The sequence below is a fragment of the Triturus cristatus genome, chromosome 9 (assembly GCF_964204655.1).
Source record: "Triturus cristatus chromosome 9, aTriCri1.1, whole genome shotgun sequence".
NCBI classification, from domain to species: Eukaryota; Metazoa; Chordata; class Amphibia; order Caudata; family Salamandridae; genus Triturus; species Triturus cristatus.
Window position 1 is genome coordinate 1,204,537,718 of NC_140592.1, and position 144,179 is coordinate 1,204,681,896.

Sequence of the window (144,179 nt, forward strand, 5' to 3'; positions counted from 1 at the left end):
CGTCGCGACCAGTCCTTCGAGCATCCGAGTCGCCGATGAGCCCCACGTGACGGGCGCCAATTGATGAATACAAGCCCCAGCTAGGCCCGCAAGAGACAAGGGTTCGCTCTTCTGTAACGAAATCTATAAGGAAGTTGGCACGGAAACTGCAAAGTACAAAAACAATGTTTATTAACCCTTAAGGGTGGTCCTACAATCCACACAACACTCTTCAGTATTGCAAGGAGTAGCACACAGAACTTGCGTACACAGTCCCCTTTTATACACAACAGAGGGGCTCATGAGTGGGTGGATAGTACATGGAGTCGAAGAACATTACCATTTAGGGTCATTCTCGATTCTAAATCAATACATGGGCGGAGCTAACACACTCCTTGAGCCCGCGAAAACACATGGTCAAGCAAAGCTAATTATAACAGATGTGGTCAAGTCTGGGCATGCGCCAGATGGACAGGAGGGAGCTATTTATAACTGTTGCTAGGCAGATTACAAGAGCAACTAACACAGAAGTCGGACTCTCCTCGTGGTGAACACGTGGCAGCATGTCAATACAAAATGGAGTCCGGACTTCGGCCAACATATGAGGAAAACACGATAAAAGGGAAACACTAATGTTTTCAGTAAATGCTTAATCACATTCTGCCTTAATTTACGACATTAAGTTCCACAGACACTCCAACTTCCTCTTCCTGTCCTTTCCAATCACTTTCTTGTGTGTTATTGTGGTGGGGGGGCTGGGCATGTGTGTGGCGGCCATTTTGGGAAGGCATGCATTGTGCCTTTGCCATAGGCGTCCATTGACTGTCTCCCATTTCTTGTGGTTGTTGTGGGTGTGTGGCGGCCATTTTGTGAAGCCTTCCAAGCAGTGTGCTTGCTTTTGCCATCCGGTTCCAAGCTTGTGGCCTAGTAGTCTTCCACTAGGCCCAGAGGTAGTCAGCCTCCAAGCTGTGGTGCGTGATTTTACATGTACAGTTGGTGTTGTCTGGTGATTTTCCTTTACTCCATGGATGGCTTTGGATTTTGTTGCAAAAGGTGTGTTTGGGGTGCAATAGCATTTTTTGGGTGTGTGCTAAACAAATTGGGCTATTTTGGCCTGCATGTAAGGCAAGGGATTCAGCTCGCGAACGGCCATTTTAGGAAGGCATGCATTGTGCCTTTGCCATAGGCGTCCATTGACTGTCTCCCATTTCTTGTGGTTGTTGTGGGTGTGTGGCGGCCATTTTGTGAAGCCATCCAAGCAGTGTGCTTGCTTTTGCCATCCGGTTCCAAGCTTGTGGCCTAGTAGTCTTCCACTAGGCCCAGAGGTAGTCAGCCTCCAAGCTGTGGTGCGTGATTTTACATGTACAGTTGGTGTTGTCTGGTGATTTTCCTTTGCTCCATGGATGGCTTTGGATTTTGTTGCAAAAGGTGTGTTTGGGGTGCAATAGCATTTTTTGGGTGTGTGCTAAACAAATTGGGCTATTTTGGCCTGCATGTAAGGCAAGGGATTCAGCTCGCGAACTTTCGGTAACTCTGCACAGCGCGACAACGCGGACTTACAGTTTTCGTCATTTTTGCGCTCGCAATATGCGTGTTCGCGCACGCGAGAAAGCCTTTTTGTACAGTTCGCGATCCCGAACACGCAGCTTTTGCAATCTGGCAAACAATATCTCGCGAGCAACATAGACCCTTCTCGAAAACGCTTTTTTGTGCATTTCTGCACAAAAAACTCCTCAGGCTGTCATTGAGCTGTAGGTTTGGAGCAGGGAGAAGCTGTTATTTGTCTGGAAACCATTTTTATGAGAGGGATTAAGTTCCACAGACACTCCAACTTCCTCTTCCTGTCCTTTCCAATCACTTTCTTGTGTGTTATTGTGGTGGGGGGGCTGGGCATGTGTGTGGCGGCCATTTTGGGAAGGCATGCATTGTGCCTTTGCCATAGGCGTCCATTGACTGTCTCCCATTTCTTGTGGTTGTTGTGGGTGTGTGGCGGCCATTTTGTGAAGCCATCCAAGCAGTGTGCTTGCTTTTGCCATCCGGTTCCAAGCTTGTGGCCTAGTAGTCTTCCACTAGGCCCAGAGGTAGTCAGCCTCCAAGCTGTGGTGCGTGATTTTACATGTACAGTTGGTGTTGTCTGGTGATTTTCCTTTACTCCATGGATGGCTTTGGATTTTGTTGCAAAATGTGTGTTTGGGGTGCAATAGCATTTTTTGGGTGTGTGCTAAACAAATTGGGCTATTTTGGCCTGCATGTAAGGCAAGGGATTCAGCTCGCGAACGGCCATTTTAGGAAGGCATGCATTGTGCCTTTGCCATAGGCGTCCATTGACTGTCTCCCATTTCTTGTGGTTGTTGTGGGTGTGTGGCGGCCATTTTGTGAAGCCATCCAAGCAGTGTGCTTGCTTTTGCCATCCGGTTCCAAGCTTGTGGCCTAGTAGTCTTCCACTAGGCCCAGAGGTAGTCAGCCTCCAAGCTGTGGTGCGTGATTTTACATGTACAGTTGGTGTTGTCTGGTGATTTTCCTTTGCTCCATGGATGGCTTTGGATTTTGTTGCAAAAGGTGTGTTTGGGGTGCAATAGCATTTTTTGGGTGTGTGCTAAACAAATTGGGCTATTTTGGCCTGCATGTAAGGCAAGGGATTCAGCTCGCGAACTTTCGGTAACTCTGCACAGCGCGACAACGCGGACTTACAGTTTTCGTCATTTTTGCGCTCGCAATATGCGTGTTCGCGCACGCGAGAAAGCCTTTTTGTACAGTTCGCGATCCCGAACACGCAGCTTTTGCAATCTGGCAAACAATATCTCGCGAGCAACATAGACCCTTCTCGAAAACGCTTTTTTGTGCATTTCTGCACAAAAAACTCCTCAGGCTGTCATTGAGCTGTAGGTTTGGAGCAGGGAGAAGCTGTTATTTGTCTGGAAACCATTTTTATGAGAGGGATTAAGTTCCACAGACACTCCAACTTCCTCTTCCTGTCCTTTCCAATCACTTTCTTGTGTGTTATTGTGGTGGGGGGGCTGGGCATGTGTGTGGCGGCCATTTTGGGAAGGCATGCATTGTGCCTTTGCCATAGGCGTCCATTGACTGTCTCCCATTTCTTGTGGTTGTTGTGGGTGTGTGGCGGCCATTTTGTGAAGCCATCCAAGCAGTGTGCTTGCTTTTGCCATCCGGTTCCAAGCTTGTGGCCTAGTAGTCTTCCACTAGGCCCAGAGGTAGTCAGCCTCCAAGCTGTGGTGCGTGATTTTACATGTACAGTTGGTGTTGTCTGGTGATTTTCCTTTACTCCATGGATGGCTTTGGATTTTGTTGCAAAAGGTGTGTTTGGGGTGCAATAGCATTTTTTGGGTGTGTGCTAAACAAATTGGGCTATTTTGGCCTGCATGTAAGGCAAGGGATTCAGCTCGCGAACGGCCATTTTAGGAAGGCATGCATTGTGCCTTTGCCATAGGCGTCCATTGACTGTCTCCCATTTCTTGTGGTTGTTGTGGGTGTGTGGCGGCCATTTTGTGAAGCCATCCAAGCAGTGTGCTTGCTTTTGCCATCCGGTTCCAAGCTTGTGGCCTAGTAGTCTTCCACTAGGCCCAGAGGTAGTCAGCCTCCAAGCTGTGGTGCGTGATTTTACATGTACAGTTGGTGTTGTCTGGTGATTTTCCTTTGCTCCATGGATGGCTTTGGATTTTGTTGCAAAAGGTGTGTTTGGGGTGCAATAGCATTTTTTGGGTGTGTGCTAAACAAATTGGGCTATTTTGGCCTGCATGTAAGGCAAGGGATTCAGCTCGCGAACTTTCGGTAACTCTGCACAGCGCGACAACGCGGACTTACAGTTTTCGTCATTTTTGCGCTCGCAATATGCGTGTTCGCGCACGCGAGAAAGCCTTTTTGTACAGTTCGCGATCCCGAACACGCAGCTTTTGCAATCTGGCAAACAATATCTCGCGAGCAACATAGACCCTTCTCGAAAACGCTTTTTTGTGCATTTCTGCACAAAAAACTCCTCAGGCTGTCATTGAGCTGTAGGTTTGGAGCAGGGAGAAGCTGTTATTTGTCTGGAAAACATTTTTATGAGAGGGATTAAGTTCCACAGACACTACAACTTCCTCTTCCTGTCCTTTCCAATCACTTTTTGTGTGTTATTGTGGTGGGGGGGCTGAGCATGTGTGTGGCGGCCATTTTAGGAAGGCATGCATTGTGCCTTTGCCATAGGCGTCCAAACTTGTGGCCTAGTCGTACAGTAGGCCCAGGGGTACAACTCAGCAATCATCACGGCGGGTTTTTTTCCCTTGCTATTCTTCTTCCTAAGTGTACACTACACAGTACAAATACAAAAGGATCCCTGGCCTTGTCAGTCTCTTAATGGCTGGCTATACTGTTGATGTTGTTCACTGACTGCATGAAATTTAATAATTGTGATGACAACCCACGAGACACTAATAAATTATATATTATATTATGGATCTTTTGACTGATGTTCTTCTGGCTTTTTGCTTTTAGGTGCACAAAAGACAGAGGTCTGTCATCATCATCATCCACTGTTGTGGTGCCAGACCGACGTCCTGCTGCTGTAGTGTACACAACGTGACGTGTCAGTGACCTGACCAGGCATCTCTGCAACTTGTGCAACTGAGTGCTGTTTTGACATCTGTTGAAGATGCCCCCAAAGAAAGCAGGTAGCAGGTCCTCCGGTACCAAGAAAGTTGCCATGGAGAAGAAGGAACAGAAGAAGAAGGAAGTGTCACTTAAGTCTGGTGTGCCTCCCAAAACCTTTTTTGGTTCACCAAAAATGAGGCCTGCAGCAGCGGTGTCGGGGGGGCAAGCTGGGGGCAGCACCTCCACATCAGTGGGCCCAACCCACCAACCCATGCCCAAGCAGATGAGTGTGGAAGAGGTAGCCAGCCTTATGGTAGAAAGCAGTGATGCTGAGCCTGAACTAAACTTATCGCTATCTCAAAGTAGTACACAATCCACGCAGGAGGGAACATCATCAACACAGCAGATAAGTGGTCAACAGCCGCAGCTACCGCCCGCAATAGTAGCTGTTCCTCCTGAAGTAGGGGCAGTTCAGGAAATTGAGCCTCATGCAGAGGAAGAAGAGGAAGCCACTCCTTTAGAAGTTGCATTGGCTTTTAAATCCCCAGCAAGGAAAAGGAGGGTTAGTACATCAAGTTCTTCACCAAGCCCCCCTTCTGATGATCTAGATGTCACTTGGAAGCCACAAAGTGAGTCTGAGAGGGAAACACATCACAAGAGCAGGCATGGCAAAAGGAAGGTTCCAGAAAGCCTTACACTTATGGATGTTGATGTAGAAGAGCAGGTTGATGATGATGATGATGATGAGCCAGTCATCACAAACATCACTCCCGGGCCTGAGGAGATGGAGAGCAACATTTTTACATTATCCAAAATGGATGCGAGGGATGTAGCACGCATACCTCCAACACAGGTAACACCAACACGACCTCCAGCTTCCATATTTACATTAGCAAAGGGCCGGCAGCGTCCTACATCCAGCACAACAAGCACCACCTCAGCAGAAGTAGGTAGTGGTCCTGCACAGAGTCAAATTCAACACACACCCTCCAGTTCATCCGGCATTGGAAGTGGGAGTGGCACCTCCAGCAGGAGACAAAAGTTAAGCTCCCCAGTGTGGGACTACTTTACGGTTAGCCCAAAGGAGGAGAACATTGCTGTATGCTCCGTTTGTCATTCCTCTGTTAGCCGTGGAAAGCTTGGTACAAACTATGGTACCGGAGGCCAAATGACCCATCTGAAAAAACACCACGCAATCCAGTGGGAGGAGCACCTTAGGCTCATCAAAACTGGAACCATTGCTGTTGGGCATAAACGAGTAGAAAGTCCGCTCACGGTGGAACAGGAAGAAGAGGGAGACATTCTCTGTGCTAGTGGTAGACAAAGTAGCCCTGTCCCCAGCACTGCAGTGGTAACGCCCACATCCTCAGCCACATCTCATTGGCACAAGAGTAAGAGCCAGCCTGAGACACCAAGGAGTACAGCTGGGCCAAAAAGTGCGAAGTCGACCACAGGAAGGAATACCATGCAGCCTACCATTCTTAGCATGTTTAGTAGGCCGGAGGGGCAGTACGAACGCAATCACCCAATAGCACGTTTGTACAATGCTAAGCTGGCAAAAATGTTAGCACTGGACCTTCTCCCTTTTTCTTTTGTTGAAGGGGTGGGTTTTCTTGAGTTTGTGACCACCATCTGCCCAAAATGGAAAGTTCCCAGCCGCTACTATTTTGCAAGAGTTGCTGTTCCAGCACTACATCACGACGTGCTGGAATTGCTTGGAAAAGCCTTAAAACAGAGTGCTGTTCAGAGTATACACCTGACAACAGACATGTGGACCAGTTGCCAAGCCACTGATTACATGTGCATCACTGCACACTGGGTCTCTTTTTCGGGTGTTAAAGATAAGATATCTGACGGCGTTGTTGACACCGCTGAGATTTTTAAAGACACTCGCAAACATGCAACTGTAGCCATGTTTGCAATGGAGAAATCTCATACTGCTGCTAACATTTTGGATGAGTTTAACAGCAAGGTGTCGGAGTGGCTGCGACCAAGAGGTCTTACCATTGGTTTTGTTGCCACGGACAATGGCAGTAATGTAGTTCGGGCCATGAAAGATGGTGGGTATTTCAGGGTGCCATGTTTGGCACACTGCATTAACATTGTTGTGCAAGACTTTCTGAAAAATGAAAGCAAAGTCAGCAGCTTACTGACCACCTGCAGAAGAATATGCACACATTTCAACCATTCTTTTAAAGCCCGGAAGGAGCTGAGGGTGATTCAACGTGAGCATAAAATGCCAGTCAAAGCACTCATCCAAGAGGTGCCAACACGTTGGAACTCAACGTATTACATGCTTGAGCGTCTGTTTGAGCAGTATATACCACTTAATGCTTATGTCATGAAAAGGTCAGGGGATCCTACAGTGAAAGGCATGAGAGTTGAGATGACCCAATGGGACCTTGTCAAAAGCCTGACAGAGATGCTACTTCCTTTTGAGGTCTTCACCCGTGAAGTGAGCCGGGAGGACTGTACTATGGGCCAAGCTATCCCATTGTTGTACATGCTAGAGCAACAGCTGAAGGATGTGGCAGAAATGTACGCAGATGTGGATGACAAAGTAGAAGCACATTCTTTGGCAGACACCTTATCCGCTCGCTTATCTCACAATACAAGGCTTCAAAATAACATTCTGTCAGATCCACATTACATTACTGCCTCAATTTTGGATCCACGTTACAAATTATTGCTGCGCAGTAATGAAGTCATTCCTTTTTCAGAATTGAATGTTGCCCAGTACAAAACTTGGATAGCTAAGGAAGCCACTGAGTTTGAAAACGAAAGGATCTTCATTAAAGGCCCGCCCCTCCAGGTCAGAAAAAGTACTGCAGGGCACCCAGAACGAAGTTCTACTTCAGAAGCCAAGAGCAGTGCGTTTGCCTCCCAGCAGTCAACACTGCCAGCAGCAATAACATCAACAGCACCAACAGGATCATCAGGCACATTTCCAAAAACGGCAGGGGATTGGTTTCTACGGAAAGGGTATTGCACATCAATGACTGATGCAAAGGCAAAAGAGGCCCAGGAAATCGGAGCACCCCTGAACATTGAGCGGATGGTTCAGGCCTATCTAGATGACACAACAGAGGTCTACATGGAGCAAAGCCCATTGGTGTATTGGTATGGGAAAAGAAGCCAATGGCCAGTGCTCAGCAGGCTGGCGATAAAGTATGTGGCTTGCCCTGTTGCAAGTGTCTCTTCAGAGCGTGTTTTCAGTGCTGCTGGTGCCATTGTTACTGTCAAAAGGACCAGTCTCTCGCCCAAAAGTGTTGAGAGGTTAACCATGATCAAAATGAATCAACACTTTATACCACCAGAGTACAAAATACGTGAATCACAGGAGGAAGAGGAGAGTGACTTTGATGACATAAGTAGTGGATTGTTAGACGTACTGCTGTCCGAACCACCAGAGTTTGAGGACGAGCTCCTCTTCCCTGACAACTAGGCTTTCAAATTGTTCTCCCTTCCTTTATTTGTGTGTGACTGTGTGTATCTGTTTTTCTGGTTCAAAATCTACATTCACAACAATGCCATCAACAGTCTCCTTTTTTTATTTCCCTATTGGAGTTGCACGTCTGTGCATAACTGTCCACTCCACTCCTCAGGGTCCTGCTCCATGTTCCGTACTCTCCCTAAGTACATTTCAAGCAAGTCAGACATTGGATGGAGATGGAGAATAGTACAATACATGTTGCCTCTAACAGTCCCTCCATAAGAAGTGAAACGTGACTCCACCTATATTCCATTTTGTTTCCAATCCGAAAGAAACTCATCACTGACTGGCAGAAGGCTAGGCAGGCATCAGATCAGACAGCCAAAGAGAACACAAAGACAGGTAATGAGTGATTATTGTGAATGATGGTGGCATGCATTGCATTGGATGCTGGCTCACTACGAAGAATTGTGCATGCCATGAAGTAGAACTATACTAGTTTACCGACAAAGTACAAGTGACTCAGGTGTGGTGACAGTTAATGTTTCCTTGCTGTTTAATAATGACCACATTGTACTCCTACCACTGCAGGTGCCGGCCAATATCCATTGCAATTTGGTAATATGGAATATATTATAAACTTAATCAGTCACTACAGACTGAGTTGGTGTTGGAGAATACGTACCACACGGTCACCATCATTGAGGATGCTGAGCATACTATCTTTGCACACAGTCAGTTGGATTGGAGAAAATGTATGGAATAACGGCGTTTGATGGGCTGACATAAAAGGTAAAAAGTTTGAACAAGAACCACAGCAGACCTAGGCTAGATGTCCTTGTAGTGGTGTGGACTGGAGTAGAGTGTAGTGGTATGACGGACAGTGGCGCATTGATTTAGTCACTTCATTGGGAAAATTCTAGGTTGCTGCAGTGCATTTGACATTTCTCTGGCTCGGTCAAAATGTAAGTAAGGGGTAGGGTGCCTGGCCTGTGCCGCGGTTCTCCTGTCCTGTGGCTGTGCTGGCTCCTGAATCCTGTCCCGTTGTTGTTGTACCTTAATGCTTGCTGTAGAGTAGACACACTATGTAGCCTATCCAAGCTGCCTCAGTCTGAAAGTGTTCTCTCCAGAGTGTTGTCTTGCACTCCACTGTAATTGAGTTTATTGTTGTAAAGGCTGTAATTTTTCAATACCCCGTTTGTTTTTCCATCTACACTTACAGGCTGGCCGGCCTTTACCCTGTGCTACAGTGGGAGAAACGACTCACACGTACCTTACCAATACGCATCAGGCTTTTGATGGGCTGACATAAAAGGTAAAAAGTTTGAACAAGAACCATAGCAGACCTAGGCTAGATGTCCTTGTAGTGGTGTGGACTGGAGTAGAGTGTAGTGGTATGACGGACAGTGGCGCATTGATTTAGTCACTTCATTGGGAAAATTCTAGGTTGCTGCAGTGCATTTGACATTTCTCTGGCTCGGTCAAAATGTAAGTAAGGGGTAGGGTGCCTGGCCTGTGCCGCGGTTCTCCTGTCCTGGGGCTGTGCTGGCTCCTGAATCCTGTCCCGTTGTTGTTGTACCTTAATGCTTGCTGTAGAGTAGACACACTATGTAGCCTATCCAAGCTGCCTCAGTCTGAAAGTGTTCTCTCCAGAGTGTTGTCTTGCACTCCACTGTAATTGAGTTTATTGTTGTAAAGGCTGTAATTTTTCAATACCCCGTTTGTTTTTCCATCTACACTTACAGGCTGGCCGGCCCTTTACCCTGTGCTACAGTGGGAGAAACGACTCACACGTACCTTACCAATATGCATCAGGCAGGCAGTGATACCCAAGATTGATGTGCGGAGTGTCCATGGAAGGGAGGACCAAGAAGAATGACGAGAATGATGCAACTCCTCATTTGGACCAGGATAATACAGTAACTTTAGTATCATCATTCGTCTTTACATTTATTTGCTTGCTTTTTTCTCTTTAATCATTACGACTGTGTGTTGTGGTTTGTTTGTTAATTGATCCAACTTTTTTTTAGTTTCCTTAGCTAGCTTGAAAAATGAAAGTAAGCCCGGTAGAGCAGGCAATTGGGTTCGGTCTGAGCTCTGAGGGCGTCAGACAGGCAAGGCAAATTTCAATTTCGTCCCTGACTGTACTGTCTCATTGGGTCATAGTAGTTATAGTACAACTCATTATCTCATTAACCATCAAGTTATCCTCCTCAGCATGCATGCATTTGCTTTCTCTCACTTCATACTTTGATTTCTTTGATAATGGATCATGGTCGTCTTACAAGATTGTGTTTTACTTTTGTTGTGTCCATGCATATTGTCTGTTTTTCTTTCTCAAACCTTTCCCAAAACCCCACTTCCCATCCAATCATCAATCCCTAACCCTCTTCCCCCGGGCTGTGTGATTTATATTGAGGTGTGATGTGATGACTATGTACACCAATTGATCACACGCTTGCTGGGGCAGATGTGGTGAAAGCAACAGTAATTCAATTTCAACTAAGGCAGGGCAAGGATCTTCTTCTGCTTGACCACCCATGCTGTAGTTTACTTTGTGTTCTGTTCCACTCCTCCTCCCTGAGTCTCAGTCAAGTGACTTTCTCTTTCTTTTTTCAAACGCTATTGCCAGTGTCTACTACTACCACCACTATAATGGCATCTACTCCGTCAATTTGAGAAACCAACCATGCAGCCATCAGTGTGCCGAACTTCATCATCAATCACAGGTAAGAGTTTGGTGGGAGGTATGGACTAGGAGGAGAGACTGACAGTACTATGACAATTAAAAATAACTCAGTGAGGGGTACTGCATCTATCGGTTTGTGTGTTACAAAATCGGCAGATCTTTTAAATCAAACACTGGCTGTGGGCATGCAGCAGCACGGAAACAAAGTAAACAACCATGTAACTTACATTGAATTCGGAAAACTGTAACCCACCACAAAAAACATTAACATCATATAAATAAATAGTAAGTATATTTTTAATATCCCCTAACAAAAATAAACTATCCCGCTCTGACCTAACCCACCCCCCTCCCTAACCCCAACGAAACGAAAGTCCAAAGTCCCAATGTCCGTTGAAATCCCCAACGCCCACAAACCCACCCACCAACAAAAGGAATTAAAAAAGGGGCAAACGACGAGGTCCTCTACTGTCGGCGGGCCTTAAGGTGTTTATCCACCAGGATCTTGACCCGCTCCTCCATGTTCTCCTCCCAGCGGGCCATCCGGCGGAGCAGCTGGCGGCGAAATGCCCTAAAGTTGCTTCCAGGGTGGGGGGCAGCAGTGCTGGAAATCGAGGCGCGGCGGCGGGCAAATGCCGGACCACGGCGCCGTGAAAGTGGAGGCCGGGCCTGACTGGGGCCCGGGGCATTGGAGGAGGCTGCAGCTTCAGCCGCCTCCTCCTCCTCCTCCTCCTGAGCCACCAGCCGGCGATAATGCTCGCAGATGGCCTCCAGTTTCCGGCGCCGGGCCCTAGCGGCCAACTCCTTCCTTGATGGTTTTTGGGAAGGAGTATCATCTATATCAAAAAAGAAAAAGAACATGTTGGAGCCAATACTCTTAGCAAAACAGGAACACTAATCATTCAACACATAGTGTCACAGTATCACTAGCAAGCACAGTTCATAACATTTGGGATTTGGTGCTGGGGTAAGTATCTCTAATCCTACTTCCTTGGACTCTAACATTTGTGACCGTTTCAGACATTATTTATAAATATAATCGTACTATGTATGTACTGCGGTACACCAGTCGTGCTGTTCTTATCTGTAGTTTAGCCCAATTACATAACCTTGTTGTAGGCGGCATGCCAGGTCCATCAGCTAAGCTTGCACCCAAGAGAAACAGATATGAGCCACATGATGATGCAGACTCACGTTACTTTTATTTACTACTACTGTCTGCAGGTGGGGAAGCTCATCTTTTTGTCTGACGCCTTACGGCCGTTGGCACTGGTCATACTCTGTTACATGAGGGCAAATGGCATGCACAATTTCACTTACACCCTACCATGGGTACTACAAAAAGGCTGATTATTTATTTATCGGATCCAACGATCATTGCTTATATTCATATTATAGATGCTGCTAGTGCTAATACGATATACGACATCAGGTCGGTAGCGGTCGGTGGTGGGAGTGCTGCCGGTCGGTGACGTGGGAAGGTGCAGGGTGGGGATAGTAAACGATGGATTAAGGACATTCACAGGTAATTAAAGAATACATAAAAAAAAAAACATTGCTGCACACAGTAGCACACACTGCATCGCATTCGGCGGTGCAGTGCGCACCTTGAAAATAGTTTAATTTATTTTTATGTTGATTACCTGTATTTGGCCGTAACAGTAATACACAGTTTACTCGCCAGTGCCACCCACCCGTCCCCTCCCCATGTCGCCGCCCGCCAACAATCCCACCACCAACCGCTACTGCAGAGGGTACATTGCTTTCATTGCTTGTGTAACCAATATACATAAACATTAAACAAGAGATAGGCCACCCTTTGCAGGCTGGCTGCCCCAATCGAAAATACATTAATAATAATAGGTAGGGAGTGGTCCCCAGAGTGGGAGGAAGGGGTTTCCGCTTGATAATATATGACGTGCTTGCAAACTACTGCAAGTGTACTGTATGCTCATAATACTACCTTGATTCCTCTAGGCTTTGCTACTGTCGCGCAGTTTCTGTTACATTTTCTTCAAGGTAAGAATCTCCAGTGACACTTTCCACCTATACTGTCTCTTGGTGATAGTACATCCAGGCATACATCCATTAAAGTAAACGTCTATCCTTTTGTATATATCTCTTAACAAACCTTAGTTGGTTTCACCAACAAACACCCATGCTTCTGCTCCTTCCTTCCTTGCCTTGGCTTTGAGTTTGAACCAAAAACACCGCTGATTCTTGCTATCTAGTACTATCCACCCATACTGTGTCGCCCACCCAGGCAGGCATTCTTTCACCTTCCACCCATCCTTCAACAACCCATGCATCTGATCTTATTACTATCAGACTCCTATACATGCTTCCAACAACATATCCTTCTCTGCCGGTCAGTCATATTGTTTATCTCGCCCGTCCTTCCACCCTTAGTGCTTTCCCTCTATGTTCAACACATCCATGAAGGTCATCTGATCTGAGTTTGTCTTCTCCATAAAACATTCACAGCTGATTTTGGAATCAAATAGAAGAGGCCATTGGTTACTCTACTCACGCTGGTAATGCTACGTAAAGGGTGTCTTCTTCAACCGTTGTATAATGTCGCACAGTACAGTGAAATAGTGAACACAGTTCCATCTAGCTGTAATGTCAAGAAGTAATGAATATAACTCACCGCCGCCGGCCACTGCTGCTGGATCCCCCCTGGGCCCTGTGTCTCCTGCAGGTGCCGCCAGTTCGCCTGCCCCCTCCGGAATGGCCGCATCGGTGGCCCCGACGGCACTGGTGGATGGTAGTGTGCCTAGAAAAAAGCATCAAATTTTTTAGATGCCTGTAAACCTCCCCCTATTTTAAGTGTTCACTTGGAACATTGAACAAAAAGTTAATGCGATGCAACATACATCAGCACTAGACAGTAAGTACAGTCAGTAGACAGACACTAGTAGGATATGGTTCCACTTCCGAGGGTCATCTAGTCCTACTCTACTCTTTTGAAAGTTAGCCTGAGCCATGAGTAACCCTTTTAGATTCATCATGTCGACTACTACTCTTTTGGTGCATATTATACCTGCCAGCGTATTGATGTGCAGTAGATGCCTTTAAGGCCGCTTGACTGTTGCGTACAAGTGAAGAGGTCGAAAAAAAAACAACATATTGACTTTGTTTAGTTTATATTGCTTAGCCATCACACATACATGTTACACTTTTTGGCATGACTGCAAAATGCTAGCATCATTCACCAGTATACTATCTAACGGCTAACTCGCAGTGTTTTTCTCATATATCATAGGCGAAAGATTCCCTTCTACAAACCAGAGATTTACAGAGCATAGGGGATGCAAGATGATGTAACCAGTATTTCTACGTTCTACGGTGAGGGATCTTCCACAATTATAAAGATCTTGGCTCTTGTTCTTGTTGTCAATCATGCACTTGTAAATGTTTACTGTTTTAATGTTAGGCTTTTTGCTGGCTTATTGACTATGGCTGTCGTAAATTAAATTTCATATTAACGATGTACAGAGTTTGATACTTGTTTCAAATAAACCTTTTGAACTTACACATAGACTCTGTGGTATTTGGTGTGGTGGAGTGGACTTACACAAGTGTGTGAGCAAAATGGTGTTTGTTATTATGTTCTGGATTGTCTCTGTCTCCGTCATCATCAACATTGTGTATCGTCTTCGTGGGGGGGTCGGGAGTGGGACCCTAATGTGAGACACTATAGCTAGTCTGTTAGGGGATCCTGGGTTTTTCTGACTGAGGTGTGATCAGTAAGATCCAACCTCCCATCACCACCATCCTATTTTGTTGTGCATAGTTCTGTATGTGGCTCTGCAGAATCATAGACAATAGTAGTATCATGTACTATCCGATCAAAAATACTAGTCAAATATCTGGTTGGGAATTTTGTTTGTGGTAATTGTCAAAGCCTCAACATTGAGAAGACTTGAAGAGGACAACCAAAGGACAGGACCCAGTGGCTAGAGCTATTGGTCAATCAGAGTTTAATTGTTGCAAAGAAAACCGTCTATTAAAGAGTGGGCAACTGTGCAAGCTTCGCTACACACAGAGTAATAATAGTAATAGTAGTAGTAGTAGTATTAGTAGCACAGAGAGTCATAGCAGAGGGAGTTAGAAGCAACTTCGAGGCAGGGATAAACAGAATTAGTAAACAGATAGTCAAGGTCAAAGAAGTAAGCTTTTGTAAAAAAGATTCAGAAAGTGGAACCATAATTTAGAGTTTGGGAAAAAAAAGATGCAGTAACATAACATTTAGGGAAATATAAATGTCAATCTAACCAATGGAGGACTTACTGGGGCCAGCTGCAGGAGCCTCAGTAGAGGAGAGGTCCTGGGGTTCCCCCGCCGACTCCGACCCCGTCTTCTTGCCCCTGGGTGGTGCTGATGATCATGTAAAATATAATACAGAAAGAGACCAACATTAAGGAGTGCTGTGAGAAAAATAATAAATCATTTGGAAAAACAATAAGTCAAAGAACATTTTAGGAAACAACAAGTGCAATAAAATTGCCCTATCTAATCAGATGGATCGACTACTGGCTGCTTCCTAGTGCATTTACGGATCGTCTACTTATTTATGAACAATCCAGTGTTCCTTGATCATTCTGATTCCAAATACTAACAAAGCCTAGTAAGTACCACCTGACCTACACCACCTATTCCAGACGGGCCAATTGTTCACTAAGTCTGCACTTGAATTTTTTTCAGCCATCAAATGCATAGATGATGAGATGGAGGACACATGCATAGTTGCATACATTAGTGCATACATACAACAAATTGTGGGTTGGTTGCATAATGCTGATCTAGTTCTGCTACTGACTGACCATGCTAAGCCTACCACACACTAAACAAAGTACAAAAGGTTCGACGGAGGACTGGGGTAAGCAGCACTCAGTGACAGAGGATGCGTCACGCAGACCGCATAAAACAATTAGTAACTACTACTAACAAACTAAACCTAGTATCCAATATCCATCCACCACTATTTCACAGTAGGACAATGGAAGGACTAGAGTCTCTCTAGCAAATCGCATTACCTAACTTCAGTTCTGTAAAGTAAACTCTTACATAATCAGCATCAGCACAAGCTAGCGCAAACTACGTTGCAAACAAGTAAGAGTACCACCGGGAACCTGGGTCCTTAAATCAAAGAACATTTTGCTTTTTGGAACGTAATACCAGCAACGCTTGGCACGCAGCAGTAATCTTGTTGTTCATCTAATTTAATATACACAATCAGTTACTCACCAAGCCCGATGACCTCGACACCTAGCAGGTCCAACAGGTCCTGCTCCCGGTCCAGGATGTCGGACCACCGGTGAGCTAGCTGGTTGTGGGTGCGCCGGATCCCAGTGCACCGGAACACGGCCCGGCGCACCTTCGCCCACCGACGGTGCCGCTCCTGGGTAGCGTACCCGGAGCCGGGCCTGCCGCCTGCTGCCAAGGTCAAGGGGAGGAGGCGCTGGATGAAAAAAACAAGAGCCGCCACCTCCTCCTCCCCAAACAGTTGCCGGGCCTGCACCCCTGCAGGACGCATTCTGCCGCAAGGCAGGCGGCGCTTCTCTGCGCCTGCAGGTCCCTTGCCCTTGGGACTTGGTGTGCCCTTGGCCATGGTTCTGGGGTGGGTGGGAGGCGGAAAAGAAAAGTCAGAAGGGGAAAAAAGTTAGGGGGAAGAAGATAGAAAGAACTTTATAAAAGTAACAAAAACACAGTAAAAGTAGAAATAAAATGCAAAATATAAACTGAGGCAAACAGAGAGATAGATAATAACTAAAAAAAGTCAGGAAAAAGGCTTAAAAGACAAAGGATTGCTGAGATAAAGGGAGGATACAAAAGTAGGCCCAGAAACATGGCATAGAGTGAAAAACAAGATGGCCGCGCCCATTCGCGACCGCGTGGGTAAGTTCGCGCGATATTTCTCGCGAACATGTACAATTTATCGCGAACAAGTAAAATGCGCTCCCGAACACGTCAATGCACATCGCGAACACGCTATCCGCGACCCGGAACAGGAAATAAGGCATCGCGAGCGGGCGGGACTATAGAAAAACAAGATGGCCGCGCCCATTGGCGACCGCATGGGTAAGATCGCGAGATATATCCCCCGAGCATGCAAACAGTTCCCCGAACATGCTTACCGCGCTCGCGAACAAGAAAAAGCCATCGCGAACAGGTTGCCACAAGCAACTACGCAAGCTCGCGAAGCTTCGCGAAGGTCGCGTAGTGCAATGACATCTTCGCGAAGCTTCGCGAAGCGCGACTACGCGAACTACGCCCAGGGTTAATTAAAACAAGACCAAAAAACCAGAAATCCAACATACAAAAGTTAAAATATGAATTTTCAAAGATTAAATAAAGATGTAGTTTTTAAAAATCAATGGTTGCGCTTGATCAGGACAAAGTTCCTTGGATGTGTCAAAAATCATGGACAATGTGAGGCACGGGGGAGGTGAGATATCAAAAAAGCAGGTGTTCCGTCGGTTTCTTACTGCTGGGCAGAGAAGGTAATGCATAATTTGCGCGCACAATACCTAAACTCCATATTGTGATGCAGTGTCAATTAAAAATTGGCACCAAGGAACGATGCGTCGAAAGTCAAGTCGCGCTGCATCGATTCTACAGCGTTGAACCAGGCACTGCACCCGAACCAGGGTGATGCGTCAAGGACTTCGGTGATGCGGTGCTCGATACTCACACAGCGACGGTTAATCGGAGGTGCTGCGATGAAAAGCTGGGGCCTGTGTTGTAAGCCACAGTTGTTCGAACAAGCGGTGACCACGCTCTGGTGCAGGCAGCAGCGATGTGTCGAGTTTTGGCGGGGTTGCGCGGGTTCTGAATGACCCTTGGACTGAATGCATGATTCTCTTCTTTGTTTCACCAGAACTCACTTTCAAGGGCCAGGAACTGGATTTAGCATCACTTGTCAGAGTAGGACTCACAGCACCAGAGTCCAAGTGATTTAGGTGAAGTTTTTGATGGCCTTGAGACTTCTTGACAGGAGGCAAGCTCAACTCAAGTCCTTGGAGAACCTGGGAAGCAGGATGTAGGAAGCAACGTCCAGTTCTTTCTCTCCCAGGACAGAAGCATCAAGCCAACACAGCAAATCGAACAGCAAAGTTATCATTCTATCTAAACTTGGAACACTGGAGCCGAAGTCTTTCCTCTTTCCCCCTTTTCCTTCGGTTTGCCTATAGTCTATTTCCAGGACCAGATATAATAGTTCAGAAACTTCCGTGGTTCGGTTAGGTATCTGGGTTAGAGCATCATTTAAATAATCTTTTAGACCGTTATAAAACAAGGCTGCTTTCTTATTCTTGTGCCATTCCGTCTCCACAACGAATCGGTTCAACTGGGCTAGATAGGCGAAAATATCTCCATCGCCTTGCTTTAATTCCAGCAATTCATTTTCTGTGGCTTGAACGATTTTTCTTCAGTCAAAGATTCTAAGAAATTCCCTTTTAAAATCTTTGAAATTATACAGCAATGGAGCATCTCTGGAAACTAGTGGCATTGAACAGGAAGCTGCATCTCCAGTGAGATAAGACAAAATGAGTGCCACTCAAGACTGTGCCTCAGGAAAAATCGAAGGACTACACATTAAATGTTGTGAATTCCCAATTTCTGCAGGAGCAGAATGATGCCAATATCCCAATGCCTCTTCCAGAACCTTCCTAGTCTCCAGTGTTAAGATTCAAGAGACTAAGAGTGCTCCAAAGGGGGAAAAGGAGATTGGGAGAAACAAGAAGAGAAAGCCTTTGTCTAGGTCTTCTGGTTCTTCTGATGCAACACCTTGCCTGCTCTGCTTTGACTTCTGGTGTTTGTGTTGTTATTGGAGAAAACTGGAAATAAGAACTAGCATTAGATTTTTCCAACAACCTCTCAATTCTAGTTGTAAATTCAATAACTTTTGACTATATAACTTATATAAACATACCCTGCTAGACAAAGACCTCATATGCCAAAATGAGCTCCAACTGGATATCTTGGTATTTCTAGAGAGACAATATCTTGCCATGGAGCCTGTGAGTTTGATTGAGCATATCACATGGGGTACATGCCTTTTGTCTTTTCTATGAACTCTGACACCACCAATCGAGAAAACATGGCTTGACCTTTGGGGGCCCAGGTTTTAACACTCTTAGCACAAATTGGCACTGTTTCTATTGATGTAAATCTCCTCTGTGCAGATCCCCATAAGGTCAATGACAGGGCAAATCAAACGAAGGAAACAGTGCAAGGTATGAAATTAAAGATGGGCGAACAGCAAAATAGATACATTGACTATCATCTCTGGCCCACCTACTTGACGGTCGTATAGAGGACACAGAAGGCTGAGCAAGATGTTGCAATCTGCAATTTATTGGCCTTTCAGAGAGTATGGAGGGCAAGCACCCTGAGCAATTGCTGGAAACCTGGATAAAGACCTCTCTCCATCTGATTGCCATGTCTGACTATTTTATTTTGGAAAGAGCACACAGAGCACTTGTTCCGCCCCATCACCAGGAGCCCTCCTCGGGCAATCATTGCCAAAATTCTGAACTACAGAGACAGTGACTTAATTCTACGTAGAGCGAGAGAACCCTCGGAGATTCGCTGCGAGGGAGCTACAGTGTGGAAATTTCCAGACTATTCACAGTTATTGCAACAGCTGTGATGGACGTTCGAGCTAGTAAACAAAAACTGAGAGCCATGTGGCTCCAAAATAGGATCCTTTATCCAGCCATATTGCAAGTCCTGCATGAGGACAAATCAAATATTTTTACAACCCCATAACTGATTTGAGATGGAGGACCGAAGGGGTGCACACTGGGGGCCTCCCAGTAGGAGTGCTCCGGGCCACCCGGCGCCCCGTCCTGGACGATCCAGCTCCTGCTCTCACCACCGACTTAGGGGAAGAGTGGACATTGACAAACCAGAGATCAACGCTGATGTCACGATGAGCATGCGTGCCGGCACTCCAGCCCCTTCCTCAGCGGGAGCATCTGGAGCGGACCCGATTTGGCTGCAGGACACAGTGGATACAGATTGATCTCTGCTCTGGTTGATTTAGTTTCTTCCGAGAATGTTTCTCATGTTTTATTTTTCTAGGGCTAGATAGGGCAGCAGGAGCGAATATTCTTCTTTCTTGACCCTGTTTTTTTGTGTATGGTTGGGGGGAGACATATCAATGCTTCCTCATTTTATACATATTTAGTAAAGGTTGGGCCAGTGTGGTACTCTGAAAATCCGGTACCCTGTTTTAGACATAGCCCAACCATGTTGCTTCCTTTGCCAGTAAACCGCGTACTATAAATGCGGTACGCTTCAGTATTCACAACATGTAGAGGCAATATTTACACTGTAGGCATGACTTTAATGTCGAACCCCCGACTTCCATTTTGTACAATGGCTGTTTTTGTTGCCCTCACATAGGCAATACATGAAGCCCATGCAAAGGCCCGAAAAGACACGTACACCTTCAAGTGACTTCTTCGTGACCCGTGCAAACTGACCCGGCTGCCCGAGGTCGGGCTTGTCCGGCCAGTTGCTCATTCCCGCGGCCAAATGCGATTATCATCAGGGTCTGACACATCATAAAGTACTTCATTCCGCACGAGCCCTGCCTAAACCTCTTTCACACCTGTTTCTGCTTCCTACTTTATGGCTTGTTTACGAGGAGGAGGTGCCCGGTTTTATTAGGGTCTGCTGATATCTGATGAGGGATCTGAGCATTGCTGGGTAAATAATGATGGGTTTGACAAACTGAAATGTGGGATTGTAATCATGACTCTGCTTGTCCTTTGAAGTAAGATATGTGAATGGCCAACTGCAAGAGAAGGGCGGTCTTGCCCAGAGGGTAATATTTTGTATATAAGAGAAGATGGGTTTCTGGCTGAGGAGCAGTCTCCTGAGAACATACATAGTGACTGTACTTCTCGGATACCTGTGATTGGTCTGCAGCCAATAAAAGCGATCTTTGACTTCACCAAGAAGACTCTGTGTTTCTGTGGGTCTGAAACACGAAGAACCCGAAGTCTTAGGGTGTGTTCCTCTGCACCGCTGGGTCATATAAAAACCCGGTACTTCACCAGCGGGAATTGAATATTTGATGGATTGAGCATTTACTTGGAGTCTGAAACACATCATATCACTATGGTAACCCGATGACATACAAAATATGAACCATGGAACATCAGAGTCCTGGACAAATTTAAAAGAAAATATAGGGTGCTCTCCTTTTTTAAGAGACATTTGAGTAGGGATAACCTGTCTCCCAGAGATCCATCTCATAGACACAGAAGCAACCAATCTGATCAGGAAATGGAGGGGGCTATCCTTTACATCTACATGTTCCACCTTCGCTAAGGGAGACGCTATATTGGTTATACCAGGCATGCATTTTAAATTGCAGTACAACGAAGCGGACAGAGAAGGGAGGTACATTTTGATTCAGTCACACTACACTAAATGGTAGGGACGTCACCATCATAAATGTGTATGCACCAAATACTGATGATCCGTTTTTTTACCCCAAGATGCAAAACCTCCTGGCCTATATATTGACACCGCTTTCATATGGGCAGGAGACTTTAATTGTGTCCTTGCCAGCACTCTGAATCACCCCCCACCCACACACAGATGGATATGAAACCCAGAATGACACACTCATTCAGGGAAGCCATGGAACATTTGCAAAGTGTTGACATATGGAGGACCCATAACACATACAGTGGACTGGACCGAATACTGGTTGCAACTCACGATGCACAGGCGATTCAAACTGCTGCTTACTTTAGTAGGTATTTATCAGACTATGAACCCCTAGCCGTGGATTATGCTACAGCCGTTACCCCTAGGGCTCACAGCAGATGGAGGCTTCCTCTGGGCATGCTTACTGACCCTGCAGTGCTAGGGATCATAGGGACTGCCCTGACAGAACATTTTTAGCATAACTGGGCCACCAGCGTATCCTCTGGCATAGGCCTCAGTTGTGGGGTTATGGAGAAGTTGACCAAAGAACTGAAAATACTGGAGGCTGCGTTGACCACAGCTCAGGGTAAGTCTCTAAATAACTCAACACTGGAAGACGATGGGAGTCAAACTCTGTGTGCACTGGTGAGTATATCGATACAAATATCAATAAATATTAGTGAATTGAACCGCTCAACTTCTCGTGGCCCATCGTCAAAACCACTATTACACACGGGAAATTCAATAATCAAAAAGGAGCGTCATTGTATGGTTAAATTCCCCAATCAAATATTGAAGTCCAACAAAGAGATCTTTATGATGTCTGCTTCATGTTCTGTTCTTTATTTTGCAATAATTATTCATCTCCAAGAGTAAGGTCATCATTCATCATCCAACTTCAAAACAATTAATGATTTACACAGCCAACGCGTTTCGTCCCCCACTGGGACATCATCAGGGTTGTAAAGTGAAAACATAACATCATAATCCAGTACAAAGTGCAAATCAAACGAACAAGACATGTTAAAACAATACTTCAAACCAAATTATTAAAGCAACCTGCCTATTTAACATGCTGTATATACAAAAGGAAATACCTGTTCAGCTAATATCCTTCATTACATGTGTTGCTGATCAGAAATCACAATAATTCATGTACTTTACCAGAAAGAAATGCATGTACAACAAATATCCTTCATTCCCATTGATTGCAGATCTGTGATCATCAAATTATTACTCCTGCACCCAATTCCACCCGTGTGGCCTAATGATATATTCTTTTAGGTATTGCACCTATGTCGACTGAGTGCTATTCCTCTTAACTTATAATTCATAAAAAATTACTAAGTCACACCCACCTCCTATATTAAAAATCTCCAAATTATCCTTTCTTGTAATATCCTTCCCGAATAATCATTAACCTGTTGTTCCTTTATTTCAATTATATCTAAAAAGCAGAATAATTACAATAATTATATAGAGAACATGATTCAAATTGATTTATCTCTAACTAAAATCTAAAAATAAACTTCTCACCATCAACTTATACAAGTAATTTTATCTTCATCCTATTCTTGAATAAGCGACGAGTATTTTTTGCCTCCAAAGTATTTAAGTCTGTCAAAAATCAATAAAGCGGAAATAAGTAAGCTTCCATTGTCCAATTGAATTATTCTAAAAATGATTCCCCAATCTGAATTATTCTCGTTATATAAGCCACACTGCTCTCACCTATCTCACCTTATCGAGCAATTCTAATCTAAGCTGTCTCCATCAACCCAATTTTCATTGGGATAAAGTCCTCCTCCCATCGAGTCTCAAATCTGTATTGACAATAAACAAGAAATTATCCAAATTATTCCTCACCGAAATAGAGTTACTAGTTTGTAATTCACAATCCTCCCATTATTAACAGTTCCTCATCCAAAAATTCCCTATCCCCGTACCTTATGCAATGGCTATGGTTAGTCTCCAAGCATCTCGTCGCGTTCACAGTCCGGCCCGATAAATCCGCTGTGAGCAAGGTATCCCGCTAATCCCTATATTTAAATTATAAATTGCCCAATCCGATGCATGAATTTCAAATCCCCTCATTATCATACTTAATTCATGTTCACACCCTGGTCCGTCATCGGTCAACACATACACCGTCTATGTATCGATGTGGATAGGAACAAACCAACCCGAAAAACATCCTTCTCAGCGTCATTGATCTAGGATCCGATTGCGAATTCAAAAACTATGCACTATTTGAATGTAATTACTAATGATAACTAGCTGGCTATTAATATCGCAATTGTCCTAGTAACGCCATAACAGCATACAATCATGTACATACATAACCGAATTGTCTCGATACCAAACATTCATTCAGCTGCAAATATGAATTAAATATTACCAAGGAATCATATCTGTTAGATATAGAATTCCGAATTAAGTAAATCTCATCGATATCAATCGGTCAAGTCCTCTCAATTGTCACACTAAGAAATGATGGCGTTCCGTATCACTATTCAACCCCAGAGAAACCGCTCTGCACTTACTGATCCATCTGGCTTCTTCCTGTCTAATCCTTAATTCCCAATCACCTCCTCTGGTACTGGGAATTACCCTGTGAATACCATGAAACCTAAAATCATTCTGCATATTATGATGTTCCTTAATTTGTTGATATAGTAGTGATCTAATATCCTGATTTATTATGGAGCGTCTGTGTTCCTGAATTCTTAGTTTTAAATTCCTTTTGGTGCTTCCAATGTAGATTTTCTTGCGGGCATATATAATAACATAAACTACTCCAATGCTATTACAATTAATGAATTCCTTGATGAAGTAGCGTTTCTTAGTGCTGTACATGAAATCTTTTATTTTGTTCATGCCCAAATTACAATCATTACATGCTCCACAAACATAAAATCCTTTCTGCGGTTGTAGCAGCCAATTAGAATCACTCTTCTCAATGGTTCTATATAGTTCCTGGTTACCCTTTCTTTAATGGTTGCACTTCTTTTGTAGATCACCGCTGGTCTATCACCTATCAGATTCAACAAACCTGGCACTCCCTTTAGTAAATTCCAATTCTTGCCTAAGGCTTTAGATATTTTATCCCTCTATGAGCAATAAGTAGTGACAAATGCCACTCGTTCCTTAGACTGTCTCCTTAGCTTCTGAACCAAAGTGGTTTCCCTTTCTACTCTCAAGGCTCTTTCTCTGCCTTTCACCAAATCTCTATTCTTGTATCCCCTATCCAGTAATCTGTATTGGAGATTATCCAGTTCAGTTCTAAAATCATTATCAGCACTACAGTTCCTATGTAATCTGATCATTTGCCCAAATGGGATTCCTCTGATTACCGATGTAGTGTGGGAAATATCCACACGTAATATGGAATTCATAGCAGTGCTTTTTCTAAACAACTTACTTTTGATCGAATCACCATCTACAAATAATTCCACATCTAAAAACTCAATTCTACTGGTATTGTGGTTCATTGTAAAACTCACATTAAAGTAATTCTGATTCAAATAACTAAATTATTCGAGTAATTCAGTCTGAGTTCCCCTCCATATCATCAAAATGTCATTTATGAAACTGACCCAAAATAGGACAAAATCCGTCCATCTTAAAGCCCCTCGACTCCAGGCATGCTCCCTCTCAAACCAACCCATGAATAGGTTGGTGTAGGAGGGAGCAAACCTGGAGCCCATTGCAGTCCCTCTCACTTGACGGAACCATTCGTCCTCAAAAAGAAAAAAATTATTGTTCAAAATCAATGCACTCATTTCTACCAACATTTTTGAATGGTCACATACACTAGCACTGCGACTTCCCAAGAAATGGTTTAACGCCTGTTCTCCTCTGTCATTATTAATACAAGTATAAAGTCCAATAACATCCAATGTGACAAGTATCATCCTTTGTTCCCATTTGAAATCTTGAAATTTATTTAAAACGTCCATAGTGTCTCGTATGTAAGACAGCAAATTAATCACCAAAGGTTTTAAAAAACTATCAACAAATTCTGATAAATGTTCGGTTACACTCCCAATGCTTGACACAATAGGTCTACCCGTAGTATCAGATTTCAACTTATGCCCTTTTGGCAAAGTATAAATGAAGGGAAAGGTAGGATTAGTCACGTTTAAATATTTCAATTCTGCCTCATCAATTAGTCCTTCCTCCTTCCATGTGAATAGTCTCTCGGAAATCCGTCTAGTCACTTACCTGATCGGATTTCCGTGTACTTTCACATAACAATTAGTATCACTGAGCTGCCTATGAATTTCTTGGATGTAGTTGGATCTATTCATTATAACGATGTTCCCACCCTTATCGGCTTCTCGGATTACTATATTGTTATCACATCTCAAATCATTAAGTGCTCCTCTCTCTTCTTTAGACAAGTTATCCCTTTCTCTGAAACTGCACTATCCCATTCTCCCCAAATCCTCTAATCTGTGAAATTCCTCCAAGGTCTTTTTAACATATATGTCAATAGCTGCAAATTGTGTTCCTTGAGGTATACATTTGGATTTCAATCTTAACCCACTCGTGCAACTATAATCCGTTGGCACCTCCAACATTGTAGCTATATCATCAATCCCAAACCTCTCCCCTTCAGTTAGAGGCATGAGTAATTGCACATTATGCAAATCTGAGATCGTCATATCTGAACTTTTAATAGCTGTTTTTACATTCATAGGTTTGTCCATTGTAGCAAAAAAAGTTTCAATTTCAATTTCCTTGTAAATCTGAACAAATCAATTTCCAAATCCGTGTAATTACACAAATTATTAGGGCAACATGCTAGACCTTTCTTTAAAACAGATAACTCATGGTCATTCAACTTTCTATTTGACATGTTGATTACCTCCAGTTCTCCTTCACACACCTCGCCCTTCAACCTAGCAACCTTTAAGTCCTCATCTAATTCCTGATTTTGTTCTGGCTCCGAGTCCCTATTCTGATATGTCCTGTGTTTCCGCCCCCTTCTTGTTCTGCAGAAAACGTTTTCCGACCTCTTTTGATCCTTAAAATAACCTCGGAAAAAGACAAACTTTTTGCTGGTATACCTCCTAATGCTCCCAGTGTTGGTGGTTCATCAATAGATGAAATGCTAGAACTACTATAATTTACCGAACTAAGTTCCCCCTGAGTTACAGGACCCACTGTTTTTTAGGTTTGGGAACATCGTCAAAACCTTTAGCAAATGTAAAACCCTTCCCTGGTTGTAATCTTTCTCGTCTCTTCTGATTTTTCTTAGTTTTTTATCTTTAATCTGCAGCTGATGTCTGTTAATAACATCTTTTAAGATGCTATAGTTTTTTTCAGTCAAATCGGTTAAGTTCATGTCTTTGATTTCCTTCTTCAGATCTGCAATCTGATTTTTCAATTTTTCAACTTTCCTATCTGCATTCTTGATTAATATGTTCATCATCGTGAAAGATGAGGCATACAAATTTTCTTCCCATTCTTTAAGATGATACACGTCCAAATCGTCAAAAGTGGGGAAAATTAATATTCTTAATCCTCTAGGTACTCTTTTCTGATCTGTGTAATTCTTCAGTATCATTCCATCCCACCATTTAGATCATTCCAATTTCTTTAATTTTTCTAATTTAAGAAATTTCTCCCTCAAACTCATATTGGGTAAATCCTTCTTTACAATAAAACTTGATGCCTTACTCTGTTGAAACAATTCTGCTGCTAACTTTTCTCTATCATCATCCATTATTCCTCAAAGTATTTTAACTTCATCAAACCCCCGTGTTACAGACCCCTATTATACAACTCAACACTGGAAGACGATGGGGGTCAAACCCTGTGTGCACTGGTGAGTATATCGATACAAATATCAATAAATATTAGTGAATTGAACCACTCAACTTCTCTTGGCCCACCGTCAAAACCACTATTACACACGAAAACTTCGATAATCAAGAAGGAGCGTCATTGTATGGTTACATTCCACAGTCAAATGTTGAAGTCCAACAAAGAGATCTTTAGGATGTCTGCTTCATGTTCTGTTCTTTATTTTGCATTAATTATTCATCTCCAAGAGTAAAGTCATCATTCTTCATCCAACTTCAAAACAATTAATGATTTACACAGCCAACGCGTTTCGTCCCCCTCTGGGACATCATCAGGTCTGTAAAGTGAAAACATCACATCATAATCCAGTACTGTGGAATGACGCTCCTTCTTGATTATTAAGTCTCTAAATAGTCCAGATTATGATGCAGCCCTCCTTAAAGTGGAACAAGGGTTGGGAGATGCTGGATTGGTACACACTGTGAGACTATAGGCAACCACTCCATAGAGAGGGAGATAAACCGAACTGGTTATTTACTAGATTACTGAGAAATGAGCAGCACTGGCTCCCGATCCTTGCCCTACAAACACCCGCGGGTCCCTACGCCACAACGCAGATTGCGATTCACAACACATTCCCTGAGCATATACAGTGCATTTACAATAGGGGTCCTCTTGTGCCACCAGGCTGCTTATTGACTCACATGTACTCTATACATATACAAAGGCTCACTGACTCTCTCAGGGAAGAACTAGAGGGTGACTTGACGTTGGAAGAACTTAAGGAAGCTTCAAGAGAGTTGCCTAGCTATAAAATGCCTAGGAGAAAAAGGGCTCTCTATAGAGCTATATCAAACCTTTTCCCCTTACAAAAGCTGTGGGAAACATTGAGGGAGGCCCAGGAGTTAGGAACACTGCCCTCCACAGCATTGTGCACATACGCTTTAAATCCAGGCAGGATCCCTTCGACACTTCTGCCAAACGTCCAATCACCATGATCCATTCTGACACAAAGATCTTGTGTAAGCATTAGCAATCAGATTAGGTTGGATAATCAGAACCCTAAAACGAGTGATCATTGTGGATTTGTCCCCGAGCATAATACGGCAATGAATATTGTATTCTGGCCACATGTGCTCTCCCCCACATGAGGATCCCACCATTAGGGTTCGGACAAGCAAAGTAGTATCTGGAGGTTGTGCAGTTCAATGGGGAACAGGAAAGGGCTTGCACCTATCCCTACTATACTTCGCCCTGGCCATAGAACCCCTAGTGATAAAACATAATACCAAAATGATGTAGTGGGGAATTTCCATCAGGATGTATCCCACCTTGTCTCTCTATACTTGTACGGTGCATTGTGTTAGTTAAAACTCCCCCAGGTGTCTGTCCCGCTACTGTTAGAGCAATTGCGTAGTTCCTGTAAGGTTTCCGTACAGCAGGTAAACGTCAAAAAAGCTTGCTCTTCCCTTTGGGGAAGCTAGCAACCAAAACCCCAGAGGCGTTGCCAGAAGTTGGGCTGCGATTGGAGACAGACAAGTTTCGATACTTAGGCATTATGGTGACGCATTGCAGCTGACAAACAATATGAATTTATTTTGGGATGGGTAATGTGAGGCCTACAACCTTGATCGAGTTCTAGACCTTGTTGCCACTCTCAGTCATGGGCAGGGTGGGTGATGGAGCAAGGACTTGTATAAAAGAGACTTGCTCGGAAGCAATCTTCTCAAATAACGCGTAACCCAGAATTAATCCTGTTTGTAAATACTAAATGGCACCATAAGTTTGTACATTTTAATCTAGGGGAAGCTTGCCTATGTGTTTTACTAACAAATAACCCGAGTGTCACTAAAGATGGCCGCTAAACGCGGGATTCTGCATTGCGCATGCGTCTACTGCATCTACGTAGTATGACGTACTATCGCTTGGAGGGAAATCTTTGCAGATGCGCAGTTGCTTTCAAAATGGCCGCTTGAAACTCGCATGGTAATGCGCATGCTTTGCTAAAACTAAATCATGCAAGATTACTAAAATGCTAATGCAAACGATTTTTATAAGTAAATGGGATTAGAGTAGAGATAAGTGGTATACAGTGAAATCATTTTTTTTTTAATATTCTTTTTCTTTGAGCTCTCTATTAGTACGTATTTGGGCCTCCGAGTGGGACTGACGCTTGCGTATCATGTGATTATTTTACATGCGCAGTAGTAACCAGCCAGGAGTCACGATGCAAAGCCTTGAATGCCATCCAAAAGAAAAACAGCAACATACCCTGGGAACCAGCATGATGTCCTGTGAACGGAAAAGACTTTACACCAAATTGCATACATTGTATTGATTAAGATGTGAATATGGCTAGGAAATAAAGCTTGGGAAAAATAAATTGATGGGTGGAATATTGAACAATAAGCTTTAGAAAAATATTAAAACTTAGCATGGTGTGCTGATCATCTCCCCTTGCTTGTCCAATCAGAATTAGGAGTTTCATGAACTTGAAACATTTAAGGGTGGTGTCTACCATTAGAAGAGTATAATTAAGGTAGTTTAGTTAGTTAGATTTAGAGCTCGTGCTGCACAGATGCTGAGAGACCGAGATGCTGTCCGAGAATTGAGCAGATCCTAGAACAGAACTTCAGAAAATAGAGCCAAAGCTAAATTAGAATAATTTGCTGAAGAATCGAGGAGGGAATTAGGTAAAGGGCGAGAAGAAGATCGCGGAAGAATCGAGGAGGAAGACACTATCAGAGAGGGATGTGACGTAGGCGTCGGATCTAGAAGAGGTCATCTATCCTGTCCTGAATCCTGTCCTGAACCTTTGTCTCCTGACCTGTCCCAGGGGGCCCTTTCCAGCTCCTAGGCCAAGGGGTTGGTTTCCACACCATCCTAGGTAACTATAATTATGTGTAGTATGTCGTTGTACTGCTCTCTATGTTTCTCCCTTTTTAGGTACTGTCATTATTATAACTTAGTTTAAAGTTTCTGACTTAGTTTGATTTCCCTCCTTTGAGAAAACGGTGTTTGAGTTGTACTTTGCATTCGTGTGTTCACATGAAATTTACTAGATAAATATTTAAAACTCTCCCGTCTGTGGTCATTTAAAGTATTTTTCTTTAATGATATTACACCTATACTGCTAACAACTAGGTCCATTGACCAGAGGAAATTATATACGGAAGGAAGGGTTGAGAAGAATTGGTGAGGTAAAATTCATCTTGCAGGTATTAATACAAACAAATTGACCCCAGCAGTATCTACTAGCCTATGTGAATGAGTGTGTGTTTATGGGCCCAGGTGAGTATATGGTAGTTGAGAACCTGAGGTTAGTAACCCACTGGATCAGTTTTTCTGGTAGCAGAGCTATGGTTAGTTTTAGATAAGTTAGGTGTAGATATTGAAGATTTGAATTATTAATGTATTAACAAACCCATTCGTATTCTGTTCTATGTTGTCTGGAAATTCCCGGGAATATTGAATAGCGGGTGGTAAATGGAAACCACACTGCAGTGAGGTTACTCGTTTGCTAAGGGTAGCACTGAAAAGCCATGCAGGGCTAACAGTGCTGATTTAGGGATTCATTTGTATATAAGTAAGAGTGATTGATAGCAAAGAGTTTGCTGGTGAAACTTGGGTCTTATATCATCTAGAAAGGGTAATTCCAAAGGAGTAGCAGGTTCATCTGTGCTTGAGTGAAGGGTAAATGGAAGAGTTTTACTCGTACTCTATGAAGAGTAAGCGGAAAAGTTTTTACTCGCAGCAAATGTAAATCAATTTTCTGATTTTTAGCAGAAGCAAACATAGTAGTGAATGTTTTATGTTGTCATTTAATGAATTTGCATGAAAATTGTAAGAAAAGAAGTCATTCATGTTACCTTGTCAGTAGTAAGGAGTGATACTGACATCACAGAAAGCCACGCTAGTATTGGCTAAACGCGTAGCATGAGACAGACTTTGATTGGTCAGAAGAATAGAAGCCGCGCTGGTATTGATTAATTATTAAAGTAAAAGAGAACATTTGATTGGTTAGAAAAATAGAAGCCATAATAATAATTGATAGTGGGTTTTGCATGTGGAGACACGATCCAACTTTAATAGGGAGTTGTACAGACAGAAGGTATTTAGGATTTGCCAGAGAACAATATATAAAAGGATCGACAACAAAAATTTACAGAAAAAAGAGGAAGATGACATTCATGCAGAAAATTAAAAATTATTTTAAAAAGGATAAATCAGTCAAGACTAGAGAAGGAATTCTTATCCCTCCTCCGACAAACGCCCGCATCATACATGATTATGGAAAGAGGCTATCATACTTGTGTATGGTTAGAAAATTGGATAGAATATACAAAAAGTGATGGAGTGCTAGCTTTTCCAGATCATGGTATGTTTAATGGAAGAATTCTACGTAATCTGAGATTAAGAATGAATGAATTAGAGCCCAGACCTAGATTACCTCAGTATTGGGCATTAGAAGAATGGGAAACTGAAGCGTTTGAGCGCGATAGATCCAGAAGTAGTAGAAACCTTAATGGATTTTATCCTAGACTGAAGTGGAAAACACGAGATAATCAGATGAAACAATGGAGACAAGCGATGGTGGCTGAAGGATTATATCCTGTACTGATGACTGAAGAACAGTCAGGAGGAAAGTGCACAGAGAAAACGAAACATTTAACAATGACATGTAGTGGAGAATCAGAAGATGATTTCATGGAGGATATTTTTTAATGAAAAACCCTCCGCCATACCAAGATGAAGTCAGTAGAACTACTCCTTGTGTCCCGGGTTTGGGAACAACATTGATTCAACAAGTTATATATGACCCAACGAATGGAAGGGCATTGCAGAAAAAAGAAAGAGAGGCAATAAATAAGAACAGAGAAGAATTAATATAGAAAATAACCCAATTGATTACCCATCCTGAAGCATTAACGATACCAGTGACTATAGGTCCGGTTGTTCCATTGTATGAGGATAAGGGAATCTGCTCCAAACCTCCAGTTATGTCCCCACCTGTAATTGAACCCAGAAAAGAGAAAATAATAATTGATGACCAAGGCAGTGAATGTGAGACAGTGATATCATTAATGGATTTGCCAATAAGAGAACAGATAAATGAAACCCCGAGAAGAGTTATACCTAGTAGTTCAAAGGAAGTACAAATAGAGACTTCAACAGGAGTTAAGAGTGCCACAATAATATCAGCAGAAGAAATAGAAAGGTGGGCAGAGGGAATAGACAAGTCAAAACAACTGCTTAAAATTTTAGACATTTACAAATTAAAGGTGGAATTAGAAGAAATGATAGCTGGAAATGTGGGACTAGACAGGCTAAATATTTACAGTGAAGAAGAGATACTGTTCATTTGTAGAAGTATCACTAGAAATACAAAGGTATTTCCTGAGAAACTGACAGATCTAACCCATGAAATGGGAATAGAAATAGGGAAATCCAAGGTATTACAGAAACCATTCAGAGCAGAATTCAGTGATAAGGACTTAGACAATATGAATGTGTCTGGAAGAAAATTACATGTTAAAGAATTAATGACGATTCTGCAAAAATGGGGTGACCTAGACAAGTAGAAAGCTAGATGGATGAGGAAAAAGGAAGAAGCACATGCACATAAAAAAGCTCTGAATTTATGTTGAAAGAAATAGGAAAAGTCGAGAGATTGTGTCCAATGAGAGAGGTACCAGGAGGAGGATATGTACATGTCCCATGGTCCAGACAGGATATTTTATCATTCACTAATGATTTCCCACAGCTAAGAGAAAAACCAGTTGCGTGGTATAGGCAAGTTGAGAGATTTGTGAAGGTTTCAAAGGTTTTGCTAATAGATTTGGATGGTCTGTTTGACATAGTGGTACCTGCAGATTTGCGGACAGAATGTAAAATTACTGTTGATTGGCCTTGTGATGAGTACCCGAGAGATGAGAAAACAGGATCCCCTTCAGAAGAACTAATGAAGAAATATCACCAGGTGATCACTTTCTTGAAAGGGAAAATTCCTCCAAAAGAAACAGATTGGGTAAAGATAGACAGAACGACCCAGGATAGAAATGAGTCGGTACATACTTCTTATGAACGACTGCTGCAAGTTCATAAGAAGTAATATAGCGGATTTCATAAGAAGCAATATAGCGGATTTGAGAATATCAGAGATAAAGATATGGGACATTTTATATATCGATTTGTGACAGGATCAAACCCAGAAATTGGAGACATGATTCGTCAGCATATGTTGTGTTGGCAAGCGAGACCCATAGACGATATTATCAATTACGCAAAGTATTGTGGAGATGAGATTGACAATAAACGAAATAAATTAGAAGAGAAGGTGATGTGGGCCCAAGTAAAGTTAGCAGAACAGCAGGAACTCCAACTAAACAGTCAGATAGGAAATCAAGGAAAGGGGCAAGGTCAAAGTGAGAATAGTGGGGGAAAACAAAAAGGACGAATGAGTAGAGAGGAAGCAAAGAAGACATTTCCTTGTCATTGGTGCAGAAAATTGGGGCATTGGAAAAATGAGTGTAAAAATATTCTGAATAATAATGGCCCAAATCAAAATTGAAATCCACAGACGCAGAATGAGGTGATAATGAGTCAACGGCAGCAGTTTGTAAATCTACAGAGTCCGTTGCCACCTGCCCCTATGCCACATTTTGTGAACCAGGCCCAGTACAGTGCGGACACCGGATTTCAAAGAGGAAGTGGTAAGAAAAGTTATGTAACATCGCAATTTCTTTTGCAGGATAATTATTTCAGTGACAGTAACCAATCACGGTGCCTGAGGGGGGAGGAAGAGGAGTGCGTACTTTGCGCATCCTTACCGGTAGATCAGTCAGGTCCATATATTGATGGTAAAGTAGAAGGAAAATATATTACCTTTTTGTTGGACACTGGTGCTACTCGTTCTACTGTGAAAACAGCAGACATTCCAAACCTACCCCTCCAAGTAGTGGGTGTTTCAAACAAACAGATTAGAACTCCAATTACAGGGGCGTGGCTTGGATGCCGAACAAGATGGCCGCCTGAGACCGGAGCTCTCCTATGCCGCGGCGGACTCTTCATCTCTTCGCCGCTATCTGCGACCGTTTTGGCTGATTCCTTGCGGCTCCTTTAAGCGGATGACTTCGCGCTGAAGATGTGACCGCCAGACTTCGTCTCTCAGCAGTTTTTGGCCCGTTCTTGCCTCTCGATGTAAGTCCCTCAGCGCGGCCGCCATTTTGAAATATGCGCGATGTGTGCGCGACGCTGAGGTGACCGCAGATATGCTCTCCTTGTTCTTCCTCCAGACACTGGACTTTATTATTAGCAACTAAGGGCCTCTCCTTTGTGTTTTGTGCTCTGTCATTACGCTATGCCTGCAAGTTATTCCTCATGTCGATGCTGCTTCCTGAGAGACCCCTGCGTTCATGTTCCCCTCGCAGGCTGTTACGTCTGCTGTGCTCTTTTTTGATGATTTACTTCAGAATCAAGGCGTAAAACTCACTGCATCCCCATTACGTCTACGTGCTGGGTTTTTGCTGCAATTCTTTCACCAAGTCTCAGCGCATATGGCATTCGCGCCCACTGGTGATCTCCCTGTTACTACTGGAAGCAATCTTTAACTCCTGTTTGCAACACCTCTGAGTCTTGGGATTCTTCATGGTTTTTGTTGTTGCCGCTTATTGCTCCTGTTGACCGCTGTGTTTTCCAACCAAGCATATTGACATTCTTTGCTTTTTGAGTACAAGACGTTGCGTTGGATTGCTTCTTTTTCATCCTGTCACTGGCACGTTCAAGCTTCTATGGGCAAGTTACGCAACCCAAAGTTTGTCTTTGTGCCCTCGAAGACCCCACCTTCCTCCGCCTCTTCTTCCACGGCAGGTCACTCTTCTCATCCTTCTCCCACAGATCAAATGGCGACGGCATCCTCCATCCGTTCTTCTCCATCACAGCCTACCTCTAACAAGTCTTCTCCTTCTGCTTCCTTACCTAAGCGCTTGAAGCAAGACTCTTCTCCTCCACCTGAGTCATCTCCATCCCCTATATCTATGGAGCTGATACTAGAGGAGATTCACGCTTTGCGTCCGTTTGTGGAGGAGACCAATACCAAGATGCAGCTTTTTGAGGCTAAGTGGTCAACTGTGGAAGTTCGTGTTTCTTCCGTGGAGCAGCAGGTTACAGAGATTCAGTCAAATTCTCAGCGCATCTCCTCTCTGGAAAAATCTCTTCTCGCCCTCCAACAGCACACTGAGGATTTGGAAAACAGGAATAGGAGGAACAACCTACGCGTTTATGGCCTGCCGGAGTCCTTGGAAGGAGATGATCCTGTTACGTTCTTCTCCTCTTTTCTTCTGAAACTTCTGGACCTTCCTGCTACTACCTCTTTAAGTATCCAAAGAGCTCATAGACTTGGCCCTCGCTCCTCCTCCTCAACCAAACCGCGAGGGGTCATCATCCTCTTCCTCAAGTTTACTGATCTTCTTCTGGTCCTCTCTACAGCTCGGGCAAAGCGCCAAGTGTCCTGGATGGGTCAGAGAGTTTTTCTCTCTCAAGATGTCTCTAAGGCCACTGCTGCCAGAAGAAAGGAATTCTTGTCTCTTCGAGCTCCTTTGCGCTCTATTGGAGCTAGATATGGTCTCTTTCACCCTTGTACCTTCAAAGTAACTCACCAAAACAATACTTGGACCTTCCAAGATCCAGCTGAACTCAAGAATTTTATTCACATTCAGACCAATGCTGGCATGGATACATCCAATCCTGCTACTGGTTGATTATTTAACTTTTTTGTCTCTCTCCTTGCAGGTTTTGCTGATATATTCTTATCTTGGTTTGCTTTTTCTCCTTTTGATGTGATTCTACAGTGGTTGTTGGTTTGGGTTCTCTGTTTTTCATATAACGTCTGCTTTTGTGTTGTTTTCCTTGACATGATTTTTGTATAACGTGTCTCTTTTTCCCTCCCTTAGATTGCTCGATCCGCTCTTTTGTGTTCCTCTTCATCTCATACGATTCGTCTTTCTCATCTCCCGTCCTGGTGCGGTGTGTTGTTCTCCGGCTTAGGAGGCCGTTCTTGTCGAATCCTCCCATTCCCCATCGTCATCTTGTCACCTCCTTTTTCCCCTTCAGGTATGTTTTCCTCAGTCATCCGTTTTGGATATGTACTGTCTCTTCTTGTACTTCTTTTTTCTTCCCTTTTCCCCTCTTTCCCTCTTTTCTACTCTTCTCTTACTGTATCTCTTGAATTTCTTTTGTCTTGCTCTTTTCTTTCATTAATTTGCTGTTGTCCTTTATGGCGTTCTTGTTTCTATGCCTTTTCTGTGTTCCTTGCACATTTTATTGTTTTTAATTCAAAGTTATTTCATGGAATGTGAAAGGTTTCGTTAACCCTATTAAACGACAGAGAGTGCTTTCCCATCTAGCAGTTCTTTTACAGGAAACTCATCTTTCTGAAGCGGAGTCTCTTAAGTTGAAGAGAGGCTGGGTGGGAACGGTCTTATTCTCTCCTACATCTAATAAAAAGAATGGTGTGGCCATTTTGTGTCACAAGAAACTCAAGTGTAAAGTTCTTTCTCAAGAGAATGATGCTGATGGTCGTTGGGTCTTAGTTAAGCTGTTAATCAATTCTGTATCCTTGACTGTTTTTAATGTTTATGGTCCTACTCATCCCGATTGTAATTTTTGGCCTCTAATTACTTCTAAATGTTTTCAATACAGTGATTCCATGTTCATTTTGGGGGGGGATTGTAATCAAATTGTTGACCCGTTTCTTGATCGCAAATCCTCTGCCCGCTTTACCCCTCACAAATCACATATGCAATTTCTTGACACTATTTCTAAATCACACCTTCTTGACTCATGGAGGCTGTCCCATCCTGACACTCTAGACTATTCCTTTTTTTCACCTCCTCATGCCTCTTTCTCTCGGATTGACTACATCTTCCTTTCTCAGTCTCTTTCTCAAAATCTTCTGTCCTCGTCTATAGAGCCGATAGTTATCTCAGACCATGCTCCCATTGTCACAGTTCTTGATCTTCTCCCTCCTCATCCCAAATCTTCTTGTTGGCGTTTCAATAATTCTCTTCTTCTGGATCCTCTCTTTTCCTCTTCTTTTCTTTCTTTTGCTACAGAATTCTTTTTATTCAATTCTGATCCCTCTTTAGCCCCTCATGTTATCTGGGACTCTTTTAAGGCTACCGCTCGCGGTTTTGTGATTGATTTTGTCTCAAAGAAAATGAAATGTTACCTTAAGAAACAGAAAGACCTGCTAGCTCATATTAAATCCCTGGAGCATAAATTCCACACTTCCTCTACTAAAACTATTTTACCAGACCTTATACACGCCAAACTCGATTTTAACAAAACTACTACTGACAATGCTTCTTCAATTTTACTACGGAGCAGTGCGCGCTACTACGGAGGTCGCAACAAATCAGGTAAACTTTTGGCCAATTACCTTAAGTCTCGTAGGGAGCGTAATTCTATTGATTCGATTTATTCCACCGATAATCTTCTCTTGCATAAGGAGCAGGATATACTCGCCCAATTTCAACGTTTCTACCAATCTCTTTATACTCCTGAGTCGCCTCCCTCTGCTTCTCTTATTCAATCCTACTTAGATAATATTCCTGCCCCCTCCACTTCTCATCTTAACTTCCCTGGTCTTGAACTTGATCTCTCTATTACCGAACTGGATAGCGCCTTAAAGTCTTTAACTAAAGGTAAATCTCCGGGTCCTGATGGTTTCTCTGTGGAATTTTATCTGCATTTTTCAGATCTTCTACTTCCTAAACTTCTCTCACTTTTCCAGTCCTTTTTTACCTCTGGCACAGCTGCTGGTACTTTTCATGAGGCTACGATTTGCCTATACCTAAGGAGGGTCGCGACCCCCAATTCTGTAAAAACTACCGACCAATATCCCTAGTTAATGTAGACTACAAATTATTTGCTAAACTTCTCGCCTTACGCTTGGATCCTCTTCTCCCGCATCTCATTGGCAAGGAGCAGTGTGGTTTTGTAAAGGGCAGGCTTACCTCGGATAATTCCCGCCTTTTCCTCAACGTCCTAAATAAAGTACCTTCTCTCAACATTTCTTTAGCCGCCATCTCGGTTGATGCTGAGAAAGCTTTTGATAGAGTGGATTGGTCCTTCCTGTTTGCCTCCTTGCGCTGGCACGGTTTTGGCCCTAATTTTATCTCTCTTGTTTCTTTACTTTATTCTGCCCCTAAGGCATCTGTTTTAGTCAATGGTCGTCTATCCCCTTATTTTCCCCTACAGCGTGGTGTCCGTCAAGGTTGCCCTTTGTCCCCTCTACTTTTTGTTCTGGCCTTAGAACCATTTCTTACGTCTATTAGAAATAACATATCTATTTCTGGTTTCCCTTATGACAAGACTCATTTGAAACTCTCTGCGTATGCAGATGACATTCTTTTTTTTTTTTTTTTTTGAAAAACCTTTATTTAAAAATCAGGACACAGCTATTCAGCCGACAACCCGGAGGTTCGGCAGCATCGATGATTAGAAACAGTGATGCGTCCCCAGTAAAGTACAAAGAGAAGTGCAAAGGTTCAATTTTAAACAAACACAAAAAGCACAGCAAACCCCAGCAAGGCAAGAACACTAAAAAACCATGGTGAGAGCCCCCAGGGGAGGCCAGACCCCACTCATCTACCAGTTACAAGATAGTGTAAGGAGGAAGAGGGGGGACAGCAGAGGCCCAAATAGTTCACAAACCAGTCTGTGCTGGAAAGAAGGTCAGGGAGAAAGCTGTTCCTCGGGCGGTTCCAGATCAGGGGCAAGACATATTCCCCCCCTGCAGAGGCGTAGCTAGGGGGGGGCGGTGGGGGCGGTCCGCCCCAGGCGGCACTATTTTGGGGGCGGTGGCGCGACCCTGGTGGCACATGGCGGCGGTGATTATGATTTAATTGGGAACACGGACACCTCCCCCACACGTGCGGCAGCGGCTGTGAATCTATAGCTGAAGTCGGAGCACTGCACACGTGACGGTGACGTGCAGTTAGGTTGTTAGTGAAAGCGCACCGGCTGTAGTGCACGCATGCACCACCTAGCAAGTGATTGTTGTGCGTTGCGCGGCGTACCGTCTATGTGGTTCCCAGGGATGTCAATCATGTTGCGCGCAAAAGCGCTACGAATGACGGCCCTGGGCATAATTTTTATCCAGCCCCTGCGCAGTGCTGCTAAAATGCAGCAGTGACGCGCGCCACCACCACGCGCTCTTTTTACAAAGTAGAGTCTCGGCAGGGGACTGCTGGGCGATATGAACCCTCGAGACTTCTTATTGCTTTCTCTCTCCCGTCTAAACCCCCCCTTCCCCACACTTTGTTCACCCCCTCATCTGTATTGGTTCGCTTATTGGGCTAAGGAGCTGTTTATTTATCTGTAATTCTTCTGGTAAAGAGATCTTTTATGATGTCTTGGCAAAAATGGTGAGTGCATCCCTTCCTTTTGTTTAATTGACAGAATGTTGGAACTACAAGTTGTGAGGCATGACTTTGACTATTGAAATGCCTAGGTCTTTGCTCGTTAGGACCTCGGAGCTCGCTGTGCATCAGAAACGTGCAAGGAATGTTCAGCTAGAGTTGTCTCGGTGGTGGGGTGGGGGGGAGGGGAGGGGCAGAGAAAATAAGCTGGAAATGGGAGACCAGGGTATAACAAACGTAAACTTGCAATATATTGGATGATGAACTTGTCTAGTCAATACCAGTAGTCCCCGATTTCAGTCCCTGGCTTTATTAAATGGATTCACTGAATTTGTTTTCACCACTTTTCATTTAAAGATGTTCCTTGTAGTCTTTCCGTTTTGGGTGTAAAATACATGTTGTAATGTTACTCCTCCACCTGAAAGCCTAGGACTTAGTTTCTTCAGAATTGCTTGACTTTTTATGTACATTTATTTCTCTTTGGTCAATAGATCATGAGGGTGTTTTTAGTAAGCGCATTCTGCAGTAGTCATGCGGTTTGTCTGGTGTAGACTCATCATGACGCAGCAAATTGGTGTCTTCTTTTTACCACGACCCAAAGCCCCTACAAATGAGAACTACTGGGTGCAGGAAAATTTGCTGCCATGATTTTTGCCATTTTGTTCTCTCTTCTGCCCCACTGTGAAGCATCAGCCTCCGTTGCGAGGAAGTACACCAAGGCTGGAAGACGTCTTTAAACGCACTTGAGTTGCTGGTGTTATTTTAACTGTCTTCGCTCTCTTCCTGATTTACATCCTAGTCTGAGCTGCATTGCCTCTTATCTTTTTTTTGTTGTAGTTTTATATAGCGCAAACTATCAGTATCGGAGCGCTTTACATGAGCACGAGTTGCCTTACAGACTAATTTATTTCAACCTTTACTGGAAACAAGGATATTTTCCCATTTTACTCGTTACCAAACTGGGATCATAGCAATTATTATGATGGCTGGCGTTTTGCCTATGGTACTTTGGAATACTGTAGAAGTGGAGTTGAACCGGAAGTGATCAGATTCATCAACAGTGAAGCGACTTTAGTTCTTTAAATAATATAGGGCAAGAGAGAGAAACTGCGTTTGGCATTTGAGACGTGAAATAGGTGAATAGCTTGCTCTGCCAAAACAGGTTTCCGTTTTTGATACCTGTTAAGGTCACCCTTGCATTCTCATGCTCGTAATTATTTGTGAGAAAAATGATCATGATCATGTGATCAATAGTAGAAACCTCTGTATAGTAAAGTATGAATATGGGACTTGCCTGCACTTGTCCAGGTTGCCTACAGGTGGACACTTGATTCTGTGATTCAGAGTATTACTTTTGTCAACAAGCCTTTTCAGACTCAGATTAGCATGTAAGGAAATTACAAGTTAAAGGGGTACCTTGGTACAATAGCATACAAGGAGTCTACCCCATTCCACTATTAGTAATAAAGGGTCATGACCTGAAAGCACCAGGTCAGGTGGTTCAGGGCCAGCATTGGAACCCACCCTGGAAGTAGAGTGCAGTAATCCCCTCCTGCTGATGTACAGGAACCAGGCTCACCGGGGGAAGGCTTCTAGATGGCAGCTCTGTGCTCACTTGTACCATCTACAAAGCTTCCTTTAGAACTTTGTTTGACTTACCCATTTTGACACACCAAGTCCAAATTCGGCTAATGAACCAAACTTGAGATATGGAATCAAATTTTTTGCCACCTTCTTAAAAAAATTATAGGCCCCACTAGAACATCTTTATTGTCGGCAGAAATGTTAACGCTAAAAGACACGCCTGGCCATCCTTGACCTAAGTCTCTTAACAGAACATTAAAACTCCTCAACATGGAGAAAAACTGGAATGAAACTATTTAATATTTGCCCTTTAGGGGGACATACTAGCCAATCAGATGAAAGTTAAATCCAAGGGTTTCCAGTGACCTGCAGAGACGAGATACTCATGGATCATCCTGAATTCATGTAGGTTTTGCCGCTGCATGACTCCTTCTCAATGGAAATGACAATCATGTTCATCAGGATTTTTTACCTGTAGTTGAATTCCACTTTAGCTACAAATCACCCACACCATTAGTGATTGCTAGCGCTGCAACTATAAAAGGAGAAACCAGCTAATCCTCATTTGGTTTTGTTTATGGAGCTGGTAATTAGGAAGTTTAATAATGTCTTCATTAGACAGTGAGCAATATGATAATGAAATTTAATTATTATTGACCTCAGCAATTGTGAATCTTTTGATTTGTTTGTTGGAGATGTAAACAACTATTCACAGCTTTTTCTTTGATTAATATTTCATAGTTTCATTTGGAAGATCCAGATAAGCACCACATTGCGGAAATTGTTTGAAGTTGTCACTTAAGCTTGGAATAGGGATTTCAATTTGATAGGATTTAAACATATTGTTACCCCAGACTATTTGAAGGAATCACTGGAGACCCTATTTAAAAGATCAGACAGATCATCAAATCTGCATCCAGGTAAGGGACATAAAGCAGACTTTTAAGGCAAACTTTCATCTTTTAATTAATATACCCAATCTTAAATCTAATTCCTCAATCTGCTAGAAGACAGCAGGCAATACCTGTCGAGTATGTGATTAACATATTGCAATGCAACAGGCTATGGTCCGTAAAAGTCCTTCAACCCCAAATCCTTTCCCCATCTCTTTTGCAAATGGGTCCCACATTAAGGCAAAAATCAAAGGGGGGCAGACACAACCCAATATGGCCCCTCTCCGTAGTGGCAAATTGGCAAGACATCAGAGACTGTTCAAGCACAATTCAGAAACTGCATTTAGTAGAACCTTTAGAATCAGTAGAACCTTTAGAATCACTACAGTAGTACTACTCTCATACTACAAAATGCTATTCACAAACCTATGTGTGGAGACCTCTACCTCTATCACTGCTCTGTTTTATGTGCTGAGATCTCCACCCAAGGAGGTATGCGTTTAAGGTGTAATAACATCTATTCAGACCAACACATTGCCACCGCATATAGGACTCTGGTCATATTTTTGGTTAAATATGCTAGAGGTTGCAAATAAGTCAACCTTGATACCTCTGTACTTGTATATTATTATTGCAAAAAGAACAATTGATGGATAGAATACAGAACAATGTCATACGTTCACTGGGCCTAAATCCTTAATTTTTCTGCTCCCTATGCCATTCCAGTTTGAACCCAGTCATATGCAAATCAGTCTTGATTTGCATATGACCAAGTCTAAACTGGGGTGGCATGGTGAGCAAAAGAATGATGGATTTAACCCAGATCCATGGACTGGAGGTGAATGTTTTGATTTTTTCTGCATTCCGTTTATCAATTGTATGTCTTTGTACTGCCGGTGTATTCAACTGTGTAGCTTTGGCCCGTGTCATGTATGTGCATATAACTTGCATGATCGAGGTAACTATTAGCGGTTATACCACGTGTCTCTTGGACCTCTTTCAAGTGCTTGACGTTCTTTTTACCGAGCATCCCCCCCCACCATCCCCGCTATCCTGCCATGGGCGGCAATCTGAGGGATAGCCCCGGGCGCCAGAAGCTCTAGCGACGCCACTGCCCCCCTGTATTGATTCCACCGCCCCCAGATGGCGTGCCACTTCCGGGGGCGGCCTCTAGAGCAGTAGACTGTCTTCTCCCTAAACATGCTCCAGTCCATGTTCTCTTTCCACGCAGTCAGTGTGGGGGGCCCCGAGGAGCCCCACAATCGCGCGATATCCCTCTTAGCGACCATGTTACCCAGTGTCACCCATTGGGTCCGCGCCTCATCGAGGTCAGTGGGCCCCCAGATATTCAGGAGACAGCACCGCGCCTCCGGCTGCAGAGCAATGCCTGTCACCTCCCCCATTACTGCATGGACTCCCCTCCAGAATTCCACAATGACACCACACTCCCAAATGATGTGCAGGAAAGTACCCACCATACCACACCCCCTCCTGCACAGGCCGTCCTCCGAGAACCCCATGTGGACCAGCCTTGGCCCCGTCACATACACTCGGTGCAGTATTTTAAGCTGCACCAGCCTCAGGCGCGACGGGATCGCGACCTCCTTAGGGGAAGAAACAGCTGACTGCCAATCCTCATCATCTAACTCGAGGCCATCCCTAGTCCACTGGTCCCTCAGCCCCAGAAGCATGTCCGCCCGGACGTTTATAAGTTTCTTATATATGAGCGAGATCGTGCTTTCGGGCATGTGGCCATCAAGGACCCGGTCCTCCAAGGGAGAGGACTCAGGCACCTTCTCACCCTCCACGAGGACTGATCGGAGGGCGTGGCGCATCTGAATATATCTGAAATACTCGGAGGGCCCCAGCTCATACTCAGTCTGCAACTCCTCAAAGGACTTCACCTTCCCCTTATGCAGCACATCACCCACCCTGGAGATGCCAATCAGGTCCCACTTATCAAAGCCTTTGGAATGCCAAAGCCTTCCCAATCTCTCCGATTCAAACAACGGGGTAGCGAGGGTGAGCTTATCCTTCCAGTCCAGCGAGTCAGTTGCCATCTTCCACACCCGCACTGCCACAGCGGTGGGCCCCGTGAGGGACGAGTCTAGGGATCGCGAGTACAACGCCCTGTAATAGTTACCACCACGCAGCAACCACCTGTCCATGGCATACCCAGGGCTGAGAGCAGGGCCATAAAGCCCATGATTGATCGCGCTCAGCTGTGTGGCCCAATAGTACCGACGGATATCTGGGAGCGCAATGCCCCCGTCGTACCATGGAAGCGTCAGCTTTGCAATAGCAATTCGCGGCCGCCCATCCCACAGCAACGTCCGTTGGAGGCCTTCGACCTCCCGAAAGTATTTGGCCGGCACCCAATCCAAGGTATTCTGTAAGGCGTAGAGAAAGCGGGGGAGAGACATCATTTTGAACAGGGCCGCACGCCCAACGAGGGAGAGCGGCAGCCTCCGCCAACCTTCAACATCGCGCCTCAGGCGTGCCAGGGGGGGGAGCAGATTCTTCTCATAGCGCACAGCCGAGTCCATGGAGATAAAGATCCCCAAGTACACGAAACCCTGCTGGGCGATCTGTATCGAACATGTTCTAGGGATCGGTGGAACCTCGCCACTAAGAACATACAAGTACGATTTGCTCCAATTGATGACGAGACCCGAGTTCCTACCAAAAGATGTGAGTACGTCACAGACCACTATAAGTGACTTCTTGGGTGAGGCAAGATACAACAGGATATCATCGGCATAGAGCGAAATACGGTCCTCGTGTTCAGGCGACCACCGAAGGCCCCGTATATCCGGGTGCCAACGTATCCACGCAGCCAGCGGCTCAAGGGCGAGGGCGAACAACAGAGGCGACAGGGGGCAACCCTGCCGAGTACCCCTTCCAAGCTGAAACGGAGTCGACGCCCGACCATTCACCACAACACTAGCTAGCGGCCCCTCGTACAGCAACCTCACCCAGCTCACAAAACCGCTGCCAAAACCGAACTTGGCCAGCACGGCCCACAAGTATGCCCACTCCACCGTGTCAAAGGCCATCGTGGCATCAAGAGACGCCACAATAGCCGGTTCACGCAACGTGCCCGCCCTGGCGATTACGCCATGAAGACGCCTAAGATTCAGCGCTGTGTTTCGGTGCGGGATGAAGCCGGATTGATCCGGGTGGACTAAGTCGCCAAGTACCCTAATCAAACGGGTCGCCAGGAGTTTAGCCAGAATTTTCGGCTCCGCGTTAAGAAGTGAAATAGGCCGATATGAGGCGCACTTATCGCGGGGTTTACCCTCTTTGTGTATGACCACAATTGACGCCAGTCGCTGATCCAACGGGAGGGCCCCACCCCCCCGCACCTCCAAAAACATGGCGCGCAGGTGAGGGGCAACCCAATCCGGGAACAGCTTGTACAGGTCGATCGGCAAGTCGTTCGGTCCCGAAGCCTTACCCGAGTTTAACGCGCGGATAGCCCCCGCCACCTCGTCGACCGTTATGTCACCATCTAGATCGTCCCTATCTATAGCAGAGAGGCAGGGCAACTCGATATCACGGAGGAGGTCACACGAGTCCTCGGTTGGCCTATCCGATGCAGAGGCATAAACCTTACAGAAATAGTCCGAGAAGCTCTTTACAATCCCCTCAGGTTCCACAATCGCCTCTCCCCTCTCTCCCGTCAACTCTGGCACCACTCTATTGACCCGTTCTTTTTTGTCCAGCCACGCCAGGAGTTTCCCTGCCTTATCACCAACATCATACAGTCGGCCCTGCTGTTCCCTACTGAGGGTCTTAGCGGCGTTCGTCACCAGGTCTTTATACTCAGTTTGCTTCAAACAAAGCTCATGCAGTGAGGACTCTGTAACCTCCTCCTCCATCGCTCCCTCCAGAGCCGCGATCTCCTCCTCCACCTGCAGAATCTCCCTATCTCTACGCCTCTTGGCAGCCACTACTAGGGAGAGGGCCTCCCCCCGAAGCACGGTCTTAAAAGCTTCCCACAGCGACACTGCCGAGTCAACGGTTCCCTGATTGTCCTTGAAAAAAATTTCTACCTTCTTTACCAGGGCGCTGCGCATCTTGGGGTCTCGGAAATACCAAGGGTTGATAGGGGCCACCCTTCCTCCTCCCTCCCGACCTAGATCCATCCGGATCCACACTGGCGAGTGGTCAGATATACCGCGCGCCATGTGCCTCGCCTCGGATACCAACGAGGCATGCGCGGCCAGAGTGAGCAGGTAATCAATCCTGGAGAGGCTACCATGTGCCCCGGAGTGGAACGTGTACTGGCTCTGTGTGGGGTGCCGGAGCCGCCAGCAGTCTATCAGACCAAGCGTGTCTAGGAAGTCTGGAAGCCATTTCTGAGCCCCCCCTGTGTCTCTGGGCGGGTGTCTATCCAGCAGGCCGGAGCAAACAGCGTTGAAATCCCCTCCCACCACAAGCATTCCCCCCGGGAGATCCAGCAGGGCCCTACCCAGATCTGCAAAAGTGGAGGCCTGCAGGGCCGGCGGGACATAAACCGAAACTAAAACCACAGTCTGTCCTTCCCACCGCCCCGCCACCGCCACAAACCTCCCCCTATCATCAACAATGGTGGAGTCCACCTCAAATGGCAACGAAACTCTAACTAGGATGCCCACACCCCTGGACCCAGATGAGAATCCTGAATGTGCAATGAATTTATACCCCTTCCTATTCAGGGCATAGCACGTATTTCCTATTAGATGCGTCTCCTGCAGCAGGGCAACATCCGGCATTGATCGTTTCAAAAATTGCAAAACAATCCCCCGCTTAATGCGATCCCCCAACCCATTAACATTCCAGCTTATAACACTTAAGCCCCTACCCCCCATCCTCAAACGGAAAGAGGCCCACCCCACACCCGAGGAGCCACCATGGAACAGCCCTGGATATAAGCATCATGCCTTGCAGAAATAAACCCCCCAACAACAACCCCAAAATCCCTAAAACTCCCCCCACCCTGCACCCCTGCTGCAGCTTACAAAGCCCCCCCAACTTGCAGTGTGCCTGTCGCCCTACAAAAACTAAAAGTCTACAAAAAGTACCCTAAGGGAGGAAAAGAGCAACCCTCGTCCTCCCGCAACCCTCCACAGTTACTGCACTCTATGCAAGTCTTCAAGTATAGTCAAATCAAGTCAGACCGGCTCCGAGATGTCAGCCCTGCCCATCCCGCCCACTGTCTCCATCCTCGGCTGTGTCGTCCCCCGTCCGTCGCCGGGGCAAAGCATCCAGCCATTCGTTGGCCATAACAGGAGAGTCAAAAAAGAATGTCCGATCGTCGTGCACCACCCGCAGTCTGGCAGGGAAGAGCATGGCATACTTCAGGTCTCTTTCCCGGAGCCGCCGCTTCACCCCCAGGAAGCCCTGTCTCTGCCTCTGCACCTGCTGGGTGAAGTCCGGATAGAAATTCACCGACGCGTTCTGGAAGGGGACCGGGCCCGTCACCCTCGATGCTTGCAGAATAGCGTCCCGATCTCGAAAGTGAAAGAGCCGGGCCACGATCGGCCTCGGCGGGGCACCCGCCTTAGGCCTCCCGCCCGGCACTCTATGGGCCCTTTCCACCGCAAAGAACTTCCCAAGGCCCTTGGGCTTCAGATGGTTGAGGACCAAGTCTTCAACAAGCAGGTCAACCGAAGCCTCATCCGAGGACTCCGGGACCCCGATAACGCGCACATTGTTGCGCCTGGCCCGGCTCTCAAAGTCCTCCAGCCGGCGGGCGACGAGATCACTCTCGGACCTCAGCTTACGAACCTCGGTCTGCAGTTCCGTAACATCATCAGTGAGGCCCGTGGTCTTGAGGTCCAAGTTCTTAACCCGTTCATTCGTTTTGCCCAAGTCCGCACGGATCAGGTTGACATCCACCAAAATGGCATCCACCTTATGCGCCAGGGCCTCAAACTGCCTCCCAATCGAAGTCTGCATCCCTTCGAGCGCGCCCATGACATCCTGCAGGGAGAGCTCCGGGGCCACAGGCGAGTCCTCCTTCTGGGCATCCGGCACCTGGCTCGATCCACTCGGTGATCCCTTTTGCAGAGCATATCGGTCCATGCTGTTGACTTGGGTGTAGGTTCCCCGCCTGGTAGACTTAGGCTTCTGCCGATCCCCTTCTGCTTTGCCCGACATGGTTGACTCCAAGCAGGTCGGTTCAGTTAAGACGGGTCCCTCTCAAGGAGAGGAATAAGGAGTGATCAGTTCTACCGTGGACCGCCAGAGTAGCCTGCAGAGCGTCCCCGGGGTAATAAAGCCATCCAGAGCTCTCCAGTAGCAGGGCTGACAAAGGGAGCGAAATCGAAAGTGAAAGTGCGGGGACCTCCGTCCGACAGTTCACACCTCGCCTGGCCGTTGTTGTTCAACTAGGAGTCGGGCATCCAGCCAACTCTAGCCCCTGGCTTCCCCGGGAGATAGGCCGCAATCTTCCGCCAGGTGTAAGTCCGGTTCCCGGTGGACGATCCGACCGCGGGTAGCATCAATCGCCTCCCTGACCAATCATCTACACGATGCCATGCATGCAGACAGGATTAGAGACAGGATAGTCGACGGAGGGCGCGAGGGTCTCGGGAGCTCTAAGCTCACGCGGCCATCTTGGTCAAGCGCTAGGCTCCTCCCTTTGATGACATTCTTTTGTTTATTTCTGACCCTGACCAATCCATTCCGGCCTTACTGCTTGAGTTTAACTCCTTTTCCCAAGTTTCTGGATACAAGATCAACTCTGATAAAACTGAGATCCTCCCTCTTACCAAATTTTGTCTCCCTCATCAGTTCTCGACCACTGGCTTCGCATGGAATTCCTCTAAAATTAAGTATCTTGGAATATGGTTCTCTAACTCCATCTCTTCATCTATTCGGTTGAACATGTCTGCTGTATTATCCCGTATTGATAAATTGTTCTCTTCTTGGAATCCTCTCTTTCTTTCATGGTGGGGTCGGCTGGATTCGATTAAAATGATGATATCTCCCATTCTTATATACATCTTTTCCATGCTCCCCATACATATCCCTGATATCTACTTCAAACGCATCGACTCCTGTCTCTCTAAGTTTCTATGGAATCATAAAAAATCGAGAGTTGCTCTAGTTGCTCTTCGTAAACCGAAATCCAATGGCGGAGTCAATTTTCCGGACTTCCGTCTCTATCATAAATCTTTTTCTCTCCATCAGGCTTCTAATTGGCTTGTTCTCCCACCCTCCCCTCTTGCTCCTCTTTGGCTTTCTATGGAACGCTCACTCCTCTCTCCTTTCTCTTTATCTGAGGTTGTACATTTCTCTGCTAAGAACTTAACCACTCCTCTACCCCTGTTCAAGCACACTTCCTCTCTTTTATATGCTCTGGTCCGTCCTGGTCCTGTTTCTCGTGAATCCTTTTTGGCTTCCCCTATCTGGTACAATTCGCTTATTCTCCTCAATAATCGTCCTATTTGTTGGAATGTGTGGAGATCAAAGGGTCTGATGTGGGTTAACCAACTTTTTGATGGTCTTCTTCCATGTTCTTTTCCTCGATTCCGACTTTTGTTTCAATGCCCGCAATCCTTTTTCCGCAGATTCACTGTCCTCATGGCCATCATACTTGATGTTTATTATTCCCTTCCCTTGTCATCCTCTCCCGTATCTCATTCCCCACTTCTTCAGATCTTGTCTACTCTCCCTAAAGCCTCTCTTATTTATAAATTCTTCTCCTCCCCCAATCCGACCCGCCCGAAATCTAAATTGGAATGTGCTTGGGAGTTGGATCTGGGCTGTGACTGGCCTATAGCTGTTTGGGACAAAGTTTGGTCCAGGTCCTTAAAAATTTCCCGTTCTGCTTCACTCACTCAATCTATGTTTTTTCTATATCACAGACTATATCTCTCTCCTGTTTCTATTTCTCGCTTTTCTCCTGATAAGGACTCTAACTGTTGGACCTGCGCTGCCCCTAATGCTGATCTTTTTCATCTATTCTTTCTTTGCCCTTCTGTTCTCGTGCTCTGGGATCAGGTGTGGTCTTATGTCTCTCGTCTATTTTCTATCTCTACTCCATACTCTATCCCTCTTCTTTTTTTAGGTAGTATTTCTGACACTCTAGATATTCCTTCACACTCCTCTGGTCTATTAGATCTTATGCTGGCTCTGGCTTTTCAACACATTTCTTCTAACTGGAAGGATCTTTCTAAGCTCTCTATACAATGTTGGTGGAACTCTCTCTGTCATTATCATAGGCTCGATGTGCGTTTTGCCGCTGCTTCCACCCCTACCCTTAATAGAGATTTATTCTGGTTGCCTCTCACAGCCTATCTTGACCGCATGGCTCTGAAACGTATCTCTCCTTTATCCTCTGAGAATTTTAAACCCCCATGAGCGACTCTTTCTCTGTCCTTCTTCTTCTTCTTCTTTTACCCTTCTTATATTTTTTACATTTACATTTGTCTTTCCTGCCTTTAACTATTCCCTATCCTTGGCTTCCTTGCTTTTTCTATTCTACCTAGTCTTTGTATGATCTCACTTTCTATTCTCCTTCTAACGCCTTTTACCTCTTTCTTTCTTCTTTCCCTTCCTTCCTTTCTCCTCCTTTTTTCTCTTTTTCCTCCTTTTTTCCTGGTTGCCTTTAAAACTTTTACAAAATGCTTTTTAATCTTCCTTTAGGTTTCTTATGTTAACACATGATGATTCACTGTTTTTTCTTTTTTTTGATTCTACATGGACAATGTTCTTTGTATGATCTGTATTTCGTTGTTCTCTCTACTTTTCTTTCAATAAAGCATTTCAAACTGAAAAAAAAAGAACTCCAATTACAGAACCAATGGAGGTACGCATTGGCAATTGCAGGGTGTGTGACTCCAGTCCCGTAAATTTATTATGCAGAGATCTACTGTGCAAAATGAATTGCAAAATATTTTGCACACCGGACGGTGTTGCAATTCAAACCCCAGATGAACATGGAGTTTATAAAATCATGTTAGCTAAACAAGGCACAGAAGTAGGTGAGAAGTATTCTTTGATGACAACAGATGATTTACCAGATGAGGTCAAATTGACAGTAAATCCGGATGTGTGGGATTTTACAGGAAAAGAAGTAGGGCTAATGGCAAATATAGACCCAATAAAAGTAACCGTGAAGGAAGGTGCAGTCTATCCAAACACTCGACAATATAAAATGAGTCCTGAAGTTGAAGCTGGTGTTGCAGCAGAAATTGATCGAATGATTGAACAAGGCATTCTAAAAGAAATAATGTGCAGTCCATGCAATTCACCTATAATTGGCATTAATAAACCAAATGGGAAATATAGGGTGGTTCAAGATTTACGAAAAATTAACAAAATTGTTGTACCATGCTGCCCTGTAGTGCCTAACCCAGCAGTAATTCTGTACCAGATACAATGGAAGGCAGGATGGTTTACTGTGATTGATTTATGCCACGCTTTCTTCTCCATTCCGTTGCATCCTGATAGCCACTATTTGTTTTCTTTCAAATTTGAGGATTGTATTTTCGTTTGGAATCGTGTTCCTCAAGGGTACACTGAAAGTCCTTCAATTTTCAATCAGATACTGAAGAAGTGCCTAGAAACCTTAGTGTTGCCCAGAGAGTCGGTTTTGGTGCAGTATATTGATGACTTACTAGTCGCGCCTAAAACACGAGATGACTTTGTTACTGATTCAATTGCCTTGTTGAATCATTTGGCTGAAGGTGGACATAAAGTGTCCCCAGAAAAATTACAGTTTTGCCGAACTGGAGTCAAATATCTTGGACACCAAATAGAACGTGGAGTGAGGAGAGTGACTCCCGAAAGAATAGAAATAATAAGAAAAATTAAATTGCCGCAAACCCAGAGAGAAATAAGAATGTTTCTTTTGGAGTTGTGGGATACTGTAGGCAGTGGATTGTAGGGTTTTCTTTGCTAGCCAAACCCCTAATACAAATGACTAAGAAACTAGCAAAAGATCCAATAGAATGGGATGATGAAAGTATGGAAGCATTTGTAAAATTACGGAAGTGTCTGTGGGAAGCTCCTGCCTTAGGTATGCTCGATTACTCGAAATAATTTGCACTGTTTTGTTGTAAAAGGAATAGTTATGCACTCTCAGTTTTAAACCAGAGACATGGTTTGATGTGACGTCCAGTGGCATATTTTTCTGCTATTTTGGACCCAGTAGCTGCAGCTTTACCTGGTTGTTTAAAAGCAGTAGCTGCAACCTGCACAAGTTTAGAACAAAGCGCGTCAATTGTGATTGGACATCCGGTAAAAGGGCATATTCCATATTCAGTTGAAATCCTTTTGACAAGAACTCAAACTCAGTATCTTACCCCTAGTCGGATGACTAAGTATGAAAGAATCATATTAGGTGCTGAAAATGTGAGGATTGTCAGGTGTACTGTTCTTAACCCCGCCACATTGTTGCCCGATGTATACAGAGAAAAGATGAGAGATGAAGTCGAGCACAACTGTTTGGATGTGACTGAACTTTGCACCAAGCCCTGTCCAGATATACAGGAAGTTCCTTTGAAGAATGCTGAACATAAGCTGTTTGTAGAAGGCTCGTGTATGCGCCATGAGGAGGGAGGGCTAAGTGCTGCTTATGCAGTGTGTACATTGGCTGGAAAAGTCGAAGCATCCTATTTACCAGGAGTCAAATCTGCACAAGTTGCCGAATTAGTGGCTTTGATTAAAGCATGTAAAATTGGGAAAAATTGGAAAGTAACCAATTTTACTGATAGCCAGTATGGTTACTGGGTTGTGCATGATTTTGGCCAATTCTGGATGCAGCGGGATTTCTTGACTTCTTCAGGATTCCCAATTAAAAATAGAAAATATGTAAAAGAACTGCTTGAAGCAATACAATTACCGAAAGACGTGGCAGTGGTTAAGTGTGCAGCACATCAGTCATGAAATGACTATGTGACAGCAGGTAATAGGTTTGCTGAATAGGTTGCCCAACACTGCGCCAAATATAAAATGGCAGTGAACAAGGAAATTGAGACAAGTGGAATCAGCTGCCAATTTATGCTACTCTCAGGATTAGAAACATGGGAGGAAGTAAGACAACTGCAAGATAAGGGAGAGATGAAGGAAAAGGAAGAATGGGTGAAAGTAGGGTGCCAAAAGAGGTCAGAAGATGATGTATGGATTTACCTAGATGGCAGGCCAGTAATGCCAGACTGTATGCTTTCACAATTGGCTAGGATATATCACGGAGATACACATATAGGGAGGGGTGCCATGATCAGACTCTTTAGACAGGATTGGTTTAATCCGAAGTTCTGGAACGTAGTCTATGCCAGAGATGTTTAACCTGTTAACAAAAGAATCCATGCAAAAACAACAGTTGATGGACAGAATGCAAAACAATGTCATACATCACCCCAGTACAGAGACCAGGGCCTAAATCCATCATTTTTCTGCTCACCATGCCATTCCAATTTGAACCCAACAATATGCAAATCAGTCTTGACCCTGTGCCTCATGGGAACAGTCCAGCCCGAACTGCCAAGCCAGGTCCTCCCTTGACTGGAAACAAGCATCCTAGCACCGGTTTTGGGGTTTCACCCCTCTTCAGCCAGGATAGCTTGATTCCAGTGGCATGGAGAGCACGGCACCCACGCCTGGGCATACCCGTCCCACTCGGGGTGACAAATGCAAAAACAACAGTTGATGGACAGAATGTAGAACAATGTCATACATTCTCCCCAGTACAGAGATCTGGGCCTAAATCCGTCGTTTTTTTGCTCACCATGCCATTACAATTTGAACCCAGCCATGTGCAAATCAGTCTTGACCCTGTGCCTCATGGGAACAGTCCAACCCGAACTGCCAAGCCAGGTCCTCCCTGGACTGGAAACAAGCATCCTAGGACCGGTTTCAGGGTTTCACCCCTCTTCAGCCAGGATAGCTTGATTCCAGTGGAACAGTGAACCCAGGACCCACGTCTGGGCATACCTGGCGCACTTAGGGCGAGAAAGCAAAAGACACACAATTGATGGACGGAATGTAGAACAAATCAAAACATTCACCCCTAGTCAAGAGATCTGAGTTATCATGGAATCAAGCTATCCTGGCTGAAAAGGGGTGAAACCTGTCTTGGCAGTTCGGGCTGGACTGTTTCCATGAGGCACAGGGTCAAGACTGATTTACATATGGCCAGGTCTAAACTGGGGTGGCATGGTGAGCAAAAGAATAATGGATTTAACCCAGATCTCTTGACTGGGGGTGAATGTTTTGATTTGTTCTACATTCCGTCCATCAATTGTGTGTCTTTAACAAATGAATCCAGGCAGGAAAACAGTGGTCTGTATGGGAAAAATTGGAAAGGCAGAAGGCCCATTTATAAGGCTACAAATAGATTTTATCCAATTACTACCTTGCAGAGGTTTGAAGTACATACTCGTTATAGTTTATTTGTTTTCACGGTGGGTGGAGGCATTACGTACTGGAAGAAATGACAGTATAACAGTAGCCATTCTTTTGTTGAGAGAACTGATTCCATGGTTTGGTTTTCCAGTAACTTTGGAATCAGATAGAGGGTCTAATTCTAATAATGAAATAATTCGACTAATCTGTCAAGCATTTAAAATTGAACAAAAACTGCACTGTACATATCGCTCAGAGGCTTCGGGAGTGGTAGAACAAATAAATGGCACTATAAAAACCAGACTTGCAAAGGTATGTGGAGCCACCCCGCTGGAGTGTTCTGATGCTTTACCTCTTGTTCTGATGGGACTCAGAAACATTTCTGACAAGAATACAGGATTGAGTGCCCATGAAATACTCATGGGAAGAGCAATGAGGCAGACATGTATACCAGGACACAAACTGTTGAATATAACCGATGATTTGGTATTGGACTATTGCAAAGAACTGGCTGACTTAGTGCGTTCTATCTCTCATCAGGTTGGAGAGAACACAGTTGCCAGGCAGCCGGATCAAGCACATGATCTAAATTCCGGTGACTGGGTGTTGGTGAAGAATCACACTCGAGAGTTGTGCTTAGCACCAAGGTGGGAAAATCCACATCAGGTTATATTGGTTACAACAACAGCAGTGAAATGTGCAGGCTTGCCTAATTGGATTCATGCAAGCCATACTAAGAGAGTAACAGCACCTGACGAGGAAGGACCCCAACTGACTCGAGCAGTTGAGGCTGTATAACATTGCACAGCTAAAGGATCTAGGGTATCAGATCCTGAAGTAGCTGATCAAGAACAACCAAGCATAAGGCAGGATGACTGGATACCAGTGGTTGACATACCTGAAGTTTATGTGAGAACAAGATGCCAAATCCGTTTAGAGAGACAGGATAATAGTGAGGACCAGTCAGGTATAGAAGAACAAACTCAGGAAAGTGAAAATACAGCTGTTGGAAAACCTGAGCAGGATCAGACAAGGAGAGAACAATCTACTCAGACAGAAGTTAATAAAACCATTCATGAGTCTGAAGAGGGACAGATAAGTCTAGAAGAACACGTTCAGGCTGCAGAAAACCAACGTGCAGTAAGACCTGAGCAGGACCAGTTAGGAAAAGAAGAACAAGTTCAGGTAGAAGAGGAAGAGAAAATCAAGATAAAACCTGAACAAGGTCAGACCAGGCAGAAAAGGACGATATAGGAACAAGCCCTGCACAGGGTCAGATAGAGAGGGATTCTGAAAACGAAGATAATCAAATTGTGCCACAACTTAATGAAAACAAAAGAGCTCTCGAAGATAGTGACAGTGCAGTACAAGCAAAAAGGGTCAGAAGAGGTGATAACTGGCCAGGTGGTGTGAAAAGGTTAAAGTATCATTTCAAGACAATTAATGAAGAATCTGACCAGGTAAACAAAATTTCTAGTCAGTCTGGGGCATCTACTGATGAGCTCAAACGAAGAAGTCAAAGATTAAAATTACTGAACAATAAGTTCAAGGGTCCTAAATGGACCTATGTAATTCTTGAAGAATTTGAGAATTTAGATTTAAATTAATAAAGTGATGAAGAAATAAATGCCGAACAGATTGTCGAAGAAGTGACACCAACCTGAAATTTTCCCTAAGAAATATTCGAAAGTAGAGAAGAGAAATCTTCATAACTCAAAATGGCTGATGATAGGGCTGCTGGAAAACCAAAACGAAATTGTGTATGAAGATGTTGTAAATTATGTATATGTAGTATACTTTTAGTACTTATAATTTGGTTAGCACTAACAGTAGCCATCCCTTATTTGATGGTTACAAAAGAAAAGAATAACACAATTGCACAAATTGGTGAGGTACAATTAATCTCGCAGGTATTAATACAAATAAATTGACCCCAGCGGTACCTACTAGCCTATGTGAATGAGTGTGTGTTTATGGGCCCAGGTAGGTATATGGTAGTTGGGTACCTGAGGTTATTAACCCGCTGGATCATGGGTAACGTGAAGATGGTGGTTTTACCACAGTGGCTTTATATGTTACAGAACTCACTGTGCCCTCTATCTGCGTTCACCTTTAAACAGCTGTGTGGTTTGTAGGTTATATTGTTTTGGGTGGGGATGTGCAGCAGGGTGTCCTTAGCACTGCTTAAAAAGCCTCCGGAGGGAGGAGGATTAGGGCTCCCAGGTCTGGAAGCCTATTACTTTGCAGTGCATATACAACACGTGGCCCATTGGGTGGCAGAGGAAGACACTTGGGAAACCCGATTACTGAAAAGCATGTATGGACATACCTCACTTCTAGCCCTCCTTATGAAATAAAGCTGTGTTCCTGGGGAACTCTCATGCACAATTCGGCAGACGTGGGTGGTGTGGGAATGCATTGTTGGACAAATTATCTGCAGACCCACTTTTGTAAGAGAACTTAACTTATGGGCCCTGCCACTTTTCCACCAGATAACCAAGGTGATGGCCATCAAACGATGGTGCAATGGAGGGTGTAATACCCTGGGGGATCTTTATCCAGGGGACACATTTATTACTTTTCCAAAAGCCCAGAAGGCATTCAGGGTGGGACCTGGACAGTTCCTCCAGTATGCCAAATTAGTGAAAATGGCAAGGGAAATCTGGATTGAGTTTCTATCCTCTCCTGTCCTGAAACATACCTTGCAAGCCATCCTACAATATGGAACAACCCAGCACACTATCACCCCATTGTATAGGGCAATAAGGCAAGATGACTTATTTCAACATCATAAGGGCAAGGGGGCGTTGGATAAGTATCTTGGAGGCCTAGTCACTGAAAGGTTATGGGATACAGCATGTACACCGATCAGGGAGGTCTCAGTAATGCTCGATTTGAATTGATCCAATTCAATTTCCTTCATAGAACGTACATGACCCCAGCAACCCATACACCCAACTACTCCCATGGTGTCGGGATGTGTTGGAATGGGCGGGGTCAGAGGAAAAACAGATCAAAATCACTAGAAGAGACAAAAAAGTGCAGGTTGACCTGCAAACATGAAGGAGGTTGGTGGATAGTTTCATAGAGGGGGAAGATTCACAGGTGGACATGGACACTACCCGACAGGGATGTCGAGGAGTGTGTTTTTTACATTGGCTTAGACTTTGGAGTGAGATGAGATCAAATTGGAGGGGGGGTGTCCAGACAACTTTGGTTTACTAGGTTTGTGCTTAGTAATGGTGGATTGACGATTATGGCGCATATTGTTTTCCAACACTTTGCTGTTGGCTATTGTGCATCATGGATGTCTGAAGGTTATGGTTGTATAATGTATGGCTTTAGCTTTAATAAAGAAAATCTTTTTTTTAAAAGGTGGGACAAGCAAGAGGACACCCCTATTTTCACCTGATTATGAATAGATAAATGAAACGCCCAAAAATTCAACCTGCCAGGAGAGGAGCCATGTCTAAGGAGTTGGGCTGGGTCAGAGGGAGTTTATCATCTGTGCTCCACGCTATTAGGCTTGTTTTATTGTGTTTGAGCAGCAAAAAGATGAGGGACATCCACCACTCAACAATGGAAGGCAAGAGGCAATATTGGATTTATATCTGTTTTTGTGAGCACTGCATGCCACTCACTATTCTGCGACATCGCCCAGTGATATTGCGGCAGAAGATCCGGAATATGCTCACGGGCATATTTATAAAGAAATCACAGAGTACAGCGCAGTGCAGGGAAAGGGCAGGAAAGCGCTGTATCTAACATTATACGTGCATTCCTGTCATTTCCCTGGACTGGCCACAATGTGCTGCCTAGCACCAATGCAGACACCCTTAGTGCAAGGGTGCCTGCATCGTAAGCGGGATTGTTTTTGTGCAGGAAGGAACGTCTTCCTGCACAAAAAACAATCCTGAGAGGCAATGTCCTGCAGGACACATAGAAAGAGGAAGTAACAAGGAGAAATAAAGATATTTCTCCTTGTTACGCCTCACTTGGGGAGGCGTAGCATTCTGACGTATTCCCAGGTTTACCAGTGTTGGTAAATGAAGGAATGCGCCAAATTCCATGGGTGCGTGTGTGGGAATACCCACGCTTCACCGATGGAACGCCTCCCTGAGTAATGCAATGCAGCAATTTGCACTGCGCTGCGCTACTGTAGATTTGTCAAGGCACGAAAGGCCATGCAAGGTGGTCTTGTATGGCGTGATAAATCTAACTTAAGAGTTGCGCCACTCTTGCCCCCCAAATGAGTGGTGGAAGGGCAACGCAAGTTTTTGATAAAGTTGGCCCTTAATATTTTTAGTTTTTTAAAAACGAGTTCTGTTCTTTTATCATTGAAACGTGGATTGCAATTTACATGTGTGTTATTGCCCAGTTTAACAAGAATATATGTAATAACCTATGGGAGGATGTTAAGGGATCTCAACTTCGCTACAATGCCACTAACCCAATGAGTTATCTTACCAGATATTGAAGATAAGTATTTTATGCAAACAGAATTGAAGCCTTCGGGCTTGAAAAGCTGCTGACGTGTTGAAACAAACAGACGTCTTTTGGTTTGTTTTAACTCCAGTGTTTTCTCCAATCTTCATCATTTAAGCGAGCTCAGTTACATTGATTAATGAAGGGCCCGGCGTGTAATCAATTGTTGTCACTGCACCGCGGGCCTCGGCTATGTGTGTTGTGAGAAATTACAGCCACTGTACCATGCTAGCGCGCTTTTGATTTCTTTCATCACAACTTTCATTTCCCACAAGTCTTTTTGTTTTCGATGTGGCGTAAAAAAACACTCCTTTAGTACTGCTGCTGCGTCTGTTGTAATTTTTATTTTTTTGATCGAGTCCCAGTGCGCTATTCGCACAAGATAAACACTGCCTTCTCGACTTCCAGCTCCTTCCCAGAGGCGTTGCAGGGTACAAGGTACATGTGTACGTGGTTAGCTGCCTGAGACTGCAGGATCCTCAAGGGTCAAACTGTATCAGAGCCCCAGGCTGCCTCGATAGGGCCCCTGCAACCTGCCTGTGACCAATGAGTAACACAAGGAAACAATTGAAAGAAAACAACCCAACAAAAATAGTAGAAAATGCATGTAAATTGTGGGCAGAGGGGCAGATGTATTAAATGTTCTCACTTCTGCAAAGCAAAGTTGCGCAAACTGGAAGTGGTTTCAGGGGGCCAAAACACAGATGCAATGGATTAATATGACGTTGTAATTCGCAGTTGTCACTGGGTCTCACAATGTCAATGTTTGTATTTGCAAGAAATGGGACTGGTAAAAAAAATGCTCCTCACCCATCGTCAGACACGTGTTTCCACCTCATGCCTCTTTCATGAACCCCAGACATACCCTGCCCTTTCCTCTCGCTCTTGCAGGTTCTTTTTCATGCCTTCTTTCTCCCTTTGTCACTCTTTTCCCATCTTTTTCTTCCCCCTTCTTCCCCCTTCTTCCCCCTTCTGTGTGTTCCTCTGTCTTTTTGCTCTGGTTGAAAGTCTGGTGAGGAAAAATAAGTGCCAGTCCCCAAAACTAAGTATCGGCTAGAGTTAAACACTACAGATTTGTTATTCAGTAACCATTCGTAGAGTTCTATCAATAAGCAGAAGTTTTTACAGTGCAAAAAGATGCTTTGGCCATAGGGTGATCAGTCAAAGACCACTGTATGCATCTTGCTGATGTCCCTTTAGAACAAGCATTTGCAATGCAATCGGTCTCCATGCCACTGGAATCAAGCTATCCTGGCTGAAGAGGGGTAAAACCCCGAAACCGGTCCTAGGATGCTTGTTTCCAGTCCAGGGAGGACCTGGCTTGGCAGTTCAGGCTGGACTGTTCCCAGGAGGCACAGGGTCAAGACTATTTTCCAAATGGCTGGGTTCAAACTGGAATGGCATGGTGAGCAAAAAAAACGATGGATTTTGGCCCAGATCTCTGTAGTGGGGTGAATGTATGACATTGTTCTGCATTCTGTCCATCAACTGTTGTTTTTGCAGTAGTCACCCGAGTGGGATGGGTATGCTCAGACGTGAGTCCTGTGCACTCCATGCCACTGGAATCAAGCTATCCTGGCTGAAGAGGGGTGAAACCCCGAAACCGGTCCTAGATGCTTGTTTCCGGTCCAGGGAGGACCTGGCTTGGCAGTTCGGGCTGGACTTTTCCCATGAGGCACAGGGTCAAGACAGATTAGCATATGGCCAGGTCTAAACTGGGGTGGCATGGTGAGCAAAAGAATGATGGATTTAACCCAGATCTCTTGACTGGGGGTGAATGGTTTTATTTGTTCTGCATTCCGTCCATCAATTGTGTGTCTTTTGCTTTTTTGTCCTAAGTGCGCCAGGTATGCCCAGACGTGGGTCTTGGGCACACTGTGCCACTGGAATCAAGTTATCCTGGCTGAAGAGGGGTGAAACCCCGAAACCGGTCCTAGGATGCTTGTTTCCGGTCCAGGGAGGACCTGGCTTGGCAGTTCGAGCTGGACTGTTCCCATGAGGTACAGGGTCAAGACTGATTTGCATATGGCCAGGTCTAAACTGGGGTGGCATGGTGAGCAAAAGAATGATGGATTTAACCCAGATCTCTTGACTGGAGGTGAATGTTTTGATTTGTTCTGCATTCCGTCCATCTATAGTGTGTCTTTTGCTAGTGTGGTGCTCCGGCACCGCCAAGTGTTGTAGGGCAGCTAAAAGAGAATTTTTCAAAGGGTGATAGGGGTGCCTCCTGCGAGGTCTTACTCAACGTCCAGAATCCTTAACAATAGGGGTTGGGGGCCGCAGCTCGCACTCCTCTTAAAACACGGCGCAGCTGCCCCTGGCTAATACTCCTCTGGGGAAAAAGCAGTGGTCTTCTTTCCTTTTTTTGGCGTTTGGTAACAGCTGTCCCTCCCAGCACAGAGAACCTAAACCACAAGAGCCTGCTTAATTTAATATGCAGGCCCTCTACGCCGGATGCAATAGCCCGGCACCCACTTACATCATTATTATTTTTCTTAAATCATCCAACCCGGTCCCCCCAGCACCCCACCAGGACATAGTGCCCCCCTAACCCAACACGCACAGGCATCATATTCTAATGAGATGTACACAGCAGTAAGCAAACTTCTGCATCAATAAATGTTAAAGGGCACTTGCATGCTAGTTCCCATGGCGGCCTTATGAAGCTGGCGCCATGATGATAGAAATACAAACATGAAATTTGGCGGCCGGTGAAGCAGCCGCTATGATGATATAAATATGAAAGCAGCGGAACGCGAAGTGGCTGCCATGATGATAAAAATATAAATATGAAAGCGGCGGCCAGAGGAACTTTACCTGTTTGAAGCAGCTTCCTGTGCGTTGTTACTTACGGCATCCCCCAAAATCCTGAGGCAGTGTTCTCGTAGCTGTAAACAGTAGTCAGCATGCCCAGCAATGTAAGTGAGGGTAGGGGACAATACCGGGCCCTGCTAACAGTGGATGCTGCAGTGTGAGCCTCAATCAGCTCTTCCGCCGGTGCTACTTCCATGCCCAGAGCTGCCCAGTTACCTCTGCTGGTGTTGTTGAGGTGTGATTTTTCAGGCGGCCCTGGCAGATGAGCTTTCTGCTTTCGCCTTGCTCTCCGGGCAGCTGGCTGCAGTTCCCAAGCCGGGCTGAGTGCCATGGGCGCCGTGCTACAACATGAACCACTGTGTAAAAGCCAGGCTGCATGCCACGTGTGCTATGCTTCAACATGAAACACTGTGCACATCAAAGTAAGTGGGTGCTGTGCCCAAACGTGGCGCCACGAGGCCCGGGCCGGATGATTAAAATAACAATAATAATTTTGAAGGTGGGCGGCAGGACAGGAGGCATCATGCCCAGCAATGCAAGTGAGCGGGGGGTAGGGGGCAATACCGGGCCCTGCTAACAGTGGATGCTGCAGTGTGAGCCTTAATCAGCTCCTCCGCCGGTGCTACATCCATGCCCAGAGCTGCCCAGTTACCTCTGCCGGTGTTGTTGAGGTGTGATTTTTTCAGGCGGCCCTGGCAGATGAGCTCTCTGCTTTCGCCCTGCTCTCCCGGTATTGGCTGCCCAAGCCGGGCTGAGTGCCACGGGCGCTGTGCTACAACATGAAGCGATGTGCACATCAAATTAAGTGGGCGCAGGGCTCAAATGAGGCACCATTTTTAAAAAGTCCTTACAAGAGGCAGAGGCAGACTTTTGGCGCGCATGCGTACGATGTATAGCATCGCGCGCATGCGAGAGTCTAGGTCAGGCAAAATAGAGTGCGAATGCAGCCAGCCAATTAGAGAGAAAAAAAGCATTTACAAATGCAATAGGACTTGTATTTAAACGAGATCTATTGCATTGTAATAAAACTGCGGTCGTCAAAGAAGGCAGGAACAGGAGTGTGTCGGGGGGTTGTGGTGGCCAGAGAAGTGACGGAGTGCGGGAGGGAACGGGGGGAGGCAGGGGAATAAAACAGTTTTAAAAGTAAAGGGGCCGATAGCTATGGAAGGAGAAAAATTACGACATGGCCGTAAGGATGCGAGATTAAGTTGGAAAACCAATCAGATTTCAGCATTTAGGAATTCGGCCAATCAAAACGTTAGGCGGAACTTGGGCGGAGCTTCTCCCACTATACTGTATACATCATCTCTCGACGAGACAGCGCATGCGCTGCCTAGGCGAGACCTAAAAAGGCTACCATTTTTTAGGTCTGGTCATAGCTGCCTTGCCACCCTCATATAATCAAAAAAGAATTTGTAAAGCTAAAGTACATAACATATACATATCTGGATGGGCTTGGGTCAGCCCTTTTCACCCACTGGCCTGTAAAATTTTCATTCATATTTTGCTTCCACCAGTTCCAGCACACAGCATGGAGCAATGGGTCAGCTCACCTTAGCCACTAGCTTCTTTCACTGTGAGTGACAGCATGTTTTCTGATGAAATATGCACAGCCGCGTAAAGAGAAGTGCCCCTCCGTACCAGGACAGGTTAGAGCTATAGTTCATTTGCCAATGTGCTTTTTGCTTTTCATCCTTTCCCCTATTTTCTTTTTTGATTTTTTTAGAATTCCTTTTCTGCTCACACTGTCTTCAAGTTAGAGTGGTTGAAAGCCAACATCACTTTTTCTTTGCACCACTGAGAATCATATTATCATGGGATGTTTTTTAAAACAAAAAAAAATATCTTAATACTTGTTCCAAATACACCTGGCTATTATGAAGCACCATAATGTTCTATTAAAATTATGTATGGTGATTATTTATTTAAAAACATTTGTTTCAAGCATGCGGCTGCCATATTTAGGTGGTCATACGTTTTCTTTTTTCTTGTTTTTGCGGCACTAATTCAACTATCACACCAGCTTCCCAATTTCAGACCTAGTGACTTTGGCAATGCTTGTTTGCTTGCAGTACTGGTGCTCGTGAATATGAATGCTGAAATGGTGGTCGGTTTTCCTTGGCCTGGCTCATTGTCATAAGGTTTGTAGAAGGAGCCCTCCTTCTTGAATATTAATAAAATAGTTTTTCTCTTAATGCTTATCACAAGGCTCCTTGATTTGTTTGAGACTGAGGCTCTTTGGTGTTAAAGAAAGGGCTGCAAATGCTTGTGCTGCCTCTTCTGTAATACAGATAGCGCTGGTGCAAATGGTACGTCAGCGCTATCTCAAAAGGGCGTTCTCTCAGTTGCAAGGGGTCATGGCCCCATGCAGATGAGGGAATCTTTTCACCTTTGCACCAGCGCAGTGTTATGGACCCGGGAACAGTGCTAAAGAAGCTGTTTGGAGGCACACTGCAAGTGTGCCACGAAAAGGTGGCGCACTGTCAGTGCGCACCATGATCGCAGCCCTCTGAAGGGGATCAGGGAGGGCCTATGGACCCCCCGGACATCCCCTTGCAGGCGGGGCAGTCACTCACCATAACCTCCTGCAACCGGATCTCTTTACCCTCTTTAAAGTGCATTGGGTGCTGTCTGCACAGTAAAACGAGAAGTGGCTTTGAAGCAGCTGCTCAGTATTTCACTTGAATGTGCTGCCCCCAGGAGAGCATGAGTTTGCGGCTTCCCTGAGGGCAGTTCATTCAACCTAATAGGGTGCCTTTTTCCTTATATGCCCATGGTGCACCTGTTTAAAAGTGCACCATGGCGCAAACAGGGAATGTGCACCCTATACGCAATAGGGCCCATGGGCCATATCATACCTACGGCGCATTTCCTTGTTTGCAACCGGCGCACCTTTTAAAAGGTGTGCCCAGTGCAAACAAGGAAAATGCGCCATTTAGGATGAATGCATCTGTGAATTTGCGCTGCCCTCGGGACAGCACATCCATGGGAAAAACAGAGCGGCTGCTTTAAAGTCTGCATTCTTAAGGGGAATTAGAGATCCCCTTGCAGGCGGGTGCAGTGAGTGACTGCACTCAGCTGAAAGGAAGTGTCTGGAGGGCCCATGGGACCCCCTTTCCTACCCTCCAGAGGGCTGCCAACAGGAGGTGCACAAACAGAGCACCTCCTGACCGCTTCTTTGCCTCTGGCCTACATCTGCAATATGTCGCGGGTGCAGAGGCAAAGGGTTTCCTTCATTTGCATGGGGCCATGTCCCCATGCAAATGAGGGAACTCCCTCCGATGATAGCACTGGCACTTCATGTGCGCCAGCGCTATCGGTATTACAGAAGGGTACGCATAATTTCTTGTAGCCCCTTCTGTAATACCAAAGTGCCCTGGGGGCATGCAAAGTGGGTGCAAACGCCCATCGCTCCTCTAGGACACTTCTGTAATAAAGCCCCTGGAAGTCTTCCACTGCATCTCACAGGGTGTGAACATTTTTAATTTCGATTCACCAAGCTTGGTGCAAAGTGGTGCAAGTGTGTCATCATTGGAGCTTCACAGACGTCGCTCCCAGATGTGAAGAGGAACCTGGTACTTAAGAATGTCTCCCAGTTTGTGTTAATACTCTCTGCACTTTGCTTCTGTGACGGTCCTTTACACCTTGGAAGGTCAATCAGAGTTGGACCCTCATAGCTGTTGTATTTGATGGGCCACTGTCATATCTCTAGGACCTGTGCCCTGTGCTTGAAAATTTACCCTTATATCATGTTCCTAATCCCTTCACAAGTAGGTTTAAGGTCTTCGCTCTCACTGTCTGTTCCAGAGACACACTGCATTGTTGATAAGCAATTCCATTCATGATACAGAGAAAAGCTTGCTACTGCACCAAGGCGAAAGACAAGAGATACAGCTTAAACACCCCTCTTCTTCGTAACACAAGCCTGCTTCTATATTGATGTAAAACTGCTTTAAGGTCTCATTCCAGGCATAATGAAAGCAATACTCATCTTTATCTGAAACACTTATTGATGAGTGGGAAAAATGTAGACCAGTATTTTACTTTGACTTCTCCTCTAAGTCAGTCAGGGCAATTCCTTTTGTAGGCAAATGCTTCAAATATTTAAATGCTTCACTCCTTGCCCCTATCTACCTCTGGCACTAGTTCCCTGGCTGTCGAATTCATGTCAACCTCAGGTCAAGAACCATCCTCTTTCAAGAGGATACTTAGGCTTTTTAAGTCTGAACAAATCCAAGAAAATGGTGCAAGATGGTGCCACCAACCTCTAAGGCACAGCACCACCTAATAATACCTTTTTCTCTATTTAGAGGCTGAGGCGCATGCTAAGGAGATACCTAGAATGTAGCATTTGAAGGTTTGCGACATTTGTGACTCTCACTGTGAGGGCATTTCTTTCCTTGAACCAAGAAGGATAAAATTCAGAGGCAAACATATTTTTTCCTTGCATATGCACTAATGCTCTGCTCTTCTTGGACCTCCAAAATGTCAGCCAGATGCTCACCTCCCTGGATACCACAACACTTTTACTGTGGCTTGATCGAAGGAATATTCCTCTTCTCTTTTCAGTAGTTAGGAAAAAAGACTGCAGAAGCCAAAGATATTAGGCTTACCGAGAACTTTGAGCCAACAGGAAAGAAGTCTGAATCCTTGTAGATCATTAACAAAGGAAAGAGTAAGTGCATTATGGCTTACAGTTCACCTACTGTGGCTATGAACCACCTGGCAAAACAGCACAATTCAGTAGCCTATGACCCAGAATTTCTGAGCTCTCATTCCACTGTAGAAAACCTGAGATGAAGGACTGGTCTGATGTGTTTCATTTTGCTCATCAAAGGAAATAAACAAATTACTGTGATGAACTTAGCTGCATAGTTTTGCCTGTGGCAGCCTATCCTTAAATGCACAAGCCACACAATTGATGGACGGAATTCAGAACAAATCAAAACATTCACCCCCAGTCAAGAGATCTGGGTTAAATCCAGCAGTCCTTTGCTCAACATGCCACCCCAGACTAGACCTGGCCATATGCAAATCAGCATTGACCCAGTGATTCTTGGGACCAGTCCAGCCGAACGGCCAACCTAAGTCCTCCCTGGACCGGAAATAAGCATCCCAGGGCCGGTTTCGGGGTTTCACCCCTCATCATCCAGGATAGCTTGAATCCAGTGGCACAGTGAGCCCGGGACCCACGTCTGGGCATACCCAGCACACTTAGGGTGAGAAAGCAAAAGACACACAATTGATGGACGGAATGCAGAACAAATCAAAACATTCACCCCCAGTTAAGAGATCTGGGTTAAATCCATCATTCTTTTGCTCACCATTCCACCCTAGTCTAGACCTGGACATATGCAAATCAGTCTTGACCCTGAGCCTCATGGGAACAGTCCAGCCCGAACTGCCAAGCCAGGTCCTCCCTGGACCGGAAACAAGCATCCCAGGACCAGTTTTGGGGTTTCACCCCTCATCAGCCAGGATAGCTTGAATCCAGTGGCACAGTGGGCCCGGGAGCCACGTCTGGGCATACCCGGTGCACTTAGGCATCCAACCTTTCTTTTTTTGGCAAGATGTGTTCATGTTTTCTGGAGGAACTGCATTGTATTTTCCTGAACATATGCAGGGCCATTTACTCAGATGACTAAAAATGACATACCTCAGTGGACCCAGTTACAAGGTTAACAAGCAGGAACACATTGTTGTAAATGTGTGTATTGATGTGTTGATCTTCACCTATTGATATGCACATGATAGAGAAATACATTTTGGTGATAATGCTGATTAAATTTAAATAAGGCCAGGTGCCAATGTCTGGCCTCCATGGTCTGGTTCAATACACAAATCTCGACACAAGAAGAAAAGTGAATCATTCTGCCAATATGCATGCTGGACTGCAGAAAATAGGAAGATAGTCTGCTCTAGTCTCTTGGATCCTCTTCTAGAGTCCAAAGTCTTTTTGGTGCGATCAGCAGCAGAATCGACTACAACGCACTCTATGCTGTCATCATCCAGAAACTGCTCAAGAAACTGAAGAACATTCAGTACGCCTCCGGCAGACTCATACTCAACATCCCCCACCGTAGCCACATCACCAGCCACCCAAGAGACCTCCACTGGCTCCCAGTCAATAAAAGAATCACCTTTTAGCTCCTCACACACGTCTACAAAGCTCTACATGACGCAGGACCTGCATACCTTAACCACCGAATCACACGCAACCAACAGAAACAACTGACCCTGGCTACCATCCCACGTATCCGCAAAACAAAGGATGGAGGAAGATCCTTCTCCTACCTAGCAGCAAAGACCTGGCACTGGCAATCACTGTCACTGCCTCAATTCAAGAAGGACCTTTAGACTTGGCTCTTCGACTGAAACACAGCACCTCTGGTGGTCTAGCTGTCCCCTCCCCCCCCCCCAGCACCTTGAGACCCTCACGGGTGAGTAGCCTAGCTGTACAAGTAACTTGATTGATTGATTGAGGTAGGTTTTATTTTTTCTGTCACAGATATTCAATTCTGTACTTCTGGTGTTTTTATGGTATAGTTTGCATTATTTACATTTCAACATACATTGTTATAAATGTTTCACCATAATTCTCATGTACATACATTTTTAACAACGTAATCATTTTCACATTTTTAACTTTTTATATATTTTATGGACAAATATGTTAAACATTTTACAATTGTTATGTTTATTTACAAACATACATATTTTTATATAATTTCTTCACATACATAATACAGCAATTTATTGTACGCATTGTATAGTCAGATATATTTTAAAAAGATAAAATGTACTATACTTTTTTAAGTTAAATTATTTTATAGTTATTTTTCATGTTTTTAAATTTTTGATACAAAAACATTTTTTAACAGTTTTTTTGCATTTATTTATGTATTACAATACTCTTTTGTAGTAAAATAAAAATTATTTTGGTCTGTTCCCCTATTCCTTTGTTCTCCGCTTAAGGTAAGATTATTTTTGTATTACCCTCTTGAGGTTGTAGTGCTGTAGGGGATGGTTATAGGAGAAGTTTAGGTTAGTGGTTTTTATTATTCAGTTTTTTTTTAGAACTAGAATTGCGTTTTGTTGTACAATTCTAATGCCGTAGACCTCATTGTAACATTGTACTGAATTTCTAGGTGTACTGTTTTTCTAGGGCATATGTATTGTGCCAGTGGGTGTTTTGTGTTACTTTTACAGGATTTCATTTCGGCTATTGGAGATGTCTTTTTTAGGGCTTTTTTTTAAAATAAATAAATTTAGTCTTGATTTTTAACCAGTGTTATTTTTAACTTCTATCATTTTTCACTTTTCCTGCAGCCTTTTTTAGGTTTACTTTTTTTTGGGGGGGGGGAGTGGTTGATGGCTTTATGGATTGTTATCACTTGTTCAGAATTTCATTTAGTCACTTTGATGTGTTTGCATTTTTTGGTGTCTTTTTGAATGTTATTTAATGATTAGTTTTTGCCTTGTGGATTATGTGGAGTTTCATATCTTTAGCTAAGAAATTGTAAATAACGTTTGTTTTATGATATACTCGGTGGGATATATCATTTTATTGTGTGGTATTGTATGCTATTACATTTTATATTCTGATTTCGGGTTTGGAGATTTGTGGGTTGCTCCATTCTTAGTTTTTGTTAGCTTTGTTCCTATTAAACAGTTTCAAAAATGAGTATTGTGTAGGGTGACTTCGTCCTATGGTTCCTTGGAAGTAAATTGTATTACCCTTACACTGCATCTACTATCCAGAGAAGTAACCGTTAGAACTCAAACAGGTCATGCACAATACCAAGGCTGACACTCAGCATATCAGATTCATCATGACATTCAGGAGCAAGACCAACAACCTGAGGAACATAATGCACAATTACTGGCAGATTCTGCATACAAATGATATTCTTTTTCGAGCCCCTCGAGCTTTTGAACATGTACTGGTTGTTTATGAGAGAACTGCTGCAGGGAATTCAGTAATTACAAATCAACCAAGTGTGAACATACACCCTTCTGAAAGAGCTTCATATTGAATTGAACATACCTGTTTTTTTGTTTTAGATTTTCAGCTCTGATGATGATGAAATTGGTAACTACAGTTGATGCACCAATGATAATATGGAATGGTAAGTAAAAAAAAAGCTAAACTTGGGAGTAAGCGGAGTAGCGATGACAGAGGATTCTAATGAAAATGGTAATATCTAGATATAAGGTAACTGTGAAAACAGAAGAGGCAGGTAAAGGGAAAAGAGCGGAAGAGTGCAGACTGACTAACTAGACCTCTCCTGACCCATTAAATTCTCCTATGTAGGATCCTCAAACTAGCCAATACACCAGCTTGGGAGAACCCCAGGAATAAGCAAAGAGCAGCAGGAAATATTGTGAAACTACAGAGGCGAAGACTGTGCATTGGTTGTGATAAGTGCTGTAGCAAGGCCTGTAAAGAAAAGAAAGAAACAAGGACGAGTTGATATTTCATGTGTGAAAAAATGAACTTGGGCATAAATGGTTATGAACCTAGGAGGAAAGAGACTGAAAGAATGAACCTTGGTTGAAGTCATATATGGATATATGGTTTTGTGAGTTTGCTTTCATTTTGGCATTCCACAGACGCTGATGGAGACTGCTGCAGAAGCGGCTGTACATGCTTGTGCCCACCTAGCCTTCCCTTGCAGTGGTGCAGCCAGCACACAGTGTCCATCTCTCCAACCGTAGCCGGCGACCGGTCTAGCGCGTCTCTCTGCCAGCCATCTTGAAACGTGCCTCATCCCAAAGAAGGGTGAGAGGAACGATGAGTTGGTGTTGCCAGCCCAGATGCTCAAGAAGTCAGGCAGGGGATCAGCCTTTACTATACTAATGGTAGTTTCTGATCTTCAGGCTGTTGCTGATTATGCGGAGGGGACAGAGTGGGTGGGTATAGGGTTAGGGTAGGGCAGGAAAGCAGTCAGCTTTTAAAGGAGGGGTGGGTTCACCAAAGTGAGCTGAGTACCTTGTGTGTTGTGTTTTAGGGGGGAGAGGCAGCTGTGGCAACATACGATGTATCTTGCAGCACGACCACAGTTTAATCGGGCTTACATTAGAGAGTACTTTTATTCTCCATCATTGATAATCTGCTAATCCCTGGTTGGGCTTTAATCTGGGGGACCCAATTAGTGCCTGTTAACAAAACAGATTCAGCAGAAATACATTAGCCAGGAACATTTGCAACAGTAGGCACTGAAGGGGATACTCTTGTCAACTACTCCAACCTGGCAAGAAAGTTTACCAGGCATGGGAAATTCTGAAAGGGGATGTGTTTTAACTTTGGCACCTGTATAATTCGATTCCCTAGCATGGTGAAATGGCTATAAATGCACTGACAAAATATGCAGAAGAGCACTACATATTGGAGCAGTATTTCACCTGCCCCAGTTTCCAGCCTTTATTGCCTAAAAAATTGAGGAAGCTTCTTCTGTTTCTTTGGAAATGGCAGATAATCCTATGGGGCAAAGCCCTGTGAAGGGTATCAACAGCCCAAATCTTATATCTATGGCGGTGGATACATTGCAATGTAAAAAAAAAACTGGAATTGGTTCTCCCCTGGGAAATAGTGCTTCAACTGAAAAACAGTAGGTGCTGGAGTTCACCCTTACAGTTGTAGATACGGACTCTCTAAAGTATCCACCTCAATCCAAAATAGACATGGAAAGTATGCAAAGTATCTACGACATTCCCCGACTGACGAGGCTCCACTCACCTGAAAGCCAAGGATCTGCAGGAGCAAAGATAATAGACCCCTACCCTATTAGATTAATCCTCAACACACAAAATTACACAGGTGCCAGCAATCAATCCCACGGAGGAAACAGGGTTGGGGTTGCAGTGGGAAAAGGGAGAACAGCCTCTCACATCTTGCTGCGGGTGTCTAGGGTTTTTGGTTCTCACAGGAATAACTCAATCCTTAGTCTCTTACACTGGTATTATATCTTTCTACTTGTACGGTCTATTAAAAGGGAAAGTAAAGGTACACTTCAATAGGGAGAGCAAATCACACAGCTTTGCTTCTAGAAGCCTGTTCCCCACACTGCTAATTACAGACAACCTTTTGCTTTCCGCTTTTTAATCACTCTTACCCAAGTGCTCCTGTTTGAGAATATGGATAATATGTCTTACCAAACAGATAAGGTAATCCACCAAAACAAGACCACTCCGGTGGATAAATTGAAGCGGGGCAAGGGTGTGGGAGCTGGGCATGTTATTTATGGTACCATGTCCAAGATGGGTGCCAAATCCCGCGAGACTGAAATCTCTGACGAATTCGAAGCTCAGCTAAAAGCTGCTTGAAACTGCTGACAAGGTATCAAGCTGTGCAGATGGGAGGGAGGGAGGTCCTGAGGTGGGTGCACAAAATAGATCCAAAATAGGGATACATTTGTACTTTACATACTGATGGTAGCTATGTCACAAGTGAAACCTCTGTAAATGGTACAGGTGAAACCTTAGTAAACGGACACTTATGGAAGTGGAGGGCAAGGCCAGGGAGTCATTTAATTGTTTCTGAATGTGGTGACATATCAATGGACCCAAGTCCTGCAGTCCACATACAGTACAGAGCACTCAGTTTTCATGAAGAGGTGTGGTGGTACGACCAGAGCGGTTGACTCTGGAGCAGGGGGCTCACGATTTGACCCCAGGCGGCAGCTCAGGTCAGCATCATGTGACTCTGGGCAATAGCTCGCTTAATCTCCCTGACGGCTCTCCAGCGCCTAGATACCCTTAGAGGTGATAAATTCATGCTTTTTGTGAATATTTTATTTTTTTAGCTGGGACCAACACCTCCTAGGGAGACACTACTCCTGCTGCTCAAGAACCTGTTGAATATTCCTGAGTTTACAATAAACCTGAGTGTTTATCAACCGGGAGATTATGTGGTTTTATATATATATATATGTATATATATATATATATATTGTGTTTGCCAGTAAGTTAGGACCTTGTTTCTATAGGAAAAGCGTTTTTTCTTTTGCCAATATCTTTGACGCTGTTTGGCAAATCTTCGCACAATTTTCAAAACTAATGGGGTGGTCACGTCAGCTTCTGTCTTGAAAATTTTGATCCGTCAAGCAGGGCTGAGAAAAAGGGAGGGGTGATCCAAAACGCTTTTTCTCCATGTTAATTTCCAAAGGAAACTTTAGACATGTCTACATCCTAAACTGCTGCATGGAATTACACCAAAGTTGGCAAAAAGGTAGCTCTTGGTCCGGAAAGCACTCTTTTTGTTAAATGGTACAAATCCGTTCAGTAGTTTCTGAGAAAGCTCCCCAGTAAAAGCTCCCCGCCTCCCCGCCTCCACCCCCGATGAATATTAAAAAAAAAAAAATGAAGAAGAAGTCTCCGGGCTGCCCTCTTCCTTCTCACCGTGGTCTCTTCTGCAAACCAAAACCCCTACGTCAGACGTACGTCTTGTAGGACTGCGCGCGCATGTGCAGTCCTACCATGATGTATGTCTGACGTAGGGGTTTCTGCAGGAGAGACCACCCCGAGAAGGAGGAGGGCAGCCCGGAGACGCCACGACAGAGGTAAGTGTGTTTTTTTTAACCTTCTTTATTTATTTAAAAAAAATATTTATGGGGGTGGAGGCAGGGAGCTTTTACTGTGGAGCCCGGGGGCTGAACTCTGCTCTGCTGAGTTTTGCATAAACTCCACGTTCTAAGCGGAACGTGGAGTGGGCAAAAATCCACATGTTCCGCCAGCGGTGCTGAGTTCTCTGCCCACCCCTAGTTTTGAATAAAATCTGACCTATAAAGTCTCTGTAAACTTTGTTTTTTTTAGTAAATGTATATGTGTGTGTGTGCGTGTGTGTGTGTGTGTGTGTGTGTCTGTGCGTGCGTGTGTGTGTCTGTGTGTGTGTAAGAAATTGGGTGACTGGGGTGTGAGCCCTGGTCAAGAAGCAGCCATAATCCCTGTCAGGGAGGGCACAAGCAAACTCCAAGTTAACCTCTGCCCAAGCCCCAGTAGCTTGGCACAGAGCAGTCAGGCTTAACTAAGAAGCAATGTGTAAAGTATTTGCCCAACACTTCAAACAGTAAGACCGTGAAAACACCACACTAACTGGCACATGCATCAACGTAGGCTTTTGCGATTCCTTAATTGCGATTATTAAGGAATCGCAATTAAGGAATTGCAAAAGCCTATGCATGTAGGAATCGCTATAAAAATAGCGATTCCTACACATTCCTTAATTGCGACTCGCAAATAGCTTGTCGCAATTAAGGAATGCCGTTCCATTCATTCCTATGGGCCTCCAGGCCCATAGGAATGAATTGGAGATTGCATGAGCAATTTGCGAGTACCAGTAGGTACTCGCAAATTGCTCATGCAATTTCAAGGGTGCAAGGGTGTCAAAATGACACCCTTTTGCACCCCTGAAATTGATCTGTGCACATATGTTGCACACACACATGCCCTAAGGGCATGTGCGTGCGCAACATAAAACTTTGAAAAATGCACAAAAGTGCATTTTTCAAAGTTTTTGCAAATTACCATGAAGTTCAACTTCATGGTAATTTGCTCCCCCTATTAGCGAAATTGCTATTTTTTTTAACTTTAATGCTTTGCATTTAAGGAATCTCAATTTGGGATTCCTTAAATGCAATCGCAATTTAAGTAATCGCAATTTAGAGATTCCTTAATTTGCATCCCAAATGCAAATATACCGGTCGCAAAGGGGCAGATTCTGAGAATCTGCCCGTTTGCGACCGGTTTTTCCTTTGATGCATGTGCCTGTAAAAGATTTCCACACCAGGTTAGAACAATTGAGCTTAATTCAATAAATGAATCAAGACCAAAATGACAAAAGTCCAAAAGTCCAATCAGTAGAACCGGAGCTATGAATTTTGAAAGAAAAACATTTAAAATAGTGCTTAGAAGCACAAAGCGCCAGTTGCGCTATCTGGTCACATTTGACTAGGTCAAATCCAAAAGATTAGACTGACCACGATGGAGCACAGGTCAGATATAGTCCCAGGTTAGTCCTGCTGAAGAGAGGGCTTTGTGGAGCAATGAGAGTGTTGTGGGAGTCTGTGGGCATGGCGTGAAGAGCAGGCTGGGCGTTGTGCTTTGCATTGGCAGTCCCCCAAGGACAGTCGATGCTGCAGTGCGAAGAGAAGTGCTGGCAGTGCTTGGTGCTGATTTCCTGCACGAGCGGGCGGTCTTGGTGTGAACAAGCCCGTTCGCGGTCATGAAAAGCCCAAAAGCTTCATTAAGAGCTCATGAGTAACACGAAGGGTTCAGGACCTGTGAAGCACTGCTTGTGGGTCAGGAACGTGCTGCAGCTGGGTCCAGAGGCTGTTTGGGGAGCCTTTTGTGTCCCTAAGGTTTAAATCAGGAGGCCAGCAGACTAGCCCATGGTATCAATCTGGGGTCTTGGATTGAAGATGAAGTTGCAGGTCCAGTTCATCTTCCTCAGGCAAGAAGGCATCAGGTCAGCACGGCAGGGCAGCAGTTCCTTCAGAGCAGCAGTTCAGCAGAGTGGCAGTCCTTGTAGCAGCACAGCAGTCCTTCTCGCTGGCAGAGTATCCACAGGTCCAGAGGTATACTGAAGAGTTGGTGTCTTAGGTCCAGTATTTATACTTAGTTGCACATTTGAAGTGGGGGAGAAGCTTCAAGAGGTTTCCATTTAAAGTCCCAAGAAATCCTGCCTTCCCTGTCATGGCTGCAGACTAACTACAGGGTGATATGCAGTACTTTGTGTGGCGGCAGTACACAGCCTATTTAAGTGTAAGTGGGCTGTGCCCAGTTCCTCACTCTCATCCTGCCATTTAAAGCCCATCCAGGCACACCTACGCTTCCAATTGTGTGTGGCTGTCTAGAAGGAATTCACAATGCTCACCCACCCAACTGTCATCCACACCGAGTCATGTAACCACAGAGAGGCCACAGGCACTAAACAGCTAAGGCAAGAAAATGCCAACTTTCTAAATATAGCATGTTAAGAATTGCAATTTAAAATGTGACTTCACCATAAGTTAGGATTTTAAATTGTGATTCCAGAAACACCAAACAGTTGGAAATTACACTTATTAAATGTAATATGGTAACTCCAATATAATCCTATAGTAGAGGTAGGCCTTGCAGTAGTGAAAAAAACAAATGTAAGAGTTTTTTACTAACAGGGCATGCAAAACTTAGAAGTACATGGCCAACATTTTAATAAATTGCCCCCTGCCCTCTGGGCTGTCAAAGGCTTACACTAGGGATGACTTATATGCATTAGGGTTTAGTTTGCCAGGTTACACAGGCTGCAATGGCAGGCTTAATACAGGTTTAAAGGGCTACTTAAGTGAGTGGCAAAATAAGTGCTGCAAACCCTCTAGTTGCATTTAATTTACAGAATCTGGGTACAGGTAGTGCCACTTTACTAGGGACTTGTAAGTTAATTAAATGTGCCAATTGGTTATAAACCAATGTTGCGATGTTTAGAGGAGAGAGCACAAGCACTTTAGCACTGGTTAGCAGTGGTAAAGTAAACAGGGGAGAGGATGCGGCCTTACGGCTAGAGCGGCTGCCCTCAATGTGCTGGGGGAATCGGGTTCGAGTCTCGGCAGGGACGCTCAACATCCTGTGATTCTGGGCAAATCACTTAATCTCCCCGAGCCCAACAAAAATGAATGTGTCCTTTTTTAACGTAACTGGTGCTCATGTCAAGCACTCTGATACCTGAAACCTTTAGGCCACGTTCGTGCTATATCAAACTCCAGGAGAAAAAAAAGAACAGATTCCTAAACCCAGAAAAAATGAGTTCAGTAAAAAGGCAAAAGGTTTTGGGGACGACCACCCTAAGGTTGACAGGTCTAACAATATATGTATATGTGGACTCAGTTCTAAAACTCTTGAAGAAAACTCCCATAATCTCTGTTCATATTTTGGATTATTTATTGGCAATATTATCAGAGTTAACCAAGAGGAATGAAGGGGCAGATCATTTAAAACCAGCCTCACTGAACTACAATCTTTAGTGGAGTCACCCACTCAACAATCAGCAAAAAATATATGGCAAAAAACAAAAGATACAGCAGCACAGGTGGGGTCTCTGTCTGCTGAGGAAAGTTCTTGAGTAAAAGGAAAAGCAGCTGGATGCTATTTGTTCAATCCATAATTTCTTCAATTCCTGTGAAAATGTTCTAGTTGACGATCTTAGAAATGTTCACAGTTTCTTGGCGCTCCCCAGTGAGAAGCTTCCCACAGCAGTATACCCCATATTTAGAAATAAAGGGGTCAAATCCTCAAAATCATCATCAACGCAGGTGAGAATCATGACTGTGAAACCAATAACAGAAAGTAAGTAGGCTTGTGGAGAAGTGTGGCTCAATGATTAGAGCGGCAGACACTGATGCAGAGGTCTAGCCAGGGACCAGGGTTCAATTCCCTGCCTCGGTGGGTCTTGGGCTCCAAAATTCCACGGACCTGATAATTCTCGCCTTGGTGTTATTCCAATCATGGAGTCCCACTCTGCAACTCTGGGCAATAACTTGCTTAATCTCCACAACGGCCCCCACAACGCTAAGGATGCCTGGTCTCCACCTTGGGGGTTCCCAGGAGTGGATGCCTCACAGGGAAAGCCAGTATGGGTTCCACAGCGGTATTCGTACAAGCGCCTTGAGACCCTTACGGGTGAGTAGTGCGCTATACAAGTATCAATTTACATTTTACACTCTAAAATAACGGAAAAAGCAAACACACCAAGGAAAAACAAGAGACAGAAAAACCTAGGAGATTTTCTTAAAAGGACGGGAGAAAAATAGGTTTAGTGGGCATGTTTCAAATATAATCTTGGGGAAGGATGAAGAGACCTCCCCCTCAAAGGCCACAGGCTTGTACAGATATTGCTAGTTCATCAACTACAGCGAAAGAAGAAATTCCTGCAGTAGGCTTAACTCAAAACTGTGACTAACACGACCAAAGTTGAAGAAGTTTTCATCATGAACTTTTTAGTCCATATAAATGAGTCACTGGAACGTATGCACAACCAAAGGCAGAATGGGGCTAGAAGGACTATGATTATTGTAAATCACATTTCGGGCATCACTTGAACTTGAGCCATTCTGAGATTGGTGGAAGATCTACGCGTAATACTTTAGCCACCAAGTTTTAGATGCTCGGGTCCTTCAAGTAAAAAGAGAAGAAAGTAATTCTAGAACGTCTAATACCTTGATGTCAATTGAAAGCTCTTCTGCTGAAGATACAAACTCTCTTTAAAGCAGTACCTTAATGGGATTTATTTATTTATTTGTGGGAGAAGAAACACCTTTAAACAGAAATTAGAACTTACATCTTTGCTTCTCCCACTTGAATCCTTTTCTTTGGTTTAAATAAAATGGGATACATTTTTTCAATTTCAAATAACTTTATTTCAGCAAGCTAGTGCCCCAAATGTGTACAATGAAATATAATACACAGCATAATTTTAAAACATTTGAATCCACAGACAATACAGCAACTACACAAATTTGTGCTGGAGGCCTATTCATAGAAGGAAGGACTTACTTGCAGCATACAAAAATTAAAAGAGATTAAAACAACATTGTAGGTCCAGGGAAGTACAGTGGATCTCACAAATGTCACCATAAAAAAATTATATGACCCTAGTGTGCAAGGATTGAAGATCCTCAAAGGGAGAAAGTGCCTCAGATGTTACTAAGAGGCAGATGCCCTTCTTCTGATGAGCCGCATGCTTCTAAGAAATGTAGCAATCGCACAAGCGTACAGTGGACGAGGACCAGACCTAAGGATTCTCGGTGCAGTACTATGACTGCGTGTACTGAATTGCTGACAAAAGGGGCTTGATCCATGTGAGATGCGGGTGAGCATAAGGAATGCAGGCAAACAAAACATGAGTTACAGTTTCATCAGCAGTATTACAAGCAGGACATAAAACAGAAGTATCATTGGGCGCCCATTTACAAGAAAAGGTTTTCAAAAGAAGCGCACCCACCCTGAATTGAAAATAAAGTTTCTTGTTATGCAGTCCCACTAGAGTTACAGGGCACTGGTATATTTGAAATCAAGGAACTTCCCTGATAAAGTAACTCTGACAGCTATAGCAACATTACTCTGTATACAACAGGACCAGTAATGCTTTCTCAACAACATTTTTGTGGGGATAGAGTCTTGTGACTTGATCTCCCAAAGTTCCTTCAGGCCCAGCAAGTGCATCATTTTTTTTATATGGGAGAGCGAGGTAATTTTGTGGAACCTATCAGCAATCATAACATCCTACAGTGCCGCGGCATAGTTCCTGAAATCTGGAGTACCCCATATCCTTCTCCAAAATAAAAAGGTGACGCAATCTGGCCTTATCTTCTATTACCTTCCTGCCCATATGAGTGAGAAGGTGGGAGTACTTTGTGGGAGGAGGGCCAAATTTCGAATTAACTTATTCTCCGCCATAATTTAGGATGGGCGACTAGGTCAAATGCTGACTTGAGGTTGACAAAGGTAACATATAAGCTGCCACTGCCTATAGAAACTGTCTTCCAGTATACCAAGAGGAAACGTAAAACCTGGTCAATGGTGCTGGTTTTCTTGCGAAAACCATCTTGAAAGGGACAAACTATCTCATGTTCAGCAGCCCGTCGAGAATTTTAATCAGTACGAGACAACAGAAGATTTTTTGAATGCAGTAGATAAAAAGGGTATCATTCCCTGATAGAAACACATTGAGTCGTCCTAGAATAGAGTTCTGGTCTAGGCAGAATCCTAATATCATATTAAATGCAGACTTCTTTAGAAAGAATGGATATGATGCACACCCAGTAATAATCCCACACATGACCGACAGAGGGGAGCGTGGTAGAATAGACCACATTTCCCTTCACATTTCTCATGAGTCAATCCAGTATCCACCACACCAACTCTTACATCTATATTACTTTGCGCGGTCCGTAAAAGTGGAAGTCGGTATCTATCGACATACGGACCTTGAGGATAGTTGGTATATTTTGGAGGCTCTGTTTCCCAAAAAACTGTAGATGCCATAGACAAGGTAATCTTCTCTTGCAAGAATTAAGGTCAGAAGTAGTTACTTTATATGGTTGGAAATTCCCTGATATTCCAGCTAAGGCTACCAGATATGGCCCCTCTTGTTCTTTGACCATATCACCATAGACTATATGATTTCATCCTGCTCAATCTTGAAGTTGATGCTTCATACAGTGATCATGCTCTACTTTTATCCACTCTGGAATTATCTGAGGAAAAGATTAGGGCCGGCATCTGTAAACAGGCTGCTGGTCTGTAGGCATTCAAACAGAAAATGGGAAATTACACAAAAATCCAGTTAGGACCTTGGTGTTTAATGAATTGGTGGCTTCAGCACTCCAAATCCCCAAAGAAGGTACATTGATGGACAAACGAAACATTAAATATGAAATTTTAAAGTTCAATGAAGTTAAGCTGCTAAAAAACAAGGACAAAAAGAGAGCAGTGAAAGGAGGGAAGATAAAGGAGAATGTTGAAAGGCAGTTTTAGATATAAATAAATAATCAAATTCTCAGTCAGTATAGGGTTGTACTCTCAGGCACAAAAATCAATAAAATCCTTGAAGGAAAAAAAGAACAAGTCATCGAAGGGCACAAATGCACAGACTGCAAAATCTACTTTGGTCCTCTCTAGCCCAAGCATCTTCTGAGTGAGAGAAATGTGTGCTCTTTTTGGCGTAATGTAGCCTTAAACTCTGGCATGAAGAAGGCCCGGCAGGTAATGAAATAGCAGCTGAAACATGGGCGTACTATGTCAAAGATCTCTATAAATCAAATAAGGAAGTACAAGCCTACGTGATGCCCATTACATCAACTGAACTCATTGACTTGCCTTCCTGCGACCAGATGGTTGGGTATATAAACAAAGATAGAGCTTCTGCTGCTATGGGACCCTTTGAAATTCTGACTTAGGTAGTCAAAATAGACCGAGAATGTGGGACAAGTTGTTGCCCACTCTATTTAAATATTGTTTTGCTTCTTGCCCACTCCCAAATTCTTGGAAAGGGAGTGGTGTTGCCCCTCTTCAGTAGAAAGGAAATAATCCAGTTCCTAGGAATTAAGGGATTATCACCAAATTGCACTATTAGATGCAGCTAGAAAACGTTTCGCCGTGAGCATTTTGGATCACTTACAGAATTAGGGCCGGGAAACAAACATCATTCCATTAGTTTTATAGAAAAATGGTCTGTTAAAGATAATAAGTCTGAGGGTGTTGCATAATTATTCTAAAAAGCATTTTCTAAAGATAAACATAATGAAGACTTAAATCTTAACTCTTAGCGGGGAAAAAAGAGGGTTGAAATACAACTAGTATTAGGGCAGCGAAAGGTTGGAAATAGTCAAGTCAACTTTATTCAGTTTTGACTCTTGAGAAACAACACCATAAAAGCAATACTCAATCGTCGGCATCAACAGCTAAAGAACATATTCCACAGCATCATACAAATGGGTAAATGGTGCACAATACAACCTTCTGAAACCCTCAGAAAGGGCGCTACCGCCCGTGAGTTCAATTTCAAATCCCATTATAATTAAAAAATAAAACACAATTAAGTGCTCTGCGATAGATTTAAAATCTGCCTCTAGAGTGAAGGAAGAATAGACCTAAAATTCCTTCCGGTACCATAATCTTGTATAAGATGACAATTGTGCTCAATACTTGCATAAAAATTTAAATTTTCCAGTACCCAGCCCTCCATCAATGTTCTACATCTTATTGCCACTTTGAGGAAGGAGCAAACTCTGTGGCAGACGTCAGAGCTACCTAGGAGCTCTAGATCAATTAATGCATCTTCGAAGAGTTAACTTCTTTAGATTTGGCTTGAGATAGAGTAAAAAGAAGGGCCTATAAAATCTAAGAAAAAACATAAAATGCAACAATGTCTGGACAGACAACTCATCACATGGGCAGGCTAGTGCTGAGATGCCCAAAACGCTGTGGGACTCTGGGAAACACAGGAATCGTCACACTGTGCTGCCCCTAAAGTGCAAAAGGAGATATCTCTCCCAACGTGTAAGATCAAATGATACATAGCTGGCAGACTTTGGGTGGGTAAAAATCATAATAGAAGCTCAAATTGAGCTCTTCCTATATTCAGAGTCCAATCTTTGAGAATAACAATAGTCTTGATGGCGAGCTTTAACCACCATTGTATTCTCCTTACATAAAGTGGCAGGTGCAGAAAACATACCGGGCAGGCCTAACTTGTTGAGACCCTTGGAGACTTACCTCAACTACGGAATAGATAAACCTCTATCCAAGTTAAGACAATCTGAAATAATATACTTTGTTAAACTGAACTCTGAACTGGCTCAGACGCTGACCCAAAACAAGATGGGGGCCAGTTTGCTTTTTCAGAAATGTATAGCAAATTTAACTCTAAGTCAATAACAAAATAAGAGGTGGTGGTGGGGAATAGAGAGGAGTCGTCTGCATATGCAATTTTCCTCTGTCTGTATGGTGGAAATATTGTGATAATGACAAACCCTGAGCTGTACAAAGCTGCAGGGGCACATTGGGAGGTGTACATTTTTATGAAAGAAGAAATTAACCCCCTACCTACAGACTGAGGAAGATGAAATATTGTACTGGCCATCCTATGCCACGAACACAATGCCAAGATAACTAAAAGTGCCCACGCTGCTCAAGATGTGGTTACTAATCAGCATTGAGGAAATCTTTTTCCTGCCATGGACACATGCCATGATATGATAGTGATCAAATCCAGGTTGCCCTTAGGGTCCGTGCCATAAGTACAGGTTCTGTAGGATATTTCTTTCACACTTCGTTCCTTAACAGTTTGGGCTCACCACCTCTTTGGCAAATTTTTTTTTTAAAAATGAATCCACATATATAAGTTTATCACAAGTCATTGACACCAGAGACCATTAGAGAATGAGGAGGTGTATTAATATTCATATACCATGAGTGCTTACACTAGCCCACAGCGCCATTGATTTCATATATACAAAGAGTGCACAAGCAACATAAATACAAGATACACATTGGGTGCAGAGTGTCACAAATACAAACATTTAAATCCACAAGACATTACATATGTTACACAGTATTACAAGACAAGAAATTCTATAATGGTGTCCAGGAGTAATTCAAAAAGATTCAAGCTTATGTCCTTATTGCTAGGATGTGAGGTATGCTTGATCGCAAAAGGGAGCACCTGTAGGAATCGTCCATGTTTTGACCCAATTAAGTTATGCGCATCAGCACCGGTCTCCATCCCGACAATAGAGAATGAAAGTATGGCCTGAGTAGTAAAGCATAATAGGTGTCAATGAAAAGGGTGATTATAAATATGCCTACTAGGGTGAGAAAGAAGTCTTTTGAGCATCTCACCTTAAGTAAATGACATCTGGTTAGGTTCCAGTGTAAATTATAAATGTGGCCTCTCCAGAAGAATGTGGGCCCCATGTTTAGTTACCCAAGTGGAAGAGTAAAAATCTTGTTTAAAATGTGTGCATTATTATATATACATATAACCTATAGTTATTTAAGGGAGAGGGAAAAGCCCTATGGAGGTCTTACCTGGGCACCAGGAAGGCTGTCCAGAGTTCGGTCAGTATGAAGGCACCTCGTAGCCAGTTTCACAAGAGGTTCGGTAAAATATCCATAACCCCCGAGATCCAGTGAGAATCCTCTAATGAAATAAAACGACAAATCACTAGCCCCAAATGAAGGAAAGGTAATTCATAATCAAAAAATTCTACATATCTTTGGGCATCTTGAACTATTCAAGATTACAAAAAGTCATGTTAACATGGGGAATTTTCTCACCATAAAAGTGGAATGATGAAGAGCGCTGCTCAGTCGCGTCTAGCTACTCCGATAAACAATTATCCTTTGCGTGGCCAGAGAATGCAAGGATTTAGGCTGTTGCATGCACAACGTGCACGCGGGCCGAGCCTTCAGAGATGACGCAGCCGCGTCTGCAGGAACAGCTGGTGTCCCGATGACGAGGGGCAGACAGGACCGTTGTCATAGTTACGATCAAGGAGTTCCGCTGCCGTAGATCTCAATGGGTTGTCAAAAAAAAATATATATGCATAAAAATTGCCAGCAAATGGAACGGCGTGTGTATTTATCATTAAGGAGCCGACTGTAACGATACAATGTTGTTGATCGTTCAAACGCCGTCTGGATTGTGCAAGTGAAAGAACCTGTGGGTCTGGGAAAAGAATGAAGTGTGTATAATGTTTGAGCCACAGTGGTTAGGTAAATCAAGCTCGAGCACGCTATGATAATACAAAAAGAAATACAAATCCAAGTTTTATGTGGTTTGTTCATTATACACAATTATCATATACTGCTTCACAATTGCCTAGGAGGTATATGCTCATATAATGTAATCTAATGTAGCATGTTAGTAGAGTATATTGATTCTACGTTGACAAAGGTGGTCTGGCATGTAAATACACAGTCCTAATGGTTACAACATTGTCTTTTCAATACAGTTTTGTAATAACCATCTAGAGTCCCCTCTTAGTGATCTTTGTCAAAAACGCAACTCAATAATAAATCTGCCCGATAAAGTTTTTCTTCATTGTGCACTGTTTTAAACAATTATTGTTTTGCTGGTTTTAGAGTAATAGATGATAGAAATTGCAGACCTCAGCTGAGGTCATCATCAATTTGAAATAAACTTGAAATAGACCTTAGTTTCTTTTGAAAGTAGTCAGCAAATACCCAAAAATTACATTCAGTAAATACAGTCTCTTATTGAGTACTAACCAGGAGTCTAATTCCACTACATATCAGGACCCACATCCCAGGTCTGGTTATTTCAGGTACAACAGCTAAATGTCCAAAGTTTCAAAATTGTCATGAGCCACAGAGAATTTAAAATTTCCAAGAGAATATTGTGCAATCCAAATTATTGTATCTACTGTTTAGTGTATCCAATTGGCAAATTTTAGAACGGATGCCCGATACATCCCACAAAGAAAAAAATTCTGGAACATTTACGAGCAATAAGGAAACATACTGCACAATATCTACTACGCTTCTTTGTTTTTGACAGAGTACTATTTAACATCTGAATAGTATCTCTGTCTACACAGTCTGGAATCTAGATATACAATTCATTTTGATAGACTAGTACCCATGGGTCTGAATTCTGAGAAAGAGATCTTGGTCCATTTAGAATAACATTTCAAGGCTTTCTAGAGAACATATGTTGTGAATTGTCTCTAAAGCTCTTAGGGGCCGATTGCGATGTCGACGGGAAGCAGAAAGCCTCCTCCCAACAGTCGGATTCCCCTAGAACATGTTGGTCAGTTTACAATCCGACCAGCCGATTACGATGTTCGGGGTCGGATTTTAAGCCACACGGTCTTTCCGAATCAGTTCTGACCGGATCTCTGAGATTTGTGTTGGTTGGACCCGCATCGTACAGCTCTACGGACTGCATTTCCGACCGAGTGATTACGATGTCGGTTTCCAACAGCCTTTCCATGTTGGCCTGTCTGACATGAAAAAGCTGTCAGAAAGTGACTTTGGGGGGCTCTAGCAGGGCCCCCTTTCCTGTCTTTCAATAACCAGCACAGCAGCCCCTGTCCCTAAACATTAGAGCTGGTGTCCATTGAAGCCTAATTTCATCTAACTTTCTTTTCTCTGCTTTGACCTACTTTCATCTTAAATCCCATGCCTTGCTGTAACCTTTTTTCTTTGAGGCACATGATTACATGTTGCTTCTATTTCTGATCCTTGTGAGTCTCCTGTGACTGCAGGCTCCTGAACAATTGACATTGGAGGTCATTTTGGGGCCATGCATTTTCCAGTTGTAAACACCCCCACCTGAAGTTTGGAACTGCAAAAATTGATTTTCCAATGTATGAATTCCATTTTAGGAGACAGAAAGTTTTAAAGACTCCTAAAATGGGATTGTAACTGGATACCGATTTTATATGTGGAGGGATGTATTTTGGCCTTCCCAACCAATACTGAATTGGTATGAAATATATCAATGATTTAAGACTGCAACTCTGGTCGCAAAACATTGAACAGTTACTGAGCCCCCAAGTTGAGGCGATAACTAATTCCACTTGTGAATGGTGAAGAAAGGTTCAGGGAGAATAGTCAGTTGTTCATTGGGCAGCTCACAACTTTCAGTGAAAATGTTTCAAAATAAAAGCGTTGTATTTAAGGAAAATGGTCTGTATTTAGAAATAACTTTCTTTATTTAAACATATTCACAGGAATGGTAGTCTGCTGAACCTTACAGGTCACCATTCCTGTGATTGTGTCCAATCAGAGTGATCCAAAATTTGCAACTTACCTTATAAATATTAATCTGGTAGGTCAGATTGTGACCCACTCAGATTCAGAATTTTATGAACTGACCTATTAGTACATAGATCAGTTCACAGCATTCCTAATTGGCCACAAAAATACTTGGCCCAAATTGTGACCAGTTTTGTGACCAATGTAATAGTACATTTGACCCATAGTTCCTTAAGGGAGTCACATACCTCTCAGAAAGAAGATGGCCGACAAGGGAACCAGGATTCAGAGGACATAGGGCCAGGGACAATTTGCTCTTGTTCTTCCTGGTTGACCCAAGCAGGAAAAGATAGTGGCTGATGATCTGCCTTAAACAGAGCATCCCATATGCCAGACAGCTTGCTCAGTTACGTTTTTTCCATACTTGAGGCATATGAGGTTTTCATGTTGGACAACCAGCAGTTTCCCCACCTCTAAATGGTGTGGGCGAGCCACCAGTTTGATGTAGCAGGAGCTCAGTCAACTTATGTCTCAGCTCCCGCTCCATCAAACACTAAATGACCCCCTAACCTTGTGAAATAAGTGTCTAAAAAAGGGCATCATATTTTAATGGACCAATAATACTAAGAAAGTTATAAGGCTTGAAATGTGTGGTTAAAGTTGAAACTAATACTTTTGGGCTGTGTTGCATGTTTTTCCAAATTTGTAGGTGAGTCCAGATTAATATAATTGATATGGTGGGTAGAGTACAATTTCTGAATACACCTTGGCGGTTGAACATTAACTCATGCCCAAGATCAAACACTGGCCTTTGTTCCATTCAACAGTATGTGTCAGCACTGTTAAGAGCACTTCAATACTCACACGGTTAGCAACATTGATTCATAGCTACCAGCTTAATCTGGATTATAGAAATGTATTTAGGCCAAATGGTTGCAATGTAGTCTGAATTTACAAGAAATAAAGCATGAGACAGATGACGAGGATGTGACAAATTTCACCAGAAGTTTATAGTGACCTTGACTTTCACAACATAGACGGCCAATTCAAGTTCATCACTATCACTACTACTACTACTACTTCTACTACTACTACTACTACTACTAAAATAGGAAGAGAGGGGTGAACCCCATTATAGGAGAGGGGCATACTGGAACCATTATTTTTATTGAGGGGGTGGAGTCACGTACTAGTTATTGTTCTGAGTAGATAAAGGTGGTGAGAAGGGGGACAATAAAACATATGTGAACTTTGGTGTATGAGTGGTAAGGTAAGTCAGAATAAATGTATATTATTCTTCAACAAAAACACAAAGTTGCAGTATCTAACTAAAAAGAGGAATAGTGTTGAAGCAGATTTTAAAACTAGTAATTATGTAATTTAATGAACACATGATATATGTAACTGATGTATATACTATGTTTAAAGTACATAGGGCCAGATGTAAAATGCACTTCTGCGTAGAATCGGTCCATTTTCAACCACAATATTCTTCTGCAAATGTACAAAAGCACAAATTGCATTTCGGTAACATGTTACGGAATCGCTATTTGTGTTAGTGATTAGAAATTTGGAAGGGGTGTGTTTAGGGCAACCCTTCTAAATACAGAATCGGTATGGTATGTATTACTGTTTTGCGACCGAATTCCGGTCACAAAACAGTGATACATTTCCACCAGTTTTGAACTGGCGTTAACCCATTCACAATTGAGAATGTTAAAAAATACTTTTTAAGAGTAGGCAGTGGTTCCACAGACCAATGGCTACTTTAAAAAAATGAAAATTCAAAGTTTATTTTTTTCTTTCTAAACGCATCCTGTATTCCTTCAAGAAAATCAGGCAACATTTATTTTTTTAAAAAGGGTTATTTTGTTAAAAAGCAATTACAGACATGGTGGTCTGCAGACCTCTGCAGGCCACCATCCCTAAAATGGCTGCGATTTCATTACAAGACCGGAGGCTGCCATTATGCATTATTCCTTTAATGCTAACTCCACGCAGTATTTGGAAGTATTACATCATAAAATAAACAGTTCTAGAAAAGAATCCTCTTGACATATAATAGGCATGCACATAGAATAGACTGGCTCTTTTAAATGCGGCTCCACACAGATAAGTACCGCCTTTTTATATCTTCTGTTACCTTCATTCTAACATTCTTTCAGTAATTTATTCAGGTTTCCAATTTACGAAAACCTTCTCTTTTTTACTTATCGCTGGGGTTGTCTTTGTATTACTAAAATTTGCCGGATTCAATTTACCCAATTTATCCCAATCGCCCGTTTACCTCCACGGGCCCATCCGGAACAAATGGTCCATGAGCCAGTAGGCGAGGAACCCCTCACCCCCCTTTCAAGGGGAGCGTACCCCCTTGACTCCAGCAAACTCACCTGCTGATCGCCGCCTTTCACCAAGCCCGTGGGCAAGTAGAAGGAATTCCCTCTGTGCCCCGACTTCTGATAATTTCACTTCCCCGACACGTCCCTCTGTTTGTGGGCGCATCGAGGTATTCAGCTAAGCAGGTTGCAGCCGTGGCAGGCAACAATTTCCTCTACTCAGAGGTTCCTTCCCGACGCGCCTTTCGAGAGGACTCACCGGGAAGAGTTTTAGAGGAACGGAGAGGACAACAGCCTTTGACAGCCTAACGCCCTATGTCACCTACGCCCTGGCACATGTTGCAAAATACCCAACTCAGTAAAACAGCTGATGGATTGAGACTGCGTGACGTCAGGGAATTCTTCACAGTTGCAGTGTCTCCGTCGATCACCTGTTACAAGAAGGCTGACGCTCAGAAATTGAGAACGATTTTCAACCGTTTTTAGCCGTTTAAAACCCAGTTGAAGCTTTTCTAACTTATTCAACTAGTGTAATTCCTAAAAAAAAATGTTTTAAAGGGGAAAGTTTAATTAAACCTTTTACATATTTGCTATTCACCCAAAATAAATATATATATATAAATACTTATATATCACATGTCTGATATTAAATCTGATGGCCCTGATGCCCCTGTCCATAATTTAATTGAGGAACTGATTAAAAAAATTATACAACAAGAGATGCACACTTGTATGCGCGACACCCTACACCAAGTGATGTACACTAAGAGGGCTTTAATTCATGATGAGGATAGAAATTTGAAAGCCGCCTCCGGAGGAGAACTTGACTATGGTAACAAAGGGGCAAAAGACTAAAAAAAGCTAACAATAGTGAAGGTGCAACTTCGATGAGCATACTGGGCGGTCCAAGCACCTCAACTCATATGGGAGGTCTAAGTACCTCGAATAAATCAGGAGGTCAAAGCGCCTCAAATGTTTTGGGTTTCCTTCTTGGCACAAATCATAAGGGTGTCTGAAGAGGCACACTAACACTGAGTGCTCAGAGCGAGGCTCAAGATATCACCATGGAAGATAAAGGGCCTCAGAGTGAAGTTTATTTGCTGAATACATCCTTGACCTGGATCATGATGATATGGACATAGATAAAGAGCGCCCGCCGTCCTCTAAGGGAATTATAACAAACCCCCTAGGTCAGGGGGTGTTCTCCCCTCATAACATCAGGCATCCAAGAAGTGCCAAATGGTGACCCCGAGTCCATGTGGGAAACTTTAACAAAAGGTGGATAAGAAACCCCCTAGAAAAAGAGACACGTAACATCCTGAGAGCTGAGTGCTCTAGTCCAGTGATCCAGGAGAAAGTTTGCCTAACACCAAACCTGTATTCTGAAATTATCACCTTTTTATTCAAGCTGGGAAGAGACCCCAGAAAAGGCAAAAGATACATTAAGGCTTGCCAAGATCACCTCCTCGATATCCTAGACCCCTTAGCAAGGATAATCGACATAGCGGAGGAAGCCCATGTCAATGGGACCCCATTGGATATCAATTTACTAAGGGGTTGGAGCCAGAGAGACCTGATTCTTCAAGGGAACGCCAATGCAGGCCTTAACACCGAACAGCGAAGAGTTATTCTGAGCAAGAGTAACCCAAAATTAGGTGATATGGTCGATAAAGAAACCTCAGAAATCCCCAAAGGCCTTCTGTTCAAGGAGGATATGATTAAAACAATAGGGAAATACGTAGCCACATTTACGCCCTTGGGCAAACACAAAGTAATATGAGAAGAGTTTTTAACCCTAGTGTTTTTGGGTGGGACGGAAGATGGGGCCTTTCTACTGGCCGATGTGCTCAGAGGCCCAACTTCAGGCAAAGAGGCTTTGGTAGAGGTTACCAGCTGGGTAACTCACCATCATTCTACCCCCAATGAGGAAGAGCCTTTCGTACCAGAGGCTTCAGATCCCGTGGACAAGGAACAAACAACTTTCAGAGGGGCATATTAGCAAGCAGGCGTTAAAAAATTATCAACGCTTTTGCTTCCGTTTTCGGACGAAAAGCGGCGATAATTTTATTGCCTTATCTGCAAGGTCACGCTATCGCGTGAAACCTTGCCTTATCTCCATTTCCCTTAACGCCCATCTTTGCATCTCTAATGAGATGCAAAGTGGGCGTTCCTCCCCAGGATAACGGGAGAAATGTCGCTAAGCAACATCTCTCCTATTATCAAGCCTCACGGAAAGCAGCATAGCGACAGGACAGTAGCGATAACCTCTGTTATCGCTACTTTCCTTATGCCTGCTTTGAAACTGACTTAGCCATGATATCCTATGGAAGGTGGATATCATGGCTAAGTATGTGTGGCCCTATCAGCCAGCTATCGCCACACTTCATGGGATTATCGCTGGGTTTCCAGAGATAATCACACGTTTGGCAGTTAGCGCTAGGATTTTTTTAGCTTTTGAGACAAGTGTTGCTAATAGCACGCTATCTCAGTGATAAAAATCCACACTAGCCGGCGATAATTATCCTAGCGCTAAGTGCGCTTAGCGATAATTATCGCCGGTTGTTGCTGATATGCCCGAGAGTGAGTGTAAAGATTCCTCATATTTCCTCTTCTCTGGGAAAAGTGGGGGTCTACTCAGGTTCTTTTCACAATCTTGGAAATCAATTACACAAGACCCTTGGGTCTTAGAAACCATTCAAGGCTTCAAAATAGAATTTTCAGAGGTCCCTTTCAAACTCTCACCCAAGAGAGTTAATACTTACCTTAGAGCAACAGAAAGTGGTGGAAGAAGAGGTGGTCTCTATGTCACAAAAGGGCGCAATCTTAGAGGTCCCTTGGGAATGCATGACCTTTGTAAGTACACTCTTCCTTGTGGAGAAAAAAGACAAAGGATGGAGATCAGTTATGAATCTCAGAGAACTGAACAGGTTCCTAATCTACACACATTTCAAAATGGAAGGAGTCCATCTCCTGAGAAACATGTTAGTAGAGAAAGACAGGCTAATGAAGTTGGACCTGAAGGATGCCTACTTCACCATCCTCATAATTATAGAGTGTCAACATTACCTCCAATATATATGGAGCCACTGCCTCTTTCAGTTTCAGTAGAGAAAAGGAGACAAGGGAGGCCCTACTCACTTGGAACCCGGGTAATTAGTGTATGAACAGAAACAGTGGTTCCTGTGGGCTAATACAATGATACTGGTAATTATAGGCACAATCACAATAGCAAGGATTAAGTTGATGTCCCAAGGAGAGGCAAACATATACAACACAATGTCTGGTAATCAAAATCGTTATTTATATATATGAAAGAAATGAAACACTTTTTCCAAAATTATTTTAAGACATTAGGTTAAATGAATAAATGGTGAATAAGTGTCCCAGTGAAAAATGGAAACTACAAGAATAGTGACATATTGTGACATAAATAAAGGGTTTCCAAGATATAAAAGTAAAGTCAACCATTAAGGAAAGATAAATGATAGGAGCAGCCTCTTTGTACAATGATAGGGGCTGTTGAATGGTTCGCCTTAAGATAATGTTGACGGCGTTTCGGTCCCCAATAGCAGTGAGGGGTCTCTTCAGGATCTATTGATGTAGGGATATCTGAATAAGTAAACGTCTGTCAGCGTGAAAGTGGTGCATCCCAAGGAAGTGGTAAGGTAAAAAGCATTACTCACATGGGACCCGGCCAGGCACCCAGTGAGGGGAGCTGACTGGGAGGGGTTGATGGCAGTAATCTTCAGGGTGGAATACAAGCATATAGCATTACTTAGGAAAGAACAACAATGTGTAGACAAAATCATTTTGCTGGGTCCAATGTGAGTAATCCTTTTTACCTAGCCACTTCCTTGGTGCGCACCACTTTCACGCTGACAGACCTTTCCTTATTCAGATGTCCCCACATCAATTGGTCCTGAAGAGACCCCTCACTGCTATTGGGGTCGAAACTCCATTGACAATATCTTAAAGCGAACCATTCATCGGCCCCTATAATTGTATAAGGAGGCTGCTCCTATCCTTTGTCATTCCTTAATGGTCAAATTTATTTTTATATCTTGGTAACCCTTTGTTTATGTCACAACATGTCATTATTCTGTAGTTTCCATTTTTCACTGGCACACTTATTCACCATTTATGCATTTATTCTAATGTCTTAAAATAATTTTGTAAAAATTGTTCCCTTTCTTTCATATATATAAATACCGATTTTGATTACCAGACATTGTGTTGCATATGTTTGCCTCTCCTTTGGACATCAACTTAACCCTTTCTATTGCGATTGTGCCTATAATTACCAGTATCATTGTATTAGCCCACAGGAACCACTGTTTCTGTTCATACATCTTTCAGTTTCAGGCCCTTCCCTTTGGCCTATGCTCGGCCCCTTGGTGCTTCACCAAGGTAATGAGAACAATTGCATCCTTCTGAGGGAGGGGGGATACGTTTGATTGTTTGCCTGGACGATATTCTCATTATGTTCTAACATCACTCTCAGGCTTTAAAGGATCTGAATATGGCGGTAATTCTTCTGGAAAGCTTGGGTTTATCATAAAAAAAGAGAAGTCCATTCTGGTTCCTTCCAGATCCCTAGAATTCTTGGGTGTTTACAGTAGATACAATAAAGTCCCTTCTCCTATTACCAAGGAAAAAAATTACCAAGATTCGAAAGGAAATAAGATTTTTGTAAAGGCAGGATTTTATAACCTTCAGAGAGCTCCCCAGACTCGAAGGTTTCCTATCCTCTTCTATCCAAGCTTTTTTCCCAAGGCCATTACACTATCGAGCTCTACAGAGGGTGAAGGCGAGAGTCTCACAAGGAGGGTCATCGTACTGAGACAAAGTTATCTTGGACCGGGAAGCCAGATAAGAGTGGGGCTGGTGGTTAGAGAACCTAGAAGCCTGGAATGGCAGAGCTATCTTTGGGAGCTCCTCGGAATATATACCAGAATCAGATGCAAGCCTTTATGGCTGAGGTGCTTGCCTGGGCAACCAGCAGACAGGAGATTTATGGTCTTACATGGAGAGATCACATCACATAAATTACATGGAGCTGACAGAAGGCCTCTATGCTCTAATGAGCTTTAAACAGTATCTGCAAGGCAGAACTGTCATGCGAAAAATGGGCAATGTGTCTGTAGTACCGTACATAAATCGGTTAGGGGTACAAAATTCTCAGACTTGTCGAATTTGGCCCAAAAAAGTGGATGTTCTGCATAGAACACAAGATAAACTTGAGAGCAGAGTACTTACCTGGGAAAACCAATTTGGTCGCAGATTGGAACACGAGGTTCTTGAGAGCCTAGAGCGACTGGAAGCTGAACGATAACCATTTTAGAAGTCTATGTCGCCTCTGTGGTCCTCTGGAGGTGGGCTTCTTTGCAAGCAGATTAACATTTCACCTGAAGAAATACTTCTGCTGAATGCCAGACCCGGGTGCTAAGGCAGTCAGTGCTTTTCTACAACTCTGGAAGGGAATCCAAACTTACGCTTTTCCTCCCTTTGCAATGATCCAGAGAGTTCTCCAGATTGTGAGACAGGAACAATGCTCCCTAGTACTACTAGTACTAATAACTCCCTTTTGGCCCTCCCAGGCTTGGTTCCCAACACCCTTGGAATTGGTGTACGATATTCCCTTATTTTTACTGGTAGAGTAAGACCTTTTAAGGGATGTAGGTGGAACAGAACATCCCCTGTGTCAGTTACTTTGAGCCTTCTTGTCTGGAAAGTGTCAGGAGATCCAATGAAATCTCAGGTCTTTCGGGAAGGGCTAAACAGCTCCTTGAGGAATCCTGGTATGCAGGCACCCACTATAGATACAACAGTATATGGAAAACACGGGTATGCTGGTGCTTGGAGAGGAACTTGGATCCCGTGGAGGCTCCTATAGTTCAAGTGGTTAATTTCTTAGTAGAATAGTTTGATAGGGGTCTTGGTTATAGATCACTTAATTGTCACAGATCTGCAATTCAGCAGGACATGCATTAGTGAACGGCAGAACCATAGGGAAAAATGTCATAACATTTAGAATTCTCAAAAGCATTAGATTAAGGAGACCCCCAGACCTAGGTATGAGACCCTTTGGGATGTTAAACTAATTATAGATCTTTTCACAGTATGGCATAATAACAGGTATTTGGATAGGAAAACAGTCTCTATTAAACTAGCTTCTCTTCTCTCTCTAATCTCCTGCTGTTGTGTATCAGATGTTAAAGCTTTAGAGGTAAGTAACAGGGTTTATGATACCTTTGGAGTAAAATTTGAAATTATTAGAAGAACTAAAACTATGCCGGACACAATTTTCTACCCTAAGTTTGACTCTTGCAAAAGCTTTGCGTGGTAGATTGCATGAGGGAATATGATTCCAGAATGAGTGAGCATCGTCCGGATGGTGTTGATCAACTACTTATCTAATTTGTGAAAAATTTCAGGGCCATAACGTCTGCTTCAATAGCAAGGAGGGTCAAATGTACAATGCAATTATCTGGCATTGACCTTAAAGAATTTCAAGCACAGTCTATCAGAGGAGCCATGGCTAGTCAATCCCTCTAGAAAATTGGCAGACTAGAGGACATCCTAAAAGTCGCTGAGTGGTCAAATCCGAATACATTTGCGAAACACTATTGTAAACCGATTGAGCACAAGTCGAATGAGGTTTTACAGGACTACCAACATGCATAATGATAGCCTTCGTTCTTGTAATGAAATAGTGATTCTCCTTATAACATTAAAAGAGAATTTAGATTTCATTAAAGACACGGAGGTTAACATTATCCCACCTTCTGAGACCAGAAATGGGTTGATGTATGGATTGGTAAATAACTGAAATTAGTTGTTTTAAGAACAAAGTTTATTCAAGTTAAAGTTCTACGTTAAAATTCATTGCTTGTTTTGAAATGAATGGCTACTATTATATAGTTAGAGCATTTACACTCTTCCTTGTTTTCAGATACTTCAGCATAACTCGGTCCTTCTTCAATATTCCTTCCTGTGAAAGTGTGAGATACCGTGAGAACTCCTTCCATGAATCAGCGATGAAGTTCACTTACTGTTTTTGAACTCTGCAAAAAAAAAAAAGAGAAAAACTACTTTTGAACATATTTCAAAGAGGCAGTCTATTTTATGTGCATGATTATTATATGTCAAGATGATTCTGTTCTAGAACTGTTTTTTATAAGATGTATTACTTCCAAGGGCTGCGTGGAGTTAGCATTAAAGGAATATGCATAATGTTAGCCTCAGTGTCTTTAATGAAATCTAGATTCTCCTGGCATGTAATTAGGAGAATCACTATTCCTAATGGGGGCAAATTGCAGCCTACCTCATTAATATTCATGTGGTAGGTTGATTTGCGAGTCACTAGGAATTGCTGTTACAAAGATCCAAGTTTTCTTATATCAGGAGTTGTGATTTCCTGATTGTGATTCGGTAAGAATCGCAATTAGCAAATGACAATTCTAGATTTTTGTACATTGGGCCCCTAATTCTTAAAAGTTGCCCTGAGTGGGCATAGTAAAGTTTCAATTGGACATTCAAATGCGTGTGATGTGCAGAGTAAAACACTGTCATGTGTTGCTTGTGCATCGAAGAGCCTCAAATGTGACCTTTAGTACTTCATTAATTGTCCAACAATGAGTTATCTTTACAGTCATGTTTGCACTACTAAATTTTCTCTTTGGGTCTGAGAAATTTTCCTGAAGGAAGGAAAAGTACAACTGTATTCAATTGAAGGCCATTTCCTTTGGCCAAATGGAGATGTTGTTTACATTTTGAATGTGATTTGTTTTCTGTTGTGGGACATAATACAGGATTATTTAGTAGAGCAAAAGTCATTATACCATTTGATGTGTTTTCTGTTTTACTATTGTACAATGCAATGTATCTGCTGCTTCGCACCACGGTGTAGTGAATCAGCCACTTTTGTGGTCTGACACCCTATGATGACCCTCAACCACCACCATTCTGTACTGACTTAAGTGTGTTCTGCCTTTTAGTGGAATAGTCTTTCCAAGAATAGAAGGTATGGGATGTTGAGGTGCAGTCTTGTGGGTGGTGGTGCTACACATGTGCTCAATGTTGTATACTGAGGGATTAAGTGTATAATGTTATTTGGGTTAGGTGAATTATGACTTTGACCTATTGGCTTTGACGTGGTCTAATGTCATTCTGCCTTCTGACTTTACCTTGCTTCATACCTTTCTGTGTGCACAGTGGTGCTTGTAAGTTGTGTGGATGAGAATTATAGGTGCTCCTTTGACATGGTCTCATGTCATCTTGCTTTTTTGATTCCATCTTGCTTTGGGCCTTTGTGTGCATGGCTTAACTAACTCTGAAGCCATTTTCTGTGAAGAAGAGGGCATGTTTTGCTTTCCTGCTGTTTTTTGCATTTTACTGACTAGAGAGAACTGGTTCTTATCAGAGGAATGTACATGGTTTGACTTTTGTCATAACAGGGGCCTGATCAACCCTTGGTCTGACCTTGAAGCAGGCTGGTACTGGCTCTCATGAGAACTAAGGGGCGTGGCTTGCTAGAAGCTTCGCTGTGTTTTGAATGTGTATTAAAAAGGGGAGTCTACACTGGCTCGGTGGAAGTTCATCCGTGAAGCAGACGTGTTGTCATGGAAAGTGGGGTCACCTCTGAGCTTTCGCCCGGTTCAAGCAATGGACTCCCCTTGAGCAAAGTGGGGTGAAATGGAGAATTAGGTGAGGTGTCTCTGCTACTAACTGTCTCTTGATTCTTTTCTGAATTCTTTTCTTTCCTTCTTATTTCTGATTCTTATATCCTTGATTGTATGTTCAATCATATTATTGATATGTTAGAGTCTGCTATGTTAGGTGCATTTGGCTTACTGTGTGGTGCTATTTACAAATAAATACATCCCAGATATACCAATTCGTCTTTTCCTTGTAGCAGGAGGTGTGGACTCTTCTTGGCCAAGTATTATGTTGTAGAAGGATGGGTGAATTCCCTTATAGCAGGTAATTGTGTTATAGGAAGTTGTTCTACTCCTGAGCAAGTGATGTGTAAATTGCATTTCGCTCTAGAGAAGTGTTGTGTGTATGTTACCTTGGTCTAGAGGAGACTCATATGTTATATTGTTTTCTTGCCTTGCCTTTGGGAGAGTGTTGAAAGTTTGCCCACCTTAGGAAGTGCTGTGTATATGTTATATTGCAAAAGTTTGGAACTGATATTCTCTCTCACGCCCTGGGAAAGTGACGGTACATACATTCCTTGGTCCAGGGGAGATCTAAGGTTTGTCATTACACACGGCAACTGTAAGACTTCTCTATCTACATATGTATAAAAACCATTTGGGAGATGAGTGAGGATTCTCACTTACATCGTTAGTAAACAGACCCCATGTTAATGTGTTTCACAATCCACACGGAATATTTCTCATGTTCCTTCTATCTTATCTTTACTGTGCAGTCCTTATAGCAAATTATCTTTGACCCTATTCTATTCTGCATGTTGACTAGATTAGGGTTGAGCCTACACTGCAAATGTTCATTTAAATGTATTTGCAATTGAGTATTCTGAATTGATTGATTAACCATATTCTTTTGCCTTCTGTGTTGGTTCTTACATTTTAAAAATACCTTGTGGTTTTTATTTTTAGCCTAGTCCATGTAGATTTACTTGTGTGAATTTTCTTAGTTGAATGCTCGGAGTTTACATGAATTTGTACTTAGAGCTCTCCTCTTTAAAGACACACATTGCCCTGATCCATCAATCGGCCCTTAAATGCTGAAAAGCTCCAACAATAGCATTGTGGGAGTGTGCAAGTGTGAGTTGGAGTGTTCTCTGAATGTGAGAACAACTACAGCACAGATCTGGTCACCCGTGTGTCATTGATGCAAGAGAACAAATTACCCAGTGCAGCTACTCTTGTTAAATATGTTTGGCTCACATATTACATGCAGTGGGCGATCCATTAGGGTAACTACCTTTTCTGCCTATAATGATTAGTACACTTAGGTCTGTGTTTTATACTTTTTTTATCTTAATGAGAAAAAGTGCTAAATATTGATATAGCCATTGATGGTAAGTCATATAGAACATTGTTGTATTCTATAAGACACGGTTGATGGAGTAAGTTATAGCTGTTGCTGCTCTATACCGATGCTACCCTCAGTTGTCCATAAACAGTACATTTCGTAACACATGTATTTCAACTTTACACTGCAGCTAAAGAGGCAACATAGTTGGCAGGCCCAAAGAGGCTGGATGGGATAAACCACAGACCGGGATGTCAATCAGTCAATCATATATTTTTTTTATTGCTATAAAGTTGATGAAGTGTATTTAAGCACTATCTCAAAGTGACGGGAATTAGAGTGAGGTTTTAACACCTTTCAGAAAAAAATTACTATTCTTCCAAAAATCCTGTGGAGGGTGCTACTGCGGAGCTGACAATCATTGTGAAGGACCTGTCCCTCGCCCTTCTCCTGATATTCTGTCAGAGAAACAAGAGATATTTCCCAGCTGAACTTGGAATTCTCCTGCGCAGTAGAGAGTGAAACATTGCTTCACGTAATCAGGATCATGACCGAAGGGAGATCTGTATATCAGGGTGGATTTTCTAACCTCCTATTCAAGTGGTAGACAGAAGCCAGAACATTTTCCAACTGGTCCATAAAGTATGGGCTTGCTTTGGTAAGTTAAGGGCTGGTCTGGCAGGGGAATTCTGCAACTCTTGCAACATCTAATAGAATACTTTGTGATTCCGCCAAAAGATTGTTGCCATACTCTATTTAGGATCCAACAACATTCCTCAAAAGAGCTGATTTATCTTTATCTTCCTTAGGTCATAGATCACTAGATGTACAAAGTAGAATAAGGTAATAGGGGTCTGCATGAGGTGACTTACCTGCTGTCCATAGTGAGCCACTTGTGAGGAATAACAAAAGGTTTTCACTTTATCTTTGACTTAAAAGCCAACATCACAAACTCGAAAGGGGCAGTAGCTCAAACTCTTGTTCTTTAACCAGTTGGTACTACTAGTAAGCAAGCACTCAATTTTGCAGCATTCAGGCTTTTCCAGATCTTGTTCATTCAATCTTGGATTGTCAAGAAACCTTCAGATGGTGAGATTGTGAGGGGAACGGGACATGTGAATCAACAGCATAATACTTAAAATAAATGAACTAATAACTGATTCAAAGGGTGAACATCCACTTTAAAGATGAGAGGAGACAAGCAAGAGTCTTGAGGCAGTCCAAAGGCCCTTATTTGTGGTAAACAGCTGCAAGTGCAGAGAATTTAGGAGTTAGAGCACCTCAACTGACAGAGTAAGATGGTGTTTTGTCCTCTGAAGTGGCATAAAGACACAGACTTGTAAGAAATGTTTGGTGGAAACCTTAAGAGAGATGCTGGCTTTCCAGTAAGAAACATGGAAAAAGGCCTATTACTCGGAGTGTGGATTCAAATATAAAGTATGAATCGAATAAGAGGTGTATAATGATGTAGAGAATATGTTGAAAAATAAGGAACTTATGGTTTAAAAAGGAGTAACACATGGCTGCTAAGATAGCGCCAGTCAGCAGTGCGACTATTTGGGGTGAGAGGACGCCCCTTCCCTTCAAGTTGTTTAACACACAGGTGCCAATTGGGTGGAGCACCTTCTCAGTCTGCACGCATGCTTTGAATAATTATGGACAAGTTGGATTAAACGTGAAAAAAAGGAGTGCATCCCATTTGAACAATTAATCATTTCATGAAGACTGCCCTGAACTGGGATAGCACCCACCAGAATTTAAAAGTGAAATAAAGAAAAGAGAAACTGAATGAAGTCCACATGTCCGGTGAAACATCTTGGATTCGTCATACAAGTCGGAGTTGATATTAGATGGAAACGAAGTTGAAAAACCTCACAAAAAACTAATTGTATAATTTGGGGATCAGCTTTAACAACGTATTGAGAATGTTTACCAGCATTTATCGTGGTACACAGAGTATCGTGATTGAGATGATTTTGCATGAATCCTCATGAGTTTACTGCATTATGGGAAATGTAGTTTTCAGTTGAAAAACAGCACAAGCAGTACTGATGGCGGGAAAAGATTGTGTAGAGGGCCAATCAGGGAGAAGTAGGGAGGTAACACACTAGTGAAATAGGGGAGGGTTAAAGAAGTGAACAATCACTTTTCGGAAGGGAGAAGGAAGCTTGACGGTTTTAAATGTGCATGGCAGGTACGGCATTAGCAGTTATGTATGTTATGGCTGAGGGGTGACAGCGGAGTTAATGATGCAGTCATGGGAGAGCGCACGTAAGGTATGAGCGGATTGTGGGTAAACCGGGGTTAGAGACAGAGGGAAAGTACAAGTCCGAGTGAAGTAGTGCGGGGTAAACAAAGCAGCGGGAGAAGTGGTTTAAACACAGGTGTGCAAAGTAAAGTGATTTATACTTAGGTAAAAGTTTATTCATTAGAAATGAGGGGCACAGGCGGTTTGAACAGGTGCACGAAAGGTTGGTTGTAGGTGGGAGGAGCTAGTAGGAATTGGATTAGATTAAGGGGCAAGGGCAACATACGTATGCTGATACAGCGCTTGGCATGTAGTTTGGGAGCAGGAAGGAAAAGAGATTGTTTAGTAGTTCAAGCGTGACCAAGAGAAAGGAGACTAGAGTGATTGGTTCTTATTTGGGTTCGGAGGTTTTCATTGGTACTTGCTATGAAGGGACTGATTATGGGGTAACATGAGAGGGTTACATAGTATCATGACATTTTGGAAAAAATGAATATCAATCTGAAATGTAATTCTGAATAAGAAGTATGTTGGTCGAGATGTAAATGGTGATTGTTTGTATTGTTTTTCTTTTTAGTGACCCCTGATGAAGGGCGTTTATCGCCCGAAATGCACTGGGCTTTTTTAATAAACACACTGCCTTGGACAAATTCGGCATTTGTCATGTTCTTGCAAGAGGTCCGGAGGGGCACAGCGCGAACATAAAAAACATGGAAAAAGGCCTATTACTCGGAGTGTGGATTCAAATATAAAGTATGAATCGAATAAGAGGTGTATAATGATGTAGGAAATATGTTGAAAAATAAGGAACTTATGGTTTAAAAAGGAGTAACACATGGCTGCTAAGATAGCGCCAGTCGGCAGTGCGACTATTTGGGGCGAGAGGATGCCCCTTCCCTTCAAGTTGTTTATTACACAGGTGCCAATTGGGTGGGGCACCTTCTCAGTCTGTACGCATTCTTTGAATAATTATGGACAAGTTGGATTAAACGTGAAAAAAAGGAGTGCATCCCATTTGTACAATTAATCATTTCCAGATGAGTCAGCCAGTAGTCACAGTCGGAAGGGCACAGTGGTGAAGGCAAGGCTTCTAGACAAGAGTCTGCCTCATGGGTAGGAACAAAGGAATTTTAGCAGAGAGCGTGATGAGTCCCAATGGGAAGGCAGGACCAGTAACGTGTCCTTCCTTGTGTCCCTCATTTAATGTAATTTTTTTTTTTATTATTTTACATGAAAATTCACTCGAACACTCATATATAATACAGAAATGCAAGCGTAGTTGGTAATCTTAGTAGAGGCATTGAAACATGGGATTGTATAATCATCCGAGGACAGTTGTCATGCACATATCTGCTCCTAGAAATAATGATGTAGCAAAGACTTATCCCTGATAACACCCAGAGAAAAAAGTATCAAGCAAACTATACATCTGGCACACACTCTAGCAAAGTTCAGAGTACAATTACCCAGTGTGGTGCATCCTAGAGTAAACATCCTATTGAGGAAAGGAGTTCGAGGCAGCAGCGGGCATAACTGGGTGTTCAACGAGATACATGTTGAGGGGGGCCCAGAAGTCCCGAGGTCTGGAAGGGGCGGGGATTAATTCAGCATAGGTATTTAGTTGTTCCTGCCAAAGAATCGTATCGCTTAACCATTCCATAAATTTCGGCGCCCTGCCCCTGCCCCACCTGCAAGCCACCCTGCCTCTGGCAAGTAGTATACTGAAGGCGACAAATTTACGCTGGCGGCAGGAATCGTCGCCGTGTACCCCAATAATGCCAGCAGTGGGGACTTTGGTATTTCCAGGATTGTCATAAGGTCCAAAGCTTCAAATACCTGCTGCCAATATAACTGTACTGCCCCACAATCCCATGACAAATGTAAGAAATCAGCATTGTCTGACTTGCACCTATCGCAGCAAGAATTGTCACGCAGTCCATAGCGGTGTATTCGGGCGGGGGTATAATATATACGGTGTAAAAATGTGTAGTGTGTGATGCGTAATCGACTGCTCGCGGAGGCAAGTCCAGTCTGTTTGCAGCAAGAGTCCCATTGCTGGTCTGTGATATCGCATCCCAGTTCCGCGCTCCATTTGGCTCGCGCCAGGCACGAAGTATATTCTATTTCAGTGTATAGGCTATGGTACATAGTCAACACGAGATGCGAGGCCGCCGCTGTGCGTAACATATGATGTAATGGGGTGACTGTGGGGGGCTCCTTGGGGTATGATGGTGTGTGTTCTTTTATACCCTGCCTCAATCTCACATACAGGAAGATATCTATGGGGGATTTCTGGGCTTTTTGAAAGAGTTGCACCCTGTCCTTGAAGTTACCATTTAGATAGAGGTCCCCCCAGCATGTGAGTTGGAACTTATTTTTGGTCTTTGGAAAAAATTCCTTCTTGGAGTAGCGGCATTCTGGGATGGTATGTGAGTGGTAGCAGCGGAGAGTACAGCATTGGCGCCTTAAGTATGTGAGAGAGGCATTGCCAGGATTTGACAGTGCAATCGACAGAAGATGGTCCCTCTACCGGGATGTTCCAGCCAGTGCTCCTTAGCAACTTGAGGTGTATATCTGGGGGGTGAAACCAATAGTGTGCAAAATGTGCCTGAGCGCACAGATAATATAATTCAAAATTGGGCACTTCAAACTAAGCCTGGGCAAAGCACTACGCTACGCTCGCGTAGTTTGCGAAGTTTGCACTACTTCGCACTACGCGAATTGCACTAGCACAGTGCGAACACGCGTAGCGTAGTGTTGCGTAGTGCAGCGGTAATTTTTTGCTTGCTCGCGGTCCTCAATGTCAAGTTGGCGACCGCGAGCAAGCAAAATTACATCCCGGCGAGACTTTTTCCTCGTTCGCGATCAGCAACATCAAGTTGGCGATCGCGAGCGTGGAAAATAAACCTCCCGGCGAGATTCTCAACGCGAGGAGGTCAGGTTTCTCATTGCGAGTGGTCGCGCATGCTCGCGACCGCTCGCGATGAGAAACTACCAATCTGCGTTGAGAAAGCTGCCGCTCGAGTAAAAATCTACTCGAGCGGCAGAAAACTACAGCTCGCACTGTGCAAGATGCCGTTTTCAATGATTGAGCAGTGCCGGTTGCTTGTCCGCACTGTGCAATCATTGAAAACGACATCTTGCACAGTGCGAACAGGGTACTACGCAGTTCGCGAAGTGATACGCGTAGCTCGCGTAGTGCGAAGTGCACTTTGCGTAGCTTCGCGTAGTGCTACTTCGCGAACTACGCCCAGGGTTACTTCAAACCCACCCTGGGAGTAGGGGTGAGTGAGTATGTCCCATTGCAAACGTGGTTGCTTGCCGCCCCAGATTAATCGTATCAGCTCCGATCTGAGCATATTAAAAAATGGTTTTCCAGGATAAAGCGGTATCTTTAGAAAGAAATATAAAAATTTGGGGAGGATAATCATTCTTATGAGCGATATACGCCCCGCAATGGTGAGGGGAAGGGCTATCCATCTATTGATGCAGCTTATGATATTATCAAGCGTGCAGCCATAATTGCAGCGTAGTAGTTCCTTACGATCATTTGTGACATGCACCCCCAGATACCTCACCCCCTCAGCACACCACTCGATAGGATAGTCGGTAGCAAATGGCACCGCCGCTGAAGTGAGTGGGAAGATTTGAGATTTGGCCCAATTGATAGTAATTTCCGAGAGCCCACCGAATCTCATGAACTCCCACAAAAGCGGGTTAAGGTTTTGAGTCGGATTTTTTACATATAAGGTGACGTCATCCGCATACAGGGAATCCAATATGGGACGGAGGAAGCACCTAAGAGCTTTGTCCTGATGATGTTGCCTAAGTCTCACCACGAGGGGTTCTATTGCAAGGGCAAACAGAAGCGGCGAGAGAGGGGATCCCTGACGGGTGCCTCTTGTAAGCAGGATAGAGGAGGAAGTATGCCCATTTATTCTCATCCGAGCTGTAGGAGAGACATAGAGAAGACGTACCCACGCAAGGAACCCAACAGGGAAAAACATATTTTGGAGTATTATTAAACAGGTAATCCCATTCCACCGAGTCAAAGGCTTTCGTGGCGTCTAGAAAAACCGTCACGAGAGCCAGCTGGTGGTCGACATTGTGCATAATGGAGAATAGCGTATGCAGGTTGTGGGAAGTCGCCCTCCCTGGTATAAAACCTGCCTGATCAGGTAACACTAGTTTCTCCATTAGGAGGCTTAGCCGGTTTGCTAGGAGCTTCGTGAGGATCTTTGCGAACGTGTTAATAAGAGATAGAGGCCTGTATGAATCGCATTGATCCGTAGGCTTACCAGGCTTTAGGAGGGATATGATGAGTGCTTCCATCATAGTGTCCGGAAAAATCTGAGCCTCCAGAGCTTCCTCGTAAGCCTCCCGTAATATGGCTATCCACTGCTCAATATAGGCTTTGTAGAAATCGACTGGTAGTCTGTCGGATCCCGTGGTTTTGCCGGATTTCATTTTCATGATCGCCTCCCGAAACTCATCGCCCTCAAAAGACGGAACTAAAAAATCCCACTGGGAATTCCCCAGCCATCCCAAAGTGATATCGCTAAGGAAGGAATTATAATCCAGGGGGCAGTTCGCTGGGTGGTGTATAGTTCCTCATAAAAGGAGGTAAACGTTCGGAGAATATCCCGACTGTCTCTGTGGCATGTACCCTATGTGTCTGAGACTTCTAGAATGTAGTTAGAGAATCTAGGCTTTTGTACTTCCATAGCAAGTGCTCTGCACGGCCGCTCCCCTTCCCCGTGTTGGCACTCAGTAAAGTATTTTCCCCGGAAACGAATCTCCCGCTCAGCAGTATCAGTATATTCGGTAAGTGTGTCCCGTAGCACGGTTCTCTGAGTGCCCGATGTCTCGTGTCACATGTCCGCCTCTAACTGTTTGAGTTCACCCTCTAGTCAACGCAAATTGCGCCGGATGTCGCGGAGAACCCCGAAACTCTTTGCCATGCAGAAACCGCGAATCGTGACTTTAAAAGCTTCCCAGAGAGTGCACACACTGGCCACGGAACCCTTGTTTCGGCTAAAAAACTCTGAAATCTCCTCCCCTAGCTCTGCCCGAAAGACCATATCCAAGAGCGCCTCAGGCACCTGCCTACAGCTGAAAGGGGAAGCAATGGAATTCGGAGGGGTTATCTGCAAGAGCACGGGCGCATGGTCTGAGAGTGTTCTGGCCATGTGGGTGGTAGTGACAATCCAGGGCCCTACTCCACGAGTGACAATCCAGTAGTCAAGGCGTGACCATGCAGCATGGGCAGTGGTGAAGTATGTGCCCTCTCTCTGTCCCAGGTGACCATACCTCCACGCATCAATAAGCCTGTGTGCCGGGAGGAGCTGTGAGAGAGTCTCTTGAGTTTTAGTGTAATGGTGAGGCGGAGAATGAGAGCGGTCTAGTGTAGGATACAATGTCGTATTAAAATCCCCTCCCCATAGGATATCTGTCGAGCCCACTTTTAGAATTTGCCCCCAAAGAGAAGTGTAATAGTCTGGGTCATCGACATTAGGCCCGTAACAACAGACCATGGTGACTGATTGCATTCCCAGGACGCCCCAGACGAATCTCCCAATGAACCACCCAAGACAAAAGGAGTACCTTTCTTGATCAAAATCAGTGTGCCTCTTGAGTATGACGAGCATGAGGAAAAGACCCTGACCGACGCCCACTTAAGTCCAAAACACGGCTCCCTGTGGGGGTCAGTATGAGTTTCCTGGTGCGCGGCTATGTCAATATGATGTCTGTCGAGGTATGCCAAAATTTGTCGACACTTGCGGGGGTCACCCAGGCCTCTGACATTCCACATGAGCAGGTTTATGCATAGAGGGTCAATATTCGATGCCATAACTGTGATGTGGATGCTCTACAGTTGATGCCTTTTGAAGAAAGCTGCATGTACATGCGTCAATGTATGCCGGTGAATACAACTGGTGGTGTATTATGTTGGAACCACTAGACTGCAATAACAAAACCCCACCCATCCACACCCACAACAGCACCCCAATCGTGCCAGGATTGCCCCACCCATACAAACTCCAATTTGACTATGTTAATGCATGACAAAAAAAACAGATCGGCATATCAATCCAAAGGAAACCAAGAAGAGATAAGTGGGAATGCCCATGCGGGGGGTCACCAGGGCAACACGGAAACCTCCCTTCCCACGACCCAGTTCAGTTACAGTCTCAGTGTCCGAGTAGGGAAAAGGAAACAGGCAGGGGAGAGGGAGGAACGCTTGGCTCTACATAGCATTTTACCATCTGCTATTATGAGGTGTGTGTACATACCAAAGTAGAAAAAGGAGATCATATTACGTCTACACGATAAGTGGTCACTTATCTGTGTCCATCCGATAACCGTCAGTGCAGTGACTGGCCTAGGTATCACTGCCAACCTGTATAGAAGTCGGACCACAATCATATGAATAATGAAACCAGTTCAGCAATGACAGTCCATCGAGGAGTCATGTATTTCACAACTCCGCCTGGCACCGTGAGAGACCCATCAATCCAGTTAAGAAGAAGGCGATCTAGAAGTGCGGTCCTCCGTTGCACCCACGGGAGAACGGCGGGGAAGCGATTTTAGGAATTCTTCCACCTGGTGGGGATTCGTGAAGAAGGTGCTTTTCCCCCAATAGGAGACCCTCAAACGTGCCGGATACATTAGGGCGTACTCAATCTGGGCTTTATGGAGTTTTTGTTTGACTCCCATGAATTTACGGCGTGCCTCCTGCACCGCAACGGTAAATGGTGAATTCCACCCCGTCGTATCGCAAGGTCTTATGCTCTCTTGCCAGCTTCAAGGCATCGTCGCGATCACGATAATTGAGTAGGTGAGCCACAATTGGCCTGGGGGGTGCGCCAGGAGGGGAGCGTGGCCCCAGCAAAAGGTGCACACGTTCCACAATGAACTGAGCAGAGAAGGGGTCATCGTCACTGGCACCAAGCAGCAGCCACTCGACGTACTCCTCCATGCGGCCCGTCTTGGTGCTTTCTGGTATACCCATGATCCTTATGTTGTTCCGGCGGCTGAGGGCTTCCAGGTCTTCATTTTTTGCAGCGATCACTTTGAGTAGTTTGGCCATGTGCGACACCTGCTGCTGTAGTTGCGAAGTAGCATCTTCAGTGTCCGATATGCGCTGCTCAGCTCCTTTTAGCTGCCCATCATGTTTGTCTACCTTCTGGACTAAAAAAATCCAGGTGCGTATTCATAGTGTCCATCTTTCCTGACAAATCAGACAGGCTATGTTGCAGGGCAAGAAGTAACGACTTAACCTCATCCCCCTGGGTTGAGGGTTGGGAGTGCGACATCTCTTCAGGTGCCGGGTTCGAATCTTCCGAATTCGAGCATGTGGTCACCCTCTTGGACTGAAACACCAGTTTGGGCTGTCGGCCATCCGGTTTTCCCATGGCAGTAGCGTGGCCCCGTAACTTTCAGGCTTGGGGAAGAATTTCTGTACGTTGTAGTTCCAAGAGGGGAGGTCTCAAGAATCACAATTGTACGTAGCCGCTGCGCATAGTGACCCCCAACCATGCAATTCCTCAATGGCCCTGCACCTGCAGGAGCTTCCAAGTCAGTCACATTATGTTTGGGTGGCAAACAAGCCAATGACCGTGGGATCCCAGCGCAAAGGGCCCCTTGCACCGCCAAGGGCCAAGTCGTTTGCGCATCTGCCAGGCTGTCACATATTAGGAGAGACTCATCCAGTCAGTGAACCAGACATGAGCCTAGTTTGAATGTGCGCCCTGAGCCACAAGGCAACGGCAAGGTGATACAGCCCAGATGGCAGATTATGTCCATGCAGAGGAGCTCCGCATCCCGCGGCATCCAAAGGGCCCAATTTGCAAGCGCGCCCTGAATGCAGCGCAGCATGAAGAAGCAGAAGGCTGATGTAGAGCAGGGCCGCCCTCTCTCACCGTAGACAGCAGTTGATTAGTATGGTGCAGTCAGGGCCAGTACATGGTGCCCAGGGACGCAGTGCTAGGACATCCAAATGGAGTGGACAGGCGTTAAGCTTCGGGGCCTGAGCAGTCCTGCCCCTGGTTGAAACGTGACTACAGCCCAGCGTGATGTGTCTCACAGTGCCAGCAATGCGCGCATGGATTTAAGGGCTCACCACACGCAAGTATCGTCCGCCCAGCTACCGCCGGAGGCAGTAAGCCCCCAAGGCCAGGCGGGCTGGGAAGTCCAGGTAGGATGAATCAGCGCCGCCGGCTCGAACCACGTGTGTCCCCCAAGGCGGCCCGCGGCAAAGTTCAAAAGCGTATATGCGGTGCACTCTCTGCCCTCTCAGCGTCTCAGCGATGCAGATATCTTGCAGCAGCGGGCGCAGTGACAGTCGCGGCCGCGCCGCAGTTCGGCTCACGCTGGTCCCGATGAGGCCCACCAACCACGTGGGAGCCGCGGCACTCAAGTGACCACCACAGCCAGACAGAGCTTCAGACGGAATTCCAGCGCACCCCGCCTCTCGCACATGGCCCCGGCCGCCTCACCGAGCGCCACCTTCAGCCGAAAACAGCACTGGAGATGGCTGCCTGGTTGAGCTGCAGAATCCCTATATGCTTCTTCAGATCCTGTAGCAGAGGCGAAGGATAATTGAAGGATTAAGAGCCAGGCAGCCGGAGCCTCACAGGCGTGCAGCCATCTTGGTCGTGCGCCACCTAGAACCCCCCATTTAATGTAATTTTGTTAAATGTGAACAAGGTGTTGAAAGTTGTGTAACAGCACACCCACGACTGCTATGAATTTAAAGAGCTGGCATCCCTGAATAGATAGTGTCTACAAGGAACACTATATTTGATTCTAGGCTATGAACTGTGTAAGACATTGTTTTATGATGAAAAGGGTGTACAATGAGGACTGCAGCCTTGACATTTTTATATTTTATAGACCTATTATCATTCAAATGACACTTAACTACAGATAAAATTAATACTGTTTTCTATCACATTTTATTTTTCATGACTTTTGAAATGCATGCAACCATATCTTAAGGGTTCGATCAGGATTACAACTGTACTTCAAGCCAAAGCTGGAACACGGATGCTAGTGAATTTAATCCATTTCTAATATAATAGCATATGTCTGAGAAAAACAATTCTGCTTGAAAGAGTTGTGTCTGTCCATCATTTTTCTTAGTGAAATCCAAATGAATTATGAAAACAGATTTCTTTTGATGATAGGTTTATATGCAGAGTATCAGCATGCACCGTTTCTGGATCCTTCACAGTGTATTTATTTTTTTACACACTCGCTGGACTATCTATTAATATATCTATAGCCACACCGCCTCCTCCCATATCAAATATATATGGCCATGTGGGATGAGGTACCCAGGGCCTAATAAGGTTTGAGGAGGGGGCCATGTGGCTCCCCTCCCCATTAAAATACATAGAGCCCTGAGGGAGAGAAGCCATTGTTAAACGGTAAATAATGTATTTTGTTAAGTTAGCCTCTACTTATCTTCCATTTTGTCTACTAGCCCCCATTTGTGTTTCTGTGGGGACTTTTTGCAAAGTCAGAAGTTACATGTTCACTGAAAGCTGGTTGTGCTGATAATACGTACGTGCCAGAGTAGAGGCCCTGCCCTGCCAAATGGCCCAGAGCACGCAGATGTTCCTATCGACAAGCCCATCAATGCCTGTACCCACCCCTGCCTATCTTTGAAAGTAACGTGGGAGGGGGTTTATCAGAATTCAACCGTTGAGCATGTAAGCATTATGTAACAATGGCAAAGGGGTTGTGTAAGGGGTTGTGTAAGCATTATGTAACAATGACGAAGGGGTTTTTAGTGCTTGTCTTACTTAGCAAATTTGTATAAATACCAGGTTTGAAACCATGCTAGTCAGTTCCCTCTCAGACACTTGCAGTGTCTGTATGATGGAGCCCGCTCATGAGATGTAATAAACTTGTGTTTTGTTCCACTCCAGTGTTGATCCTCATTTTGGGAACCCGTAGACAAAGGGTGTCCCTGCACCAGTGAGACAGATAAAAAACTCACTTCTACATCATGCGGTCCCACTTCTTTTTTTTTTTTTTTTTTTTTTTTTTAAAGTCCCAGGAAGATGGTGTCCCCAGGGCCTAGTAAGACTCGGGAGGGGGGACGTAAGGCCCTTTCCCCTTTAAAGCAAATAGGGCCATGGGAAATGGGGTCCCCAGGGACTAATGAGGCTCACGGAAGGGGGGCTCTAATGCCATACTAGTTTATAAGCATTATGTGCAAAAGAAGCTTGGATAATATCATCAGTGATGTCATCAATGATGTAATTTGAGATGTCATCACTGATGTCAGAAATGATACCATAGAACATGTATGAGTAATATAATATCTGAGGTCATCAGCATTGCAGGGCGGGGTCGCAAGTTTTAGTTAGCACTGCTAACTATAACTGGTGAATTTCTGTGTTTTTTTTGTTCAAAATGTTAATTTTGTCGTTGACATATTCACCTAACTATAAAGTTACTTTAAACTTTGTTTTTTTTCATTGAAAATATATATATATATATATATATGCCCAGTGGGCATTTTGCCGAAACGCATCAGCCGTTATTTTCTATCCTAATGCACCCATGGATGGATGGATGGATGGGTGGATGGGTGGGTGGGTGGGTAGGTAGATAGATGGATGGATAGATAGATAGATAGATAGCCTTTTTTCTGGAGGATTTTTTTTCATCAGCTGGAGGGAGAGTTGCTGGATGAATCCGTTGGATAGCCCGATGATAACGGGGTGAATCTGAGCCTGATGAAATCCTCCATGTTGGGACTTAAACACCTTTCTGGAAGTCGAGCTGCATTCAGAGGGGCAAGCAGAAAGATGTATCTGGTAGGCAACATGACAATAGCAGCTGCGGTATGGCAGATGTCCTGTAGTAGACTCTGGTTCTTTTATGAAAGAGTTTATAAAATGTTTAAACGTCCACTTTTGCAATCTGGAGTAGGAAAGAGTACACTCCAATACCAGCCAAGGGTCCAGGATATTTTGGTCACTACTTTGTGATTAAAGATGTAATCTCCCAGAAGCCACCAGCAGGGTCTAAGGCAAAATGAGCTGAAACTGCTCAGCGGGGCTCTTCTTTGTTGCAGGCATTTTGAAGCTTTTGTGTTCCTGGAGCTTAACAGGAGGCTAGCCAACTAACCACTGAAGTCCACTCTTCTGTACTGGGCTAAGTGGGAGCCCGTCTAGCCCTTGGGGTGAAACAGCAGGCTCAGTCGTTCTTTGGAGTCCCAGCCATTTGGTTCAGCAGGTACAGTGCATCTTCTGTTTTCCCCTGATTCAGATGTATTCTCAAGAAGGTAGCCATGGGTGTCACTTTTATGCCAGGCACTAGTGTGAGGGTGGGGGAGGCTCCGACCAATAGGAGTAAAAATCGCACAAACACCCCTACCCACTCATACATCACTTCCTGGGGTTTGGCACTAAACAATCCCATAGTGCATCTCACTGCCCAAATCCAATATGTCACAAACTTCATTCACTGTGTCAGAGCTATGGGCACATCCCTAAGATGTGCATAGGGAAATGAGGAACTCCCCTTACAAAACAGGTTCTGGGACAAGCCCCCCCCCCCCCCCCTCAGCATTGGTGCCACTCTGGCTACTTACACTGTGGCAGGGACAGGCCTAAGTGTGAGTTACATCCGCCTGTGACAGGGGTAGCGCCTATGAAGCTGATACAGATGGTGGTCACATCCCTAGACCACCCTGTCACGTGGAGATCACACCTCTCTCCAGCCAAGGCCCTTTTGTTCTCTTTTCTGAGATCAATTTACATCTCCCAGCAGGCTGCCAGGTGAAGGCTGGAGATTATCTCCCAAAGGGCACTAGAGGCTTTAGGCACAAAATGCCAATTTTCCGAAAGTGGCATTATCAAATAATAATTTCTAATTTGACTTTGTCATCACTTTGGATTTTAAATTACTATTGAGCCCTTGAACCGTGGTTTTAGCTATTCCGAAACTGGAGTTATACATTATAAAGTTTATAGCCAACCTTGTTGCAGTGAAAAAAGACTTTGGAGATTTTTAACTGTCAAGACCTGCAAAACTTAAATACACAAGTCCTACTATTTAAATACCATGTAGCCTGTCATATGGACACTTAGGGACAACCTTAGAGGTGTAATGGGTAAACAAAAGGAGGGTTTAGGCCTGGCAGAGGTTTTATTGTCAGTAAACCAGTCCTACATCTGCTGTAAACTGAGCAAAAAAAGTGGGAGTGTTCCTGCAAAAAGGGCATTTTCGCACAACTCCTAAGAAATAAATTAAATAACAATTCCAACTACTGTAAAATTTTTATAATATATGTATTAAACTTTATAAAATTGATGCATGGAATTAATTTTGAATAATTATAACTATTTAACAAAAGAGTTAACGTTTATTGTAAATTGTGATATAGTATTAAATTAACATTCAATCTACAAAAATATAATAATTATATACTAATTATACATACATTCAGATCAAACAAAATGTAGATATTTATTTTCAAATTTGAAATCATTTTAGATAGTTTCATATTTTAGTACTATTATCCTATAGGGTGCCCTATTTCCATTGTTTTCGATGGAAGTGTGTTGCAGTATCTGTGAGGGGCAATGTGTGCTCCTGGACTTATTACAAGGCTGGGCCAGAGTACATGTACTACTGTTTTGGGACCTTTTTGGTTTTAGTAACTTTAGGGGCCTGATTCACAGAGTGCATTTTGTAGTACATAAATTAGTTCTACAGTAACCCTACTCACATACTACAAAATGCTATTCACTATTGTACACGCGGACACATCCCTTTCCAAAATTCTGTGAATCTGGCCGTTTGCGACCTTCTGCATCTGGCCCATAGTGCATACTACCCTTGAAGTGCTTCCCTGCAAATAGCATTCTACTCCAGAACCTAAGGTTAGGGGTAGCTCGATAGTCGATTATGTTTTTTGCCTTCTTGTGCTTTATAGGTTATTAGGTAATTCTTGTATTCTCAAAAACCTCATGTTTTTACTCCAGTTTTGTGACAGAAGTAGATTGGGCGTGAGACATTAACGTGAAATGGACAGTTTGCGCTACTCTTAGGTGGATGAGTAGATACATTGGGACAAACTTGAGATTTAGGGGCATATTATCAAGACAGGGGATACAATTATCGCCGCTTTAGCGGCAGGTTTCTACCGCTAAAGCGGCGATAATGGGCTTGATAATATGCTCTATGGAATTCCAATTGAAGCTCAGGTTACATGTCCTTCACATCTAACATGGGCTTCAATTGGAATTCCATAGAGCATCTTATCAAGCCCATTATCGCCGCTTTAGCGGTAGAAACCTGCCGCTAAAGCGGCGATAATTTTATCGCCTGTCTTGATAATATGCCCCTTAGTTAGTTATGAAAGTCCATTGAAGTCTGGAAGAATTAGGGTGACTCAGACATCGAAGGAAAAGGTAGATTTGGCCAAAAAAATTGAGAGAATGAAATAGGGGCTGGAGACAATAAGGATTGGTAGGTATGCTGAGACTGGACATGTTTCAGATTTTTCGATGCTATGCTGCCAGTGTTCCAAGATGGCGTGAGGCCGCCTTAGACCCCGGTGATACATTATAAACACAACAGACATTTCCATCTGTCCTTGTTCCCCTTTCATTGACGAATAGATTACAGCACCTCGAGCCCAGCTCCACTCCCCACCGAACCCCCGCCGCCCGCCATCAATAAAATAAACACCGCATAAATTACATTAACTCGCGCTGTGTCTTGTTCAGTTTGCAGGCATATGCCTCCGCCACTAACCTCTCCGTCAGAGAACGCAGCCCCGCTGTGACTGATCCGAAAAATCAATTAAAATGAAAAATCAAGAGATGTGCACGAGGCTACGTCTGTTTATATTGCTAGATGCACACACCACTGTAGATTTCCGAATTGCTGGATTTCGTCTGTTTCCATCTTATTTCATGCATGGTAGCAAACAATAATAGGCCCGCCTTGCTAGGCGCGCGCCACTGTTTACTTGCGCCTTCCTGTCTTCCGAGATGCCAAACACCTTAAGGTTTATGTTGACAAACAGTCACATCCACCATGAAGTTCTGTAACAAGCTGAATAATGTAATTTACAAGCTCAGAATACCAAATGTTGCTTCGACCTGAAAACAAGCACTGGCAAAACCAAAAGGTCTGGCTTTAATGAACTAATGCATGGAAACACAAGCATGCACAAATGCAAACTGTTGGTGCTGTGCCTTTGTGCAGGCTGCTGTATTTTTTTGTCAGTGGTCTACCGTAACGTGGCATGTTTGAACTCCATTTGGATTTGACCTCAGAAGAAAGAATTTATAAACTTCACAATGGTTGGGTGAAGGTGTTGATGTGCTTCGAAACTATTGCCACCAGAGAAGACTTGTAAGGGGCTGAGAGAAGCATGGCAGTGAGAGGAGTTCAAGGAAACATGGTCACATGGCAGCAAGTAGGGTATAGCGTTATCAGTTTGTTGATCTTTTCCTTGGAGCAATGATGATGTTGTAGCTAGGTGAGCAGAGCATTCTAAGGTCCTCCTTATCAGTGGGCAGGTATTACTGATTTGGCCAAAAATGCAATTTTTTGTCTGATTGAGGATTATATTTATTTATCAATCTGTTTATTCAACATAAAGAAACTTGGTCATATTATACAGTTCCGATTGGTTACCTCACAAGGAATACGTGCATCAGTGTATACATATGTCAATACATATTGTTCGGAATAGCAGGCGATGTTACTCTACATACATTATGGTTCACACTGTACAATGGTCTTCTGGGGAAGAAACAACTGGTGGTTCACATGTCCCCCCCCTGATTGGGGATTATAGTTGATGGGGTGTGAGTGAATCCAGTATTTCTGGGCGTCGTAGTACAGCATGGATTTCCAGACACAGATCCATCTGCTAAAAGCAGGCCAGAATTATGGGTTTACATGTGAAAATTGGTGCGGTAACACTGATTTCGGCATGGTATCCTCCATTTCGTATTGGCCTATAGGGTACTAACTTGTGATCCCGCCGTAATACCAGCAACTGGTATTACTGGTACACCCATAAAAAAAGTACACAAAATGTTTCACCCGCCCTTTACACAAGCAGAAAGCAGAACCCCCTGCTACTAAGGGACAGGCTGAGCGGGGTAGAAATAATGCTGCTCAGCAGCTGCCTGCTACCCCCCTATTCAGCTTCCCCTCTGGGGAGAATATCATTCCCAAACCCTGCACTTGTGCCAGCTGCCTTCGCTTATCCCCAACCAACCCCATCATACTCTTCAATGGTCCCTGGCTGTCGACCCTCCCACTATCTGCTTTTTCCTCTCCATACCTCTTACCTGTGCATTGAATATTGCAGCAGCTGCCCTCACAATTTCCTGGCGGAGGATGTCTTGCCAACGGGACATTATGTGCCAGGCAAGGTAGTTCAGAGATGGGCATGTCTCAGGTGACACCCACTGCACTCAGGCAAACTGTGGTTTGATGCAAGTTTCCTGAATCACCTGTCCAAGAAGGTATAGGCCAACCACAGACCTGCATTTGGTCAGCAAACAGGAGAGGAAAGTATCAATCACTCACTCAATCAATCAATTAGGACTTGTAAAGCACGGCTACTCTCCTGTGAGGTTATCCAGGCGCTCTGAGCCCTGCGGTAGAGGGGGGGTCCAGTTGAACCGTCAGTTCTTGAGTCCCCTCCTGAATTCCAGCAGCGAGGGAGAGGTTCGAAGGTAGAGGGGGAGGTTGTTTGAATACTTGGGATCGAGGTAGGAGAAGGAGTGTCCTTCACTGTTGCTTTGGTGAATGTGGGGGTGTGAGTGAAGGAGGGGGGGCGCAGTTGTCTGGTGGGTCAGTGGAAGCTCAGGCAATGGTTGAGACATGGTACTCCTTGGTTGTGTAGGGCTTTGTAGTTGTGGGTCAGCATCTTGAACTGACATCTCTTCTGAATGGGCAGCCAGTGTAGCTTCCTGAGGTGGGAGGTTATGTTTTGTTATGTTATGTTAATAGAACTTGTAAAGCGCGCTGTTACCGTTAGGTGTCCTGGCGCTGAAAGCATTGCCTACTGGTCAGATAAAGAGTAAATTACATATGTTAAGTTAAGTCCAGTTAAGAAAAAGCCAGGTTTTTAGGCCCCTCCTAAACTCTAGGAGCCCCGCTGCTGCTCTAAGCTGCAAAGGGAGGCCATTCCAAGCTTTTGCAGAAACAGCTCCTACCCCCCCCCAACTAGCTGTTTTAACATGTGGAACTTTTAACAACATTGCCTTGGTTGAGTGAAGGACCCTAGGGGGGTATACCATTGAAGGTGTTGACTCATGAATACAGGCCCATTTCCCTCCAGGGTTTTAAAGACCAGGCAAAGAGCCTTAAATTCTATCCGCTGTTTCATTGGTAGCCAATGAATGTCCCGAAGTCCCTTCCTTACGGAGACAAACTTGGGGATACCCAAAAGGACTCTAGCGGCAGCATTTTGTACTACTTGCAATCGATTGAGCTGCCTTTTGTGAATGTTAAGGTATAAGGCATTACAGTAATCTAGACATAATAAGCGCTGTTACTACTGTCTTGAGGCTGTCATCCGAGAGGAAGCGCTTAATTTTTCTCACAATCCTGAGTATATAAAAACAGGATGATACCACCTTACCTATCTGGTCCGCAAAGGACAGTCTAGAGTCCACCATTACTCCCAGATTTTTTGCCTTACCAGTTGGAACTGGGGGTGAGCTCAGAGATTCTGGCCACCAATTGGTTGACCAGAGATTTGAGGGATTACCAAAAATAAACACCTCAGTCTTCCCTGGGTTCAGCTTGAGACAGTTTGCTGACATCCAGCCAGCAATGGACTGCATGCAATTGTAGCAGTCCCGACCGATCTCAGCCTCTTTGCCTTTTTGAATGGATAGCACTATTTGAGTGTCATCGGCATAAGAGGTCAGTTGGAAGCCAAAGGATCGAATGAGGGCTGCCAAAGGAGATACATATATATTGAACAGCGTAGGGCTAAGCGCTGAGCCCTGTGGGACCCCACAGGGCAGAGAGAAAGGCTTTGAGCAATCAGTACCCATGTCCACTCTCTGAGTTCTATTAGAAAGGAAGGATCTTAAGAGGGCAAGGGCCTTGCCAGTAACCCCCTTTCCGCCTAAAACGGTCCAACAATACTTCATGGTGGACCGTGTCAAAGGCCGCCGAAAGGTCCAGCATGATCAAAATTGCCGCGCCAGCCTGATCCAATACTTCTCTAATCTCCTCCGTTGACTTAATCAGCGCAAGCTCTGTGCTATGTTCTGTGCGAAAGCCAAACTGAGTAAAGTCGAGGAGTCCATTGTTGATAATAAAAGCACTCAACTGACTGTTCATTACTCTTTCTATCAGCTTGGCCGGTAGGGGAAGACGAGAAATAGGCTCTTTGGGATCCAGGTTGGCTTTCTTGAGAAGGGGAAGGATTGAAGCTCTTTTCCAAACCTTGGGAAACACGGCGTACTTAAAAATATTGTTAAAAACAGGGGCAAGAGCAGCTCCAATAGTGTTAGACGCTAATTTAGCTATTTGTGCTGGACAGGAATCTAGAGGAGATCCTGATTGAATTACTTGCAAATGCTTAGCAATATCTTGGGCACTCATAGTATCAAAACAATCCAAGGAGGGCACTATCTTAGTGTCCATTGGGCAATTCCATACATCCATCTTTATACCATCTCCCAGAGAATTGCTGAAGGATGAGAAGATTGTGCCCACTTTTCCTTGAAAGGCAGAGGCAATAATTTCACAAAATTCAGAATTGCCATGAGGTTTTGCCAAGGTGGGTGTTGTGAGTTTTAAGACTGTATTGAATAGTTCTTTTATGGAGGATTTTGCTTTACTACTCTGTTCCCCATGGAATATCATTTTTTGTTTCAGTGAGCAATTTTTTGTAGCTGTAAAGGCTATCTCTATAAGCCCTCTTAGTAGACATGGTCTAATCGTTCCTCCATGCACGTTCTAATCGTTTGCATTCCATTTTTTTATGTTTTAAATTCTCACAATACCAAGGGGCCTAGGGTGTCATTCTCCTAGGGGTACAGACTTTAACTGGGGCTACACCTTTGCAGGCCGAATCTAGCCATTCGGTGCATGCCATCGCGGCCTTGTCGACCGATAGGGGCCAGACAACCAAGGTGGACTTCAAGTAGTTTTCGAATTCCTCACTGTTAATATTTTTCCAAGCCCTGGTTGCAATCCTAAGTAAAGGTTCGGTTGTTGATTTAGAAATCTTAGTATGAGAAATCTCAAAAAAGACGGCTGCGTGGTCTGACCAAGGAATTGGCAATACACTACAGAACTTAATGTTGGGGATGTTAGAGAAGATTCCGTCCAAGGTATGACCAGCCTTATGGGTGGGGTCTGAGACAAGTTGAATGAGTTCCCCACCACCAAATATTTCCTAGAGCTTAGCATTGTCAGCATCCATAGTGTCCTTCAGATAAAAGTTAAAATCTCCTAAAATAGTAAATGAGTTGGCGCTAAGTCCTTTTTCAAGGAACATTCCTACTGAATCTAAAAACGCGCCTCTTGCTCCAGGGGGACGATATAAAAGGATTGCATTAAAACTGTCATGAGGGGCGATGCGGGCATTTACTGCCAAGGCTTCAGACGTCGAATTAGGAATTGAACAGAAGGAGGGCTCTAGAGAATTGTGATAAGTTATCGCCAACCCTCCCCCTTTCCTACCGAGTCTGTCTTGAGTATGGCAAAGATATCCTGGCGGCAGGGCTTTAACTAGGTCCGGGCCAGAGGATTCGTCTGACCAGGATTCTGTGATAAAAGCCATCTTAATATTGTAATCCTCGATTAGCAGTGCACATTCATCACTGTGTTTGATGAGAGACCTGGCATTAAGAAGCATTGCTTTAATGGGTACCGGGACATTATTATCTTTCTTACTGGGTTTAGATCTGTTCAGGCATTCTATAGAAGACGGAAGCTTCCCAAAGCAAATCGGGCATGATGCTGAAACTCCCTTTAGGAGCGTATCAGGATGTATTCTTGGACAACACATATTACTTCTGTTGGGATCTAGATGTAGAAGAGCGTCTCTCGAATAAGTGATGGTATCTAGTACTGTAAAGCCAGGGGGACGGGCCCTGAGCCCGGACCGAGCGCGGACGGGCTTGCCTTAGGCGCGCCTGCGGTCGCGTCAGCGCGTAAGATATAGGCGGCAGTAGCAAGCAACTAGACCGCTAACTTCCACCGGCTCGAGTGTCCCGCTTCCGCTTTCCCAGCGGAACAATCAGAGCACAAGCGCCACGGAGTGCAAGCGGTATTGAGGCAAGTGGATGGACACAAATGGGAGGCAAGTATTAAAATAAAGCTAAAATCGTTTTTAAAATCGTTTGTGCAAATAGGCAAATCAGTGCAAGAAGCAAGTTGAAGAGAGGCTGCCCTACCTGTCAGGCATTAAACACAGCTCTGACCAGGAGGCACACGCTGCGTGGTCGCGTCAGCGCGTAAGATATAGGCGGCAGTAGCAAGCAAGTAGACCACTAACTTCCACCAGCTCGAGTGTCCCGCTTCCGCTTTCCCAGCGGAACAAGCAGAGCACAAGCGCTACGGAGTGCAAGCGGTATTGAGGCAAGTGGATGGACACAAATGGGAGGCAAGTATTAAAATAGAGCTAAAATCGTTTTTAAAATCGTTTGTGCAAATAGGCAAATCAGTGCAGGAAGCAAGTTGAAGAGAGACTGCCCTACCTGTCAGGCATTAAACACAGCTCTGACCAGGAGGCAAAAAGGTGATGTGGGATCGTCTGGAGAGGTGGAGGATGAGTCTGACTGCTGAGTTCTTTATGGTCTTTAGTCTTTCTGGAGGTGTGCAGTGATTCCCACAAAGAGAGATTTGCCATAGTCCAGCCGGCTGGTGACTAGGGCTTGTGTTACAGTCTTCTTGTTTTGACTGGGAGCCATTTGAAGATCTTATGGAGCATGCGAAGCGTGAGGAAGCAGACAGATCAGACTGTTGATCTGTTTTTTTATGGTGAACTTGATGTCCAGGATGATGCCAAGGTTGAAGGTATGGTCTGTTGGAGTTGGTGAAGGTTCTAGTTCGGAAGGCCCTTAGGAGTTGTTCCATCATGAGGCGTTGTTCCAGAAGATCAGCACTTCTGTTTTGTCTGTGTTGCGTATTAGGCAGTTGTCCTTCATTCAGTCGACGATGCATTTGCGGAAGTTGGTCATGGAGGGGTCTTTCCATAGTGAGAATATGAGCTCGGTGTCGGCAGCTTAGGATACAATGTTTAGTCCATGTGTTCTGATGATGTTGGCCAAGAGGGTCATGTAGGTGTTGAACAGAGTGGGGCTGAGGGAAGAGCCTTGAGAGACACTGCAAATGATATTCTTGGGTTCAGAGGTGAAAGGAGGTAGGCAGAGGCAATCCACTTGAGGGCGTTTCCTTGAATGACAATGTGGTGGAGTCTCTTGATGGGGGTGTGGTGGGATATGGTGTCGGATGCAGCTGAGAGGTCAAGGAGGATCAGGGCTGCCGGTTCTCCCCAGTCAAGGAGGGTTCTGATGTTGTCAGTGGCAGCAATTAGGGCAGTTTCGGTGCTGTGGTTGGTACGGAATCGATATTGGTAGCTGACGGTTAATGGCCTTTTCAAGGACTTTGGCTGGCAAGGGGAGCAGAGAGAGGGGAAGATAATTCTTGAGCTCCCTATCTCAGCTGAAGTTTCCTGAGAAGGGGTTTGACTTTGCGTTTTTTCATTCTTCTGGGAATGTGTCTGTGGTGATGGAAGTGTTGAGGGTGGCGGTAAGCTTGTTGCTGATTATCCTGCTACTGACGTTTAAGATGTGGTGGGGGCAGGGCTCCGCGGGTGCTCCAGAGTGGATGGATTTCATGATGGTGTTTTGATTGGTGAGATGATCCCAGGTGGTAAGCAGGTGGTCGTGGTTTGTGCCTGTGGGAGCGAGGAGGATGAGGGTGTCTGCGGTGGTGGGTTGGGGTTCGAAGATTTTGTAGATGGTGGTGATTTTGTAGTGGAAGAAATTCGCTATAGTGTTGCAGAGTTCCTGGGAGGAGGTGCTGGGAGGAGGTGATGAGGTTTCCGGTGGCTGAGGGGTAGGAGAACTCACTGACAATGTTGAATAGTTCTTGGCTGTTGCGATGCAGTTGGCGAGGGTGATCTTTTTCTCTTTTTCAGGAGCTGGTGGTATTGGTTAAGAGATGTCTTGAAAGTGGCTCAGCCCATGCCTTGGGCTCCTTGCTACTATGCTATCTCCTCTTAAACTGATTGCTTTTCTGTTTGATGATTCTCAGTTCCGTGGTGTGCCAGCTGGCTTGTTTGGGCGGTCTCTTGTGTTTGGTGGGTTTAAATAGGGCGACTGTGTCAGTGTAGGTGATGATCCAGGTGGAGAGGTTCTTTATGGTTTGTTCTAGGTTGGTTGAGGTGTCAGGGTGAGAGGTGTTGATAACGTCGGTACACTAGCTCTAAGATAGTTTGTTACAGCTGTGTTGATGGGTGCTGGGTTGCTTGGTGGACGGGGAACCTGCAATGGTGAAATGGACGATGGCGTGGTCTGTCCAGATGGGCTCAGTGACGTGGCTGTATTTGACTCTGTCAATTCCTATGAAGATGGGGTCAAGTCTGTGTCATTCAATGTGCATGGGGTGGTGACTGGCCGATGTTGTTCATGCTTTCCAGTAGGTTAGTGGTGTTGATGTCATGGAGGTCATGGAGGTGAAAGTTGAGGTCTCCAACGAATATGTAGTGTTTGGATTCAATGTCGAGCGGGGCTCTGAATTCGGGGATGGTGTCGCAGAAGCTGGGGTTAAGTCCTGGCGGTCTGTAGGCAAGGGTGCCTCTGATGGTGGTTTTGCAGTTGGTATGGAGTTGGAAATTGAGGTGTTCCATGATCGGGGTAGCATTGTCCCCGGTAGTGGTGCAGAGGATGGTCTCTTTGTGGATGATGGCGATTCCATCTCCATGAGGTCTCTTTTTGCAATCTTGTAGCTGTCTAGTGTTGCTGAGGTGATGGCGGGCATGTTTGTGGGGTTGCGGCAGGTTTCATTGAGAAAAATGACATCATAAGTAGGATGGGAGGAGAGAGGGGTTCTGAGGGCGGGGTGGGGCGGCAGGAGGCAGCCGTAAGAAAAAAACAGCAGGGATACGTCATATGGTGCAACAGAGGACAATGATACAATTTAAACAGTAAAGTGTTCAAAAAAGCTATCAGAGCGTTATGTTATTGAGTAAAAGTACTGATGAGTGCCTAACAGAGGAGTACACTTATTACAAAATGAAGAGACAGTTTAAGTCAATGTAAATAGAGGGGTGAATATTACAGTTAACAGTTGACTAGGCTAAGTAGCAAAAAACAAGCAACAAGCAAAACCACGGGAAGTTGGGTGTGAACAGCAGTGGAAGAGCTAGTGCGGGAAACCAGACAAAGTACCAGGAGTAGAAAGCGTTGCAGAGTAATGAGGTGATTAGTAGTGCTACTTTAAAGGGAGCAGCGATGTGTTCACTGCTGAGTTAGAGTTGTTGGAAAATGTAGCTCAACCTATTGCTGGTTGTGGGCAAAAACTCTCCCGGCCTGAGCTAATGTGAGTGTGGTAGATCCCTCCAATGAACTGGCTTCTATCAGTGGCTTGAAGTAGGTTGAGCATAAGTGCAGTGCACAGGTTTCTGGTACTGTACAGACAGTATGAAGGACAAGGTATCGCCAGTGGAACATTGTGTAGGCAGATACTGCAAGGATGGGCTGTTGGAGTTTGCTGTTTTTGTGCAGTTTAGGAGTACATCGCTGCAATTCGTCACATTCTCTGTTTTAGTAGATGGTTTAGTAAAATGATATCAGAAGTTCATCAAAAATAATGAATGCAAGGTGAAGCCTATGATGTGGCGACATTCCTCTTTGAGCATCTTGTAGATTTCAGGGGAATGCTTACAGGCTGATTGTACATTAATGAGGCCATTGTACATTAATGAGGCCAATTGAATGATTTCCTCTGCATGACAATGCTTATGCACAATCAGATGTCCATCTACATTTCTCTCAATAGTGTTGTGAAAGAGAGCTTGTCAGAAATTGGATTATTCATGCATTCTGGAGCAGGATATGACTACCAACTTAATAAAAACATTCTAATTAGGTTACAACATAGTTCTAAGTGCATTTCTGAACAGCAGTTGCACAAGCATTAGGCAATTCCAGAGAGGTATATGTGTTATGTTCAGGCAGTACTAGGCAGTGGTAAAAGTAAGTAAGCAGCACAATTTATCGGGCCAATATATAAAAATATAAAAAGAATAAAAAAGGAAAAAGAAAGAAATCTGATAAGGTTTCACAGGGTTCTCCTACACAGTGATAGTTCATTTTCACAATTACAAAATTCACAGGGAAGGAGTACAACTCCACTCCTCGTGCACTGTGGAATCATTTACCTGGGAGAAGGGAGCAGTGTGGAGACCTCACTTCAGAGGAAGGAACTGTGGAGTAGAACTGAATGCAGGGGGTGATCTCTGCCTTTTGTCTAAGAAGTAGCTGGGGGGCCATGCCCTGCAGCGGGGGCACTGGAAAATCACAGAGAACACATGCTGCATACAGCGAGCAGAACATTTTACATGATCTGAAGGAGGCTGAAGATGGCAAGCAGTCCATAAGCAAGACCAAGCTGTAAAGAATTTCCAAACTAGAGGAAGCAATTTGAAAGTCCGCTTGTCTTGTCAAGCAGTGGCCCATGGAAGAACAGCCCTTGTAAGATGCATACTATCAGTATGACATCTCCATATCTGTCGATTTCCCCAAATTGACTTTTGTGTGGAACAAATTGAAGCAAGTTGAAAAACATAGGTCTGGGGACAGTACAACTGACTCTGTTGCCCATTTCCTTGCTTAGAGTAAACTCTGCATTGGCGTCATGGTCGACACATTTTCTCTTTTGCAGGATAGGGGTTAACAAAGTGTCAATCCTATTGCCTTGTTAGGACCTCCCTAGCAAATGAGGTAGAGGCTACTGCTTTTAATCAGCAGGCTTTCAATTATGGCCAAGTGAAAGTCAAGGAAAGAAATTGGTCTTGCTGTGGTGGTCTCACTGTAAACAACATACGCATTGTATGATGACATCTGGATTAAATTGATAAACAACTTCTTGTACCATGTGTGAGTTTTACATCTCGCATTATATGGCTGATGCACCTGGTCAGTCATAGCCACTCCATCCATTTGCTTGTTGTAATCAATATATTGGGCTTGTGAACATCTACCAATTGACTCCAAACAACGACCCACGATGTGCTCTCATCATGGATTGTAGTGAGCATGTATAAATCTCGCCTATCTGAGAATCTGACTGAGAGGAGTTTGTTGGAATGCTGCACAGTGCTCTGGGCTTTATGGAGCCTCAGACAAACAAACTCCTGAGGGAATCCTTTGCAGTGACATCGCACTGTACCGAATGCCACAGTGCAAACTTTGTACAGCTCGCTGAACAACTTGACCTGTCTACAGAATTTTTCCACATAATTGTCTTATCTCTCTTACATTGGTGTTGAGCTTTTGATTGAAACACTAATTCACTGCAAATGCCAGCCTTCACCTAGTCTCTGTTAAAAACTAATTAACATTATCGCTTTTTAAATCTTATTTATCTACGTATATACAATGGAATTCATAAACCACCTTGGTGTCTCATTTGTTTATTCTATGTTATCATGGTTATAAGATTTAATGTATAATGGGCAGTTTTACTCTTCATTGTGTATTTACTGTTGTTGGATTTTATGCATTATTTTTTAATACATTTTCCTTAACGCGTCCCCCTTCATTTGTCTCTCATTTTCCTCCCTTGCTTTTCTTTTTTGATTTTCTGAAAATGTTATGATTTCTATATTGTATTTACTATCAATTACTTCTAATAGTTTACAAGCATTTTTGGATTTGCATTGATATGTAGTTGTTCTTTCAAGTTTAAAACTTGCATTTTTGTTTGGGACAGTTTGTATATTCGTAAATTATATAGAATTGGAAAATATTTTTTGTTTAATAGTTTACAAGCATTTTTGGATTGCATTGATATGTAGTTGTTCTTTCAAGTTTAAAACTTGCATTTTTTTTGGACAGTTTGTATATTCGTAATTATATGGAATTCGAAAATATTTTTTGTTTCACTTTGAAAGTAAAACAACATTAATGAAAACATTACTCTCCAAGATAAATCAAGGCGAAATTGCAATGACATTGCTCTAAAGTAACCGAAAATTGAACAGAATACTACAACTAAAGAAAGAATTGGTTCCAACAGATTTCGTTTATACCAGAGAGAAAAATGTTCACCGACAACACAAGAGGAACAATTGGGGTTTGAGAGAGACAAGCTGGCTTACTAAGAACACGAACGAGAGTTTAGGAAAATGTAAATCAACACATCAACTTAGCGACAAATCTAATAGAGAAGGCTCAAAATAAAAGCCTTATGAAAAAACGTTATGAGGGCCATAGGCTTGTTAAATGTCTTTCTATTCCTATAGTAAATAAATAGAATATGTCCTAAATAGTTAATCAGTGATTCTCTGTTGCAATATTCATAGTTACTGTTTGCAAACATTTGTAAGGTTGAAACAAAATTGGTTCAAACAATTATCACTGTGCATTGCTGGTTTAACATCCTCTCTCTCCTTTGGCCCCCGAAGTGACAAGTTTTGAGCCTGTCTCTTGTGAAGATATTTAGCATATCAATTTTATTTCAGAGTATGTGTTTCATGTTTCGTCCTTTCTGAATTCAGCTTCATAATAAAAGCCTGTTCCGAAACGCTAGCGCTCTTCAGAGTACTTTCTTATTCTTTCTTCCAAAATGGCAGCTTCTTGCAGGGCACATGACCCGGCCACATACATCTTCCTTCTCAGCAGCCTGTCTCAATCTTATGTGTAAATTCTCCTCCTGTCTCCGGCTTAATAGCTCCTTCCCTTCATGAAGGCAAAAGTGTGTTTTTAGAAATTCCTCATATAAACATTTTAAGTATCACAACACAGCAAGTCTTGTTTAAGTCTGTTCTGCCAGACTCATTGAGTCTCTAACATTTCACTGCTTAGGGAAACTGCTGAAGGGGTGTTCTTCAAACCACTCAATCAATCAGGGAATTTTAAAGCGCACGACTCACCCGTGAGGGTCTCAAGGCGCTGGGGGAGCGGTGGGTGCAGCTCCGTGATTTAGCCGAAGAGCCAGGTCTTAAGGCTCTTCCTGAAGGTGTGCGGGTGGGGGAATGTCTGATGTCGACCTGGAGTTCGTTCCAGCCCTTTGCCGCGATGCAGGAAAAGGCTCTTCCACCCGCTCTGGATCTGCGGATGTGCGGGCGTTTATGCCAGGGCGAGATTGGCTGAGCGGAGGTTTCTTTTGGGTATGTGGAACTCTCAAGTGTGCAGTAGATGTTCTGAAGGTCAGATAGCCCCTGATGTGCTTTAAGTGTTGGAAATCACTGCCCGTTTGACCACCTACAAGAGATATGAACAGTTTTACTGGCCTGTCTGTGTAATGTATCTTTGAGTCTATCTCCAGCAAAAAGTGTAAGGATGCTCTGTTTATTGAAAACAGTACAGTAATATTCAATATACGACCTTTAGTCCTTGTTATTGCTTCTCCAGCAAAATGGCGCACAACCTTGAGATCTTTTGTATGGTGTGTCCAATTTAGTTCCAGCTAGGGCCAAATCTATATGTTCAGCCCAAGGAAGACCATTCAAAACTGGAAAACTGAAAAAAGACTGGAAGGCGGGACTCCCAACATGTGATTCGCTCTCCGAAATCAGTTAATACCTGATCTAGCAAACATTGAGGATCACGCATAGTCCTCATAAAATCGGAAAACTTGGATATTTGCACCTGCCTTTCGGATCAGCAAACTGCTTGTTATGCGGAAAATCAAGCCAAAAAGACACTCCTCACCGTAAAAGACTATTTTGGAAGCAAACATCACATTTCTTTCCTCAACCTTCCTTACAGAGGTGGGTTGGCGTGTCTCCAGTTGCGTAGCAAGGGTGTGACAGGTGCTATTGCAAGCAGGGAATAATAGACTCCCTGGTCCTGGCTGAATTAAAGACTGCTTGAGTTGGGGTGCAGTGAGGCCCTCCCACCTTAAGAGCCCAGTGCCTTGCACCTTATGTTAGCTGTGCTACAGTAGCGGATCATCTAAATAAAGAAGGGATGGGCCTTGAAGGGTACATCACCATATCCATCGTCCCCAACGAACAGAGGCAGAACACGCTACAATCCAGCATGTGACTACACTGCTCCGCTCCAGTTACAGTATACACTCAACAACAAATAAGTGAATATTCATGATGTGGCCTGATGTAGAAGGAAAAAAAGGGCTACCTACAGTGGCATAACAATAGCCCCGGCAGCCCCCTTGGTGCAGGAGGGCCCCTAAGTCCAGGGGCCCCTCCGGCACTCTGCACGGGCAGTGGGCCCTGGCCAGAGACCTCCAAACTGGGTCCAGAGCATGGGGGGCCCTTTCCATGTACTTTGCAGGCGGGGGGGGGGGGGCTCAAGTTTCGTTACTCCACTGGCTACCTATATCATCGACAACTACCAGTTCAAAGACAGAAACCTTCACAAAACATCCAATGGTGTGACAATATGTGCCAGTGATGCCAGCTGTAAATTCACAGTTTCATACATGAGCATTTTCTCCTTCCCAGATATCAGGGCAGCCAGCACAGTGTGCTCTGGCAGGTTTTGAATATCTTTGCTTTCACTTCTGGAGCAGTCCCATGGGTGCCTGGGTAAGGCCCTCTAGATGCTGCACACTCAAGCACTTTGCAAAGGCAGAAGAACATGCCAGCTAATGAACTATGATAAGAGCCTCCTTTCAAAGATAAACATCACAGATTAATCAAGGCAAATGAAAAAGGGCTTTGCTGTGATCTGCAGCCACTACATCTCTGATGTAATCAATAGACGCCGCGGCGCGGGTTTGCATATTGATGCGCGAGGGATCAACGCAAGATTAGTGGGCAGCAGAAACAGACAAAAGACTTCATTTCCATAATGCCAACTCTGATTAAAAGGATCGACTGAGATGTGTTCCTTTAATGCACAAGCGGAAGTGGGGACGGAATCTACTTAAGAGTTCAATTAGTATTACAAGAAAGGAAAGCAAACTTGATAGAATTCGTGAATCTGAGACTCAAGTTTGCGGCAAATAACTCCCAAGAGGTTTTAGAGATGATCTCCCTCGCATCTTCACTTTACTTCCTGGTTTCCTGTTGCTTCAGTTCATAACTATATATTGCTTCACACATGAATCCCATAAACAAGTAATAAGAAATATTTTAAGACATTTTGGGGTTATGGTCTGCTGCTGCTCTCTCCCCCTTCGCTGTTGCACATGCTGCATAGAGCCACACACACACCTTTGCACCCTGGTGCAAATGGTCCACCATAGGTTTTGTCCTGGAAGGATAGCCCAGGTCATTTTTGTAACATTTCATACACTGGGATATGCTGTAGAGTGCAGCACAGATTTAATGATCGAAATGTTTGAAGAAATTTGAAGGAGGCATTATGTATTTTATGCAAAGTCAGTTCTGACAATCTTTGTAGATCCGGCTTTATGTCAAAATCCATGGATAGTGGCATCTGAAAGCCCAAGTACCACCCATGGAACGCCACTTGGGATTAAAGTGGCTCAAAACAGCGCAATTTCTTATTTCCACTTCTTCAAGAACACCTTTCCAGTGCAAAAAAGTTTTGCATTGAAAAGTAAGGGGCATATTATCAAGAAACGGCGTTAAAATTATCACCGCTTTAGCGGCAGAAAACTGCTGCTAAAGCGGCGATAATGGGCTTGATAATATGCCTTTGAGAAGTCCCATAGAAGCCCATGTTCTGGTGTCAACATGGGCTTCAAAGGGAATTCTCTGCAGCATATTATCAAGCCCATTATCACCGCTTTAGCTGCAGTTTTCTGCCTCTAAAGGGGCGATAATTTGAACGCCGTGCTTGATAATATGCCCCTAAATACTTTATCGAAATTTTTTCTCCACTTTACATCACTCTGCTGTGCTGCAACTGTTGATAAAGATCCCCGGTTATGAATTAAAATATTATGATATAAACATCTGTGAAGTGTATAAAAAGTCTTGTTAAACCCTTTGCGGCATTCGCAATTTCTTTGGTACAATCCATCCTGCTTCAAATTCTCTTTTCAGTTACCAGTGATCCCCTTACTTGCGTTCTATACCTCATCCCAGACCTTTCTTTACTTAAAGTGAATCACTTCCCTAGACAGGGACCCTGCTGCCATTTCCTTTTCTAAGGTCTGCTGTTAGTCAAGACTTTTTGGGGGATATTTAAAACTGAAGTGGCGGAGTGAGGCGTTAGCCATCATGGCTTAGTGCCTCACTCCGTCACTTCTGAAACGCATGGCTGCACCATATTTACGAGAATATGCTGCAGCCCTGCGTTTTCCCCTGTGCTGGCGCTACACTTAGCAGTGTAGCGCCATCACAGGCACCCTTGCACCAGTGTGCACGGGTGTCTGCGTGCAGGGGAAAGATTGTTTATGTGAAGGCAGGTCGCCCTTATTGTACATAAACAATCTTTGAATGCCATTTTTACACTTCATGTGTGCTGCTTAATGCAGCACACATGGAAGTCATAAAAAGTCATTTTTTTTAAAAAAGATTGTTTATGTGCAGGAAGGGGGACCTTCCTGTACATAACAAATCCAAGACTTTTTGCTGTTTCCATGTGTGCTGCACAAGGCAGCACACATGGAAAAAGCAAAAACGAGGAGAAATAAAGCATTTCCGCTTGTTTCGCCAATTTAAGACCAGGTATTCCCTGGTCTTAATTTTGGCACTGCCTCCTATTTACGCTGCCCTTGTAAATAGGGGGCAGCATCAAAATCAATGGGTGTTGATGTGGAACGCCCACCGCAACACCCATTGCCCACCCCTTTCACGCTAAACGTAGCGTGAAAGGTGGCCTTATTTACAAGGCAGCGTTAAGCCATGTCAAGTGGCTTAGCGCTGCCTTGTAAATAAGGCGAAGCCCCTATTGCTGCCACAATGTCACTTAAAGTGATGTTGTGATGGCGATAGGGGCTTGTAAATATGCCCCCTGGTTTTCACCAAAAATTCTTTTAAAAACATATACTTACATGTATAGGGGGCTTTCAGTCAATCCTCTTCATCCACCCGGCCATTGCAGTCATTCACATTCTGCTTCCACCCATCGAAGCATGCAGCATAGAGCTTGGGATCCGCCCACTTCACCCATTGGCTCTCTTCATAGTGAGTGATTGCATTTTGCCTGTGCACATGTGCAGAGACACCCAAAAGGATAATCTCCTTTGATGCCAGGGATGATGGGGAAGCCATGGTCCTTTTATAGCAGTCAGTTAGGAATGACCATCATATAATGCCACTATTCATGCAGACAATGCAACCCTTGGAATGGATGTCATAAAAGAGTATAATTCAAGATTTGTCCGATTAGTAAACTTTTTTTCTTTCAAAAACTTGATTCAGTTTATAAGTATAAAACCATAAAAGTATACAATAAAACATTGTGATCACAAGATAAATTAAAAACAATCCATATTTATATTCACATACTAATACACATTCCCCGTGCTAATTCTCCATAATAATTGTCATTTAGCTGCATAAAACCATCTCTCAGTGGCCGGCAGGGGCCTGAAAAGGGGTCTAAAGGTCATTGCTAATCATGTGGCTTCAGACCCTTCCTGGTTTCTAGTCGATGGGTATGATAACTTCCTATTACGCGATCAGACTAGGAGGTAGCAGATTGCTCTAATTGCTCATATGTTAGGGCCTCGAGGTATGCTAGTTTTTTCCTTCTTCCTATGGCCATTGTAATGAATGTTATAAGAGATAAGCAGACATCGCTATTTTCCAGGGCACATACATAATTAAAAGCATCCTGATAATAGATATATTTGCCATTTTTAAAAAGGGGGGCTAAAAAGTGTTTCCTGAGGTCCTTATAAAAGCTGCAAAATAAAATAAAGTGCACTATGCCTTGCTGTGACTTACCATCACATGGGCATTTTGGGAGATTTTTAGTCTATGCCCCACTTTTTGGGAAAGCAAACTGTACATGCAATATGCCTAAACACGATCTGGCGAGATAAAATCATTGCTGGCTGTTTTTAACAACTGTCAGATAGTTTGGCTGGCCCTCGTGCACATAATGTAGCAGATAACTACTTACTGTGAATTTCTTGCTTTCATTTAGTTCTGGCTCATTTTTTCTTTGTTCCCTAAATATGGTCCTGACCTCTGTTTTGGAGTAGGTAAGGACTTTAACTGTATCGTTTACTCCTATAACAGGGTAACTTTTTCTTAGACAGGCATCTAAATAGGACAACCATTTAATTTTCTTCCAAGCATCTAGCTTGAGACAATTTAAAAGTATCTCCTTTGCAAACTGTGTCCCTGTTTTACTCCATATATTGTGCCACAGAATGATGGGCCTAATATGTAGGTCATCCTCTAAGAAGGGAGCAGCCAGTTCCTTATGTGATTTGTACGATGAGCTGGATTTCGGTACTGCCAATAAAGGAGCCAGAAACAGATTTTCTAATGTCTGCAGCCTCGCACAGTTTGTATAACCCCACAGGGCAGCACCATATCCAGCACTTGGTAAACATTTACTTTTGTACAGCATCATCATTTCTCTAATTGGGTTTTGGCCTATTTTACTAGAAAACCCAAAAAGTGATTCTAACCCCCTTAAAAATTTCATTTTTTGATACGTTTAATTGACTTTCCCATGAGACCAATGCAGTAAACTGAATACCCAAGTATGTTAATTTTTGTCTCTCCCCTAGACTCTCTCCCTTGATATGATGTATCCTCTTTTTTGCTCTACCTTTTCCAGCTACCATGGTAACTGTTTTATTCAGATTTACTTTCATACCTTTATTATCCATAAATTTAACAAAGTTATCTATCAAGACCTTCAGCCCATTAGCTGTTCTAGATAAGAGGGCTGCATCATCTGCATATATTTAGATGGGGACAGCAGCTTTACTTTTTGTAGGCATTCATCTAGCCCATTTATGTAGAGTGAGAAGAGCAGGGGGGCAAGGACACATCCCTGTCTAATACCACGGGTGACCTTAAAGCTATCTGTACACTCCCCATTTGGGCCGTATCGCACCTGTGCAGTAAGGTGGGAGTACCATTGGGACAGGCAGTTGATAATACCCCGAGGGGCTCCCAGATCCTCAAGTGTTTCCCAGAGTTTGTTATGGTCTACCAGATCAAATGCACTGCTCCGATCGGCAAAGCATAGGTGCGCTTGCCCTGTCCTTGCTACTGTATATTTATTAACAAGTGTAAGTTAACACATTGTTCTATTGTTCCAATGTCGGACCCTAACCCATATTGTATATCAGTAAGTATGTATTTTTCTTCCACCCATTGTTCTAGCCTGTCCAGGAGGATTCTGCCCATTAATTTAGAACTGGAGTCCAAGAGAGATATTGGACGTTAACCATTCGGGTCTCCTCTATTTCCTTTTTAAAACATTTGAACTATTGTGCTTTGTGGCCACATTGTGGGGAGAAATACCTTTACTGTAGAATTACATACTTGGGTCAGCATCAGGGCCCATAAAGTGATGCGTGCTTTAAAAATATCTATTGGGTCCCCATCGGGCCAGAGACCTTTCCACTTGCTGCTCTATTTAAAGTGTTAATGACCTCCTCTAGGGATATATCAGGAATGTCTACATTTGATAGAAATGTGTAAAAGACAAAGTTAGAATACTACCTTCTGGATTAAACATTATGTTAAAATGTTCTATCCAATCCCCCTGTTGTACAAATCTTTGGGTCTTCTCTCTCTTTTAGGAACAGCTGGTTTATTATTCTCCAAAAAAGGGAGTTGTCATTTAAATCAGCCGCCTGGAGCAGATCTTCCCATATTTTTTCTGTCATCTCTCTTTTCCTCTTATGAGGGGCATTTTTGTACATAGTTCTCAATCTGTTAATTTTTTCTCTATCTCTTGGCGAATCCCGTAAGGCGTTCCTTAGTTTCTATTTATCAAAGAGCATTCTGTGTTAAACCAGCCCCTATTTCTGTTACTTTTCCCCACTTAAGTTTCTCTGCGATTATTGCCATAATTTAAAAAAAGCTTCCATGATAAACATCGGGGTAGATATAAAATCTGTGCTGGGATAAAAATCACTATGGGATTCTGCCATGATTTCCTCAAGTTTTTGCTCTACCATCAATATTTGCCCATCTTAAAGTAAGACCATTTTTACCCTGTATTTAAATTTGTTTCAGACTTTGTAAGCTATTTGGCCTTGTAATATTTATATTGAGGGCTAGTGTCAGGGCAGCAGGATCACTAAGGGCGTTTGGAGTAACGGTAAAGGAGTCTATGAGGCATTCACCATTTTCTGTCACCAGCACATGATCAATTCCAGAGTTTCGACCATTCCCAAAATATATGAAGGTACTCCAATTTAAACTCCATGAGAACCAAGCTATATTTATAGATTATTTCATTTAAAACTTCTCCATAGGGGTTAAGCAAAAAATATCACATACCATCACCATTTGTTTTAACGTAACCACAACTTTCAGGTCCCTGTCTATAACATTTACTAATATTAAAATCTCCTACTCATAATAAAACATAATCATCCCTAATATTGGCTAAAAAGAAATCAATTTCTTTGCTTAAATCCATTATAACTGTCACTGTGGGTGTATCAAAAACGTTATTATACAAATGAATTATAATAACATTAACCTTTGCTACTGTAATTAAATGGATAAGATGGAAATAGGGGGAGGGCAAAAAGGACCTTGAAAGTTTAATTGAGGAGATTATCGATATTAATACAGCCAAGCCTCCCTTAGCCCATCCTCCCTCTGAAAGGGTTGCCGGGGTTAAAAATGAAATAAAAACCCCCACGAAAAATTATCTGTTGACCATGGGACCTATGTATCAACATCTCCATTTGCGATTCTCAAATAGCGATTTTTTTGAGAATCGCTATTTGAGAATTGCAAAACGGGATGTATCTAAAACTTCGCACAAATTTTGCGAATTCTTAAAATTCCTTAATTGCGATTAGCAAATTGCGAAATCGCAATTAAGGAATACCTTCCCATTCATTCCTATGGGCCAGGAGGCCCATAGCAATGAATGGGAAGTCCGTCTCAATTTGCGAATCGCTATTTGCTAATCGCAAATTGAGAATATTTTCAAAGGTGCAAGGGTGTCAAGGGTGTCATGATGACACCCTGATGCACCCCTGAAATCAGCATGTGTGCGCATATGGCGCACATACATGCCCTAAAGGCATGTATGTGCACCACATTGCACTTTGAAAAATGCAAAAAAGTGCATTTCTCTAAGAAATCGCAAATTACCACCAACTTGAAGTTGGTGGTAATTTGCGATTTCTTAAGGAGAAATCGCACAACTTGGGTGCGTGTTACATAGCATTTAAGAAATCGCAATTTGCGATTTCTTAAATGCTTGCGCAAACTTAAGAAATCGCAAAATAAGCGATTCCTTAAGAATGCGATGCTGAAATGCCTCATACATCTCATTTTGCGATTTTGTATTCGCAAACGCTGTTTTTTTGCGATTCGCAGCGTTTGCGAATACAAAATCGTTTCATACATCTGCCCTCATGTCTCTTGTAAACAAACTGGTTGTGCTCGGCTGATGATATCCAGCCACTCTGGATTCAATAGTTATTTCTTATTTCGGCAACATTCCAAATCTTCATTGCGGCTTTAGGGTTTTCCGTATTTAGGGAATTTGAAATACCCTGATCCTCGATCTGTAGGTCTCTTACTTTATCCTCTACAACAACAGACATGTTAAGAGGCTCAATTGTTGGGCAGGTCAATATTCCCAGATCTTAATTCTTTAGATCGTGGTCTTGCCAGTATACCTCTGTATTTATTTGTTAACAAGTTGGGGTACCCAAGTCCGGGATGGCTATTGCAAAGTCTGTGGCATGTGCATCAATGCGATTACTGCCCTTTTCTCCAACCCTCTCTTGTTGTCAATCCTGGTCATCATAGTACGAGAGGGGGAGGAACCGGTTCATTGTTGGGATTGTAATCTGGGATTTATTTGTAAATAATGGGTCATATTGAAAAGCATGCTGACCATCTTGAAATACAGTTTGAGATACTGTTTGTATGGAATTATCAGTTTTATCCATTAACATTTCAGGCCTATAAAAATATCCCAAAGATTTGACTTGGATATTCCTGGTAGTGTTCCTGCCATCAGGTTTGCTTGCAAGATCAGAAAGAAGGGTTCTTACCAGGCAGGGGGTAAACACTAACATAGATTTCTCACAATTAAGTAATTTTATATAATGTCTAGGGAATAGTTAATGGCACTGCTATTTCAGGAAGCATGCAGATATATACCACGGCCCAGATTTACAAAAATTTGATGCAACGCAGGGTAGCAAACAAAGGTGCTGTGGTGTGTTACATGAAATGGAGAGGGCAGAACTGCAACATCTTTAGAAAGAAGTGACGCAGTTCTGCTTTCTTCCTGAGCTAACGCACTTTCAGCAGCCATGCACTAAAGCCGGCCCCCTTTTCCCATAGTTCAAGGGGGTCTGCGTTGTAGTCAGCATAGATTCTTTGTAGGAAGCAAGCCCTTCCTGCACAAAACCTATCTTTTAAAGCAATTTCCACTTGGAATGTTTGATGTACACATGCAAAGAGTAAACACAAGGAGAAATGAAAATATTTCATCTCGTTACGGCAGCCTCAGGGAAATGCAGGATTTTGGCTCAAATCCATGTCTAATATAATTTGTAGCTATGGATTTGCATCAAAATCCATAGATGGATGCACAGAAATACCCATACACAACCCACTTAAATGCTAACTTCATTTAAAGTAATGCAAGGCAGTACATTACGCTGTGTTGAGCTACTTTTGATTTCAAGCTAATGCAAATCGGCTTTTGTGTTTGTTTGTTTGTTTGAAAATAAAAACCTGGATCTTGCATCAGGTCTCATTTAAAAAAGTAACACAAACATAAAGCAAATTCTTAGAAAATATGAGCCCAAATCCCAACTTTGTGAAATTGCATCACTTATGTTACCTAGCATTTACTTTGAAAACACACACTCATTGTCTAGATTCCTGCCTGTTCATGACCTTCCCTTATTGAAATGTACTGCCAAGTACTTCAAAGCCAATTCTATTGAACATATTACTTGGAAAGCTGCTTTATAAAGGCTCCAATTATTCTCACTTTGAAGGCTTGCTAATATTACAATGACAAGGGCTTGTAACATAAACATGACCTTTGCCGTCTCTGTTCCCATCCACAATAGTATCTTTTGTTTTTATATAAAGTAGAAGAGATATGTTATTTGCAAAGCACCACTCTGAGCGCTGAGAGTTTGGGAGAGTTGTTTTTTGCAATTTACTTTTGTTACTGGTGTCATGTAGTTCCTATATACCCTATATAGGATCTGCGCATTTGGATAACATAAACTGTGGGATTGGTGATAGACTGGTTCCGTACATCCCCACCGGGTATGTTAGCCTGTCTGTATCAGCTAGCTCACAGCGCCACTATAATCTCCTCTTATCGAGAATAGTTTCTGGCAACCTCAGAACATGACAACCCTGATCCCTCAGGATCGTGGAAACAATATACTACCTTTCGCTCAATAACTCGTGCTTACTTAGTTGGTCTCAGAGATATACTGAATAAACATACTGGGCGTTTTATCAATAAGAATTTATTGAACAGTTGTTATTCTAGTGTAGAACAGATGAGCTGTAACAACCATTAGACAGTAGCAGAGACAGTAGCAGTACTACGAAAGTAAAGGGATGGTACAGTTCTACCATTTTGCAGTAATCATGAATACATACAAGTACATAAAATACATGATAAGTGCGTACTCCTACAATGCCTCCCTAACTAGATGTCCCTGAATGTACCAAGCTGTACCTAGCATCAGTGTAGGTGTTATGCCAAGAATCCCCCTAGGATTTAGTCAACCCCATTACCTAAGAATGAGAGAATATGGGACCTTGTCCTGGACTTGAGTTGGACACCCCGCGAGGGATGTTAGACCACTGCCAGCTGGAGTGTCTGCATGCAGGAACCTCAGCGTCTCTGGTCAGTGTGTCAGCGGGTAAGTCGCGGTCTCCTCTGTCTTTCTAAAGCAAGACATGATGTATATATACCCATAGGTCTCCCCAGGGATCCTACATTGCTGTGTTACTGTGTCGGCCTAAAGGATGACGTCGGGCCGGAACTTTACACAGCGATATTATACAGGAGATGGTAGTCCTGCTGTGCTTCCAAGAAACCTCATGCATGATGTATGAGATTCGAACTAGGGAAAACCCCCCATTCTGAATGCAGTGTCGTATCTAGGTAAAAGGTCAGTCCCTAAGAACCGTTATGTATGTAATGTAGGGAAGAATATAGGTGAAAGGTTGCAATGTTACATGCCCCTATATAGGATACCAATATGGAATATAACACCCACTCCTCTTCCGACTGGATGACATATGTAACTTATTACCGTACTTCTAGCCTAACTAGATATAGGTATGCTCAAAGTTCATAAAACATTTGTTTAAAATTTCTATTAAAAAAAACTTAAAAATGTTAAAAGAAAATGTTTGCAAGTTATAGCTCTAAACGTGTCCGTAGTTATAGTCCGAACCACTATAAGCATTAGAAAGCCATGTATGCCCAATAATTGAAAGGGATGTCAATTTTTTTTTTTAAATTCCAAATTTTAACTTGTTTAAAAAAAGGGCGAATTTCTTCCAGCACACGACGAGCCAAAATGAGTCAATTGTTTATGTGTCCTGACTGGTAGACGCACCATTTTTGTTGCTTGCCCCCGCAGTAGACTGCTCCTGTAGTACCTCGCAGAGTACGTCAATTGAGCACAGATGATGTTCTGCGCTGTTCGCAGCCGGTGCTGGGGCAGCCTGTGCACCGTCCAAAGCCTGGGTGTCAGTGGAGGAGCCGATGTCCATACCAACAGGTGCAGTTACTACCTGCGGTGGCTCAAGGAACGCCGCCATCAACATAGGAATAAGCTGGGGACACTGCAGAACATGGGCCGTTATCGGGTCCAGTAGAGCATTCACGTCCGGTTGCGCACATGATGGGAGTGTCAAACAAAGATCTAACATGCATTCTTCTCGCAAAATAGGCATCGGAGGACATGTAAGATGCAGTCTATCCAGACTTGTCGAAAAGACAAGAACCAAGATGCACTTTGTTCTCTTAGGCGAGGAGTGCCTAGATGTTGTACCATGCGGTCACAGTATTTATGCTCCAGGATTGATTTTTCCATCTTCTTGGTGACTGGGATGTCCATTGTGTAGCAGATAGAAGATAATCAGGATACCTGCTATTAGAAACAGGATTAGCGGAAGTCCTCCAAAGATGCTTCCGAATACGGAGTGTATGAAGTTTGGTATAACTCCAAGTACTGTCTGAAAGGTGCCTAGAAGTCCAGAACCTATGGTCTTAAATAGGTGGACTATGCCTGTCGTATCAAGATACGAGTAATCACTGCAGCTGGGGCACCCCTCAGATGACAGGACAAGTTCGCTACAGAACAATTACAAGCCCTGTGTAGCATTATATCCAGACATATCAGTGATCCACTAAAAACGTTCTCACAGTTTGTACCGCTAAGAAACACTTCTTGATCCCCACTCCGGCATCAAAATCTGTATGGTAATTCCCATGATTCCCTAACGTATTCCTTACCTATTTTTTAATATCTGCCTGCCTGCTTTTGTTCAAGGCAATACTGAAACTGAAAAGTAGTGACCGGTAGAGTTATGGGGCCATGGATATTATTATATTATTATTGTTAGCCGTTCCATGGACGGTGATTCAGCCACTGTAAATGGTAATCTATCCCGTTTTTCGATACGCAGCATTGTATATTTTGCTCCCCTTTGTGCCATTTCTATATGTTTATCTGTTAGATTGTATTCAGAAAACAGAGACATGCTGTTGATAAAACGCCAAGGCACGTAGCCTGCACGCACAGATTGCAGCGTCCAGCTTAATAACATAATAGAACGTAATTGAGATTACCCGTGTTGTAATATGGCCAAATCTTGTTCTAGTATGTCTATCGCAGAAGATAAAATGTTGCCTAAGGAATATATCCTGGAGGTCAATGTTGTTAGCCCATTGTCTACCACTGCTAGAGATTTTTCTAGATTTATACGGTCCATCTCCCGTAGTCTCTCTGCGGCCTCTTGTTGGGATATTTTCCATATTTCATTGTTGCCAGCATAAATGCCAGCATATATGAAACATTTTTGACGTGGCTTCCTGGGACCTAGTAAAAAATCCCTAAGATCCACATCTGTGACAGTAAGGGTAAGTGTTGTTTCACTGGTGTAAGTGTTAAGGTTTTTAGCCAATCAAGGCACAACTTCCCAACACTGTAGGATGTCACTACCCCTGGATGTTCTCTTTGTACATAGCGTGGATCTGGCCTATGGATAGCGAACCCTTCGGTTTTACCCATGAATCTTGCCTGACAACCATTGGTGTCTGTGGGCCAAATCAACCATTTCTTCCAATCGGGGTCTGATCTATTTTATTGTATGATGTCATCTAATGCAACCTCTTTTTGTGATGTATAATTACCCTCAATCAGTGATGGTGTTGGCAGCCGAGGTGTGCTCAAGTCTTTGTTCTTGGCTAATCCAAGGCAATACGTCTGTTGCATTGTCTTGTTCCAAAATATGGTCTGTTGAGGGATAAGGCATGCTTTAAACAAAGCTTCCGTTCCCTGAACTTGCCATTCTCAAGCACCCCAGACTGATTTTTAGTCTATGGTGTCTTTCCATAAGTCGTAATCTTGTTCAGACAACTGGGCAATAAAGGATGCAGAGTAAATCTGTATGGTGTTTGTTAACATATTTTTCTGTGCTGATGTTGGAGCAACCTATTAATAATAAGAGGCTGGGTCAGATGCATAAAACCCTGAAAAATATGGAGGCTTTTCTGTAAATGTTTTTGAACTGCCTTTTGGCGAAATGTGCATGCGCGGGCGCGAGCGCATGCGCAGTTTTCTCAAGGATTACCCAGATGGCAAGGAAGAGGAGATGGGCAGCCCGGGATGCCGCGGTACAGGTGAGTGGTTTTCAATTAAATTTTTATTAATGCAGAACTAATTGTTAATGGGGGGTGGAGGCGGGGGCTGGCCATCTCCGCTCCGCTGCCGAGTGTGCAGAGATTTGCCTTCTCCGTGTTCACCAATGACACAGAGCTCATCCTCTCATTGTCCGAAGCCCCCTCCACCACAAAAGCTAACTTCCACAGATGCATGATGAACACCACAGACTGGATGAAGGACAACTGTCTCATACTCAAAACAGAAAAAACTGAAGTCTTCATCTTTGTTAACAATACCTCGCCCATGGACTGACACTTGGTAACCCACAGAGCTCGGCACCCCCCCGCCCCAATAGACTGTTCCCTCAACCTCTCTATCATTCTGGAGATCAAGCTAGCCATGTAGAAACAAGTCAACGCAGTCTCATCCGCCTGCTTCCACACCCTTCGCATGCTTCGCAAGATCTTCAGGTGGCTTCCGGCAAACACCAGAAGGCCCTCATCATCAGCAAACTGGACTATGTAAACACACTCTACATGGGACTCACTGCAAGCCTCCTGAAGAGACTTCAGACAATGCAAAACTTAGCAGAAAGACTCAAACTCCCCAGAAGGACCCGCATGACACCCCATCTCAAGAAACTGCACTGGCTCCCGATGCAGAAGAGATGCTTGGAACAACCTCCCCATGCACCTCTGTGCCGCACCGTCGCACCAGGAATTCAGAAAAGAATAAAGACCTGGATGTTTGAATGATCAAACCTCCACAGAGCAGCAAACAGCTCCAGTGCCTCAAGCGTGATTTTCTGTGCTCTATAAATGATTGATTGGTTGAGGCTCATCAAGTACGGTCACTGAAGGCCTGATGCATGTGGAAGAGAACCCTAAAATCAATGGGTCTGATTCACAAAGGTAGCTAACACTTCTGAGCAATTTACTCTTTTGAGTAAGTTTACTATTTTTAGCTATTCAAAAAATCTGAGTGTAAGTTACTACTGAAAAGGCATTATTAAGTCCAGCATCATACATGGCTAACCAGTGGTACTGCAACACCCTCCCATAGAATGTAATGAATGTAGTAATTAAAATAAAAACCCAAAGAAAATAATGTTGTATTAAATTATTTTCCCTCTCTTTCTACCTCTCTCTTCTCTCTACCTCTTGCTCTCACAGCTTTTCTAATTTCTCGTTGTCTCTCTTTTGCTACCCCTACCTCTTTTCTCCTTCACCAACTCACCCCTCTCTTATCACTCTATACACCCCTTCTCTATTTCAACTCATCGAGTGTATCTCACCTTTCCCCCTCTATATCACCCTCTCTTGCTACTTCTGTTTCAATCTCTGCTCTCTTTCTCCAACACACCTCTGTCTCTCTAGTTTACTACCTTTGTCTCTATACCTCATTTCTCTTTCTACCCTTCACTCTTCAACCTTTTTCTCAGCCCCACTACCATCTTCCCATGAACTGTCTTTCTAAAATCGTCTTATTTTGACCATACTACACAACTCACTCACTACATTGCTACCCTGTATACTTATATCAATCCCCTAACTCAAGCTCTACCTGTTTAAATCTACCTTGCCCTCCCCAAATCACCTCTCTTTCTACCTTATCTCACTCTCTTTCTCTCTGTCTCTACCTCCACCCCTCAGTCTACCCCACCCCACTACCCCTCTTTATATTTACTTCCCCTTACATTAAACTATGCCTCTCTTCCTCAAGTACAAATATACCTATCTACTGGTGTTGCTCAACATCCCACTTCCTATTCCTACCTCTTTTTATTGATTTTTCTGGCTACCTCGCCTTTCTATGCTTACGGTAAATTTCCACGACTTCATCTACCTCACAAGCTCATCTCTGTCTCTGTTGTCTCGCTCTAATTCACCTCTCTGGCTGTAGTGTTATTTTTACCTCCCTATTCTTCTCTTGTCTTCCAGCCCTACCATTTCTCTTCTGTGGTGAGCTGGATACGAGTATTTAGCCAGAAAAGTTCAAACATAGAAAGAGGAGAGGTGGAACAAGGTGGGGGAAGAGAATTAAAGAGAAACGTATACATTTTCAGCTAATGGGATTGTGAAAATCCTTTGAGCAATGTTTTGAATTTCACTGTTGCAGCAGGAATGCCAGTTGAAAGAGAAGATTTATGTGATGAAGAAGGGCAGAAAAATAAAGCTACAATTCAATTCATGCTATAGTCATACAACATACATTAATACTATACTCTACATATCCACAAAGTCACTGTTGCCAGGTCTTTCCTACAATTTGAGAAAGAGATTGGTTGGATACGGAATTCAATATGATATATTGTGGGTGAAAGTATCCCCCACTGTGGTTTGGAGGAACCACTACTTCTGTGACGGTAGAAAGTACCTTCATTGAGTTGGCATGCTCAAAGCTGTTGACTGATGTTGCCACCACGCTATCAAGCTTTATACAGACTAGGGTTTTGTTCCCTGCTCTTATCTTGTTGTCTTGCATGTGTGTGGGTGGCGGTATTGGCCTGTGTGTGATGAAGTGGCAAACGTATGTCCTTTGATGATGATGTTTATAGATTGTGAGTGTGTATTTTGTGTGATTGCTAGTCATGCAAATATGAAGGTGTTTGATTGTGCGTTTTATGTTTCTGTAAATGGTGGTAATATGATGGAGAATTATGATGATTTTGTACGATTGCTCGTGATATTGGTGTGTTTTTGCGGATGTTGCGTTGGTTTGTGCATGTAGATTTGCCGTGTGATCCAGGGCATTCTTTACATAATATTTAACTTTTATATACTGGTTACATTGTTTACTTTTTTATATTGTTGGGCCTTGTAATGCACGTTATGCGTTTTGATATTATTTAGGTTTATAGGTGTTCTTTGTGTTTGAGTGGGTTTGTTAAATTATTGTTGTTTTGGTCTGCTCTGGTACCTGTGTAGTTCGCCATTATGTTCTTTTTAAGGAGGGAATGTGTTGTAGCTTTTGTGTTCTGCTCTATACCAGTCTGCTGCTTGAGGGGCATATTTACAAGCCCCAATCACCACGGGATTGTCACTTTTAACGACGTTCCTGGGGCGATAGGGGATCGCCTTGTTTACAAATTGGCGTTAAGCCGCTTAACGTGGCTTAACACACCCTTGTAAATAAGGCACCCTTTCACGCTATACTTAGGGTGAAAGTGGTCAGCAATGGGTATTGTGGTGGGTGTCCCGCCGCAACACCCATTGATTTTGACCTAGCCCCCTATTTACAATGGTGGCGTAAATAGGAGGCAGCGCCAAAATTAAGACTAGGAAAAACCTGCTCTTAACATGGCAAAAGAAGAATGCTTTATTTCTCCTCTTTTTTGCTGTTTCTATGTGGCAAAATGCCATGAGTGATTGTTTATGTGTAGGAAGGTGTCCCTTCCTGCACATAAACAATCATTTAAAAATGATGATTTGCAACTTCCAGGTGTGCTGCATAATGCAGCACATATAGAAGTTTTAAATCGACATTCTGGGTTGTTTATCAGGAAGGGACACCTTCCTGCACATGAACAATCATTCCCTCAACGCAGGCTAAGGGTGCCTGTGTTGGCGCTAGGCAGCTTAGTTCAGGGCCAACGCTAGGGTAAACGCAGGGATGCACCATATTGTTGTAAAGTACGGTGCAGCCCTGTGTTTTCAGAATGACGGAGCTTGGCGTTAGTTATTTTGGCTTAACACCACACCCCGCCATTCTTTTGCAAA